The sequence below is a fragment of the Notechis scutatus genome, chromosome 9 (assembly GCF_049901735.1).
Source record: "Notechis scutatus isolate UNSWTSFEM ecotype Mainland chromosome 9, rNotScu1.2, whole genome shotgun sequence".
Taxonomy (NCBI): domain Eukaryota; kingdom Metazoa; phylum Chordata; class Lepidosauria; order Squamata; family Elapidae; genus Notechis; species Notechis scutatus.
In genome coordinates this window covers 18841564-18967189 of record NC_142017.1, presented here as the reverse complement: position 1 = coordinate 18967189, position 125626 = coordinate 18841564, and the positions used below count along the sequence as shown (strand labels likewise).

The 125626-nt window shown below is 43.7% G+C and overlaps 4 protein-coding genes across 13 annotated transcripts in view; 2 read left to right on the top strand and 2 right to left on the bottom strand.

The window, feature by feature from the left end:
* Nucleotides 1-8455, bottom strand: part of LOC113430830 (F-box/LRR-repeat protein 8-like) — an 11465-nt gene extending 3010 nt beyond the window's left edge. The window contains exons 1-3 of one of the 9 annotated variants that reach the window (XM_087971694.1): nucleotides 6610-7640; nucleotides 791-828; nucleotides 206-386 (exon numbers count right to left, since the gene is read on the bottom strand). In XM_087971694.1, the coding sequence (XP_087827820.1) occupies nucleotides 206-369 (164 nt within the window). In that variant the 5' untranslated portion in view covers nucleotides 370-386; nucleotides 791-828; nucleotides 6610-7640. Of the gene's footprint in view, nucleotides 1-205; nucleotides 387-703; nucleotides 887-958; nucleotides 1092-6609; nucleotides 7641-8254 lie in introns of those variants that run through there. The other 8 variants (XM_087971691.1, XM_087971693.1, XM_087971698.1 and 5 more) reach the window with 8 other exon arrangements.
* On the top strand, nucleotides 6209-24900 carry TRADD (TNFRSF1A associated via death domain). The gene is made up of 5 exons (XM_026672105.2): nucleotides 6209-6501; nucleotides 12389-12544; nucleotides 18396-18676; nucleotides 20184-20388; nucleotides 23799-24900. The coding sequence occupies exons 2-5, from the start codon at nucleotides 12403-12405 to the stop codon at nucleotides 24104-24106; spliced, it is 936 nt and encodes a 311-aa protein (XP_026527890.1). The 5' UTR covers nucleotides 6209-6501; nucleotides 12389-12402; the 3' UTR covers nucleotides 24107-24900.
* Nucleotides 24901-28385: 3485 nt separating this feature from the next.
* On the top strand, nucleotides 28386-44292 carry B3GNT9 (UDP-GlcNAc:betaGal beta-1,3-N-acetylglucosaminyltransferase 9). The gene is made up of 2 exons (XM_026672104.2): nucleotides 28386-28943; nucleotides 41781-44292. Exon 2 carries the CDS (start codon nucleotides 41845-41847, stop codon nucleotides 43087-43089), a length of 1245 nt encoding a protein of 414 aa, XP_026527889.2. The 5' UTR covers nucleotides 28386-28943; nucleotides 41781-41844; the 3' UTR covers nucleotides 43090-44292.
* A 3313-nt stretch (nucleotides 44293-47605) lies between these two features.
* Nucleotides 47606-109053, bottom strand: PHAF1 (phagophore assembly factor 1). 2 transcript variants are annotated; one of them, XM_087971690.1, is made up of 17 exons: nucleotides 108993-109053; nucleotides 106871-106995; nucleotides 85793-85875; nucleotides 79662-79745; nucleotides 76871-76914; nucleotides 75077-75156; nucleotides 68743-68837; nucleotides 67273-67370; nucleotides 65007-65119; nucleotides 63438-63571; nucleotides 61504-61587; nucleotides 58324-58406; nucleotides 56194-56237; nucleotides 53937-53980; nucleotides 53460-53518; nucleotides 51566-51638; nucleotides 47606-49778 (listed from the first exon to the last, which is right to left on the bottom strand). In XM_087971690.1, the coding sequence occupies exons 1-17, from the start codon at nucleotides 109016-109018 to the stop codon at nucleotides 49689-49691; spliced, it is 1359 nt and encodes a 452-aa protein (XP_087827816.1). In that variant the 5' UTR covers nucleotides 109019-109053; the 3' UTR covers nucleotides 47606-49688. The 2 variants fall into 2 exon arrangements, with proteins under 2 accessions (XP_087827816.1, XP_087827815.1); XM_087971689.1 differs by lacking the exon at nucleotides 108993-109053 and adding an exon at nucleotides 107222-107308.
* Nucleotides 109054-125626: the final 16573 nt, after the last annotated feature.

The window sequence follows — 125626 nt, the reverse complement described above, 5'->3', positions numbered from 1 at the left end:
GACTCCCTAAAAGCTGGATTATAATATATACTAACTAAGCCAATAATAAAGCCACCCACAGCACACATAAGCATAGTGCGTGCAGCCTAATACCTAGTGCAAACTGCTTTTACGAGTATTATGTCCTTCTGCACCGCATCCCTCCTCCTCCTTTGCCTATTCACAGCTACTTCAACTCCATGACCCACCTTACTCCCATTCTTACCTGACTTCTGTGTAACTCCAGACACAGCCGGCCGAAACTGCTGCAGCCCACTTCTTACAGACCTGAAAAACCGTATGTCTGTCTTGCAGGGACAAGTAGCAAAAGACATGAGAGAGAATTTCCTCCGGGATGTAGTTCCAGGCATCTCCAACTGTCTCCGGCATCCTTCAGGGACTCTTCTCTGAAAGAAAACACGCACTAAAGTGAGGCCACACCTAGAATTTCACATCTAGTTTTGCTCACCACACTATAAAGAAGAGGTTGAGACTCTAGAAAGAGTGCAGAGAAGAGCAACCAGGATGATGAGGGGACTGGAGGCTAAAACATACAATGAACGGTTGCAGGAACTGGGCTTGGCTAGTCTAGTGAAGAGAAGGACCAGGGGAGACAGGATGGCAGTCTTCCAATACTTGATGAGAAGAAAAAAAAAGAGAAGGAGAAGAAAGAACAGCTGATCCAGAGACAGAAGGAGCAAGATTCTGTATCTGCCGGTCTTACATCCAGCCACCTCGGGAAAAGAAGAAATGCCATTTTGCTCTCAAACCAGACCTCAAAATCCGCAAGAGGAATCTGCATGTCACCTACCAAGAACCTCCTTCCCTTCCTGCTTTCTCACTGCAGTCCTGAAAAAGGAGAAAGGATCAGCAGTTATTTTTACTTTCCGGAAAGACTGAATGGGTGAAGTCACTTCCTTCGATTTAACACACGGTTTTCATTGTAGTTTGTAATTCAAGCCCTGGCACACAAACTGACCTTTGATTTCCTGGCTTGTTATCATTGCTGCTCGTAAAACCTGTGTTTGTTCTGCCTTCTGCACTTGGTAAATCCTTGGGCAACGGAGCCCTGATATTGCATTTCAAAACGAAACACGTCATTGCAGGGAGAGGAGGATTCGCCGGCTGCTTAGAGGAACACCCAGATTTTCCTTCCACGGACGAACGATTCCGTCTCTTGTATCCTGAACAGCAGCAACGGGCCTTCTCACACCCTTCCTTCACACAGCGTGAAGGCCCCATTTCGGATTTATTCCTTGGGGTCTAATCAAATTTAGAATCCATCCAGTCCTCGAAGCTCTCTGGGTAATTTACAAGGCAACCAACACCCCCAAATATATAATACAATTGGAAGGCAAACAATTATCATAGAGAGTAGAGCTGGCTGAGTGGTTAGAATACAGCATTGCAGGCTGACTCTGCCCATTGTCAGCAGTTCAATCCTGACCGGCTCAAGGTTGACTCAGCCTTCCCATCCTTCTGAGGTCGGTAAAATGAGGACCCAGATTGTTGGGGGACAATAGAGAGGGCTGTAAAGCACGTGAAGCAGTATATTTTTATGATGACTATGATCATGATTTATCACTTATAGTTTTATGTACACTAAGAGCTTATGCACTAAAGACAAATTCCTTGTGTCCAATCACACTTGGCCAATAAAGAATTCTATTATATTATATATCAGTTTAAGTGCTATTGCTATTGTCCTTCCTTCCTTCCTTCCTTCCTTCCTTCCTTCCTTCCTTCCTTCCTTCCTTCCTTTCCTTCCTTCCTTCCTTCCTTCCTTCCTTCCTTCCTTCCTTCCCATTCATCCATCCATCCATGATGCACAGTGGTTAGAATGCAGTATTGCAGGCTAATTCTGCCAATTGTCAGCAGTTCAATCCCGACTGGCTCAAAGTTGACTCAACCTTCCATCCTTCCAAGGTTGGTAAAATGAGGACTCAGATTGTTGGGGGCAAAATGATGACTTGTAAACCCCCCAGAGAGGGCTGGAAAGCACTGTGAAGTGGTATATAAGTCTAGGTACTATTGCTACACCATGAAAAATGAAAACACTGTACAGGTAGTTCTTGACTTACAACCGTTCATTTAGTGACCATTCAAAGTTACAACCACACTTTAAAAAAGTGACGTGACCATTTTTCGCCTCTTGTAGCATCTGCATATTCACGTGATTTAAATTCAGATGCTTGGCAACTGACTCATAGTTATGACACTTGCGGTTTCCCAGAGTCGCGTGATCCCTTTTTGCGACCATCTGACAAGCAAAGTCAATGGGGAAGCCAAGTTCACTTAACAGCCGTGTTACTAATTTAACAACTGCAGTGATTCACTTAACAAACGTGGCAAGGAAAGTTGTAAAATGGGACAAAACTCAGTTAACCCTTAAGACAGCAAAGGTGCCACCGAAAAATATATACCTCCTACCCAAAGTATATACTGGCAGAAGGAAGGAACACAAAGGTTGCCCAGCCTATTATACGAGATGTGGGGTGAGCCAATACCGCTGGGGAGACCTTGGGCTCTGCAAATAATCCACTCCTATTCCATGTAGGGCTTTATAAGTCATTTTATGGCCCTCTGCAATTATGATGTGTCAGTTCCTGTTACGCTCCAAAGTTTATGACAGGAGGAAGAAGTACATTATAACAGATATGATACGATTGGCAGTGCAAAAACCCTCATAAAACCAAAAGTTTTTTTTTTTTTTCCAATTTGCTAGGACGAAAAATAAAATAAAAGTGAACTTCAGGCATTCAAAAGGTTTCTGTGTCAGCCTTCAAGATCTTTTCTACTGCTTTGCATCTTTTGGCTGCCATAAGTAACGGGGGGAGGGGATATGTCTGGGAAGAGAGCTGGAGGGGTTACATTCTTGTGTTGTGTAAATGAGGAGTGGGGGGGAGTATAAATTCCTGCTCTTAACTTTCTATTCCTCGCTTAGCTTCCTTTCCTCTGCGCAGCTGCAAATTCTTTATCAAAATATGTCAAGGTCAACGGACAGAGGCCTCATCACCACCTGAAGATGCTCACATGATTATATTCACAACTTTTAATTGGAAGACTCTTTTGAACTATGAGGGGTGGGGACATTTCCAACACTTTGTATATGTGGTCTGCGCGCCTAATTTCTCAGATTCAGAATTCTATTTGATGCTACCACTTCATCTTCAGTAAAAGATTTCTTTGATCTAATCCAGGGGTGTCCAACCTTGGCAACTTTAAGACTTGTGGACTTCAACTCCCAGAATTCCTCAGCCAGCAAAGCTGGCTGAGGAATTCTGGGAGTTGAAGTCCACAAGTCTTAAAGTTGCCAAGGTTGGACACCCCTGCTCTAATCTAAAGAGTCTAAGTTTTTCTTTCTTGAATTTTGAATGGAGCACCACCTGACATTCTGCCTGGTTACAACTCCACAATTCTGAGTAACTGAATGAAAAAAAAAAAAAGTCTTTATATCAGGCCAGTTAGACTCAAAGGTCAGAAAAACCAGCACAGTAAAACCCATAAGGAGGCATCATATCGGAGGTTGGAAGGATGTTCTAAAACAGCCATGCAACATGTATACTGTATGATTTACTGCCCCCAGTGGCTGACCTGGGTACTGTAGGCTCTGAGGGCAAAATACAGGTAGTCTTCAAACCATTCATTTATGACCATCTTTCACACTTACGATCACTGCTAGCAGTGATGGGACTCAATTTTTTTTTACTACCGGTTCTGTGGACGTGGCTTGGTGGGTGTGGCAGGGGAAGGATATTGCAAAATCCCCATTCTCTAATCACCCCACTGACCTGCTTTCCAGCTCCGTTCTCCTGTGCAGGGCAACCAAAGGAGACCCAACCGATCAGCTGGGACTCGATGGGAGACGGAGAAGAGATGGATGGGGTTGGTGGGGCCAGTCAGGGGCGGGATTGGCCGGTTCTCTGAACTATTCAAAATTTCCACTACCGGTTCTCCAGAACTGGTCAGAACCGGCTGAATCCCACCTCTGCTCCCCCTCCTGGGGATCCCCCTCCCCATTCCACTCCATAAAAGGCAAGAGAGGGGAAGCGCTTTGCAGACTTGCAAAATTGTCTCACCGGAACCTTGCAATAAAGGTATTGTTTTCACTCAGAATTTTGGGTTCCTGCCTGAAGGGCTGATAGATTGTTAATTGTGATATCATCATAATGACCATAGTTGCCCTCTTCTTCAACTGTCTGGGTGTGCAATAGCCAGTTTGTTGTTGTTGTTAGTTGCAAAGTCATGTCCAACCCATTGCAACCCCATGGACAACATTCCTCCCAGCCTTCCTGCGTTCTACCATCTTCTGGAGTCCATTTAAGGTCACACTGACTGCTTCAGTGACTCCATCCAGCCCCCTCATTCTCTGTCGTCCCCTTCTTCTTCTATTGCCCTCCCTTTTCCCCAGCATTAGGCTCTTCTCCAGGGAGTCCTTCCTTCTCATAAGGTGGCCAAGGACTTTTGAGTTTCTAAACATATCTAAAAGGTTAGGAAAGGCTGCACAAAGAGACCACCACTAGATGGACTCACAACTGGCTGACAAACCGTACTCAACGAGTAGTCCTTAATGGGTCTAAGTCTACATGGAGGGAACTAAGCAGTGGGGTGCCACAAGGTTCCGTCTTAGGCCCAGGACTCTTCAATATCTTCATTAATGACCTAGATGAGGGAATAGAAGGGGAACTTACCAAATTTGCAGATGATACTAAACTGGCAGGAATAGCCAACACCCAAGAAGATAGGCTCAAGATCCAGAGGGATCTTGACAGACTAGAACACTGGGCCGTGTCTAACAAAATGAAATTTAATGTAGAGGAAAGTAAAGTCCTACACTTAGGCAAGAAAAACCAAAAGGACACATATATACCAGGTGAAACCAGGCTCAATAGCAGTTACTGTGAGAGGGATCTTGGGGTCTTAGTGGACAACCAGCTAAATATGAGCAAGCACTGTGTAGCAGCAGCCAAAAAAGCTAATGCAGTCCTAAATTGTATTAACAGAGGGATACAATCAAGATCAAGGGAGGTACTAATACCACTCTATAAAGCCTTAGTAAGACCACACCTAGAGTACTGCATCCAGTTTTGATCACCAGACTATAAAAAAAATGTTGAGACTCTAGAAAGAGTGCAGAGAAGAGAAACCAGGATGATTATGGGACTGGAGACCAAAACATATGATGAACAGTTGTAGGAATTGGGCCTGGCTGGTCTAGGGAAGAGAAGGACCAGGGGAGACAGGAGAGCAGTCTTCCAATACTTGAGGGGCTGCCCCAGAGAGGAGGAAGGGGGTCAAGCTATTCTCCAAGGCACCTGAAGGCCAGACAAGGAATAATGGATGGAAACTGATCAAGGAGAGATTCAACCTGGAAATTAGGAGAAACTTTCTGACAGTGAGAACAATCAACCAAGGGAACAGAAGCTGCCCCCGGACATTGTGGGAGCGCCATAACTTGAGACCTTCAAGAAGAGATTGGACTGCAATTTGTCAGAAATAGTGTCGGGTCTCCCGCTTGGGTGGGGGGTTGGACTAGATGACCTATAAGGTCCCTTCCAACTCTGATTATCTGTTATCCGTTAGACCAGACTAACTCATTGAGGAGGGGGGTGTCAGGCTGCTTCCTCATCAGGATTGGATGCTGCCTCCTGAATGCCAGCAGGAAAAGGAGAAATCCTGCCTGGCTCTATTCTGCAACACCCCCGTCCCACCCCAACCTGGTTGGCCCCTGTACGACACGGTTCCCCCCTGGTTAGGGGTGTCCAACCTTGGCAACTTTAAGCCTGGAAGGACTTCAACTCCCAGAATTCTGCCAAGGTTGGAGGCCCCTGCCCCGATTATGATAAATGAGCCAGGGGAGACAAGGGTCGGGCACTCTAGACATGCTCAGAGGCCCTCTTTTCTTTGCCCCTCTATTTTGCTCCCCTTTCCAAATCACCCAGCCCGCTCTCCCTACCTACCTAAAAAAGAAAAGCAGAAAGAGCTAAAGGGAGAAGAATTTCTTGCAATTTCTCCCCGTAGGCAAAAACCAAAACAAACAAACAAACACACGCACACACACACTTCCCTTTGCCAAGGCGATGGCTTCCTAATAAGGTCTGGAGCATGACGTGCCCAGGGCTCTTGCTCTTGATTGGCCCGTAAGGAATTCCGCATCCGCCTCCCGCCCACTCTCGGCCAATGAAAGCGAGGCTCCCGGGCGGATGGACGGCTCCTCCGGCCAGTTGGAGCCAAGGCGGCGGCGATGATCTCGCTTGGGCTACAAAGTAACTGGCCGAACTTCCGAAACTTTTTTTTTCTGAATGGGCCGGACTTTTCCATTCACGGTGCACGGGAAAAAAAAAAAAGCGCCCCCCGCCCACCGCGCGCGCGAGACTTCCCGGCTCCGTCGCCTACGAGGCAGCGGCGCCCGATCCTATCCCGGGAAGCGCGCACGTGCCCGGCTGGCAACCTCCGCCCTGAACTTCTGTGACGCGTCAAGGCGGAAAGGCGGCCGGCGGGGCTCGGCTACTTAGGACGCGGGTAGGCATCGGGGGGGGCTTTGCGGGGCCGTGGGAGTTGGGGGCGGTGGGTGGTCGAGGATCCCGCCCGGATTCGCCCAGCAGGCCGATCGGCGCCAAAAAGCCTTACCGGGGGATTCGAACTCGCGGGCCCTGGAACCGGCTTCTCTGTCCGTCGACCTCCGCAAGGCGGGAGGGGGTGTTCCGTGTGAGCTCCGGGAGGTGGAGCGGGGGCGGGGGGGGAGGGAGCGGTTGCGCGAGAAACCGGACCCCGGATCGGCGCCCGGGTTTTGCCCAACCCTTCTCCGTGTCCCGCGCGTGTCGTGGGAATGCGCCCTTTCCTGCCCTTCCTTGGCGAAGGACGGCAGAGCGCTTTCAAAAAGAGGGTTGGGGGCGATCCGGAGTTTGTGGGATCGGTCCGGATCGCGCGCCAAGTTGGCTCGCTCGCCCCTCTCCGCGATTCCGCCCTTCCCCCTCCTCCGGCAGGGCTGTCTTTTACCAGCATTATGGGTCCTGGGGTGGGGGGGGAGGGAAAGCTAAGACAATTAACTACTCCCAGGAATGAAACCTGTCGATGGTCCATCCAATTAAACACAGGTCGATTTATTTTCTGGGCGGACTCCCCACCAATCAAAATGGGGTGAATTTCTATGGATGCGTGTTAAGTATTAAATTTTTTTAAAAAAATGCGGGGAAAGGTAATAATAAAGGTCATGAAGAATAAAAAGGTAGTAAAGAGGATTTGCTGGATTGATACGACGCAAGGGGCACGAACTAACATGCACAGATTGATTGACATGCAAAGGACCAATTCGATTCAATTCAAATTGCAAATGAATGAACGTGCACGGATCAGTAGGGAGGCCCCTATGCTGGGGAGGGGGGGGGAGGGAGGGGGGAGGGGCCCCCGGGGGCAAGGGTCCCATCAGGCCCCACAGCCCTGCCTGTCCCACCTGGGCTCGCCAAGGAACCCAGCCCGGGGCTTTTCCCCGCGAAGCGCTTCCTCCTCCTGCCCTCCTCCCCCCCCCACCCACCCCCTGCAGCTGGATCCAGAGGTCGCCTCCTCGGGGGCGGACAGAAGCGTGGGTGGGTGGATGGATGGTGTGTGTGTGTGTGTGTGAAAGCTGGAGCTGCCGCCGATCGCCGCCCCCACGTGTCGGACTGGAGAAGGAGGGGGTGGAAAGCACTCTCGCTTTTTAGCCACCCTCCTTGGCCTGCGTCCCCGGGACTGGGAAGGGGGCTTCAAAAGAAAGCGAAAGTGGGACGCGGTTCTAACCAGCAGGGGGTCACGATAACTTTCCCTTTTGGGGGGACGGACGCGGGGCTCTAAAGGAAAGCGAAAGTGGGGGCCAGATCCAACCAGCAGGAGGGCAAAAAAGGGGGGTGATAATGACTTTCCCTTTTTCGCGGGGTCGGGGTGGGGGAGATTGGCCCCGATTCCTAGCACGCGCGCGTGGGAATGGAAGGGCTTCCCCGGAGCGGGGCGGGGGGAATCTCTCGGTCTTTCCGGGAAGAGGCGACTCCCTTTCCAAGCAGCAGCGCTCCTTTGCAACTCCGTTCGTTGGCCCGGGAAAGGCGGAGGGAGGTGTGGGGGTAGGGGGGTTCCTTGGTCCGCCGTTAGGACGAGGAGGGAGGGGGGCCGAAAGGGACGCGGCGAGGTTGCCGGGTTCCCCCGAGGTGGTTCTAGTCCGGAATTAAAGCCATTTCAACCCAAGTGGCACCAACCTCCTTTCTACCCCTCCAGCCCTAACCCTAGAAAAGAGGTAAGGCCTCACCGTGGGACTCCCGACGTGGTCTGGTTATCAGCAAAACGGCGCTTAAAAGAAAGAGGTTTGCCCCGTTTGGAATCATTGCAGGTGTTCAGTGGGTCACGTGGTTGTCAAGCAAATCTTTCGTCCCCGTGGACTTGGCTTGCAAGCAGGCGGTGGGATGCAAATATTTTTTGCAACCGATTCTGTGGGCGTCGCCATGTGACTGGTTTTGTTTTTTTTTTTTGCAGCACCCCCTACCTCAGGTTTGGGGTTTTTGCCTCCTGGGCCTCAGGGACACCACCTGGGGGAGAGCATTTTTGCTCACAGGAAGCTTCCCTGAGGCCAAAATGGAGGGGTGTGTGTGTGTGCATAGCACACAGACAGACAGACACACACACCTTTTTGCTTCCTGGGCCTCAGGGAAGCCTCCTGGGCCAAGCAGTAAGAGAGCGAGGGGGATCCTGGCACAGCTGATCCTTGGAACAGCTGATAGTTGGGAGGAAAAAAAAATACCATAAGGAGTGACAGGTGAGGGAGAATGCAGTCCGTGATGCGATAAGGACTGACGGGGAGGGGAGGGTGGAGAGGGGCAGGGCCAAGCAAGGGGCACGATTTGCCGCTCCTCCAAAGTACGCACAATCGTAACAGCCGGTTCTATAGAACCGGTCCGAACCTGTAGATTCCCACCCCTTCGTGACCCTGGGACACAAGCAATCGTCGTAAGAACGAGTCCATTGCCAAGCCTCGGGATTTGGATCACAGGAGCGTGGGGAATGCTGCAACGGTCACAAGTGTGAAAAATGGTCATAAGTGACTTTTCCCCCCTCTGCCATTGTAATTTTGGTCACTAAATGAACTGTTGTAAGTCGAGACCTGTATTCCCAGTTGATTGCAAGGCAGGGTAAGGAATTCTGAGCGGAAAGCCACCAGATTGCCGATCTCGCCAATGGATTTGCTGAACGGGTCTATGCAGGTAGTCCTTGGCTTACGACCACAACTGAGCCCGAAATTCTGTTGCTAAGTGAAACATTCTTTACGGGAGTTATGACCCATTTTACGACTTCCCTTGCCACATTTGTTAAGGGAATCCTTGCAATTGTTACATTAGTCATGCCATTGTGAAGTGAATTCTTATTGACTTTGCTTGTCCATGAGAAGGTCGTATAAGGGGATCGAACTGGTTTAATCCCACCCCGGCTTGTGACTCTGGGATGCTGCGACCGTCGTAAATATGAACCACTTGCCAAGCATCTGAATTTTGATCAGGTGACTTTGGAGATGTTGCAACGGTCGTGAGTGTGAAAAACAGTCACAAGTCACTTTTTTTCAGTGCCGTTGTAACTTCGGTCACTAAATGAATTGTTGTAAGTTGAGAACTACCTGTATTCTTCTTGCATTAAAAAAGGGGGGGTGCAACCACATGACCCAGGACTAGTTGGGACCACAGTTTCTGCTCTTCAGCCAGGCAAATGTTAAGTCAGTGGCGCCTGATTTTGGGACCTTTTTTTGTCACCGTTGTTAAATGAATCGCTAGGAGTTGGTATGCTACTGAAGGTGACTCGCATACAACATGGCCTTTGCACGTCTACCTTTGCTCACGTTTGATGGAGGGAAAGGCAGGGGTGTGTTGGGCTACATTCTGAAAAGTTTTTTTAACAGACTAAACAGAGTTGGAAGGGACCTTGTAGGTCATCTAGTCCAACCCCCCACCCAAGCAGGAGACCCTACACTATTTCTGACAGTCCAGTCTCTTCTTGAAAGCCTCCAGTAATGAAGCTCCCACAACTTCTGAAGAAAAACTTTTGTTCCAGGGGTTGATTGTTGTCACTGTCAGAAAGTTTCTCTTTATTTCCAGGTTGAATCTCTCCTTGATCAGTTTCCACCCATTATTCCTTATCTGGCCTTCGGGTGCTTTGGAAAATAGCTTGACCCCCTCCTCTCTGGGGCAGCCCCTCAAATATTGGAAGATGCTCTCGTGTCTCCCCTGGTCCTTCTCTCCACTAGACTAGCCAGGCCCAGTTCCTGCAACCATTCTTCATATGTTTTAGCCCCCTCATCATCCTGGTTGCTCTTCTCTGCACTCTTTCTAGAGTCTCAACATCTTTTTTAAAGTGTGGTGACCAAAACTGGATGCAATTGATCCAATGCAACCATGTTTAAAAATGGTAGACTCAGCACAATCTGCAGAATAAATCACAATGCGCGTCCCATTAATGTAAAACAAGCCACAAGTAGTTTTTGAGTTACGATGACACTCAGGGCCAGAATTTCCGTTGTTAAGGAAAGTGATTGTTGAGTGGGTCATGCCAAATTTTGTGATGTTTTTTTTTTTGCCAGGGTTGTTAAGTAAATGTTTTGCAGTTTTTAAGTGAATGACAAAGTCTTTAAGCAAATCTGCCTCTTCCCATTGCCTTTACATGTTGAAAGTTACTAAATTTACATGTTAGCTGGGAAGATCATGAATGGTATTTAGGATGCTGCAACCGTCATAAACACATGTCAGTTTCCAAGTGGCCTTGACTGTGGGAATGTTGTTGCAATGATTATAAGTGCAAGGACCAATTGTAAATTGCTTTTTTTTTTTTTTTTTGGCTGTTGCTTTTTTCAGTGTCATTGTAACTTTGAATGGTTGATACATGAATGGTTGCAATACAATCTAATACAATCCTGGGTTGTATAAACAGAGGCATAGAATCAAGATCACATGAAGCATTAATATCACTTTGTAAAGCCTTAGTAAAACCACACCTGGAATACTGCAGCCAATTTTGGTCATCACATTACAAAACATGTTGAGGCTTTGGAAAAAGTTCAGAGAAGAGCAACTAAGATGATCAAAGGCCTGGACCCTAAAACATATGAAGAACAGCTGCAGGACTTGGGTCTGGCTAAATCTAGAGAAAAGAAGAATTAGGGGTGACATGATAGCAGTATTCCAGTATTTGAGGGGCTGTTATTATTTACTATTGTTTATTTATTAGTTATGTTATTATTTGTCATAGTGTACACCGAAGATGGTATTTAATTTCGTTGTATGAGGTGCAATGACAATAAAGTAAATTAAACTAAACTGCCACAAAGAGAGGGTCAAATTATTTTCCAAAGTACCAGAGGGCAGGACAAGAAACAATGGTTAGAAACTAACCAAAGAGAGAAGCAACCTGGAATTAAGGAGAAACTTCCTATCAGGGAGGACAATTAACTGGTGGAACAGAACAGGGGTGGGATTCTACCAGTTTGCACCTATTCACTAGAACCGGTTAACATTCTAAGCAGTTCAGAGAACCGGTTGTTAGAAGAAATTACTGGCCTAATCCTGTAAGGAAGGCAAGAAGGAAACATTCTGGGGTTGCTTACAGAAACTGCCTCTGTTAACCCTTATTACATTCTTGGCAAGACTAGACTTCCTGTCTCTGGAGTTTTTTTCCCCTCCTTTGCTGGTACTTTGCTTTTGTGGAGTGACCATTCAAAGTTACAATGGCACTGAAAAAAGTGACTTAGGACCATTTTTCACACTTACGACTGTTGCAGCATCCCCACAGTCATGAGAGGCCAGGGGAGGAGATGCATACCTCGATGTGAGTGATGTTGAGTTGGCCACGCCCAGCCAGTAACATGGCCACCAAGCCACGCCTACCACCTAAGCCACGCCCACAGAACCGGTTGTTAAAATTTTTGAATCCCACCCCTGGGAACAGAAGTTGCCTTCAGAAATTGTGGGTGCTTCATCACTGGAGGCTTTTAAGAAGAGACCAGACAGTCACTTACCTGAAATGGTATAGATTCTCCTGCTTGAGCAGGGGGCTGGACTAGAAGACCTCCAAGGGCCCTTCCAACTCTCTTATTCTATTCTAATTTGGGGATTATGTGCATTAGGCTTGTTACATCCCTGTTGCCAAGCTCCTAAATTAAATCATATGAACCACAAGGACACTGATGGTCGTAAGTCCAAGAACTGCTTGTAAGTCCCTGTTTCCAGTGCCTTTGTCCCTTCCAACGGCCAGTAAACAAATGGTCCTAAGTCCAGAACGACTTGCAGTAACATCTTCTAAAGTCGCTTTGGCCACTAAACGAACTGTTTTGAAGTCGAGGACTTGGTCTTCGGATGAGGAGGTTTGAAGGCCTGTCTAGTGACACTTAATCTGTGTTCCATTTCAGGAGGCACTTCCAGGATGGCAGCCAGGATGGATGAGTGGGTGGGCTGTGCTTACCTCTTTGTCCAGGTAACCTCGGAAAAGGTCTTTCTGCCTACACTCTACAGAAGCCCACAGCAGAAGCCCTGCGTATACAAAGCGTTGAAGTTGGCATTTGCAGGTACGTTGATCGCATTAGTCTTGTTTCCACCTACCCTACATGTATTTATGCTCAGAGGGAATCAGTTATCCAGTTCTTGGCTAAACAGCTCAGATTTTTTTCTTCTGAGTTCAAAATGTTTCCATTTGTGTAAATAATACTACCCTGTGTAAATAATAATAATAATAATAATAATAATAATAATAATAATAATAATAATAATAATAATAATAATAATAATAATAAATAAATAAATAAATAATGATAATAATGATAATAATGACAGTGTACACAGAAAACGAGAGAACTATGATGGGTTTCGTATCACAGATCATTAGTTGAACACTTCCCAAGCATTTAGGACTGCGTGATGTATCGGCGGATTATGTGAGCAGATCCCAGTAAGGTGGCCTTCTGCAGCTGACCAATGGTGATCTTGTCAGTGCCAATTGTTTTCAAGTGCTTGCCTAGGTCTTTAGGCACAGCACCCAGTGTGCCCAGTACCACTGGAACCACACGCACTGGTCTATGCCAGAGTCTCTGCAGTTCAATTCTCAAGTCCTGATATGTGGTGATTTTTTCAAGTTGTTTCTCGTTTATTCTGCTGTCACCAGGTATGGTAATGTCGACGATCCACGCTTTTTTCTTCTCCACAATCTTGATATCCAGGGTATCCTGGGCATCCGTCGACCAGTGGGCTACAGGACACGGGTCCCATAGCTGAGCAACCAGGGCATGGGGGCCTGCAGCGCTACTGGAAGCTGAACAACCTCAGAAGCGGCAGAAATACACCATGTCAGAGAACCGCTCTGTAATGAAATGCTACTGCAAAGCAGAACCAGAAAAACGAGGCTACCAAAAAAGGATGTACAAGTTATGGAACCAAGAATATCCAGACTCAAGGATAACTGAATTACGATTAGCTGATTCATCAGTTGTTGTTATTATTATTATTATTATTATTATTATTATTATTATTATTATTATTATTATTATTATTATTATTATTATTATTATTATTTCAGACGGACAGGCATTTGGCCCACAACATGCCTGACATAACAATACTTGAGAAGAAAAGGGTTTGGTTCATTGGCATGGCAATACCTGGTGATGCACAAATTGTAGACACGCAACAAGAAAAAAATCACAAAGTATCAGGACTTACAAATTGAAGTTGAGCGACTTTGGAAAAAGAAATCGTGTGTTATCCCAATTGTTACTGGAGCCCTTGGAGCAATACCTAAAGGGCTACCTCGCTATTTGGAAATCCTGAATTTATCAGACTTGAACACCTTGATTCTACAAAAAAACCACCCTACTTGGAACAGCTTATATCCTCCGACGCTACCTGAACAGTTCCTAGGTCCTTGGTTCGGACTCGAGCTGTTGAGCTACCAACCAGTCCCAAAGGCTATGAATCTCACTAAAGATATAATAATAATAATAATAATAATAATAATAATAATAATAATAATAATAATAATAATAATAATAATAATAATAATAATAATAATATAATGGCCTGTCAACATCATTACGCGGGTGCAGCCCATAGTGTATAGAAAACTGATTACCATACACTATGCTCTGCAACCTCTGTAGTGAGGTTGACAGGCTATATTTGCCCAGAGAAGCAGGCAGCAGAGGACTTTTGCAAGTGAAGCAGACAGTCGAAGAAGAGAAGCATGCTCTGGCAGATTATGTGAAAGACAGTATTGAACCAGCTTTGATGGAGGTCAACAAGAGAAAGTGCTCAAAGTGCAGCAAACCAAGAATCAATACAGGAAAACAGCGATGCAAACTCGGGCTGACAGCTGGTGTAACAAAGCACTGCATGGACAGCTCCTTGAAAAGATCCAAGGAAAAGTAGATAAGGAAAAGACCTAGTTATGGCTGACCAATGAAACACTGAAGAAAGAGACAGAAGGCCTGATTCTTCAAGCCCAAGAACAAGCCATCAGAATGAATGTAATCAAAGCCAGAATAGAAAAATCTGCTGATGACCCCAAATGCAGACTCTGCAAAAAAGCTGATGAAACCATTGATCACATACTGAGCTGTTGCAAGACAATAGCTCAGACTGACTACGAACAACATCACAATACAGTCACTCAGATGGTCCACTGGAACTTGTGTCACAACTACCATCTGCCTGTAGCAAAGAACTGGTGGGATCATAAGCCTGAGAACGTGGTCGAAAATGAGCATGCAAAACTACTGTGGACTTCCGAAAACAGACTGACAAAGTTTTGGAACGCAATACCCCAGATATCAAGATTGTGGAGAAGAAAAAAGTGTGGATCGTCGACATTGCCATACCTGGTGACAGCAGAATCGACGAGAAACAACTTAAAAAAATCACCAGATATCAGGACTTGAGAATCGAACTGCAAAGACTCTGGCATAGACCAGTGCAGGTGGTTCCAGTGGTACTCGGCACACTGGATGCTGCTATGCCTAAGGACCTAGGCAAGCACTTAAAAACAATTGGCGCTGACAAAATCACCATTGGTCAGCTGCAGAAGGCCACCTTACTGGGATCTGCTCGCATAATCCGCCAGTACATCACGCAGACCTAAACGCTTGGGAATTGTTCGACTAGTTATTTGTGATACAAAACCCAGCATAATTATCTCGTTTGCTGTGTACACTGTCATTTTTGTGTATAATAATAATAATAATAAATCCTGAATTTGTCAGACTTGAATACCCTGATTTTACAAAAAAACACCCTACTTGGAACAGCTTATATCCTCTGACGCTACCTGAACAGTTCCTAGGTCCTTGGTTAGGACTCGAGCTGTTGAGCTACCAATCAACCCCAAAGGCTATGAATCTCACTAAAGATTAACCAATAATAATAACAATATTGGCTAAGAGCAGAAAAGTTAAAAAAAGAGACTGAGGGATTAATTCTGGCTGTGGAAGACCAAGCCTTAAGGACAAATGTATACAAAGCCAGAATTGAGAAGACAGGAACAGACAGTAAGTGCCGCCTATGCAAAGAAGCTGAAGGAACAGGGGACCACCTGGTAAGCTGCTGCCAGAAGATTGCACAAACTGACTACAAGCAGCGGCATGGCAAAGTAGCAACCATGGTGCATTGAAAGATCTGCAAGCAATATCATTTGCCTGTGAGCAAGAACTGGTGGGACCATAAAATAGAAAAAAGTCATAGAAAATGAAAAAGGTAAACTAACACCCAGTTGTCAATAAGAAAGACAAAATAAAGTCTGGATAGTGGATGTGGCAGTGCCTGGAAACAGCAGAAGAGAAGAGAAAGAACTGGAGAAGATAACAAAATACAAAGACCTACGAATAGAAATAGAACGACTATGGCAAAGGCAAGCAAGGGTAGTACCAATGTTAATAGTTAATAGGTACAGTCCCAAAACAACTGGAGCACCCCTTGAACACCATCGGTGGCATTGATAAATTGGCCATCGGTCAATTGCAGAGGCAGCTTGACGTGGAACAGTTTCTATCCTGCGATGATATCTGTAACACCATCAAACATCCAAATTTGCCCAGGTCCTTGGTAAGGACTCGATAGGTAGACAAAAATACCAAACCCAGTCTGAACATCTGGCTGACTGTGTGATGAATGATAATGATGATAACAACAACAAAATAATAATGTTGATGATAATACTTAGAAGGTACTTGGTCAATACCTAGAATGCTGGCGACAACCCGTATTAACCATTAGTGCCAGTTAATATTTGTGATACATTTTTAAATGTTCAGTTGACTTGAGTTTCATGTTTAATGAATAAAGTATATAATAATAATAGTTTCCTGCCTTGATCTTCTGAGTCATGTTTGCAGAAAGAGTTTACACCCAAGGTCTTTCTGCTTTCTGTGACCATAGCCATAAAGTTAAGAGTAGATGAGTCACCACCTACTTATCTTTGAACTTTTACCTCCAGAAAGGAAAAATTTGGGGCAGGAATGGGAAAGGTTTGAAGAGCGGGAGCTACATTTTGCTATTGTAAATAATATTTGGAAAACTGAGCTCAACCTTGTACAGATGTACCTAATAAGGGGAACCGGAAGGAACAGGGCTTATATTTAGGTATATATTTCCTTCAGAAGAAGAGAGCAAGAAAAGTTAAACATCTGAATTAATAATATAATAACAATATATAATAACACCTGGTTGACTGTGACCAACTATAGTAATAATTGACCAACCTTAAATAATAATGTTGTGCCACCTGACTCCTTGCAACTCCGGGTACAAATTGTTAAAAGAAGGCTATACACAAAGGAACAAAGATGGTAGAGATGACAAAACCCAAATGGAAACAAGGATAAATACAGAATATAGAATAACCGGGTTGGAAGGGACCTTGGAGGTCATCTAGTCCAACTGTCTGCTCAAGCAGGAGACCCTGCTAGACCATTTCAGATAAGTGATTGTCTCCTTAAAAACCTCCAGTGATGGAGCACGCACAATTTTTGAAGGCAAAGCTGTTCCTTTGGTTAATTGTTCTCACTATTAGAAAGTTTCTCCTTATTTCTAGGTTGAATCTCTCTTCGATGAGCTTCCATCCGTTACGTTTTGTCTTGCCCTCAGGTCCTTGGGGAAATAAGTCAAGCCCCGTCTTCCCCCTCACAAGCCCCTCAAGTATTGGAAGGCAGCTATCAGGTCACCTTTCATCCTTTTCTTCATTAGACTAGACATACCTAGTTTCCTTAACCATTCATCCTATGGCTTCAGACCCTTAACATCTCTTTTGCTGTGCTACATAAAGCTAATAAGAGATCTAGAAGCTCAGCCAAGTTGGGTATAAGGTGCTCAGTGTAAGTGCATAAACAGCCTTTCCCTCAAAGCCAGCTTGTTTTGATTCAGACCTTGGTTTGTTTCCCATGCAGGTTTAACCATTGATTGAATAAGCCCCCATCGGCTTGGGGCGTATATGTGTTCTTAATCATAGCTTACAAAACCGTCAAAATAACCAAGTTCTGAAAACAATACACTCATCAGTAGGCAAGCACAGGGTCGAAGTCCAATCCAAAGATGGAGGCGAAATGTCTGTGGTACCTATCCTTCCTTCTCCCCGCCATCAGAACTGATGAAGCTTCTTGGATGAGAAGGGAAATGTTTTCTTCATCTTCCTCAAGGAAAGAAACAGACCAGTTGCCTTTTGAAGTAACAAAATAAGCCCTGTTGAGACACGAGGGCAGAATGCTCTAATGTCATTATCCACAACCAAAGGAATTGAGCAGTACGGTTGCTCTTCTAAGACTTGAAACCAGAAAATAACAAAAGTTATCATTAAATATACTTTTCTTCTGGAGAGGTTTATACATCCTTCCAGCATTCATTAGAGCAGAATCCAGAAAGTGCGTATCAAGAGTAGCAACCTACACCTAAGTGGAACACTTGTTCCAGAATAGATCACCCCTCCCAAGGAACTCTTCCAAACAATCAAAATGAGTTTTGTCTTAATTTTTGACTTGCAGCTTGTCTTGCCCAACATTACAGGACTGCAGAGTGAGGAGCTTTCAGAAATGGTTCCAAGAACCTGGTGTGATGACGCAAGTTGACCTCTGAAGACTTCTTCTTTTCTTCTTCCTCTTCTTTAGAAATGCCCCTAGCTGATCTCTTACAGGCTCCTTCTCCAGAGAAGGTTTATTCAAGGACATAACCACTGACTGTAGCAGCGTTTTTCAAACCTGGGAACTTTAAAAGATACGGGCTTCAGCTTCAAATCCCAGAATTCCCCAGCTGGTCTTCTGGAAGTTGAAGTCCACGCATCTTAGCATTGCTAAGTTTGAAAGGCACTGGCTTAGATCTTCTGCTGCAGCCACCAGTGGTCAACCATCTGACTCATCTTCCATTTTTCCCTTCTTTCCTCCACAGATTCCACAGGGGGATTTAACGGGCTGGATATTCTGAAGGTCCATAGTAGTGACCCTCATTTGATCATCCAGCTCAAGTTCCACAAGCAAGAGAACTGCCGAAAGTTCCTGCAAAGCTACCATCAAGGAGAACTTCAAGAAGCTCTCCAGAGGCATCTCAAGGTCTCTTTGGCCTTGCCCAGCCTGGAGCCCCTCAAGACGGAACTGAGGGCTGGTGCTGAAAAGTTGGATTCCATCATCCAAGAAGAAGAACGTTGTCTGGAGACCATCTCTCGGGAGAAGGTAAGGGTCAGACTCTGAAATGGGTGGCTTGTTATCACCTCGGAGAGACAGCCACTAAAATGCTGGCTCAGGGTCCACATAAACAAAGGTCCCATTGCCTTCTGGAAAGCCTCCAGCGATGAAGCTCCCACAACTTCTGAAGGCAATTGTTCCATGGGTTGTTTGTTCTCAGTGTCAGAAAATTCCTCCTTATGTCCAGGTTGAATGTCTCCTTGTTCAGTTTCCATCCATTACATTATTCCTTTTCTGGCCTTCAGGTGCTTTGGAAAATAGCTTGACCCCTTCCTCTCTGGGGCAGCCCCTCAAATACTGGAAGACTGCTATCCTGTCTCCCCTGGTCCTTCTCTTCCCTAGACTAGCCATGTCCAGTTCCTGCAACCATTCGTTGTATGTTTTAGCCTTCAGTCCCCTCATCATCCTGGTTGCTCTTCTCTACTTTTTCTAGAGTCTCAACATCTTTTTTATGTGGTGAACAAAATTGGATGCAGTACTCTAGGTGTGGTCTTACTAAGGCTTTATAGAGTAGTATTAGTACCTCCCTTGATCTTGATTGTTTGCCTCTGTTAATGCAACTTAGGATTGCATTGGCTTTTTTGGCTGCTGCTACACACGGCTGGCTCCTATTTAGCTGGTTGTCTACTAAGACTCCAAGATCCCTCTCATAGTTACTGCTATTGAGCCTGATTTCACCCAGTCTATGTGTGTCCTTTTGGTTTTTCTTGCCTAAGTGTAGGCCTTTACTTTTCTCTGCATTGAATTTCATTTTGTTAGATACGTCCCAGTGTTCTAGTCTGTCAAGATCCCTCTGGATCCTGAGCCTATCTTCTCGGGTGTTAGCTATTCCTGCCTTTCTCAACCAAGCATTCTAACTCTCCTTGTTTTAAATCTGAGCAGTTTTATAATGCTTTGGAAAGACCACACTTGGAATACTGCATCCAGTTTTGATCACCACTATATAAAAAAAGATATTGAGATGCTGGAAAGAATGCAGAGAAGAGCAATAAGAATGATTAGGGGGCTGGAAGCTAAAACATATTTTAAAAGATTGTAGGAATTGGGTTGGTCTAGCCTAGTAAAAAGAAGGACTAGAGGTGATGTGAGCTGTGTTCCACTAATAGGAGGGGCTGCCCTAAAGAAGAGGGAGTCAAATTATTCTCCAAAGCCCCAGACGGCAGGACAAGAAGCAACGGATGGAAACTAATCAAGGAGAGAAGCAACTTAGAACTAAGGAGAAATTTCCTAACAGTGAGAAGAATTGATCAGTGGAACAACTTGCCTCCAGAAATTGTGGGGACTCCAACGCAGGAAGTTTTAAAGAAGAGATTAGATAGCCATTTTCCAGAATGTATAAGGCCTGAGCAGGGGTTTGAGCTAGAAGACCTCAAGAGTTCCCTTCCTATTCTGTTATTCAGATTAGAAAAATGCTAACTAATGCATGCAGCAAAGAAAGAAAATAATTTACAGAAACTTCCCCCACATCCCTCTCCTTGTCTTTTCTTTTTTGAAGCCGAATCATCTCAGAGATGAAGAAGTAGCAGAGTTGGAAGCATCCCTGGTGAATCTGACTTTTCAAGAAAGCAACTCGAAATCACAGCTCTCTTCAGATTCTTCCTTCCACACTTTAAATTCCTCCCCTCCATCTTCCAGCCCTCCGGAGATTTCAAAGCCTCCGGTTGAAGAAGATACCTTCTTTTTCCAGAAGCAACAATTTGGTGAGTGTGGCAGGGACTGGAGACAAAAATGCTGGGCCGAGATAAGGAATGGAAGGCCGTACAGGCATGTTCAGTAGGTTCTCCACAAGGATTTACAGGTCATTCTCAACTTCAAGCAGAGGTGGGATTCCACCGGTTCTGTCCGGCTCTGTAGAACCGGTAGCTCTGAAGAGCAGCAGACATGGAACTGGTTCTATGTCTGCTGCATGTTTTGGCCCACCCGCCCTCCCAGGCTCTTACCTGACCTTTATTTCCTGCTTTTTCAAACGCTGCTTCCCTGCACGCAGCGCTGCTCAGCTGTCCAGGCAGCAAGCAGACGAAGATTTACACAGGCGCACAGCGTGCAGGAAAGCACATTGTAAATCACTGAACCAGTAGTTAACCTTGTCGGATCCCACCCCTGACTTAAAACCATTCGTTTAGTGACTGTTCCAACTTACAGAGGCACTGAAAAAGCAACAGGATCGTTTTCACACTTTTATGTGTGTGTGTGTGTGTGTTATGTATGTATGTATGTATGTATGTATGTTTCTTCATCTAATTTCTACCTCTTATCTCTAACCACTTGTAAAATCTATTCCATGCTAAGTAATAATTCTGTGTCTTCTTTGTCCTTTATTTTTAACGTCAGTCTATCCATCTCTGCACTGTTTAATATTTTCCGAATTACATCCTCATCTGATGGAATGTTCTCATTTTTCCAATATTGTGCAAATACAATCCTTGCTGCTGTCAATGCATACAAAACTGGATATATAGCCCCTTTATCATAGCCCTCTGGCAATATACCCAACAAAAATATTTCTAGTTTCAGATCTACCGTGTTTCATATAATAAGGCCGGTCTTATTTTTTTGAGCCCTGAAAAATGGCTAGGCTGTCTTTTCAGGATATATGTTGCTTGATCAACTTTTCCAACCAATGTATGTATTTTTGTCCAATATTTTCTTGTTTTCGTGCAAGTCCACCACATATGATAATAAGTACCTGAGGTCTGATTACACTTCCAACACTTGGCAGACATATTGCTAAACATTTTTATTAATCTTGCTGGTGGCAAGTGCCACCTATAAAACATTTTATAGAGATTTTCTCTGTATGCAGTAGCCATTGTCAGTTTATACTTCCTATCCCAAATTTTTGCCATTTATCTAATTCTATAGTATAACCATTTTTTTTGCCCAATCATTGTTTTTTTTTGACTTGTTCCTCTTCCATTTTATAGTAATTATATATATTGTATTTTTAATCAATTTTTCATCTGTCCCTAATAATATCTTATCAAGTGTTGTTGATTCTTTGTAAAAACCCCATGTTTTTGCATCTTTCTCATATCTCGACTGTATTTGCAGATGTGGCCACCAAGCTAAGTCCACCCCTTGGTTTTGTAATTGTTGTCTAGTTTTAAGTTCACCATTCTCATTTAAAATGTCTTTATAAAATACAATTCTCCCCCAAAAAATAAGATTAATAATGATTCCATTGTGGAAAGCCAGACTGGTATTTTCATATTGTTTTGTAGTTTAATATTTTCCCATACCTGGAGCAAGGCATTCCTCACATAGAGTCTTTGAAAGTATCTATGTATCGTACTCTTTCCATACCATAAAAAAACGTTGGACTTGGAGAAATGGAAGAATTTACAACTATCTTTGATGGGGAGAATAGCCACTATAAAAATGAATATACTACCGAAACTACTTTTTTAAAAATTCCAAACAATACCGACAAAAATAGAGAAAAAATATTTTGAAGAACTAAATAGAACAATCTTGAAGTATATCTGGCAAAGGAAAAAAGCAAGAATAAAATCATTTTTCACACTTATGACGGCTGCAGCATCCCTTGTGGTCACGTGATCAGAATTCACCTGCTTGGCAACTGGCATATTTTTATGACCCAGGCTCACGTGATCATCTTTCGGATGGTTGTCAGGTTGACTCAGCCTTCCGTCCTTCCAAGGTGGGTAAAATGAGGACCCAGGTTGTTGGGGGCAGGAGGCTGACTCTGTACACGGCTTAGAGAGGGCTGGAAAGCGGTATATAAGTTTAAGCGCTATTGCCCTTCCATCAATCCATCATCCATCTATTACGTGCAGTGATTAGACTGCAGTATTGCAGGCTGACTCTGCCCACTGCCAGGAGTTCAATCCTGACCAGCTCAAGGTTGACTCTTCTGAGGTCAGTAAAATGAGGACCCAGATTGTTGGGGGCAATATGCTGAGTCTGTATACCACTTAGAGAGGGGTATAAAGACCTGTGAAGTGGTATATAAGTGTTGTGGTCCACCGGCCACCCAACTTTAAACTCAGACAAGTTGTGGAAAAGTACCAGGGAGGAAGGAGCCAAGAAAGGCAGAGGGCGGGACTCTGGCGCAGTTGTTGTGGTCCGCTGGCAGCAGAGTCGGACAGTGGGGAGGAACATGGGCCAGTCTGGGAGTCTAGGGAGGGCTCGGACGAGGGATCTGCGCCCGACACAGAGATGAGACCAGGGCCATCTGAGAGTTGTATGTTGACTCCGGAGCCTCCAGAATCTGACATCAGCGAGGCAGAGGAACAGGGGAGCCTGTTCCCAGTGGCGCTTGCACAGAGCTGCCAGAAGGCAAGAACACTTAAGACAAAAGGGGCAACTCAGGAGTAAGGCTTGGAGATGATTGGCCCATCTCATAAAACAAAGGAGGAGCAAAGGGACATGAAGCAACTTTGTTCATTCTGGTCGGTTTAGAAAAGGGGTATCCAACCTTGGCAACTTTAAGACTTGTGGACTTCAACTCCCAGAATTCCTCAGCCAGCTTTGCTGGCTGAGGAATTCTGGGAGTTGAAGTCCACAAGTCTTAAAGTTGCCAAGGTTGGACACCCCTGGTTTAGAGTTTGAAGCTCCATGTTTACTTTGTTCTCCGCTTGTACAGCTAATTGGCGATTTAGTCGTTGGCAGCATTTCAAGGGAGATAAAGGTGTGTGTTTATTAGCCTTATCCCAAAGGACTGTGGCAGACTTCTGTTGGACTATTCACCAACTGGTTGGGACGCATTACGGGCTGTGAATGCATATAATTCACAGCCATTGAAATAAAAAAAAAGGGGTCTTAGGAACAGCGTGTGATTGTTACTGTCTCAGGAAGCCTTGGTCGGAACAATAAGTCTAAATGCTATTTACACTTATTTGCGACCTTCTGCCAAATAAAGTCAATGGGGAAGCCAGATTCATTCTACAGCCACGTTACTAACTTAAATTAACAACTGTAGTGATTCACTTTAGCAAAAAGGTCGTAAAAGGTCGGGTTGGATTAGATGACCTACAAAGTCTCTCCCAAACTCTGTTAATCTTAATCTAATCTCTAATCTCATAACCTTTGTCAACAAGAGGTATGCAAGATGTTAAAATCATCTTATTTCCCGGCTTCCCTTTTGCAGCCAACAGAAAAATCACCCCCGATGACCACCAGAAGTTCGCCAAACTGGTGTCCAAGAAATGGAAACAGGTGGGCCGGTCCCTCTACCTACAGACCAAATGCCGAGCCCTCCGGGACCCCTTCATCGATAACCTAGCCATTGAATACGAACGTGAAGGCCTGTACGAACAAGCGTACCAGATGCTTCGCAGGTTTATTGACTCGGAGGGCAAGAAGGCCACTATTCAGAGCCTGATGGCTGCCTTGGAAGACAATGGCCTCATCAGTTTAGGCGAAGAACTTTTGGGTCTCCACCAAAGTGACTTGTGAAGAAGAAGGGGAAAAGAAAAAGAGTCTTTTTTGGAGACTGCTAGCTTTACAGTGTGATTGATCCTCCCATACTGGTCTTTCTTGTGCATCGGATTCAACGATGGCTTCTCCCTACGATTGTTTCCCAACAAGAATCAAGTTCAAAATCTTGAAGTCAAACTGGAAGATCAAGCACGGTTTCCACAAGAAATTGCAAAGCCTGCTCTAGAACAGGAGGTCCCCAAACTTGGCAGCTGAGAGAATTCTGGGAGAATTAAGACTGAGAGAATTCTGGGAGTTGAAGTCCACAAGTCTTAAAAAGTTGCCAACTTTGGAGACCTCTGCTCTAAGAAAGAGCAGTGGGCCTTCTAATTGGAAAGGAAAAAGATGGCCTGCCCAGGCACTGTCAGATTTAGGAGATCCGTAGCATAGGACAGGGTGGGTAGAACAAGAAGGAATGGGTCCTTCTCGGAGGGAGATCCGACCTGGAAAGAAGGAGGAATTTCCTAACAGTGAGAACAATTAATAACAGAACTTTCTGGAGTTGTGGGCGCTCCATCATCGAAGGTTTCCAAGAAAAGATTGGACGGTCTTCTGTCCTGGATAGTATGTGGTCTCCTGGCGTTGGATTAGTTTGACCAAAAGACTTCCAAAGCCCCTTCCAGCCCTATGGTTCTATGATTCTCCCTCCCCCCACATCACGATCAAACGGCAGATTTAACCTTGGTGTTCTCCTGGTCTTCAAGAGGCCTTCTGAGTAACTAAGGAGACCATTAGTTCAATAAAGAATAGCCCAGATTTATTTTCATTTTCAACTCATGACATTCCATTCTTTGTATGTGTGTGATTCAATCAACTACAGACCAGTCATTCTCCATCAACATTGGGAAATGTATGAATCCTCCAGATATCAGCCAAGCAACTGAAGAGATCCCTGTTTCCTAAATAGATGTTATTACCGTATTTATCGGCGTATAACACGCACAGGCGTATAACACGCATCTTCATTTTAAGAGGAAATTTCAGGAAAAAATTTAAATTTCTAAATAAAAACTTTGAAGCACCGCCCGGCCTCCGCTTGCCCTCCGCTCGCACCGCCCGGCCTCCGCTTGCCCTCTGCTCACACCGCCCGGCCTCCGCTGGCTCTAACATTATATCGGCGTATAACACGCATACATCATTTGCCCCTATTTTCAGGGGGAAAAAGTGCGTGTTATACGCCGATAATCTGTATATTACAAAAATACCTCAGGGGAGCCATTTCAAGGAGACCTTGAGCTACGAGTTCTGGATTGAGACGAACTTGGTCTACTTGCTGTTTGAAGGACTTAAATCAGGAACGTCCAATCTGGCAACTTTAAGACTGGTGGACCAGTCTTCTACCAACTTCTTTCAGAGCTGGCTGGGGAATTCTGGGAGTTGAAGTCCACAAGTCTTAAAGTTGGACATCCTGCCTTGGATGTTCACATTGAAGGCCAACAGATAGGGAAGACTGATAAAGATGAATTATTCCTTCATAAACACAGTAACGAGTTGAGTAGGCAAGTCTGCCCCATCCCTGGGTCACGTTTACACTAACAGATTTTTTAATGCTGATATTTTCAATCTCTTGAGTTATTCATGAGGATGCTTCTATACCAGTGTTTCTCAGCAATTTTAAGCAATTTGGAGTTCAGTTCCAACCCCCTTAAAATTTGGAGTTCAGTTCCAACCCCCTTAAAAGTTACCAAGGTTAAGGAACTAAATCTTCTAGGATTCCAAACATTTTTCTCTGATTTTGGAAAACTTGTCAGCACATTTCCTTGAAACAAGACGAGTCTCAGGTATTTAGGATAGAACTGTTGTATTTTCTTCAAATTCAATTTTTTTAAAGCAGAAATTTGATATATATATATTTTGGTTCGAAACAAAACTTGGTCTGCATGAGAATGATTTGACTGTTTTTTTTTTAAGTTGAGCAGGGAAATTGAGCACATGTTCACTTTAATCTTTATAGTTGCTGTGCTTAATTGCTTGCTTCTCTTAGTCTTTTCATTAGTGCTAAAACATGGAGCCACATTTAACATATTAGCACTACAATGCTGTAATGCTGGATCAAATACTAACAGTTATAATTTGACAATGATTAAAACCTCATCTCTTTTACCTTAAAATAAAAACCAAGAGGATATAATGCTATAGTGTTATTTCTTTTAAATCTAGGAGGAAAACTTTCTGTTGCACTGCTTCTGTTTTGCTAAAAGATTTTGGCTAAGACTTTTAAAATCTTATTGTAAATGACTGTTAACTTCTAGAATCGTACTCATTCCACTAATATTTCACTATATGTTCTTTTTAATCAGAGCTGTATATTTGTTTTAATTCAAAGCAATTAAAAGGCAACAATATCAATATCCTAGTTGCCTACCAGAGATTTTAATAAAGATGTGATAATATTCAAAATATATTTGTTTCCCATCAAATCATGCACAGAATAATACCAGAAGGAAGAGCATGAAAATAATGAGCATTGTGGCATTTTTTTTTAAAAAAAAAACATTTATAATTCTGCTTATAGCTGAACAGCAGAAAAACTATTGCTTAGACTTATTTTTCCAAGCTACTACAAGTAATCCTGAAAGTGGTGCAGTAGCCTGGAGATGGAGCTCTCGCCTCACGATCAGGAGGCTGTGAGTTCAATCCTAGATAGAGGCAGCTATTTCTCTTGGCGCACTGAGAATATATTTGCTGAATAAAACTCCACACTGGTGACAAGAAGGGCATCCGGCCAGTAAACACCCAGCTGCATTCAATTGCCCAGATTCCATCCCGCAAGGGATTATGGGGTCATTAAAAGAGGATGATGATGATGATGACTACAGGTAATCCTGACTTACATTCGTTTAGTGACCATTCAAAGTTACAACGCCACTAGGGAGAAATGGCTTATGGCCCATGTTTCACATAACCACTGTAGGATTCCTAGGATCACATGAACAAAATTCAAATAATTGACAACCGGCATATATTTATGAGAGATGCTGTATTCCAGGGTCATGTGATCCCCTTTTGAGACCTTCTGACAATCCAAGTTGGCGGGGAAGCCAGCTCCACTTAACAACCGTGTGACTAACTTAACGACTGCAGTGATTCACTTAACGGTGGCAAGAAGGGTCATAAACGGAGGCAAAACTCAACTATCTCACTTAGGAGGAGAAATTTGGGGTTCAATTGTAAATCAAAGACTTATTAATTTTGTACTAATGTTTAATTTTCATCCTTTGAACTATTTTGCTGTATGTCAGCCCTTCTAATGCAACTAGTGGATAGAATTGGATTTGTTTCCTTTTAAGCATTCAATGTGGAAACAGTGTTGGTTTTTAAATCAAAATAAACTAATGCTCTGTTCAGCATTAAAAATGAGTGAACTGAACTATAATCAGGCGATTATAGCTATTGCAGATTATATAGAAATCTGTCAATTTCACTCACCATTCCTTCATAATATGTTGCGTTTTAATCTCTCCACTGAAGTCCTGTTTTTCAAGCTCTAATAATTTCCCTTTGGACAACGAGCTACATCTAATATGATTCTTTTTTTTAAAAAAAAAGTTTAATGTTTTTATTGGGTCATAAAATAAAAAATAAGGCACAAAATAGGAAAACAATGGGAAATGGGAAAACAGTGGGGAGGAAGAGGCAGGAGGAAGCGGATAAGAAAAAATAAAAAGGAAAAGAAGCATTAACTTTCTGACTCTCCCCGTTGCAGTAAAATAAGGCACTAACATCAAATCACACCTTTTTGGTTTTGGTTTTCATCAGAACAGCAACAAAGCCATTTCTATAAAGATCTATCAAGCGAATCGGTAAAACCCACAATCAAAGTTTCATTCTTTTCCACTTCAAGCCCCAGAAGCGGTCTCCATGTGGAAACAAAAGGACTGATATTTCTTTTCTTCCATCAAAATAGTCAAGGCCTCCCCCTATCCCGTGTGGTTGGTGTGTGTGTGTGTGTGTGTGTGTTCTGTCTTAGAAAGCACTCTAAGCCAGGGGTCTCCAACCTTGTTGGAGTGCAATGAGGTGCAATGACAATAAAGTAAACTAAACTAAAACTAAACTAAACTTGGCAACTTTACAACTTTTTGGACTTCAGAATTCTGGGAGTTGAAGCCCACGCGTTGTAAAATTGCCAAGGTTGGAGACCCCTGCTCTAAAGCCTTGAACTTGGGGGAGGGGGGGGTGTCCCCTTCCCTCAAAGGTGGGTGTTCTGCCAGAAGTGTACCATGAGGATATATTTTTTTTAAAAAGAAAACAAATAGCTGAATTAGTAATCTGTCTAGTCCTGGCAAGGCAATTCAGCAGAGGTTCTGTGTACCGAACAACCCCCATCTGTGTGCAGATCCTGCCAATTTTTATTATTAGTATTATTATTATTATTGCTGCTTCTGGCAAACATCTGTACGGGGCAGGCTACCAAGCAGATAGACAAGCCTTTTGACCCAAAACATCTGCTAGAGGTCACGTGAGCAGGACCAGAGGAAGATCTGCCTTTTTTCTCAGGCAAAAGAACGGAGATTTTCTTTCACCAGAGGCGCGCAACGCGGGGAAGCAGTCCTTGGAAAGCAAAAAGAAGAAGAAGAGGGGTGGAAGAGGCCAGGCGAGCCCTTTTCCCATGTCATCCTCTTTAGAGAAAGCAGATCCTCGGTGAAATGCACCAGAAAGGGGGAAAAACAGAAGCGCTCTTCCTACAGCTCGGCTACGTTTTCCAAACTATACGTCGAGAGGAACGCCAGAAGTAACACGATCCAGATGTGCCAACTTGGCAACTGTGGGACAGAGCCTTAACGGAGCAGAGGCGGACGTTGGGAATGCTGTAGAGGTAAGAGTTGAGGCTTTGCAACGGATTGGGAGGATTTGCTTCGACTGGGTGACTGACACATTTGGAAAGGAGAGGATCCCGCTTTTCTCTCGGCGTTCTGCAATACTTCAGGGTGGGGTGTTGTTTCCCCCATCAGCAAAGGGGCATATTGTAGGGGGCGTGCATAAGCGTACCAACGTGCCTACCGTCCCTGTCCTATTGTTTCTCTTATTCTTCTTTTATTTTTCTTATATGTACCCATTTCATGTATTCACAACTATATATACACTTATACTTATCTTGTAAACAATTGGCAAATCAAATAAATAAAATAAATAGAGATCCCCTACCATCCCCCAAACGCCTTCCCTGTTCCTTGGGACAGGACTGAGCTGATCTCCCAGGGAGTCAAGAAAAAAGGGTTTGTTTTCCAAGTGTTTCCAAATTTTAGGGATGCGTCTGCTCAAAGGGCCACCACCCCCTCCCCAAAATAAGCCTATCTCCCCTGCATCATAGATTTAAGAACGTTGCCTTCCTAGGGAACGAAATACAAAACGTAAAATAAATAAAAGGAAACAAAAAGGCATACATTCAACCCTAACAACAAGAAGAAAACAGTGTACTAAAAAAAAGAGAGAGAGGAAAAAGTGGTCAATTAAATTTAACATTGAAATCTATGATAAAACAATAAATATTGTTTTTTTTAAAAGGACTTTGCATTCCAAATAGCAAAACTGCAGAAGAAGCTATTTTGTAATTGCTAATGATCTTGGAAATTGATGCATGCATATGCATGCAACGGGAAAGCTGAAAAAAGATCGAAAATGTAATTGGGATTTTTAAGAGCAATATTTTCTCCATGTTATCTCTTCCCACGCTCTTTTTCCAGTCTCCGCAGGAAAGCAATGAGACAAGAATCCTTGATTTGTAAAAAAAAATATCAGATATAACCACCTTAAATCAAGGAGGGAAACAGGCTAGAATTAAGGAGAAATTTCCTAATAATGAGAACAATTAAGCAGTGGAAGTCTAACGAAAAGAAAAAAAGATTAAGGGTGACATGCATGATTGCTTCTCTTCCAATACTTGAGAAGCTTGTGATGGGAAAGAGTGGGTTGACTTATTTTCCAAAGCACCAGAAGGCAAGATAAGTAATGGATGGAAACTCATCAAAGACAGATCCAGCCTAGAACTAAGGAGAAACTTTCTAACAGTGAGAACAATTAACCAGTGGAACAGCTTGCTTCCAGAATTTGTGGGTGCTCCATCACTGGAGGCTTTTAAATCCAGTTTAATTCACCACACTATAAAAAAGTTGTTGAGACTCTAGAAAAAGTACAGAGAAGAACAACCAGGATGATCAGAGGACTGGAGGCTCAAATATATGAAGAACGATTGCAGGAACTGGACATGGCTAGTCTAGTGGAGAGAAGGACCAGGGGAAACATGATAGAGGTCTTCCAATATTTGAGGGGCTGCCACAGAGAGGAGGAGGGGGGTCAAGCTATTTTCCAAGGCACCTGAAGGCCAGTCAAGGAATAATGGATGGAAACTGAACAAGGAGAGATGCAACCTGGAAATAAGGAGGACTTTTCTGACAGTGAGAACAATCAACTAATGGAACAGAAGTTGCCCTCAGAAGTTGTGGGAGCTTCATCCCTGGAGGCTTTCAAGAAGAGATTGGATTCCCATCTGTCAGAAATGGTGTAGGGTCTCCTGCTTGGGCGGGGGGTTGGACTAGATGACCTACCAGGTCCCTTCCAACTCTGATTATCTGTTATCTGTTAAGAAAAGCCATTTGTCTGAGATGGAATAGAGTTCTCTATTTGAGCAAGGGGTTGGACTAGAAGACCTCCAAAGTCCTTTCCACCCCTTAAATGTTTAAGAAAGCCAACTCTGAGTTGAGCTGCTGCCAGGGAGAATAGAATTAGGCAGGCACATTGTAATTTAAAATGCAGGCGGTCCTTGACTTATAACCTTCCTTTAGCAACTATTAAAAGGTACCGGCTATAGTGATTAGATCTGCATGGGCTCTTAAAAGTGAAGACAGCAGAATGAAACAGAATGTGAAATGCAATAAGATCCATTCCTTTTGCAACGAGTCAAAAAGTTACAACAGCCCTGAGCAAAAGCGACTTATGACCAGTCCTCGCATTTATGGCCATTGCAGCAGCCTCGTTGTCACATGATCAGAATTGGGACACTTGGCAAATCAGTATATGCACCCGCAGGGTCTCCAGGTCGTGTGATCGCCCCTTATTCGGGAATTTCTGCTGAATTCCTTGCTTGCCTCCGCAGGACGCTAAGCAGCGTCGTCTGGAAGCAGGTGCTGAATACATTTACCGAGTTCCTTTCACGCCCATAATCGGTTTCTTAAATCGACTTAACGGCCACAATTCAGCCAAACATTTTTGTGGCTAAGCAAGTTCAGCTCTTTAAAGTGAATTTTGCCCCAAGCTTACGACCTTCCTTGCCACCGTTGTTAAAGTGAATCACGGCAGTTGTTTCAGATCGTAACATGGCTATTCAGCAAATCTGGCTTCCCGGTTGACTTTTGCTTATCAAGAGGTTGCAAAAACACACGCCAATTGCCCAAGTGTCCAAATCTTTGACTGTATGACCACGTGGCAATGGTCATAAATGTGAAAAACAGTCATCAGTCACTTTTTTCAGTTCTATTGCAGGGTTGGGTTTCAGCCGGTTCGCGCCGGTTCGCCCAAACCGGAGGTTAATTTTACATCTCGTTCAGCGGAACCGGTACTTCCGATGACTGGCTGGCCCTGCCCACCCCACTCCAACCCCTCCCAGGAGCCCCCACGTGGCCCATTTTGCATTGCAGGTAGATGCAGGGCCTGTGTAGAGGCTCTGTAAGGCCAGAAACAGGCCTCCAGAGAGCCTTCGGAGCCCCGGGAGGGCGAAAATGGCCCCCCTGCGGCCTGTTTCCACTCCCAGGGTGGTGCAGGGAGCCTTACTAGGTTGAAAATGGGGCGTGGGGGGGGGTGCAGCACCCCCCTGTCCCCCGCAGCCTTTTTTTCGCTCCCAGAGTGGTGCAGGAGGTGGTTGTTAAATTATTTGGAGCCCACCCCTGTTCTACTGTAACTTCAGATGCTCACTAAACAAATGGTTGTAAGTTTAGGATCACCTGCTTTTGACTTATTTCTGAGTTTGTGCAATAGTTGAACCATGCATTAACCTCCTAGATAGGACAGCAAACAAACTATGATGCGAGTGCAACTCACTCGATCTTTTAACTAACTGGGTTTGAGTGTTTTATGCCAACAGAGCGGCTGAATAAGTGCCAATCCTTCAAGAAACGTGAAATAAGGGGATATTAGAGGGTTTCTTTGAAGAGAATGTACACATTTTAACGTTTCCTGGGATGAATACCTATGCTTCAAATAGCAAAACCCTTGTGGGCCAGAATTTAAACAACTCTCCCCCCACCTCTACGTAATATATAGACAAGTTGAAGATAACATTGGGCAGGCACAGCATTCCAGGAAGTGTGGAAAAAGAAAATAGTCAGGCCCTTATATGCCTAGAGATTTTTTTTTCCTGAACCCATCTTATTTTTCACTTTGGCTGGTGAATAGGGAAAGACAGTAAATCAGTCTGGGTCTGAAGTGGTTTTCTTTGCACTGGGTTTTTTTTCCCCCCATGCAGGCAGCAAACAAAATGGCATCTCCTAAGCATGTTTATTCAGCGGAATCTGGTTCCCTCCCAAGCAAAACATCAGGAGAAATTTGCTTTGTATGGCTAAACACGGAGAAACAAACAATAGACTCCAGCCTTAGAGCCAAGAACCTCTGATACAGATCTCCAGCTTGAGGGAAATATCTCCATTACAGTGGTAGCCACCAAGCCCGGGTTACAGAGGACAATCCTACATTGCAAGGCTGCTTCGGCTTAGCAGTGGGTGACCCTTGGATTTCAAAAGTGGCCACCACATTCATTTGTTACAAGATGTTCACCAATAACTTAGACGAGGGAATAGAAAGGGAACTTACCAAGAGTGCAGATGATACTAAGTTGGCAGGAATAGCCAACACCCTAGAACAGGGGTGTCCAACCTTGGCAACTTTAAGACTTGTGGACTTCAACTCCCAGAATTCCCCAGCCAGCTTTGCTGGCTGGGGAATTCTGGGAGTTGAAGTCCACAAGTCTTAAAGTTGCCAAGGTTGGACACCCCTGCCCTAGAAGATAGGCTCAAGATCAGATGGATCTCAGCAGACTTGAACACTGGGCCGTTAACTAACCAAATGAAATTCAAGGTAGAGAAAAGTGAAGTCCTACACTTAGGCAAGAAAAACCAAAAGGACCCATATAGATTGGGTAAAACCAGGCTTAATAGCAGTAACTGTGAGAGGGATCTTGGAGTCTTAGTGGACAACAGGAGCCAGCAGTGTGCAGCAGCAGCAGCCAAAAAAGCCAATGCAATCCTAAGTTGCATTAACAAAGACATATTGAGATCAAGGGAGGTACTAATTCCACTCTATAAAGCCTTAGTAAGACCACACCTAGAGTACTGCACCCAGTTTTGGTCACCACACTACAAAAAATATGTTGAGACTCTAGAAAGAGTGCAGTGAAGAGCAACCAGGATGATTAGGAGACTGGAGGCTAAAACATATCACGAACAGTTGCAAGAACTGGGCAGGGCTGGTCTAGGGAAGAGAAGGACCAGGACAGCAATCTTCTAATATTTGAGGGGTTGCCACAGAGAGGAGGGAGGGTCAAGCTATTTTCCAAAGCAAATGAAGGCCAGACAAGGAACAATGGATGGAAACTGATCAAGGAGAGATTCAACCTGGAAATAAGAAGGAATTTTCTGACAGCGAGAACAATCAACCCCTGGAACAGAAGTTGCTTTCGGAAGTTATGGGAGCTTCATCACTGGACGCTTTCAAGAGGAGACTGGACTGCCATCTCTCAAAAATGAGGTCGGGTCTCCTGCTTGGCCAGGGGGCTGGACTAGATGACCTACATTGTCCCTTCCAACTCTGTTATTCTGTAAGATGTCTGCGCAACACGATAGAGAAAGGAAGGTACAAGGTATGAGTCCAACTACATGGCACACCTGGCCATGTATCAAAAACTTTTCGGAAGCAGAAGAACACAACTTCCGAGATTTGCAAGTGGGCATCGCACACCATCCCGAGGCTAACATATGAAGACAAATTATACACCGTAAAGATCCCTTGATACTTCTAATATAATCTACCACAGTGGGCCCCAACCGCTGATCAGTGGACTGGCATCAGTCCACAGCACACCAGAAACAGATCCACACAAACACATGTAGCCTCATCCACGGGATACAAGCAGTGCGTGAAAGCTCGGCCCCCTCCGGTCCATGGAAAAACCTTTCTCGACAGAACCAATCCCTGCAGGGGTGGGATTCGACTGGTTTGGACCGGTTCACGCGAACCGGATGTTAAAGTTATAGCTGGTTTGCCGAACCGGTATTTCAACCAACCGGCTGGCCCCGCTCCTCCCAGGAGCCTCCATGCGGCCCATATTCGATGGGGGAAAAGTGCAGGGTCCATGCAGAGGCTCTGGGAGGGGGTGGAAGAGACCTTCCGGAGGGCCTCCAGAGCCCAGGGGAGGTTGTTTTCGCCCTCCCAGAGGCCCGGGGGAGGCCTCTGGACCTTTGGGAGAGTGCAAAATGGCCTCCCGGGGCTCTTCAGGCCCACCGGAAGCCGGAAGTTCCGGTATTCCTCCCCCCCCCCCACCATGGCCCCGCTCACCCAGCAACCAGGCAGCGAACCGGTTGCTGGGATTTTTAAATCCCACCCCTGAATCCCTGGATGCCTAAAAGATTTGGAGGGGCTGATCTACTGGATCCCCTGCATGGATTGCCCCTGTAGGATAGACGAGGCACAGGACTGCAAGAATGCAAGCGAGTGGTCAGACGAGGAGAGCCAAACTCATTGGTAACCTCTCCTTGCGATAAACAAGGGCATACGTTCACTTTTGCAGCTCAGATTGTTGGACGAGCAGGCACAAAAACAGCCAGGGAAGTGATGGAAGCCTGGGAAGCAGACCCTTTGCCAGTCAAGAGGAGTGCTGACTTACCCCCAGCTTATCAAGTACTTAGGGCTTGGCAGCACAAGGAAACAACAGCCAACAACTTAATAGCCGACTTAATACACCCAACAGGCACCCTATAAATACCACACAGAGAACAGTCCAAAGGACACAGCGAAGTTCCTTGACAGTCCGAAACCTTGGAAGACAAAACCACTGGTGGCAGCTCTAGTTTTATGCAGGGTTTTTCTTTCTTCTTTTGGCTGTTTGTGGATATCATATTTGTATTTGGAAACTCAAGGCAGAATTCCAACTGAAGACATTCGGAACCAGCCCTGGCTCTCCTATTATCCCTTCATTAACCAGCTTTGATTGAAAACAGTCAGAAAATGTGGGACGGGGGACGGGCACAGATTGTTTTTCAAACTCTGCCTGAACTTGGCTTCCTGTTTTGCATAATCAGCCCAGATCAAGATCACTTTAAAAGTTGCATCAGATGCTCCGCAACCCAGCCTGCCATATGCTAGATGGGCTGTCCCTCCCTTGACTATTTTAATAAGCAGCAGGAAACTTTACCCTCCCTTTGCTCATTCTTCTCCTTTTAAGAAAAAAAGAAAAAAAGGCCTTGGGGGAAGGCGCCAGTTGCAAAATGTGTTGGAGAACATCTCTGCAGCACTCATCGAATTTGCAGAGGACGCTAAGCTGGCAGGAACAGCAAACAACCCAGATGATAAGCTCAGGATCCAGAAGGATCTTGACAGAACTTGAACACGGGGCCCTATCTAACAAAATGGAAATTTCAAGCGATGAGAAAAGTAAGGTTGTACACTTAGGCCCAGGATACCCGATTGAGATGAGCTACAGAACAGGAAACAAACGTACAGGTATGAACTAGCTGGAACCTGGCTCAAAAAGGTAACTGAGAGGGACTTTGGAGCCCTAGTGGACAATCACTGAAATATGAGCCAGCAGTGTGTGGCAGCATCCAAAAAGGTTAATACAATCCTTGGTTGCATAAACGGGGGCGGAGTCAAGATCGTGTGAAGTGTTAGTATCGCTTTATAATGCCTTGGTAAGACCATACTTGAAATACTGCATCCAGTTTTGGTCACCGCATTATAAAAAGACTCTAGATAGAACCTTTTTTGCAGAGAAGAGCAACTAAGAAGATTCGGGGACTGGAGGCTAAAACAGAAATTGGAGAAATTGGGTATGTCTATTCTAGTGAAAAGAAGGACTAAGGGAGACATGATAACAAGTGTTCCAGTATTTGAGGGGCTGCCACAAAGAAGAGGGGGTCATCAAGTTATTCTCCAAAATATTTGAGGACAAGACAAAGAAGCCATGGATGGAAACTAACCAAGGAGAGAACCAACTTAGAACTAAGGAGGTATTTCCTGACAGTTAGAACAATTAATCAGTGGAACGACTGGATAGCCATTTGTCTGGAATGGTGTAGATTCTCCTGCCATGGGCAGGGGTTGGACTAGAAGACCTCTAAGGTCCCTTCCAACTCTTATTCTGTTAGTGGTATTTTCTTCCAATGGTGATTGAAACACATTGTGGCTTAGGATCTGGTTTCAACCAGATCTATGAAGTATCAAGAAAATCGTTCCTGCTGTGCTTTCCTAAAAAGAGTTCTACTTAGAAATGTCTCCTCTTTCTGTTTGTTGGCTTTTGCTCTGATACTTCTATAGGTGGTCCTGGCCGTGGGAGAGACCGTTGTTGCTGAAAGCACTAGGGGTTGGCCTGCTTTCTATGGTCTCCGAGAAATTGGCCAGCAGAATCTGTTCAGTCCTGGAAACACGGGTGTGGTTTCTCACAAGAGTGGGTTCCAAGGCCTGAGTATATTGACTTACGCCCTGGAGAGGGCCAAGAATCACATCCAAAGTTGTCATTTGCATCCTGAATCTTAAGTCAAGCCAGCTCCACACTAAAATCCTCTTTAATCCAGGGTTCAACATAGCTGGGCCTCTCCATCAGCTGAACAAATCTTGTATCATGCATGAGATTCTCTGCCTGGACTAGAAAGAGTTCTATGATCATATTCAGAATATTTCTCTTTCATAAAACAGCGCAGCTTGTGTAAGTCAAGGCTGAGTGGTTGAGTCCAAAGGGTGGGACTCAAGTTTGTTGCGTGGACTCAGAAGATACTAAAGAAATTAACAAGTAAAGTTTTTACACGTCCTCCAAAAGTCAAGACATTAAGTCATGCTTGACTTTGGTAACCTCAAATTCAAGGCCACACTTGGAATCCAGTTTTGGTCACCACACTATAAAAAAAGATGTTGAGACTCTGGAAAGAGTGCAGAGAAGAGCAACAAAGACGATTGGGGATTGGTGTTGTGGTTAGCCGGCAGCAGGTGCGGGCAGCTGAGGAGAGCGAGGACTCAGATGAGGGGCCAGGACCAATAGGAAGTGGGCTGCTGCCTCCAGAGATTGTGGGGGCTGGCAGCAGCGATGAGGAGGTTCCCGAGGAGCCTGTGCCAAGTGCAAAGCGTGCGTGCAGGGCTGCTCACAGGAAAGAGCAGATGCAGCAGCACGGGCGACTTGGGAGTAAGGCTGCAAGGTAATGGCCCCTCCTTCAAGAAGATAAAAGCCAGCTGTGGATCGGATGTTCTTTGCAGGAAGCAAAGACGTTTTGAAACTCAGCCTCGTGGACATTGCAGTATCTTAGGTTGGTATTTGAAGACTCTTATGTTGTAAAATATTTCTAGGTAACCTTATCTGTTATTCTTGTTTTGGCGAGTTTTGGCGAGGCTTGTGCTTATCAAATTAGTTTGCAGCAGCCTTTTAACCGGGGATTCGTAAGAATCATTAAAAGGTTTCTGTTCCCTTTCGTTTGTGTTTGTTTTATTGGCCAAGGGCTTGGGTCAGAACAATTGGAGGCTAAAGCATATGAATAACAATTGCAGGAGATGGGTATGTCTAGTTTAGTGAAAAGAAGGACCAGGAGTAACCTGACAGCAGTGTTCCAATATCTCAAGGGCTGCCACAAAGAAGAGGGAGCCAAACTAGTCTCCAAAGCAGGAATCTCCAACATTGGCAACTTTAAGCCTAGAGGATTTCAATTCCCATAATTTCCCAGCCAGCTTTGCCAACATTGGAGACCAAAGCACCAAAAGGCAAGACAAGAAAAAAAATGGATGGACATTATGGTAATCAAGGAGAGAAGCAACCTGAATTAAGGAGAAATTTCCTAACAGTAAGAACAATTAACCAGTGGAACAGCTTGTCTCCAGAAGTTGTGGGTGATCCGTCACCGGAGGCTTTTAAGAAAAGACTAGACAGCCACTTGTCTGGGATGGCATGGCTACTATTTTCCCAGTTTTAACTCCAACTTAACTTCTGTGGACCCCATCCTATTTTTAAGAAGTTCCTAAGGGGGTGTTCATAAGTGCACTAACTTGCTTACGTATCATCCCTGTCACACATTTTAGTTTTTTTTTTTTTTCATTTTGTTAGTTTGAATTTGTAATTTTTGTTTGATGAATAAATAAATAAATAATGGTATAGGGTCTCCAGCTTGGGAAGGGGATTGAACTAGAAGGTCCCTTTCAATTCTGTTATTCATCCACGTCATTTTCTTAACACCAGTAATTTGCATTTCTGTAGGATGTTCTTTGATACCATTTGACTCTACGGCTCTGAGAATTTTTGGTGACTGCCCTCCAAATATTAACCAGGTCTAAACTTACTTAGCTTTTCAGAGCTGCTATCTGCTGCCACCTTCCTAAGAACATGCAATTTATTTTACCAGAATGGGAAGTAGAAAGAATAGATACTTTTGCTAGGAGGTTTGGGATGTGGGTACTTAAGAGTTGAGTTGCAGAAATCCAGCCAAGCAACAGAGGGTGGCAAAGAGAGAAGAAATCTACAATCCTTTGCTGCCACCCAGTGGTTGTTCAGCATCTTGCAACCCTGAATTGGTAATTTACAATAAAGATTAAAATTGAGTTTTGTTGAGTATGCCAGAGACCACAAAGAAAAAGAAAAGAAGGCCAGAATAAAATTTATTCTTTGTTTTTCTAAAGTGTTTCCAATTTCTAAAAGCCTAAGCAAAATCTTGATCAAATTTAAATGGTATTTATTTTGGTAAATTTGACGTGATTATTCACCAGCTGGCAAGTCATTCTTTCTCCCTCTTCTGTCACATTAAAAATTACAATTTGGCACAGGATAGTGATCAGCCCTGCAGGATCCAGAATTAAAATATATGCAGGGTGAAAAACACTCTAACCTCTTCCAATTTTATTATTTAATTACACACCCCCTTTAAAAACAACAACACTGGTTTTGAAGGGAAAAAAAACCATGGTAGTAGGAACATCCACTATGAGCAGTTTTAAAAAAAATAAGTCAAGGTGGCAGCTGATTAAATCCCTGCATCTTTTTTACACCTTCCTGATCTATTTTAGAAAGAGCAGGTCTTCCAACCGCACAGTCCTAATCTCCATCTTTAATTCTTTTCCCCACCATGTGGAAATCCCAGTCAATCCAAATAAATGCTTTCTTGAAATGGGAATGTGAAATCCCTCAAAGCCAGCGTTTCTCAAACTTGCAACTTTAAGATGTGGGGGCTTTTAACTCCCAGAAGAAGTCCACCAAGACATCCAGAGATAAATAAGGCTCGAGGAAGGATAACTTCTCAATCCAGCTCAGACAAAGCCAATTCTGAATTTCCATTTTTGGGCTTCTGAGTCATGGGATGGCAATGGCATCAACCAGGATAGGATAGGAATAGGAATAGACAGGAATAGGAACAGAATAGAATCTAATAGGGACCTTGGAGGTCTTCTAGTCCAACCCCCTGCCCAAGCAGGAGACCCAGTACCATTTCAGATAAATGGCTGTCCAGTCTCTTCTTAAAATCTTCCAGTGTTGAAGCATTCACAACTTCTGGAGGCAAGTTGTCGCATTGATTAATTGTCCACCCTGTCAGGAAATTTCTCCTTAGTTCTAAGTTGCTTCTCTCCTGGATTAGTTTCCATCCATTGTTTCTTGTCCTGCCCTCAGGTGCTTTGGAGAATAGCTGGACTCCTTCTTCTTTGGGGCAATCCCTGAGATATTGGAAGATTGCTATCATGTCTCCCCTAGTCCTTCTTTTCATCAAACTAGCCATACCCAGTTCTGCAACCATTCTTTACATGTTTTAGCCTCCAGTCCCCGAGTCATCCTTGTTGCTCTTCTCAGGAGCTCAGGACCATCTTCTCCTGAGAAACCCCCTAGACCAGGGGTGTCAAACTCATGGCGTCACGGTAGTGTCACATTTGCTAGCGCGTGGCACATCTGGCCCATGAGTTTGACAGCCCCGTTCTACAGTCATGAAGTGAAAGCTGTCCCCCTCTTGAAGATTGTTCTTAAAGCAACCACAAGGGAATGTAGATATTAAGGCACAGAAGAGTCTCTGGGCTCTATTTGGTTTCAATTATACACTCACACACAGAAAAATTGCTATGGAAATTAGCAGTTTACTCAAGGTCAAGGAAATCACTGCCAGCAAGGAATGCTCAAGAAAAACAAGAGTCTTGAAATAAGTTTGCCTGAATGACTCACTTTTAACAGGAGTGTGCAGAAGAACAGTCCAAATTTAATCCAGAGCTCCAAGATCCAGATCAGGGACTGTCAACGACAGTCCAGCAGTCAAAATTTCCCGAGAAGAATCCTCATGAACATCATGCAAGAAGCAGAAAATCAGAAAGTTGATCCCAACAAAGGATCCATGGCTCAGGGCCATCTTTTATATCAGGCTGCAGCCAGCTGTCTTTAATCAAGGGACCTAATCTCTTGTTTGGCAAGGAACCTCATCAAATGTCTTTGCTCTTTGCATCGCACTACTCAACAGGATGCAATGGGTTCGCTTAACTACTGCAGTGTTTGCATTTATGACATGTTCACACACAGCCGCATTTGCTTAATGACTGTCACAAAAAAACACTGTAAAAGGGGGCCAGTCAGGTGTTAAGATAAGCTCCATTTCGGAGGCTGCTTGAGTTTTATCCTAGGTAGAGGCAAATGTCTCTCTCTGGGCACAATGAGAATATATCTGTTGGAAAAGAACTCTGCATTGGCAACAGGAAAGGCATCCGGCCAGTAAACACGTAGCTCCATTCAAGCTACTAGCTCTATACTCGTGCTTTGCTACGAAACTATGTGGTTGGGCTTAGTTTTTGGGGAGGAAAATAAGGGGGGGGGGGAAATTCTGCCTCTGCCTACCAGCATCCAATGGTATTCATCTGGCTAGCTTCCTGTCAGTGTGTGAGAGAGGGCTGTTTGGAAAAGGAAACAGTATTTGCTGTGTGAGCAAGGAGACAGCAAGGAGCCTGGGTGTGGCTTAGCTCAACTGTTCTGTACTAAAGCTGCTTGGTGCTGTGAAACTGAAACTGAAACTCCTCTGCTTGTGTTTTGTATTTGGAAGAGATTTCTTTTCAGGTGGGGAGAGGGAGTAGAACTCCTTAGCATCAGAGTGTGTTAATAATAATAATATAGGAAACACTAATGCTCTGATGGTCATTTCAAAAAATCCTTTCTTAGTGAGCACCTAGAAGCCAAGAGGAACATACGGGCCAAATTTCAAGTTTGCAGGCTTTACAGTTCTGGAGATTTGGTGATGATGCGTGAGGGGTATTTTGCTTTTATATACAGTATATAGGGAAGAAGAAGATAGATTGCTGCTAACTTAGCTCAAAGTCCCTGGGAATTGGACAGCATATATTTAATGAATTATTATGAAGTTATGATTAATATCCCTCTCCTGAGTGGAGGACACTTTTGAGATTCTGAATGACGTGGCAAAGGTTGTACTAACCCTACAGTGTCTGTTATTTGCAGATGGACCTCGCCAGCAAAGATTTCCCCTAGTGCTACTGTGGATATTTCTTTGAAGTTCCTGGAAATGATGAGAGTTCAACTCAGGAGCGATGCTATCTGCACACTTTGCCTGGGGATAGCACTATTCACCATGCTCTATTCCCAACTGGGCCACACGTCCCACAGAGAAGCAAAAGCAGAAGGCCAGAAGAAGACACCAACCACAACTTACAGGGATTTCCATGTTCCCGTTTTCCAGAAAGGGTCCAACGTAGAGAGTCGCGCATCGGAGCCTAGAATTATCTCGCCTATGAAAGATGCCAAGTTGGAAAGCCAGGAACACCAAGTCACCCCTCCGGCCCTCCCGGCTCATTCCACCTTTGATTTTAGGCTTTACCTAAGGAACAAGGACAACCGGAAATTCAACCTTCTCATTAATCAGCCGAAGAAGTGCACGAGGAGCTCAGAAAGGCCTTTTCTGCTCGTGGCCGTAAAATCGCTGGTTGAGGAGTTCGACCACCGCGAGATTGTACGCAGAACATGGGGGAGGGAAGGTCTGGTGAACGGGATGCAGGTCCAAAGAGTTTTCCTCCTAGGCGTTCCGAAGAACAAGACGGCGCTGCCAACTTGGGAAACTCTGGTCCGTCAAGAGAGCCAGTTGTACCGGGACATTTTACTCTGGGACTTCCTGGATACTTTCTTCAACTTGACCTTGAAAGAGATACACTTCTTAAGCTGGGCTGATGAATTTTGTTCCAGGACCAAGTTCATATTCAAAGGGGATGCTGATGTTTTTGTCAACATGGAGAACATTGTCAACTTCCTGGAAAGCTGCAACCCTTCCGAGGACCTCTTCGTTGGGGACATCATCTACAACGCACAACCGATCCGAATCCGACAAAGCAAATACTACATTCCAGAAACAATGTACGGGCTAGGTATGTACCCAGCCTATGCCGGAGGCGGTGGGTTCTTGTTGTCCATCAGCACCTTGAAGAAACTTGCTCAAGCTTGCACCCAAGTGGAACTCTTCCCAATTGATGATGTCTTCTTGGGCATGTGCCTGCAACGAATCAACCTGAAGCCCGTCTTGCACGAAGGATTCAAGACTTTTGGAATACCCAAACCTTCTGCAGCTCCCAACTTGCAGACTTTTGATCCTTGTTTCTACAAAGACCTCATGGTGGTCCATGGTCTGAAGATCGCTGAAATCTGGCTAATGTGGAACCTCCTCCACAACCCACGGCTCTCTTGCACCCAGAACAAGCAAATCAGGAAAGCTTTCCGATGGAAGAAGACTAAAGACCCTGCCAGAAATTATGGTGCCTAAGGCTGGCAGACACCGTGGCTGGGTTTACACACAAGGATGTTGAATTGTTTTGGGTTTTTTTCCGGGGTCCACCCAATACAGTCAAGCAGAAACCATGTGCTAACCCACAAACCAATGTGCTAACTTGCAAAACAATCAACCCAGGTTAACTCTGATCAAGCTTGTTGTGTGTTGCGTGAAGGCAGGTGTTAGGTGTTACGTCTTCCATCTGACCTGGTTCAGTTCTGTTGAAGATGATCTTGAGGGCTATCTAGTGCAGGGGTCTCCAACCTTGGCAACTTTAAGACTTGTGGACTTCAACTCCCAGAATTCCTCAGCCAGCAAATTCGGAGAGTTGAAGTCCACAAGCCTTAAAGTTGCCAAGGTTGGAGACCCCTGTTCTAGCTTTCATAGGGTGAGATATTTAAACACAACCATCTTAGTTAATCTTGTATAGCCAATGCCAGACAGGAAGCCACCTAGTAATTTGAACTCCTATAAGCGATTCTCCCAGAGGTGGTATTCAGCAGGTTCTGGCCAGTTCTGGAGAACCGGTAGCGGAAATTTTGAGTAGTTTGGAGAACTGGCAAATCCCACCTCTGACTGGCCCCATCTATTCTTTGCCTCCCGAGTCCCAGCTGATTGGCTGGGTCTTCTTTGGTTGCCCTGCACAGGAGAACGGAGCTGGAAAGCAGGTCAGCGGGGTGGGGAGGAAATGGGGATTTTGCAGTAACCTTCCCCTGCCACGCCCACAGAACCGGTAGTAAAAAAATTTGAATCCCACCACTGGATTCTCCCCCCAACTAGTTTACTTAATAGGAAGTCCTTCTGGCGACACTTTTAAAGTCATGACCATCATAAGAAAATTCCCAGAATTGGATATCTACAAAACACACTTGTCTGACGTCCTTTTTTAACCCAACACACTGGTTGGTTTTGTGTTCAATGGGCCTGCTGCTGCTGTACAGGTAGTTCTCGAAAATATGGCCACAATTAAGCCCAACGTTTGTGTTGCTAACTGAGGTAGTTGCTCAGTGGTCACAAAAGGGGATCGCATTGGGACACTGCAACCGTCATAAATGTGAGTCAGTTGATCTCATTGAAATTTGATCATGGGACGCTGGGGATTCTGCCATGCTTGTGTGAAAAATGGTCATAGGTCTATTTTTTTTTTCAATGCCATTGTAACTTTGAACGGTCATTAAACGAACTGTGGTAAGTCAAGGATTTTCTGTAGTACTTTGTAGTGTCCAATGCAATTTATTTGGTAAGTTTGCAAGGTTTTGCTTGGGGAAAAGACCCAAGTGTTACACCGGCATCTTTTGCCAATGGGAAGGAGAGAGGGAGGGAAGGAAGGAATTGAAGGAAAGCAGAAAGAAGAACAATTCAAGGAGGTAAAGATAAAGATTATATGGGAGGGGCAGAAGGAGGGAAGGGGGAAAGAAGGAAAACTTGGAGTGAGGGAAGGGTTTTTACGCACTTAACGACGGTGATGGTCTTAAACCCTACTTGAACTGAGCATCTTGAGCCTTCAACAGAGTAGTCAAATCTAGATCCAGCTCTACATCGGTTCTAGTTCTTCCTTGGTCAGTTCTGCATGCTGCAAAACCAAGACAAAAGTCCCCAACTCATTTCACCAGGAAGAGCAACATTTTTAACGGAGGTTATTTATCGTATTGAGGGGAGCCCACGGCGATGGGTGCACATCAGATGGAACAAAAATTTAACAAAAGGTTTACCATCAGTTTGCAGGAGTTTTCAATAGCCACTCCCTTTTGCCCAGAGATTGGGCTGGCTGTGCCTCTACTAGTTGCCTTCAAGTCAGTGTTGACTCCTGACAGCTGCCTGGATGACTCCTTGCAGTTTTCTTGGCAAGATTTTGGAAGCGGTTTGCCGTTGCCTCCCTTAACTAGGCTTGGGAGAAATTGATATCAAGTTGGCTTTGCGCCTCTGGCGGGGCTCGAACTCACAGTCTCCGGGTCTCTAGCCTGGTGTCGTAACCACAACACCAAACTGGCCTTCTTAGGATTTGGGAAAAAAAACCATTAAGGCCCATTTGTTTTGCCCAGCCAGAAAAAGATCAGTGGTAGTGAGGTTCTAATCAGATGTTCACTTTCTTGCTTTGAATAGAATAGGGCTTAGAGGGAGCTTGGAGGTCTTCTAGTCCAGCCCCCTGCTCAAGCAGGATAACTTATCCCATTTCAGACAAGTGACTGTCTAGTCTCTTCTTAAAAACCTCCAGTGATGGAGAACCCACGATTTCTGGAGGTAAGTTGTTCCACTGGTTAATTGTCCTCCCTGTTAGGGAGTTTCTCTTTAATTCCAGGTTGCTTCTCTCCTTGATTAATTTCCATCGATTGTTTCTTGTCCTGCCCTCTGATGCTTTGGAGAATAATTTGACTCCCTCTTGCTTGGGGCAGCCCCTCAAATACTGGAATACTGCTAATTCTTCTTTTCCTTAGACTAGCCAAACAAATAAAATCATATTTAATTTTTTTATTGGCATTTTAATGTATTGTGGTTTCCTTTTCTTCTTTTTTATAGATTATTTTAAATTTATGATGAGGTTGTTGGTTGGCAGCATACAACTAAAGAAAACTTACCATCTTCCTTCCTTCCTGAATTTGCTCCTGAAAATGGGAGCTTTTTAAAAATGATCTAATAAAACACTGTTTAAATTTATTGTTTCTGTGTTTGTGAGTCAGAAAAAAAACTTGGGAGAATTAAATTACAATGGAAGAAATTATTATGCTCCGTTTATTTTCCAGATCCCTTTGATCAAATTCCTTCAAGGAATATGATTTTTGCTTTGATTTGCATGTAACGAAAAGGGAAACAAACTTTAACAGAAGTTTCTAAGTTAGCCTTAGGGTCTGGAAAACCTGATTTCACCAGTGTTTTGTGGGGAAAGAGGTCATAAAGTTAAAATCAACATTTGTAAGTCAGATCACATCATATGATGATTTTGCTGCAGGGGGAGAAATCTGTTTCAAATTAAGAAAGAACAGACAGGATTATTGTTATGTTGTGCTGATAGAGAGCATTTGCCCAGAGAAATAAATATTCCATTAGAGAGAGAAAAATATTTTCCTCTTTTTGTGGCTAACCTATCCAACTACTGTACTTCAGGAGAGAGAAAAAATGGCAGAATGTGCAAGAAAACAATAATTTTATAATCTTTACGACTCTAAATACTTATATCCAGTTCACACAACCTGGTTGTTATGAATCTGTGCACCAAAACAAATAAGCCATAAATGGATTTGGTGCATGGTGATAACTTAGGAAGCTATGGTGTGAATATAGAATCATAGGAATGGAAGGGACTTTGGAGGTCACCGTGTGTGTGTGTGTGTGTGTGTGTGTGAGAGAGAGAGAGAGAGATTGAGAGAAAGACAGACAGAGACACACAGAGAGAAACAGAGAGAGAAGAGAAAGACAGAGACAGAGAGAGAGAAAGAGAGAGAAAGAGAGAAAGAAAAACAGAGACAGACAGACAGACAGACACACAGAGAGAAACAGAGAGAAGAGAGAAAGAGAAAGACAGACAGAGAGAAAGACAGACAGAGACACAGAGAGAGAAACAGAAAGAGAGAAAGAAAAACAGAGACAGAGACAGACAGACAGACTGAGACACACAGAGAGAGAAACAGAGAGAGAAAGGCAGAGAAAGAAAGACAGACAGAAAGACAGACAGAGAAACAGAGAGAGAGAAAAGAGAAAGACAGACAGACAGAGACACACACAGAGAGAGAATCAGAGAGAGAGAGAAGAGAGAAAGACAGAGACAGAGAGACAGACAGACTGAGAAAGACTGGAATATTGGAATTGTGATTTACTTGGTAGGCTAAATGAAAGGTTATGAATCAAGGACTACTTGTAGAGCACACGCACGAGCGCACAGAATGTATTAAAGTAATCCCTGGCTTTAAAGAAACTTACCTTTAAGCACTGCACAAAGATTACTCACCCCAAATCTCCTACAACCTAATCTACTTTACAAAGTATCTCTGAAAGGATTCACCACCTTCTGCAAGATCTAGACGGGAAGATAAATCCAAGACCGACTCATTTGTTGCAAAGTACATATATACTCAGCCACTGTAGTTAAACCCAGCAACCAAGTCTTGTTTATTTGTCCTTTTAAGGTACATGCTAGATGTTAACGCATTTCAGAGAATTTACAGGAGAATTATGAAAACACAAATTCGTGGGATAAGAAAAGGAAAGGAAAAAAAATTCTCAGCAAGCAACTGTCCAAGGAAAAACAGGATTTGGAGAAACATTTAAGAATAAAGGTCAATCTTAAACCATTTCTTCCTGTTGGCCCAATGGGGCTTCCTTGATTTATTTATTTATTAGTCCAACAGTGTATAGAGGACTCAATGACAAAAAGGAGGGACACAAACGCACGCACACACACACAAATTTACAGCAAACTCACACAACATTTATCCTGCTACCGGTCCAGGATTCATAACCTTTTTTAACACTCTGAAAATCCCTATTCCTCATTTGTGGATAAATTTATACACGCTTTAGCTGTACACAGAATTAAAATTACAAAATGGTTTTTTGTTTTTTTTTGTATTTACAAAAATTCTGTATTTACACACAGTTTTAAAACTCACAAAAATCATCTATAATTTATATCACAACTTGCTACACCAAAATATTAAAAAATGGGATAAAATTATAAACTCTCTCTCTATGCAGTCTTTATATATATATATATATATATATATATATATATATATATATATATATATATATATATATATATATATATATATATATATATATATATATTCCTCTCCACCATTGTAAAAAGGGTTACGATCGAAAGAAAAGCGAGACCATTTATTATTTACTTTTTTTTAAAGATAAAAAGCAGCAAAAGAATCACATGCATCCCTTAAGATCTTCTTGAAATAACAAGCTTTTAAATAACTTTTCCTTAACTAGAAGTCGCTGAATTATTATTATTTTTTCCCCCTGCTACGGATGGAGGTGGAGGAACTGCCCAACACGTATCTCTATTTCTACCTATTCCGATCTATACACGTAGAAATGTTGAAAACTTAAGATTAAGGATCTCTTTGGCTAAAATTTTGGCATTAAATTAAAAAAAAAGAGAGAGAGAGAGAGAGGCACAGTCCTCATTCTGCTGGGCTGCACAGTAAGACAACCCAGAAATTTCACCTCCAGGGTTAAAGTTCCTCAAAAAGTCCCTGGGAAAATTCCTTAAGGCGACATGTTTTCTATTTCACCTCAGCGGGATATAGGTGATTAAAAACCTGGTACAGAACAATCCCAAGGACGTTCTAAATCAGATCTCATGTCACATCTTAAGCTGCATCTTAAAACTCTTCCAAGAATGCATATTAGTTATCTGTTTTGCATACAAAGAAAAAAAAATATGATATATCCGAACTCTTCCTTTAAAAGCATCATAATTTGTAGGAGTCATCTAATTCGAGGTTTTTTTTTTTGTTCTTTCCCTCCAACCCCAGAAGAAAACTGGGGGTTTAGTTCACCAAACGTGGCAGGAGACAAAATTTGTTTTCATTGCATCAAGTAAACATTTAGTGCAGAAAAATTGCATCAGATTCCCCAACCCCCAATTATTTTAGGTGTGGCAAAAACAACAACACTTAAACCCAGCCTCCACTCACGCTCAGCACTCAGTAAAATTCAAAAGGTCTTATCAAGTAATTAAAGTGTATGTAGTGCAAATATATATATACATATACACATATATATGATCACCAAGTCTTTAGGTTGCTTTGTGCCTCGTTTCTAACGTCGGATGCCTGAAATTATGGACATGTTGAGCATGGTGGGCTATCCCAAGCTAACTAAAAATCCATGTATTTTATTTTATATATACACCTATACATGAGCTCTGGGTGAGTCTGTGTCCACCCATATCCTTGCCTTTTTCCCTTTTTTTTTTTTTTTTTTGTCCCCCAGAAGCAAAATAAAAACACAGGAACGCGACTCTCAATACGCGGCACGCAGAGACAGATGGGAAAGAAAGGGAAAAAAATACGTATACACACACACACATATATATAGGTATATATATATATAGGTATGTATATATAGAGAGAGAGCCCTGCTTTCAGATGCCCAAAGATGAGGAACTTGTGCTTCTAAGATGTGCAGTTCCCGCTGAGCGCTTTTCAAAAGCTCTTTCTCTGTCCAGCTCCACAAAGCCAAACTGTTTGCATTTATACCGTAACTTCCAAGGCCAAGCAAGAGGAGAGGACTAACGCTAGTGCCGCCTAGGGGTGTGTGTGTGTGTGTGTGTGTGTGTGTAGTAGTTGTGTTTGTGCCTCTGCCACTGGCTCCAAGTCCTGCAAGGTTCAGCTCCAGAGGATTTCCAGCGGTGCCATCCACAGATGGCGAGGGCCAAGTTTTCTTGTACCCCCCCTCTCTCTCCCTCCTTCCCCCCCTTTCTCTCTCTCTCTCTCTCTCACACACACACACACACAAACAACCATATACACGCACACTCACACTCTCCACCGTTTCGTGCTTTTCCGTCCTGATAAGCGGCAGCAACTCAAGGCACGCTGAGCGAATTGTGTAGTAGCCTTATGGTCAGTGGGTATTGCTCACTGGGGGAGGTCGAAGGTCTTGGTCTGAAGGGCGGGCCGGGCCGGGCCGTAGAGCGTGACGGATGCGATGTGGTTATTCTGCATCACCTGCGGAGGAGAGACAGCCAACAGATTCAAAATGGCAGCCAAAGGCGATCGGGAGCAAGAGAGAAGGCGCCACCTGGAGGAGGTCAGGCCAGAAGGCCCCAGGGAAGGGCTGGCTCAGGGGGGGCATCAGTCCTGTGAGGTCATCCAGACAGGAAGCGTACCCGAAGGAACTGCAGGCAGTCCTCACTTAACGCTCATTCGTTCAGGGACTGATTGAAGTTTCGATGGGGATGCACAAGTGTGTCTGACCCAGTTCCCCAAACACGACAACCCCTCTGAAGTTCAATAATTGATTCCTTGAATTAGGAGCCCCAGTTTCTCTCTCACCACAGGCTAACTAGTTCATCCGACAGGGTGATGAATAGTTGTCTGCCACATCTATTCAACTCTGCCCCCTGCCTTTTATCCCCAGAGCTAGAGTGGGGCTTCACTAGCAGCAGAGGCTCTTCCGTCCCAGGGACCGGCCCACAGATTTCCACTGCTCTCCTCTCCTCTGCCTTCTGTGCATCCGCACGTCAGGCACTGAACCCAACTGTTCCTCTTCTTCTTCATCAGCCACCTCCGGACCTGGGGGCTGTTAACTCTCCATCTGAGGGCTGACGGATGGCCCAGGCGCTCTCTCTCTCTCTCTCTGTCTCTCTCTCTCTCTGCCAGCCCCATTCCCTCTTCCCTCTCAGAGCTCTTAGGTTTCCCTAATGCTGACCCTGACTCCCACGCCTCCTCCTCCTCCTCCTCTGATTTGGCTGCTAGAGGGGCTGGCAGCTGACCAGACATGACAAAGTGGCACATATCAGATCCTTGAAGTTCTGGCTGTGCCAGCATCCCCGAGACCACATGATCGCAATCTGGATGCTTGACAACCAGCTCATAATGGTCCTATGGTCATGTGAATGTTCCAATAAAGAAGAATATTTCTGGTTCAGGGTTGCTTTCTTGTGTATGTTGTTTGCAGCCTTCCCTGCTGTCTTCCCACAAGCAACTCAACAGGAAAGACAGCAAGGAAGGTTGCAAATTGATCCGCTAAATTGCTCCAGATCTTCATCTACCATCAGCAGTAGCTACCCTCTTTGGCCACCCACATGCCCTCTCCAACCCAGTAGCAGCCACTCACCTGCCTGCTGGGCTGCTTCTAAGCTTGTGAGAAGATGGCAGGGAGGGCTGCAAATGAACGTTCGTATGACCTGCGACTTTCTCAATGACCCATAATCCTTGTTTAGTGAATGCCATCACTTAACAATGGGAATTATCAATTACCCTTGTTAACCAAAGACCACCTGTAATTCTACTTTATTGTAACATTATATTAATAAACTCTTGCAAGTCTGAGAATAAGTTTCTCCCCTGTTGCCTTTACAGACCTGGAAACTAGGGAGGGTCCCTTCCCCAGATATTTACCCACCCACCCCATTCATCCACATTACTTCTGAGGGTTCAGCTGCCTCTTATCTGAGCATTCCCCTGGCTGTGGCTCTTCCCTGTCTCCCAAGGCCATTCACACATACCACCATAGAACAAGTCATCATAGAACAACTTTATCCCTGGGCGGTGGGATAAGAAAGCAAAATATTTCTACACAGTAACAGCATATTAAATGCTTGTAATGGTTGTGGAATTGGGAACTCTCTCCATGGAATAAGCAAGCAAGACAAAACAACATACTTGGAAATATATCCAATATGCATCGTGGTCCTTCTTATCTCAAAAAAATAGTAATAATATCCATTTTTAAAGAAGGTATAGCAATAGTTCAACCCAACCCAACTCCAACTGACTGTTGCTCTCCTCACCTCAAAGATCATCCGTTGTAACCCGAAACAAAAAGTTGACCCAAATGGATTTGTGTTGTTCGGAGAGGACGACCTGTAGAAATGAAAGAAGATCTGTTTGTCGGTTGCATGAAAGCAAACTTCAGTTCAAATTAAAAATTGCCCTCGTAGGAATGTTAATTTTTCCAACATCCGGTGCTATTTCGCAATGTATATTTTGCTGGCCTCGAAGTGATGTTATGAACTTCCCCAACGCTTCACCTTCTTTGCTATGCTACGCATTATTCAGGAAGTTATAAATTCTGTCGTGAGGCACATTGCTCAACAAGCAAAATATTGGTGAAGATGGGTTTCCAAAAGTACAGGTAAGTCCTCGACATATAACCATTCATTTAGTGATCGTTCGAAATTACCCTGGTTAGAATGCAGTATTGCAGACTAATTCTGCCCATTGCCAGCAGTTCGATCCTGACTGGCTCAAGGTTGACTCAGCCTTCCATCCTTCTGAGGTGGGTAAAATGAGGACCCAGATCGTTGGGGGCAAGAGGCTGACTCTGTAAACCGCTTAGAGAGGGCTGGAAGCGGTATATAAGTCTAAGTGTTATTACTATTGCTAGTTATGACTGTGGTGGACAGGTTCCATTACAATAGGAATTCAAGGACCACCTGTACCTGAGGGTTTTCTCCATAACACCTGCCAACCAACAATGGTTGCAGAAGGTTGAAGAACAGTTGCAGGAATTAGATATGGATAGTGTGATGACCCAGGGTGGGATACAAAATAAACACAGTCACAAAAAACAGGTGACGCCCCTTTTATTCCTTCACTTTGCTTCCAAGCTCCAAATATCCTTGACTGGAGACAAAAAACTCCCACACGAGCAGTTACAAGAAGGAAGAAATGCCATTTAAACTAAAAATGCCTATAAATTATAAAGAGTAAAAAACAACACAAACCAGGCAAGAGAAGGGCTGCAGGACGTCCACAGGAAACACACACTGGGAAGGACATCAAACTCAGAGAGGAACAATAAACTAGAGACATTTCCACGCTTTGTTTCCAGCACTCGCCCATCCGCATGTCCATCCTCTTATCCAGTTGTCACACCTGCATCCTATGAAGAGGATCAGGCCCTCTCCTCCCGAGGAGACCACGTCTCTCCCTTATCCTCTTCTCCCTGCGTGCCCTAGGATGGATAGGGGAGGGCCTGGGTCCTCCTCGGACTGCCCAGGTGGCCTCTGCCCTTCCCCAACCTCCTCCCCAACCTCCGGAGCCAAACCTCCACTCCCTGTGGGCTGTTCCTTCTCTCCCTCAGAGTCAGTCTCCACCAGGGTCATGAGAGATCGTCTACTCTAGACTCTAGAGAAAAGAAGGACTAGGGGCAACATCATAGCAGTCTTCCAATATTTGAGGGGCTGCCCCAAAGAAGAGGGGGTCAAGCTATTCTCCAAAGCACCAGAAGGCAGGACAAGAAGAAATGGATGGAAACTAATCAAGGAGAGAAGCAACCTAAAATTAAGGAGGAATTTCCCAATGGTGAGAGCAATCAACCAATGGAACAGCTTGCCTTCAGAAGTTCTGGGTGTCCCATCAGTGGAAGATTATAAGAAGAGACTGGACATCCATTTGTCTGGACTAGTATAGGGTCTCCTGCTTGAGCAGGGGGTTGGACTAGAAGACCTCAAGTTCCCTTCCAGTTCTATTCTGTGTTCTATTCTGACTGTGAGTTTTGCATGACCCAAATGAATACTGAGCAGAATTCTACAGCAGTACTAAATATCTAGAACGTATCCCCTTTCAGCTCCTCAATATCATTATTGGATCCGTGGTGGTGGTTGTTTTTCTCCATATCTTGGTAGCAAAGTATGCTATTTCTTCCCAAAGGAAAGCATTTCTTTCTTCTTCTTTTTTTACCTGTGAAGAACTACGGGTTTTTCCACAGGATGTCCAAGAAGCTCTTGAATATTATCCCACTACAAGAAAAAGGAAATGAAGAAAATGAAGCCCGCTGTGAATAACAGCCTTATTTAAAAAACAAACAGAAAAAGGTTCTGCATGCATCTCATGTCCAGAATTCAGGCGCCATTTTGGAAGAACTGCAAACATCTCTCAGTGGTGACCCCACAGCTGCCTTCCTCGCAGGGGCCTCGTTCCTGGCTAAGCCTGCTCTTTTTTTTCTTGGACCTTCCTGGAAACTTAAAACTGCAAATATCGCAAAGTAAGCTGTATTCTGGTATGAATCCACCCACCCCAGATTCTACTGAGACCCCGTGGAAAACGTTTTTTTTTTTGCAGCACCTCTCCTAGTAACCTAGACAAAAAAACAAAAAACCCAGGTAAAACACCTGTAAGGTCAGGGCTGTTCTAAGAATCTCCTCTTTTGTGATTTACCTTGCTGTAGGTTGTGCAGGTTTCCGTCTGTGACTCAGAACTTTCTAGTTTGGGGGGAGAAAAAATTTAAAAATATAAGTTTACATGTCAATGGCACATTCCTCCTATCGAATGCTTAATAAAACATCAATAAGGTAGGTTTGGCCTAGAGCAGAAAAGGAAAGTCTAAGAAGATTTTCAGTCATTCAGGTCATGGTTGTCCCAAAAGTGTTTCTTCTCTCCCTTTCCCTATACTGCCAGCTAAGAGATCTAAATAAGAAATTGGAAAAAAAAAAAACCACTTTGACATCAATAAGCATTTAAGCTGAAAATAAAATGTCAAAGGGATAATAAAGATTTCTGGATACTTAAAAGCTTTTAAAAGCAGGAAAGGAGAGAAAAAGAATAAAAGGGCAGCATCTGGAAAAAAGGGAGGAGACTGGAATTAAAAGGAATTTACAGTAAAACCTCAACAAGACTTCTGAAAGATACATTTTAACTGAAACTTGGCTACAAAATAGTAGAACCCCAGGAAGAGAAAGTGGGAAAAAAGAAGCATGAAGAAACAGCTTGGGAGTATTTGGATTATTTGTTGATCTCTGGAGTTTTGGTTATTGCATTTGAATGACTAAAATCAATCGGGTGGTTGTTTAAAAGTGTTTAAAATGGCACTATTTTTAGATGAACTGAAAATGGAACTTAAAAAGTACAAAAAAGATGCACAAGAAGGGAGAGGTTCTTTTGGCTTCGAATTTCAATTCTTAGAAATGGAGATCTGGAACTATGTGAAACAACAAGAAATGCCTGCAGAACAAGAAGACTGGGACAAAGAAGAAGCCATCTTTAATGAGCAAGTAATTTTATGTGGGGGAAAAAAAGGAAAGGGGGGGAAAGAGAATGAAAAGTTTAAGATTTGAAAAAACAACCAAGAAAAGGAATAACAACTTGAAAAATAAGTATAATATTAGAAAGCAACAGAAGAGGGGAATACAGAAGAGAGAATTAGAATTAGAGAGACAAGGGGGTAAAAAGGGGAGGGAGAAGAAGAGAGAGAAGAAGGAAAGGAAAATAAGTTATAAAGGACAGAAACAAGATATGGAGAAACAGGGCCTATTTAGAGATAATGGGTGAAAATTTAATTGAAAAAGGGATTCTGCAAAGGTACATAAGATAGTATTGTTATATTAGAAATAATTTTAGAAAATATGAAACAATGTATGATTAAAATGATGGATAAAATAGTTATTGTAATCTAGTGAAATGTTTGTTAATAAATAAATGAAATAAAATGAATGAGAGAATTGAATTAGGAAAGGATGGGAACATTTCAATTATTTAATGCTTTATAAAATATAAGGGTAGAGAAATAGGGGGGAAAAATTAATTTCGGAAAACTTATAAGTGTTCCCAAGGAAGTATGATATTTAATTGAAAAGAAATGTTAACGATGTTAAGACTTTAATTAATATTAATGATAGAACTGAATTAGAATGGAATGAGTGTTTTAATTACATATATTTATAATCACTTTTTAAGAATATAGTGTGCATTTTAAGAATGTACCAAGCAGAATTCGATTGGAAGTTATGTATTATATTGAATGTTATAACCTCAAGGTATATATTGAAGCTTAAATAAGAGTTGAATGGATAAAATTAAGATATAAAGATGTCATACTCCAATTAGTAACTACAGGAGAAAATTTGTTTAATGAGAAAAGAAAATATGAAATTGAAACAGGACAGACAAAAGTATAAATATAATGATTTGAATTGAGATAATTAAAATAAAATTGAGAAAATTAAGAGAGAAGAAAAACTATGTAGAAAATGTAAAACAGTAATAAGATATGGAATAGAACATAAAAGTGAGCATGAAATTGAGTTTGTGTCTGTATGAAGAAGTGTAACCCGGGACCATGCTATTTTCAAAAAAAGATGTTTTTATTTGTATTTTTTTGTGAAAACCCAAATAAAATTTTCAAAAAAAAAAAAAAAAATTCTCATACACCAAGGGTATATATTAGGGTGTCAGCACTAGTTTTCTAATATTTCTGTTGTTTCCTTAATCTTTTCTAAATTCACCTATGTTGTTGGCCATATTGAGCCTAAAAGTCTCGGCTTCACATGCCGTAACTTTGGGCTTACCCTCAACTTTGATTAAAACCTTTTTTCAAACACATCAAAAAAAGATCCTTGAATCATAGGCACCCATAATTCATTCATGGTAGATGTTTCCATTCACCTGTATCTTTTGCCAAATATTCTTTCTTTCTTACCTCGTTTAATAACGAGTGGGATCTTGAATTCACAACGGTGATAACTGCAAGAGTGGAATCAGCAGTTAGGAGAAAGTACAATCATAAACAAGAATTTAATTTAAAAAAATAATACTTGACTCTAAATCAGGGGTGTCCAACCGTGGCAAATCCCAGAATCCCCCGGACAGCTATCGGGCTACACCTGGGTGTCCAACCTTGGCAACTTTAAGACCTATGGACCAACTCCCAGATTTCCCCAGCCAGCATGGGCTGGCGAGGGAATTCTGGGAGTTGAAGTCCACAGGCCATTAAAGTTGCTGAGGCTGGACACTCCTGCTGTAAATGAATCATGTTTAAGTCGAACTGTTCTGAATTCATAGCACCTTGTTTTGAATTCAAAATGTGGTTTCTAAGCTCCTTCCAAAATGATCAAAACAGCCCATTTCAACACTCAGAATGGCTGTTTCAGGCTTGAAAAGCCTGTGTGTCTGTGTGTGTGTTATGACACTTGAAATATATTACAAATTCAAAAGGATTCAAAGGTGAAATGTTATGCATGTTCTATATTCTGCAGTCTTGCATGGGTAAGAATATTCACTATGAATATCAGCATCCCTTTCACAATCATGCGATTTTCAACATTTCTGGCAAAAATGCCCATTCGGAAAAAAAATGGATTTGCTTAGCGACCACCTGATTTACTGAATGACTGCAGCGACTTGCTTTACGAGTGTCATAAAGAAATGGTGTAAAATCAAACCAAGTTATATGGTGGGCCACTTAAAGACCAGAACAATTTACAGTCAAAATTCCAGGCTCAATTTTGGCCCTTAAGGGAGGACTTGCCTCTATTTCGTGGAATAAGAAGATAAACGCTTTTGACTGTCTTGAGAAAATTTTTGGAAAGGTTAGACTCCTTCCTCCGATGAAGATTTAGAAATGATACACTAGGCCAAGGGTCTTCAAACTTGGCATTCTTCATTTAATGTAACTGACATTCTTATCATAGTCCCATTTTACATATATTCCAGTTAATTTAACAATGATTTTCAAAAAATAGTCAAATATAATTAAAATGAATTATGAGAATTGTAATACAAAGACAAATATCAGTTTCTACAATTAGCTGAAAAGATTAACGTATTAGAAAAGATAAATGTCTTAGAATAAAGAAAAGAATACCATGTGGAATCTAACCTAAAATGTATATGTGATAAGTAGTACTTAGGTGATAACTAAAATGATTATATTATGGTAATTTTTAATATGAGTTAAAGGAGAGTAAACTGAATGATGTATAAGACAAAAGGGTGGTGCACTGAAACCGGTAATTAAGGGGGAAATGTTTGGAATTATCAAAACTAAGATGGAATTTATTGAATAATGAAACAAGAATATGTGATGAAATTGCAAATATGACAGATAAAAGTATAATGAATACAGATTAAGAAATAAGAGTTTTAAGATATATAAAGAAGGTAAGAATATAATTAAAGAAAAACAGAATAAGTTAAGATATGAATTAAAAATGGATAAAATAAGTGTGAAAAACATAAGAATATTTGTGAAAATTTATAGAAAATGGAAAATGTAATAATACGATAAGAAACTGAATATGTAAGATAGATATGTAATTATGGTCATGTTTGTATGGAAATGTAAAAACCTGGAATCACACTGTTCACCAAAAGAGATGTTTGTAAAAGACAACAGTGAAAAACTTTTTGGAAAAAAAGACTTGTGGACTTCAACTCCCAGAGTTCCTGAGCTAACTGGAGGAGGAATTCTGGGAGTTGAAGTCCACAAGTCTTCAAGCTGCTAAGTTTGAAGACCCCTGTATTAGGCATTGTGTGTTTAACCCTGGTGGAAATCCAGCAAAGCACAACATTTCTAGGCTCTGGCATATCCATCCTCTAGCTCAGGCACCCCCATGGTCTATTCAGAGCTGGGCCATGTGAGAGGTGGGCCCGTGTGCGCATGCATGCACATACACATGCATGTGTGCACAGCTCAGCTCGCCCGAGCGGAAGGCCAGTTGCCCTCTCTCCCCCTCCCAGCCTGGCCGCCAAGCTGCGAAGGTTGTTGGGCCACTGCTCTACCCCGTAAACTTTTCAAACTGAAATAGAAAATAGAGCTTTTTTTACTCACATGTTAAAGTTATAATGACCAGGATAATTGGTATGCAAAACAAATTTCTTTACTCTATGAGTATTTGCATCAAAAAGGATGTCCTGTGGGAGAAAATGACAACAACAAGGGAAAACACATGAAACAAGCCATCATAATCAATCGATTCATCATCCTCTTTTAATGACCCCATAATCCCATGCACCTGGGCAACTGAATGGAGCTGAGTATTACTGGCTGGATGCCCTTCCTGTTGCCAATGCGGAGTTTTGTTCAGCAGATATATTCTCATCGTGCCCCAAGAGAGAAATATCTGCCTCTACCTAGGATTGAACTCACAGCCTCCTGATTGTGAGGCGAGAGCTTCACTTCTAGGCCGCCGCACCAGTCATCATGATCAATCAATTGATCTATTTAAATTATTGTAACGCCCTACATGTCATTCAACAAGTACCTGGCTCAACAGTATTAACTGTAGGAGGAATCTAGCTGTCCTAGCAGACAACCCCTTAAATATGAGCTGTACTGCAGCTGCCAAAAAAGCCAATGCAGTCCTAGCCTACGTCAACAGAGGGATAGTTTCAAGATGACGTAAAGTGATAATACTGCTTTATGTTGCATTAGTGAGGCCACCCTTGGAATCCTGCATCCCGTTCTGGTCACCACGATACAAAAAATTATGTTGAGACTCTGGAAAGAGTGAGGAGAAGAGCAACAAAGATGGTTAGGGGACTGGAGGCTAAAGCATACGGTGAATGGCTAAAGGAACTAGGCACGTCTTCTTTAAACTGGAACGAAGGGAAAATTTCTTGACAGTCAGAACAATAAACCAGGGTAATAATGGCTTTCCTGAAGAAGTTGTGGCTGCTCCATCACTGGAGGTTTTTAAGAGGAGAATGGTCAGCCATTTGTGCAGGAGGGCGTTTAAGGTTTCATGCTTTGAGCAGGGTTGGACTAGAACGGTGGGAAAATGTGGGTGGTTGAGAAATGTCCCCCCCAAAGCAATTAATCCAGGCTTTGCGGGAACACAAGGCTGTGCCGTCTACATGGCCCGCCCACCCACCGCCCCCACCCTTCAGCCAAGCGCAAACCTTACCTTGAGTAGAGCCACGTGAGCTGGAAGTGGAAGGTAAGACCAAGGGCAGGGAAGGGAAATTCGCCCCGGGGTGGCTTGCTGACATTGGTGGGAATGTCGGTCCCATATTCCAGAGCTGCAGGAGTCACTGGACTGGCCCTTTGGTCATCCTGGAGCAGCTCCTCCAGTCCATGGCAGGCTGGTGCACCTGGGTGGAGAAGCAGCTGCTCCGGGATGACCAAAGGGCCAGTCCTGGGACTACACAGCTCTGGGAATACGGGACCGACTTTCCCACCAACCTCAGCAAGCCACCGTCAGCCAAAATCCATATTAGTGGTCCGCGGGATTTAAAATGATGAGTTTGGTGGTCCCTGAGGTCCAAAAGGTTGGTAAGCCCTGGATTAGATGACCTCCAAGGTCCCTTCCAAGCCTGTTTATTCTATGGAGATTCTCGGTCCTCCAGGTCCTGGTTGTCCCAAAGGTGCTTTTTTTTTTTTCAAGACGCAACTGGGCTTGCTTGTTTTTCCTTGAAGACGTTTTGCTTCTCATCCAAGAAGCTTCTTCAGCTCTGACTAGATTGATGGGCAATGGGAGGATCCATATTCCTTGCAGACAGCTGGTCACTTGCATCCTTTTGGAGGGTCGTCGAGACCACTTGGAGGTTTATCTGTGTCCTCAGGGTCATCTGAGGAGTGCGAATGGTTCCTGTAGTCTGCAATTTTTTTCCTTTGGAAATCCACTCCTACTTCCACGCCATTCCAAGGGTGTTCATCCCAAATTGTATAGCTAAGAGTCTGTAGAGATTCTCAGCCCTCCAGGTCATGGTTGTCATCCAAGAAGGACAGAGCTGAAAAACGTCTTGGATGACAAAGCAAAACGTCTTCAAAGAAAAACAAGCACCTTTGGGACTGTTTATTCTACGATATTCTATGCATGACTCAAAGGTGCTTTCCCCCCCCATCTCCATCCAGTCAGAGCTGAAGAAGCTTCTTGGATGAGAAGCGAAATGTCTTCAAAGAAAAAAAAAAACACAGAAAGTCCAGTTGCCTCTTGAAAAAAAAAAAATTAGTACCTTTGGGATAACCATGATTGAGAATCTGTGTAGACATTCTACATGTGAGCAACTTGAAAAAATGAATTAATTCAAAAATGAGCAGCCAAACCATCTGCTACTTTTTTCAACAGCTGGCCTACAATTTGACATCATATCACGTGTGGCACCTCCATACCTGTCATGCCTCTGTTGGAATCTGATTCCGAGGGAGAGGTGGAACAGCTGACAGGAAGTGGGAGTGTGGCTCTGGTGGCTGTGGAGGAAACTGGGGAAGGGCACAGTCTGGCTGGGCATTCAGAGGAAGACCTAGGGCCACCCCCTCTTCATCCTAGGGCATGCAGGGAGGAACAGAGAAGGGAGCAATGTGGGTTACGGGGGAGGAAAGGGCCCTGATTCCCTTCATTAGCTGCAGCTGGGAAAACAGGATAAAGAGGGTGTTTGCGCATTGCTCCGTGCTGGAAGCAAAGCATGAATTATTTTGGTTTGTATTATTTGAGTTCTGGCGTCCTCCCAACAACAGTATTTGTTTTGTTATCTTTTGAAGTCTGCAATTCCTTATCCTACCCTGTCTCGTTAATTGTTGCAGCATGGTTTATGTTGGTTTTTAGTTATAATTTATATATACTTCGGGTTTGGACGGAATTTCTTCCTTTTACAAACTGTTCTTGGGATTTTTTTCTCCAGCCAATGATAACTGGACATTGGGGCCCAAGTTGGCGGTATTAAAGGGACTTTACCTACTTTTGTGACTTTGTTGTGCCAGGCCCCTTTGGGTCATCACAATACCACTCTTCTTAAGCAAAAACTAAGTTCTTAAGAGGTTTTACTCTCTGATGGAAAATCTGACTTCTCTCATTCATTGATGGAGTTTATGGAGGCCCTCAAGTGCCATCTAGTGGCTTTGCAGAATCCAGGAGCTGCCTTTTTGGCCCTGGGACTTTGACCAGACCAGCTAAGGTAATGCTAGAACTCAGGTGACGTGGCTCGGCCTATTGGGGTGACCCTGGCCACTTGTGTTTATGGTTATACAAACAGGGTTTAATGGCGCGTACTAACCCCATCTTTAACTCACCACTCCAAGCGTGAAGTAGTTGAAGAAGAAGTCGTTGCACTTCGAAGGGACTTGCTTGTGAGGGGAAGGTGAGTGGATTTTCATCTGTTTGCAAAAAAATAAAAAACCCGTCAGATCCGTGTATCTGCCATTCTTCAATGGAAGAAGAAGGAGGAGAGGGTTTGATACAAGTAATCCTTTTTTAATGTAACCTGAATATCTTAATTCTTGTATTGAATCCGTATAACTTGCACATGATATACAACTGGAGTCTGGAGCCCAGAGGCCTGGAAACTTCTGTCACCTCTTGGGAGAGACGGCAAGAGGAGAAGAGGCCATAAAAATTCCAGCTCTGAAAGAAAATTCCTGGGAAGATCTTTTCAACTATGTTCCCAGAAAAAATAAAGGAGGGTGGAATTAAGATTTGCAGAAAACCTTGTGAGGGGACCCCAAAGGGAACCAGAAGTTAGAACTTTTAAAATTATAAGAGAAAGATTACTGTTGATTACTGTAAGCTATTATTAATTCTAATTAGTATTAATAATTAATATGTATTAATATTATGAAGGGAAAGCACGGGTACTATAGGATTATTGCTAGAGAATTGTTGTGACCCGCTGGCAGCTAACGGAGCTGGCAACAGAGTCGGACAGTGAGGAGGTTGGGGTGGAACATGGGCCAGTCCTGGAGTCTGGGGAAGGCTCGGATGAGGGCTCTGTGTCAGAGGCAGAGATAAGGCCAGGGCTATCCGGCAGTTATCAGCTGCCTTCGGAGTCAGAGATCAGTGGGGCAGAAGAACAGCTGGAGCCTGTTCCCGATGTGCACATGCGCAGAGCTGCCAGGAGAAGGGGACAGTTAAAGAACTAGGGAGTAAAGGCGCATGTGGACATTGAATGGCCCCTCCCATAGGGATTAAAAGAGGAGCAAAAGGGGAGGGGGCTTTTGCAGGAAACAATTCGTTCGTTGCAGCAGTGTGAAGATCTGTCTGTGTATCTCAGAGACTCTGTGCTGAGTCCTTCCTTGTCAGCACTGCGTTTGGAAATACTTACTTGGCAGCTCTCCAAGCTAGATAAGGTCTGTGCTCCTAATTACACCCTTGACAGACTGTTTGCCAGGCCTTAGGCTGAAGGTGAATGCAAGAAATTCACCTTCGTTTAATAAAAGGGGTTTTGCCAGGACAAAGAGTCTGCTTAGTGCTTTTTGGGGAAGCCGAGGTCAGAACAAGAATATCATCACTATTATGACGCTGAATATTGTTCAAAGGAATTGCAACCAGACAACGCCCGGTCTATATGGATATTGAATATGTTGCTCTTTCTGTTTTTAATAAAAATATTTTTTTTTTAAAAATGATCTGCATGGATTTTGTTAGGGATAACATTGTTTACCCTAACTGGTTTGGGTAAAAAATAATAAATATGGTATCATGGTTTTGTTAGTTAAAGTGTGTGTAACTTTAACAGCAAGAATGTAATTAAGGGTGTGGTTGTAAAAGCACTATATATGAAGTGAGGCAAATGCAGCTCTCTCTCTCTCTGGCCTACTGATCTCTAATTACTGAATGGATTGATGACTGCGTTCTTGCTGAAAAGGGGAGAGAAGAAGGAGTGTTGATATTTTTCTCAACGGAGAGAAGATAAAGGTTGGACTGATTTATTGTAAGTGTACTGACATTGGCTATTCAACACGGACTTTGCAAATAGAGTATCCCTGACAAGACTTGACTGAAATTGATATATGACTAATGGACCGTTTATTTGACTATGCTATAATTCTTAAATGGAATAAACTATATTCTTGATAGCACAAGCGTATCTGTATTTTTACTGCGTGTTAACTAGAAAACTTATCTCACACATTTACTTGTCTTCCTATCTGACTTCGCTGCACGTTCTGTTTAGTTTGTTTTCCTTAACACCCATTGGGGAATCCAGGCTTAACAGATTTTGCCTCACCTTATCTTCAGATTTGTAGAAAACCTTGTGAGGGGACCCCAAAGTGCTCAGGACATCTTGGCACGAATCACCGAAATACACACAACGCTCGGATACCCGTATTTTGGCATCAGCTAACACACCTGGACTGCAGCCTAGAAAGGAGAAATAGACAGGAAGATATGAGCACTACAGAGTAATTCTGAAGCACCTGCACTGATCCAGGCAGTCTTAGAAAATAGAATTATGTGAACGTGAGTGGTCAGAGAAACAAAATCTTCTTTTGAAAAACTAGAACCCTCATGTAAAAACCATTTGCTGAAAGAAAGAAATGAAATTACGGTTTAAGTACTCGTTCTTTAAATTAGCCCATTTGATGTGTCAGATCCGTTTATCTGCCATTCTTCAATGGAAGAAGAGGGGGGGAAGTTGGTACAAGTAATCCTTTTTGATGTAACCTGAATATCTTATATTGAATCTGTATAACTTGCACATGATATACAACTGGAGGACTGGAGCAAGGTGTCTAGAAACTTGTCACCTCTTGGAGAGATAGCAAGAGGAGAAGGGACCATAAAAATTCCAGCTCTGAAAGATACTCCCTGGGAAACTTTTCTAAGATACCTTCCCATTCCCAGAAAAGAGCGGGGGAGGGAATTAACATGTTGGTTCTTTGTTTGGCTAAATCCACATCAGGACAACGGGAGGGGTTCTAACTCCCTTTATCTATTACTGTATGCCTGGAAGCATCTTAGATTCTGCTTTGATTAGTACCGGGACCACTTCCTTTCAATAAAGAATTCCTTTTGAAGTACCTAGTTTTCAGAAGCTCATTCTTTTCGGTTGAAGGGGAAAAGTTCCAGGGCTTACAGTAATGGTACATTGATTTAAAAATGGTTGCCTAAGATGCACCCCATTGAAAGTTACAAACAGACACAAGAGTTTTAGTAATAGGCAGAGAGTTGTTGTTATTTTTGTCGCAGTCTGATCTAGTATTGGGTGGTTTACTTTTGACCAGGTGAGCGGACTAGAAACGCTGGAAGCAACCAACCTCACCAACTGGCCCACATTAACTTTCCTGTTTTTACTGAGAAAGTCAAGAACAAATATTTTCACCTGGAATTAGACTAACAGAGTTGGAAGGGAGCTGGGAGGTCTTCTAGTCCAACCCCCTGCTCAAGCAGGAGACCCTGTTCCAGACAAATGGCTGTCCAATCTCTTCTTGAAAACCTCCAGTGATGGAGAACTCACTACTTCTGGAAGCAAGCCATCCCATTGATTAACTGTCCTCAATGTCAAGAAAATTTCTCCTTAGTTCTAGGTTGGGTCTCCCTTTGATAAGCTTCCATCTGTCCTGCCTTCAGATGCTTTGGAGAATAAGTCGGCCCCCTCTTCTCTGTGACATCCCCTCAGATATTGGAGACTGCTATCAAGTCACCAATGGTTCTTCTCCTTAGACATACCTAGAACCCTCCATCGTTCATCATACGGTTTAGCCTCTAGGCCCTTAATCATCTTTGTTGCTCTTCTCTGCACTCTTTCTAGGGTCTCAACTAACTTCGGTGACCAGAACTGGACATATTATGATACCTGCAGTGAGTAAGCGCAGTCGTAAACCTGAGGGACCAGCTCCATCTCGGAGAACATCAATGTATTCTGCGTACACATTTCCCAGGAAACAGCTGAGTGGCATCATAGGTGCCCTAAAAGCATAAAACAATGTAAATAATTTAAAATGTGATATACGTTCCTTTACCAATCTTGAAGGTTCCACACCCCAAACTTCCTAACTCAAAACAGACACCGCAATGGAAGAGCAAGTCTAACTGCTGAAGTTGACTGGAGGATGATGGGAACTGTAGTCCAACAGAGAAAAAAGGGAAGCCTCTGCTGAAGAAGGGCTGGATTGATAAATCATGGTTTGAAGCTTGCCAGCCAATAAAAGTTAGATGTATTTCCAGAGGCCTGTTTAAGGAGGGGGGGAAAGGCAGAATTTTGAGAGATGTCCCAAAAATGCTTTTTTCAAGAGGCAACTGGTCTGTCTGGTTTTTCCATGAAGACATTTCGCTTCCCATCCAAGAAGCTTCTTCAGCTCTGACTGGATGGTGGAGAACAGAAGAATGGTAATCCAGTCAGAGCTGAAGAAGCTTCTTGGATGAAAAGCGAAACATCTTCAATGAAAAACCAGACAGACCAGTTGCCTCCTGAAAAAAAGCACCTTTGGAACAACCGTGACCTGGATGAGGGAGAATTTCCATAGAAATTTTGAGAGATGGCTTGCACGCCAAGGAAACGATGTGTGAAAGACCCAATTTCTCAGCCGGGAAACTGAAAAGAGTTTCCTGAACTGAACAGAGAGAGAGAAAAAGAGTTTAAGCACAAAAGAGAAGATGAAATACATCTCAGTGAAAGACTAACACAAAATATTCACTCTCAGAACAGGTTAAGTCCGTGACTCAGAGCAACAATTGGGACCAGTATTTATGTTAACTAAGCAAGATGGCGGTGAAGTGAGTTACGCCCAACTGTATGACCTTTTCTGCCATCATGAAGAAAATCACTGCAATTGTTTAAGTGAATCACTCGGTCCATAACTGAGTCCGCCTTGTTTCACTGACGTGTTTTTTTGCCACAAAAAAAGCCAAAAAATGTCCCAAAACACAATCATGTAATTGGAGGGTGCTGCATTTGTCATAAATGACAAATACTACCCAAGACTTCTCAGGAAATAACAACTGAATGAAAAACTGCTGGTGACCTTCTATCTCTGCACTATAGAGAGTATCTTACTGCACCTGTGTATGGTTTTGCCCATTGCACAGGGGCAGATAGGAAAGCACTCCAGAGGGTGAACATCATTGCCCAGAGGATCCTGGGTTGCCCTCTCCCCTCTTTGGAAGAGCTTTAGAGCTCCCGCTGCCTTAAGAAAGTTCAAAACATCCTCAAAGATCCATCTCATCCTGGGCACCTTTTTTTGGAACTATTATCATCTGGCAGATGGTAGAGAATAACAAAAACAAGGACAGATAGGCTGAAAAACAGCTTCTATTCCAGGGCAGTAACTCTGTTGAATTCTACTGTATAGTGCAATATTAATGTAATATCGGGGGTTTTCAATTCAATGTATAGAATGCAAAGGATGTGTGTTTGTGTTTTATTTTTATATTTATAATGTGCACTGAAGATGGCATTTGATTTTGTTGTATGAGGTGCAATGACAATAAAGTAAACTTTTTCTTTTATGTATACTGAGAGCATTTGCACCAAGATAAATTCCTTGTGTGTCCAATCACACTTGGCCAATAAAGAATTCTAATACTATTCTATGCTATGCTATGCTATGCTATGCTATGCTATGCTATGCTATGCTATGCTATGCTAAACTAAACTAAACTAAATGCAGTTACTAAAGGCCCAAAATGCGATGATGCGAATGGTGTGTGTGTGTGTTAGTTGTAAATTTGAGGACAAGTCATCCTAACCTCAAATGGTTATTAAGCAATCAGTTATGAATTGAGGACTACCTGCACAATTATATTATATTCATGAAAAAGCAACATATTATATAGCCACCCTTGCTGGGTAGTCTAAACCATACAATTTATAATCGAGGAAAGGCACAGGGAGAAAAAATGAATACATTCTTCCTATTTTTCAACAAGATAGCCGACATAAAATATTTATATTTTATATGCCCAGATTATTAAATTATCAATCTAGTTGTTTAATTAATCAATTAGCAATCAGATTAATGAATTATTGAGTATAGGGGCCTCCTGCTTGAGCAGGGGGTTGGACTAGATGACCTCTAAGCTCCCTTCCAACTCTGTGACTCCGCAACATCAGAACGACATACTTCGTATCCTGCAGACTGTTTCCACTGTAGATGTACATGCGTTTCACAGTTGCACCGTGTGGGATTTGCAGAGAGGCTAAGCCGTGGGCAAAGTTTGGCTGTGGAAATCGAAATGAAAAATTATTGCGAACACAGTAACTGGCAGGTACACTCCCAAAACAGCACCTTCATCTTCTATATAGTGGTATTTATCTCTCTCTCTCTCTCTCTCTCTCTCTCTCTCTCTCACACACACACACACACACACACACAAAAGTGAAATACCACTTACGCATCATCCAAAAATCTCCACAACTGTAAAGCCTACAAACTTGACATTTGGCACGTATGTTCCTCTTGCCTTCGAGGTGCTCACTAAGAAAGGATTTTTCCAAATGACTATCAGAGCATTAGCATTTCCTATATTATTGTTACTAACATGCTCTGATGCTAAGGAGTTCTACTCCACCCCCCCATCTGAAAAGAAATCTCTTCCAAATGCAAAACACAAGCAGAGGAGAGGAGTTTCAGTTTCAGTTTCAGAGCACCAAGCAGCTTTAGCACAGAACAGCTGAGCTAAGCCACACCCAGGCTCCTTGCTGTCTCCTTGCTCACACAGCAAATACTGTTTCAATTTCCAAACAGCCTTCAACTCTCTCACACACTGACAGGATGCTAGCCAGATGACTACCACTGGATGCTGGTAGGCAGAGGCAGAATTTCCACACACCCCCCTTTATTTTCCTCCCCCCAAAAACTAAGCCCGATCACATAGTTTCGTAGCGAAGCACGGATATAAAGTGCTTAGTGAAAAATTTAATCCCTCTCTTGCAAAACCCAGGATCTGCTTCCCATATTTCAGTCAGTCATAAGGGGATTTGTTTTGAGTTCCGGCAGGAGATCGTAGCCACCGTGCCTCTAAAATCAAGGATTTTATGGCTTAGTGGATTGCGTTAACCTGGGCGATTGTGGTTTATTCAACAAAAGATGGATAAACATGCCATAGCTTGACATGATGGCTACAGTTATAGCTTGGGGATCAAGCCTCCTGAATCAGGGGCATTTGCGGGAATGGTGCACCTGTCCGACTGTGTGTGTGTCTGTGTAGTTCAAGATGATGTCCACCAGCGCAGCTCTTTTTACACATATCCTGAGTTCGCATGGAAAGATCTGCAGTTTCCAATTCAGGCCTCCAAGCTGGTTTTTTTTTTTTCTTCTAACCTTTCTCTGAATTCACCCCTGCTGTGTAGTCTAAACCAGGGGACTTCAACTCCCAGAATTCCTCAGCCAGCGCATGCATGCGCTGGCTGAGGAATTCTGGGAGTTGAAGTCCACAAGTCGTAAAGTTCCCAAGGTTCGAGACCCCCCTGGTTTAAAAAAACCACGCATTTTACAATCAAAGAAAGGGAACACAGAGGAAGAAACGAACACGTTGTTTTCCTTTTGCATCTTTTTTTTTAAAATTTATTTTTTTTAACCTGAATAGCTGACCTCATACTTTGGAGTTTCAGTCCATGAGTCCAACTGAAAGGAAAAAGACAGGCCCCTGAAGTTGAGGTGGAAAAGTTGCTCGGCGGAGTTGTAAACTGAGGGGAAAAACACACATACAGCAGCTTGTTAAAAACAGTAATTCTTGGTTAAAACCCAAACTCGGCATTAACATTCATGCGGCCAAACATTGCCTTCACCCCACGGGGAAACCTCGATTTACGACCGTGGCCGCTCAAAGTTACAACAGATCCCGAAAAACTGACCTACAACCCGGATTTGAAGTTCCAATGTCTGCTATCCCAACCCCAGAGTTACACCATCAACCAGCTTCTTGTAGTGTCCCGTAGTCACACGACCACGACATTTCCATAAACCAACATTTATTTCCCATTTCTGGTAAAGGTCCCATAGCAAACAATGGGTTTGCTGAACGACCGCTGCTAAAAAGGTCATAAAATCAGGCGATCCACTTTATGTCCATCACAGCTTACGGCTGAAATTGTGGGTTCAATTATAGTCGTTCAGGACTAACTGTATAATAATCTAAACCAGCGGTCGCCAACTGGTGGGCTGTGGCCCACTGGTGGGCCGTGAGAAAATTTTGGTGGGCCGCAGAGAAATCTCACCTCCAGAGCAATTAATTCAGGCTGCACAGAAACACAAGGCTGCGCCGCCCACATGGCCCGCGGGAACCCACCCGGCTCACTCACTCCTTACCCAGCAAACTTGCCTGCTAAATTGCTGTTTTTCCTTTTTCCGACCATCAGCTGTTCTGCTGTGCCGGGAGATTTAGATTAGCTAGGAAGCAGGAAATGGTGGGATTTCTTGCTTTCTAGCTAGTCTTTAGGTCTTCGGCTCTGCTTTTAAGCACAGCCGAACCTCCCCTAGGACTGAAGGTTCTATTATTCAGTGCAGACTCACGGCAAGTAAATTTTATGTGACAGACTGAACTAGCCGATGGCAGATAGATAGATCACTGAATGATTCTGTGAGCAACTCAATCTGCCTGCCTGCTTTGCCTGATTTGGGGTAAAAGTTGCTCTTTTTTAATTAAAAAATCAATATTTATATAAATATGTATAGTATTTACATATGAGCCATGCCCAGCCAGTCACATGGCCACCAAGCCACACCCACAAATTAGGCCACACCCACAGAACCGGTTAGTGGTCCCTGGGATTTAAAATTATGAGTTTGGTGGTCTCTGAGGTCCAAAAGGTTGGTGACCCTTGATCTAAACCTTGTCCTTCCAAATCTGTCCCAGGGTTGAGCTCTTCATTATAACACGTCTCCGTTTTTTCCAATCATGTGGTAAACAGTAGGAGTTTTAAGGTATCATAGGAAGATTAAAAATACAGAATAACAGAGTTGGAAGGGACCCTGGAGGTCTTCTAGTCCAACCCCTTGCTCAGGCAGGAAACCCTATACCAGTATAGAAAAATGACTGTCCAATCTCTTCTTAAAAATCTCCAGTGTTGGAGCATCCACAACTTCTGGAGCAAGTTGTTCCGCTGGTTAATACAGAGTGAAAAATGAAGTTTTTTCATGGGATCACAGTCAGTATTTTAAATCGGGTGAAAAATTAGACGTCCCTATTTCTAGATTCTTGGGGCATTGTTTCCTTCTGGTAGCAGCTCAAGCAGGACTTGCAAGTTTCTACAGTTCCAACACAACCTACCTAACCTGTTTGGCTAGATGTTATAATGGGGCTAAATAATGATAAGAAAACAAGGAAGAGGCACAGGGAAGCATGCTGCGGAATATCAAGGGGCAACAAAATTAAGAAACGAGACAGGAGGAATAAAGGGATAAAGACAGTCCTTAATTGAGCCTAAAATTTATGTTGCTAAGCAAAACATTCGTTAAGGGAGTTTTGCCCCATTTTACAACCTTTCTTGCATCCAAATTTTGATCATGTGACCATGAAGATACTGCAATGGTCATAAGTGTGAAAAACAGTCATAAGTCACTTTTTTCATTGCAATTGTAACTTCAACTGGTCACTAAATGAGTGGTTGTAAGTCAAGGATTGTCTGTATGAGTTTCTGATCTGAGCTCAAACATTTCTCTTGACTTCCTGCCTCCTACAAATGCTGAATTCTTGGAAGAAAAACACCATTTGGGTATGTTTTGTTTCATCCTGGCTTTTAAATCCTCTTTTGTTGATCAGCCTGAAACGTTATATCTCGTTAGAAATGAGAATGGCACATATTTAAGAGGATTTTTTTTTGCCTTTTCCGTTTGATATTTACACTGTTCCTCTTGCAAAGAACAGCATACAAATTTAGTAACTGCGTAATTTGGATGGTTCACCTTTTAGTAGAACCTTCGTCTTGTAAGGCAAACAAGCAATTAAGCAATTAAATGTTACTGACAAGAGGAGGGGGAAAACCCTGTAACATATGAACCACCATGCAAATTTCCCTCCAAGCAACTTTGTGCTTTCCTGGTATGAAATTATTTACAGTATTTTGAGGCATATAATAAAAGGCTAAAATAAATGGCTGCAGGTTTTGGGTTTGGCTAGTCTAAAGAAAAGAAGAATTAGGGGTGACGTGATAGCAATATCCCAATATTTGAGGGGCTGCCAGAAAGAAGGAGACAAACTATTCTCCAAAGCTCCAGAAGGCAGGACAAGAAACAATGGTTGGAAACCAGTCAAGGAGAGATGCAACCTGGAATTAAGGAGAAATTTCCTAATAGGGAGGACAATTAACCAGTGGAACAGCTTGCCTCCAGAAGTTGTGGGTGATCCATCCCTGGAGGCTTTTAAGAAGACTTATCTGAAATGGGATAGGTTCTCCTGCTTAAGCAGGGGGCTGGACTAGAAGACCTCTAAAGTCCCTCCCAGCTCTATTCTAATTCTAATATTCTAAACTTGCCGGTTTGTGCTATAACATCACAGAAAGAATAAAATCAGTTTAAAGACCCCATCCTACATCCCAGAAAAAGACAACAAACAACCTTCCAGAAGAAGTATTTCACAGAAACTCTTTTTCAACTGATTAAAAGAGCTGTTTGTCCCCACCAGATTTTACACAAATGCTTTGGATGTTGCTCCTGGTCATCCCATCATGGATCTCTTTTGAAGGTTTTGCACAATCCCGGGAGACAGCACAAGAAAACCAACAAAGCAGACACAAGTATCTGCCATAGTTTCTCTCCTTGGTGCCGCTCAAATGTTTTGAGAGATACATGTACAGGATAGAATACAGAATAATAGAATTGGATGGTCTACGGAGATTCTCATTCATTCAGTTTTCTTCCAAGTTTTGTTGGATTTTTATTTTTGTAAGGATACGTCAATATCAATACATGAACAGTGTGGCCTCTGGGCATAATTCATTTTGATACGAGCAGCAATAACGATAATCATAACAGTTGTTATATTAATCAAACTTATATAATCCTAGTATTACTATACATGGGTTTTTTAGAGTATTTATTCAATATTTCAATGTTCCACTTTACTGGCAATGATATAATAAGCATAGATGATAATACCATCTTTCAACCTCTGATCTTTTCCATCAAATTATTACTTATATTCTGTTATATAAAATTTTTACCGGCTAATATTCCCCCTATTTCTTATTTTTACCTCTATTGTAGCTTCTAACAAGGTCACCATTGCCAATCCTAACATTAATACACATGTTTATATTAAGACATAGTCCTCCATTATTTGGTTGTTGAAAAGTCACAATGCGGCATCCAAGTACCAGTCTTCCTATTATTTGAAAACACTGTCCATCAGAGCTGAAGAAACTTCTTGGATGAGGAAGAGAAATGTCTTCAAGAAAAACCAGAACGCCCAGTTGCTTCTTGAGAAAGCACTTTTGGGACAATAGGATTGGAAGGGACCCTGGAGGCCTTCTAGTCCAACCCCTGTCCAAGTAGGAGATCCTATGCCATTGAGAAACCTGGCTGATATCATGGGATGAATTTATTCCCATTGCTAATCTGTTTGTCATGCCCCTGTCGAAATCTGATTCCAAGGGGGAGGCCGAGCAGCTGACAGGGGGTGGGAGTGTGACTCCGTTGGCTGTGGAAGAAACTGGGGAAAGGCAGGGAGAGGCAGAGCAAGAGAGAGGGAATTCAGAGGAAGACCCAGGCCCACCCCTCTTCATCCTAGGGCATGCTGGGAAGAACAGAGAAGGGAACAACATGAGTTGCATGGCTTACGGGAGGAAAGGGCCCTGATTCCCTTCATTAGCTGCAGCTGGGAACACAGGGAGTTTGCGCACAGCAACTTGTTGAAAGCAAATCGAGTTATCTTTTATTGTCAAGGCTTATCTGGATTCCTGGCGCCTTCCCAACTGTGTGTTTTTTGTTGGCCTTTGAAGTCTGCAAATTGCTTCTCCTGCCCTGTCCAGTTAATTGCTGCAGCGTGATTTGTGTGGATTTTTATTTACAGGTTGTATGTACTTTGTTTTCAGACTGAATTACCTCCACTTAAAGACTGTTCTTAGGAGAGTTTTTTTCTCCAGCCGAAGGTAACTGGACATTAGGGCAAAGTTGATGTATTAAAGGGACTTTTCTTTCTTATGTGACTGTGTTGCCTTTGTGCCACGCCCCTTTGGGTCATCACACTGTTCCACGGATTAGTTGTTCTCACGGTCAGGAAATTTCTCCTGAGTTCTAGTCTGCATCTCTCTTTGACAAGTGATGGAGCACCACACCTTCTGGAGGTGAGTAATTCCAGTGATTAATTATCCTCATAGCCACAAAATTTCTTTGTAGTTCTAGTTCACGGAATTTTCTTCAATTTGATGTCCCTCCCTGACATCTTGGGATTTTCTCAACCGATGTTGGTTGGGCAATTCTGGAGCTCCACCAAAAATTGGAGAAGGTGACACTAAGCCACCATATCTTTCGACTAGCTCTATACCCCTGCTTCACTACGAAACTCTCTGGTCGGGTTTAGTTTTTGAGGAGGAAAATAAGGGAGAGGGGGAGAATTCTGCCTCTGCCTACCAGCATCCAGCGGTATTCATCTGGCTAGCATTCTGTCAGTGTGTGAGAGAGTTGAGGGCTGTTTGGAAATTGAAACTGTTTGCTGTGTGAGCAAGGAGACAGCAAGGAGCCTGGGTGTGGCTTAGCTCAACTGTTCTGTGCTAAAGCTGCTTGGTGCTCTGAAACTGAAACTCCTCTCCTCTGCTGTGTTTTGCATTTGGAAGAGATTTCTTTCCAGGTGGGGAGAGGGAGTAGAACTCCTTAGCATCAGAGCACGTTAATAATAATAATAATTATAATATAGGAAATTCTAATGCTGTGATGGTCATTTGGAAAAATCCTTTCTTAGTGAGCACCTGGAAGGCAAGAGGAACATACGTGCCAAATGTCAAGTTCGTAGGCTTTACGGTTGTGGAGATTTGGTGATGATGCGTGAGTGGTATTTCGCTTTTATATATAAAAGAAGATTTGGTTTAGCAGGAGGCACGAATGCAGACGCTGCAGTTTGTAAACCATTTGTTTCTTCAAAGAATCTGGTCCACCCCAAAGTCACAAAAAAAGACCACTTCTATTGTTAGAAGGAACAGGTAATCTCTTTCTTACCCTTTCCAGTTTTATTGGCCTAAATTCACATGTTACTAAATTGTCATGTGCCTTCTCCAAAGTAATCTCTGTGCTCCTTGATGCATGTTTTTCTCCTGTCCAAAGTCATCCCATGCAGAAACCAAGTGACTCTCCAAATGATCACCTATACAGGTAGTCTTTGACTTATGACCACAATTGAACCCAAAATTTTTGTTGCTAAGCGAGACAATTCCCAAGTGAGTTTTGCCCCATTCTATGACTTTCCTTGCCACAATTGTTAAGTGAATCACTGCAGTTAACACAGTTGTGGTGTGAATCTGGCTTCCTCGTGGGACTTTGCTTGTCAAAAAGTCACCAAAGGGGATCACATTAGTCCAGGATATCAGTCAGCTGCAAGCATCTGAATTTTGATCGTGTCATCATGGAGATACTGCAACAGTCGTAGGTGTGAAAAAAATCATAAGTCACAACCATAGAAGTGTATGCGGGGGGCGGGGGGGGGGGAATCCTGTCACTTTGTTCAGTGCCACTGCATCAATGAACTGTTGTAAGTCAAGGAAACCTACAGTATCAACCTGAATCTGAAATTAAAAGGAAGAACGAATTCCCCTGGACTGGCATTTGTTGGAAATGGTGTAGGATCTCCTGCTTGGGCAGGGGGTTGGACTGGATGACCTGCAAGATCCCTTCCAAGTCCTAATCTAATCTAATCTAATCTAATATGGCGAAAGGGTTCTTCTGGATATGAGCTGCCAAGCAAGATTTGCATCTTTTTTAAATGCCCAAAACTCACCTCCTGGATGGGTGGCTCCAAAAGACTGATCAATTTGTTCAATGGTAGGAGGAATAGCTTGAGAGTTAAAATGAACACCACTAGGGAAAAAAGAAAGATTCATTAAAATCGATCAGTCAAATGGAAAGCTACCCACACGTTCACAAACTGCTTCATTTTTTATTTTCACGGTTTCTTTTGTTGCTGATTTCCACAACCTAAAAAAACTAGAATGTCCCCATTTTTTTTATTTTTTTTTTGCAGCGTGGAAGAAACTTGCAACCAAGACCAACTACCTTGGCTCAAAGATATTTGTGATCTGAGGCTTCAGGTTAAATATCCTATCTCTGCTTCTAACCAAATCTGCTCAGACGTGAAATTCTAGGGCAGAGGTCTTTCGGTAAAAGGTTCAAAAATGTATTTTAATGCACTTTCGCGTCATGTACAAAATGCTTTTGTTGCAACTACTGGCTTTAATGGGGTGAGAAAAACAGAATGCTAGTTCAAGCCAAGTCCATGCTTTCTTACTTTCATCAGATCTTCTGCAATTACAGTTTGAAATTTGTAAAAGAAAAAAGGGTTTAGAAGAGAAAGCCCAAAGAATTAACATGCATTGTTGCTAGTTTCTCATCACAGATTAAAGAACTATTTTTGTCTCCATCATGCCAAATATCTTGCGAGAAATAATACAGGTAGTCCTCAACTTAGGACAAATGAAGCCAAAATTTTGGTTGCTAAGCAAGATGTATGTTAAGTGAGTTCTGCCCCAGTTTATGACATTTTTTATTAGGTGAATCACTGCAGTTGCTGTTCCCTACTTTTTCCCCCATACGTGTAACAATGCATCCCTGACCATATGCCTTTGAAAGTACCCATGTGTTTTACCTCTCCTGTACCACAAAGATGTGTGCCAGCCCATTTGTAAATCATGTCCTTCCAATGTTAATAACCTTTCATAGTATCTCCAATTAGGTAATCCAAATCATCCTCTAGTTCTGGCATCCTGTAACAGTTTAACATTAATTCATGCTTTCTTCCCTTGCCATTGAATTAGACCAAGGCCATTTATTTCCTCCCCAAACCTAGATTCTTTTGCTGCAATGTTTTCCAAACAATCATCTTGGAGAGGTTGTGGCTCACGTGTGTCCCTCCCTCGCACGCTCCCTCACACATGCACAGACGCGCCCCTCCAGCAAGATCGACACAATGAGGTGTGGAGGATGGGATAGCATGTGGCGGAATTTACCTGCTTTATTCCTCCCTCAGAAGATCAACACAATCCTAGCCCAACAATTTGACGGATTAAGATCAGTCGAACAATAAGGGCTGCTCTAAGACACCAGGGAGGGAATTTTGTGACACAGAATTTAACAATGAAGTTGTGGTAACCGGATTAGGTTATACCAGCCAGGATTCCCAATGCCACACGGAGCTGAAGATCCCAATTTGCCCTAAAGGCCGTTTCAAACAGGCCATGTTTCATCCTGAAAATAACCATTGTTCTCCAGCAAACACGTAGTAAGAAACTGTCATTAAATAGACCTTTTTGGTTTGCTGGTTCACCCATCAAGGGTAGGCAAAAAAAAATCAAGGCTAGTCGAGGAATTCTGGGAGTTGAAGTGTGCAAGTCTTAAAGTTGGCCAAGTTTGGAGACTCCGATGTACATAAAAAAGGCAGGAATTTGGTTGCATAATTGCAGCTACCATCCTTTCTCTTCTGACATGCTCCTCCTATAGACAGCCCAGCTGCTACAGAATTGAAAATGTCTTAATAGTCTTTTTTCGTGGCCATTGGAGAGACCATCTAGCTACTTACCAGTACTTTAACTTCACTTTAGTCAAGTCATAAACTTCAATCACCTAAAAAAGAGAAACAAAAATTGTAAAAACGATGATAAATTAATTAATCAATGTCCCCTGGAATTGTAGAGCATATTTGACTTCTGTAAGGATGTTAGTCAAAGATAAACTTAAAAACATACAATTACATGGGAATAAAACAAAGGAGAGAAGGATATTTAGTCTCCAGTTCTATTTTTAGTTTGAATTTGCTTCTTTAACATTAGTCCCCTGAAGAGACCTGGACTTCATCTCCCAGAATTCCCCAGCCAGCATTTATTTATTTTATTTTATTTATTTTGTCAAACACTTACAATACAATAGAAATAAGAATAAACCTAAGTTTAAATACATGAAATAGGAACTAATAATTGGGGACAATAGGACAGGGACAGTAGGCACGATTGTGCGCTTATGCATCCCTTACAGACCTCTTAGGACAGAGGTTAGTTTGAGGGTAAAGGAGTGGGGGTTTGAGCAGGTGAAAACAGAATTAGGTCGTGAGTTCCAGACACTGACCACTCTGTTGCTGAAATCATATTTCCTGCAATCTAGTTTGGAGTGGTTTACGTTCAGTTTATATCTGTTGTGCGCTCTTGTGTTGTTGTGATTAAAGCTGAAATATTCATTAACTGGTAAGACGTTGTAACGTATGATTTTATGTACTATGCTTAAGCTCAATCTTAGCCAGGGTAGTTCAAGGTTGTCTAAGCCTAGAATCTCAAGCCTGGTGGTGTAGGGTATTCAGTTGCGAACAGAGGAGTGTAGTACTCTTCTTGTAAAAGCATGTTTAAGTCCATGCTTCTTAAAGGGGCCAAGGTTGAAAAACAGTTTTAATGCCCGGAGCAATGGATCTGAAAATGTGTGTTACGGAAAGCAGGAAGGATACGAGAAAAAGTAAGAGAGGAGGGTGGGCTAGAATGGCAAAGAAGCAGAGGAGGAGATAAAAAGAAGAAATGAAAGCACAGCCATAGTAAAGGAACACAAACCTTTTTGGGTTACTTTTGGCCTGGATGATTGAATCTTCATTTACATATAACATTAACAGAAGTGTGTCAACTCATAAAACACTCCTATGCCTGTTTTATAGTTGCCGTAAACGGGGAGAGGAAGGAAATCTGGAAGATATTTAATTGGAGAATGTGACATCCAGCCCGTGAAGGTGCTTAATTGGAGAATCTGATTTATGACACACTCAGAGTTGGCTTCATAACAGGTCATGCCAGTATGTCGCCTCTAATAAATCTTTTGAAGTTTTTTGAAGTTTGGCTCGAGAATCATGATTTAATTAGGGCGATCGCTGGAATCCTGACAGAAAGCCAACCCTCGTAACAATGACAAAGTGGTCAACGCAGAAGGCCAAAAGCCAAACATCATCTATCAGTCTCAAAAGCTGCAAAATCAATGTTCAGCTGCTGCTTTGCATATCATGGTCAACCACGGTTTGCTTTTCCCATGAATCAACTATGGTTCGCACAGGATAAACCACATTCTGCCCAAATGCCACTGGAGAGAGTGACTTCACCAATGGCTTACTTCAAAAGCTTCCATAAACCCGGGCATCACTAAGTTGCTTAAGAGAGCTTGGCTGATCTACAAGAAGACATTATCCCCCCCCCCCAGCAAATCCTGCCCCACACCTGTAGGAGCTTCAACAGGGGGAGAAGCATGGCTCCCCTGGTTGAGAAAAAAGGCAAAGCTTCTTAAAAACTCTAAAATACTTTGCCCGCATGGCAATGCAAAAAAGGAGAGGAACAGAGGTTCTTCTAGTAGAGTACGGGGTTGGACTAGAAGACCTCCAAAGGCCCCTGCCAATTCTGTTACTCCATTATGTTCCAATAAAGTAAAGGGAGGCCCACAGGTTCTCCAAGATGCTGCCAAATAGCAAAATTGGATATGACCGATGAGAAAACGATTAAACAAGAATGGCACAATTGGGCCGGAGCAAGGAAGGAGCTGCCCAAGAGATAGTGGGCAGCCTCTGCCAGCCCAAATATGGAAAAGGGAAGCCAAACAGAGGCTCACCCATCACCTTCCTTATACAGGTAGTCCTCGACTTACAACCATAACTGAACCCAAAATTTCCGCTGCTGTGAGACTTAATGTTTGCCCCATTTTACGAGCTTTCTTGCCACAGCTGTTAAGGGAACCACAACTGCTGCAGTTGTTAAGTCACATGGTCATTAAGTGAACCTGGCTCCCCCATTGCCTTTGCTTCTCAGGTCACAAAAGGGAATCATGTGATCCCAGGATGCTGCAACCAACATAGATATAAATCAGTTGCCAAGCACCCGAATCTTGATCGTGTGACCATGGGGGACGCTTCCAGTGTGAAAAAATGGTCATAAGTCACTGTTTTAGTGCGGTTGTAACTTCGAACAGCCACTAAATGAATATTGTAAGTCAAGGACTACAAATTAGGGAGGCTTCTTCTTGTGAAATCCAACCTCCCTGCTGATCCAAAAGCTGTCAGGATATTCTGGGCTAAAACAACACGCTCAAATCTTGTACAGGGATCTAAAATTAAGGCATTAAATCCAGACCAATAAAAGTGTCAGTATCAATATCACTGCAGCAGCAGCAGCCAGACCAGTAAACACACACGATGTAAATACTGGGGAGAAGCAGTAGCCATGGAGACACAGCTGCACGGTTGTGGCTCAGAACATGGTGTCGGTTTTGCGACAACTTGTACTGCCAAACATGCATGGACTCTTTTGGTTAGATGCGCAGAAAGGGAGAACTGTAACTTCTGGGCGTGAGATTACCTTCAGTCTTTGATTGAAAGCATCGAATAGCAGTTTGATTCCGTCCTGAGTCAGGTTAAGGATGAGGTCATGGCTGAGAGGAGACTGGAAAACAAATCAAAGAAATTCATTTTTTGAGTTGCTGGCAGAGAATTCCTGGAGCCGTGTGTGTGATGACCCAAAGGGGCATGGCACAAAGGCAACACAGTCCGATAATCAGTCGGAGTCCCTTTATTAGCTCCAACTTTGCCCCCAATGGCCCGGTTACCTTCTGGCTGGAGAAAAAACTCTCCCAGGAACAGCCTTTGGCTGCAGAGAATCAAGGCCAAAACATGGTCAACAAAAACTGTAACTATAAGTCCAGTCAAGGCAAGATGAGGTCATTAGTCTGGCAGGTCAAGAGAAGGAATTTCAGACGTGAAGGCTAAGCAATAACTCCACACAGTTGGGAAAATGCCAGGAACACAGATAAGCAAAGTCAACACATGAAGAAAACTGTCAGATCGCTGCCAAAGGAAGATGTCATTCCAACGGCGCAAATGTTTACAGCAGCCAGTCCCAAATGGATGCTCTTCTGAGATACAGGTAGTCCGCAACCTTAACTGGGATCACAATTCCCACTGCTAGGCAAGAAGGTTGTTGAGTGAGTTGCGCCCTGTTGTACGACTCCCTTTTTTTTGCCACGGCTGTTACGCGATTCACTACAGTTTGTTAAGTGAATCACACAGTTGTTAAGCGAAACCGGCTTCCCCCATTGACTTTGTGTGTTCGGAAGCCGGCTGGGAGAGTCACAAATGGCGATCACATGGCCCAGGATGTTGCAAACGGTCATAAGCGCCCAACTTTTGTTCACGCCACTTTGGGGAGATTGCAATGGTGGTAAGAGTGAGGGCCAGTTGTAAGTTATTTTCTTTCAGTGCCGTTGCAACAGTCGCTAAAGTGAACGTTTGTAAGTGGAGGACAACCTCTGCCTGCCTTCAATTTCTACAATTTCCAATCAGGATGGGCTCCCTTGGGTGAGCATTATGGGAGTTGGAGTCTTAACACCTCTAGAAGGCATCTGTTTGGGGAAGGATGTTGAATATGGAACAGTAAGTCAACCAACATCTGATGTTCACAGTTTAGATCAGGGGTCTCCAACCTTGGCAACTTGAAGGCTTCAACTCCCAGAATTCCAGTAGCCAAGCATCTGAGTATTGATCATATGACTATGGGGATGCTGAAACAGTCGGAAATGTGAAAAACAGCCATAGCCATGAGCCTCGGTGGCGCAGTGGTTAGAGTGCAGAACTGCCGGCTGCTTCTGCTGGCTGCCTGCAATTTGGCAGATTGAATCTCACTAGGTTCAAGGTAGACTCAGCCTTCTAAGGTGGGTAAAATGAGGACCCAGATTGTTGGGGGACAGGGGCTGACCCTGGAAACTGCTTAGAGAGGGCTATTAAAACACTGTGAAGTGTTATATAAGTCTAAGTGACACTTTTTGCCCTTCCCTTCCCTTTCCTTCCTTCTTCCCTCCTTCCCATCCATCCATCCATCCATCCATCCATGATACGCAGTGGTTAGAATGCAGTGTGGTAGGCTAACTCTACCCACTCCTAGGAGTTCGATTCTGACCAGCTCAAGGTTGACTCAGCCTTCCATCTTTCCCAGGTCAGTAAAATGAGAAGCCAGATTGTTGTGGGCAAGAGGCTGACTCTGTAAACCACTTAGAGAGAGCTGTTACAACACTGTGAAGCGGTATATAAGTCTAAGCACTATTGCTATTGCTATGTCACTCTTTTTCAGTCCTGCTGTAACTTTGAAAGGCCACTAAACTAATGGTTGTGAGTCAAGGACTACCTGTCTTCAAAGGATTAAGTCCAGACACATGGCTAGTCAGAAACAGTCAATCACTCATGACGGAGACTCCTACGATACATTAACTCCCATCTCTGAAATCACTTCCTACAACTCTTGGGCAAGCTGAAAGAGTGAGTAATAGGTTTTGTGTACCTTATAGTTCCCCATTCCACCTATTGCTTTGAAAAAACTTCTGCTCCTCACGAGGAGTTAAGAACCGCACAGCCAGTTGCAGGCAGATGTCTAAACTCATTTCCAGAAGCCAGCTGTTTTACACTGTTGTTTTTTGTTGTTGTTGTTAATGGCTTTTGACCTCCTCAACTGAGAAAAGCTAAGCTTAAAAGAATTAACAAGGGATATAAGTGCACGCAAGAACCCTGGGCTAAATTTCTTCAAGAGAATCCTTTCCCACCCTGAATGATTTGCTTGGATAGAGCCAATTGCATTTGCAAGCATCTGAGCGGTGCCTCTCAAAAGTTACCGCTTCTGCTACTCAGGAAATTTCAAATGTTAGAATGAATTTCCTGAGCAGTGCAAAGCAGTAACTTTTGGAAGGTGCTGTTCAGATGCTTGCAAGTACAACTGGTTCTATGCAAGCCTTAAGCGCCATTCTGTTTGTTTTATTTTATTTTATTTATAGTCTCTCAAACCTTGTAAAACAGAGCACGATCAAAACAAGAGTTACATTTTCCTTTCTCAAAAGCAAAGCAGAATAGTTTCTGTCCAAAAGAGCCGTGTTTTTCAACCTACTCAACTTTAAGATGTGTGGACTTCAATTCCCAAAATTCCTCTGTCCACGTACTGGCTGGGGAATTCTGGGAGTTGATGTCCACATATCTTAAAGTTGTCCCGGGAGACAAAAACATACCAATATAGGAATACACCAAGGAAAGCAAATATTGAAGCATTTGTTAGAACAGCTATAGAAACATCTAGTCAAACTATATAAACAACATATGCTATTATTTAATTGCATATTGCTATTATTTATAAAGGGTGTACTTTGCAAAATCCACCTGCCTAGTGCTTGATCTGCACACAATTCTCTCTAAGCAAGAATGCCTGTGATTAGATTAGATTAACAGAGTTGGAAGGGACCTTGTAGGTCATCTAGTCCAACCCCCCTTAGAAAATAGACTTAGATCAAGACCGGGCTGGGTATAGCACCAGGGCTGTGATGCTTTGGGGGAATAACCTTGGGGGGGGCATAGTAGGTAGAATCACAGGGCTGGAAGGGACTTGGAGGTCTTCTAGTCCAACCCACAGCTTAAGGCAGGAGATCTTATACCATCCCGGTCAAGTGGTTGTCCAGCCTATTTGTCAGAACTGTTACCCTTTGTTCCAGCCCTGCTTCGCTAGATGTTAGCATGCCGTAAACTATGGGAGGAGGGAACTGGGGGAATGGGGAAACCGAAACTAAGCTTAGTGCCTTCCTGAGACATCGACTCAACATCCCAAGGTCCCAGGCCTGGGAAATGGAATATAAGGGCTCAAGATCTAGCCTGCCTTTGCAGGGACAGTTACCAAAGCAACTTCTTTGAATATACCTGGAGAAATGGGAGATGGTGTGTGTGTGTGTGTATGTGTGTGTGTAATGAGAAAGGGAAAGTTAATAGAGAAGTTTTCACATGCAAAACCTCCGTTCTGGCTTTGATCTACTGTAACCACTTGGCTTTTCGTAAAAGTATTCTTTTCACTACAGATAAGAGTCCAGAGTCTTACTTTCCTAGAAGACCAAGTTGGGACAGGGCTGATATCAAACCAGGGCTGACACTATTTGTGAAACCCTCCAGTTGATGGAGCAGCCACAACATGTTCTCACTGTCTGGAAATTTCTCCTTAGCTCTGTGTTGGATCTCTCTTTAGAATTAAGCTTACTTCTTGTCCCGGCCCTCTGAATAATTTCAGGGTCTTAGTTATAGCATTTGTCCCAACATGAACATGGAGAAAGGGATAAGTGTTGTGGCTCACTGGAGGCCTGCGGAGCTGGCAGCAGAGTTGGACAGTGGGGAGGAACATGGGCCAGTCCCGGAGTCTCGGACAAGGGTCCTGCATCCGATACAGAGATGGGGCCAGGGCTATCTGGGAGTTGTGTGCTGAATCCAGAGCCTCCAGAATCTGACATCAGTGTGGCAGAGGAACAGAGGGATCCGGTTCCCAGTGTGCGTATGCACAGAGCTGCCAGAAGGCAAGAACAGTTAAGACAAAAGGGGCGACTCGGGACTAAGGCTTGGAGATGATTGGCCCTCCCATAAGACATAAAGGAGGAGCAAAGGGACATGAGCCTTTGCAGGAAGCAACCTTGTTCGTACTGGTTGGTTTAAACTCTGAAGCTCTGTGCTGACTTCGTTCTCCACTTGTGCAGCTAATTGGCAATTTAGTCATTGGCAGCATTTCAAGGGAAATAAAGGTGGGTGCCTATCAGCCTTATCCCGAAAGACTATGGCAGACTTCTTTTGGGCTATTCATAAACTGTTTGGGACTCACTGCGGGCTGTGAATGCATATAATTCACAGCTGTTGAAATTTAAAAAAAGGTTTTGGGGAACAGCGTGTGATTGTTACTGTCTCAAGAAGCCTTGGTCAGAACAATAATAATCGGAGGTGGAATAAAGAGCCGTAGTCTAAGCTATAGTCAAATAGGAGGCATTAGGCCTATGCTCTTATCTGGCCACAGACAAGGCAACAATCAGATTTAAAGGTAGCCAAGCAATGGAGAAAATATTTGCAGAATTCTCCCATGAAACAAACTGGATATGTGTGATAAACACCCTTACAGGTTTTTCAAATTAACGGTTATGGATAGACATTGTTGATTAAATAGTATCTCTGTGGTGGAATAAAGGAAAATAATATTGACGAAGAGAGAATAAACAGGGCAAAAGATATATATTAAAAGTTACAAAAGGTATTTCAACAACGGCATGTATCTGTGGATAAAACCAGCCAGATACTGAGCACTGACAAAAACTGGGACTATTTGTGGATAAGAATATAAGCTCTTTTCAGTTTCTTTCTTCCCAAGAAGCAAAATCCATGTCACAAGGAAATCAGTGATTCCTGGGTTTTTCTTTTTAAAATCCTCCCCGCCTTTCCTTACCAAAAATATAACAGAATGCAAAACAAAAGGACGCTTCAGTTCAGATGAATAGGAAGCATTGTGATGTTAGACTGCGAAGTGTGAATCTGAAAACAGGGCTTGCGATAACCAGAATGAGATTTTAATCATGTATGAACAGTTGTTTCTTTAAAGCGTCAATATGTCATAAATTCTGCTTTTAGTTCTTCTGCTTTTACAGGAGAATTAATTGGCTTTGATTAGGTTCAATCCCTAAATTTCTTATATTTAGGGATTGAACCTAATCAAAGCCACTATCTGTGAAAATCATCATAATCTCTTGAACAAGGGATTCTCTATTAAATGTCTTTTTTCCCCCCAAATCCAAAAAAAAATTATCCATCTTTTTGGTTAACAATCTGTTTTCAGAGATCTAACGGGGAAATTCAGGGATTGGATGCAACCGAATTACTGAATTGTTTTTGAGATGTGCAAAATTCTCTTATTTCCAAATGAAATCAATGATACCAATCAAAGAAACTGATTCAAAAACTTACATCATTATCATTACGTGAACAGTGTGCTACTGAGTATCATCATTTTAATACAAAAGAAATAATAATATAGGGGAAAAAAATACTAAATTAGTCCAGCTTACGTCGTCTAATGTTGTTATACATAACTGTATCAGCACTTAGTCCTTCATTTTTCAATTGTTGATATTTGCTACATTCTTCTAATAGTAATATATTTTATTTTGAGCGTACCGAGTAACCTCCTTTTTCACATTCTAATCTTAACCTTTGATATTCGCTTTATATATATTAAATAAAAGTATGTATAACAATGTTTCCCCGTTTCTAAATTTATTTAAATCAAAAATGAAAAAAAAAAATACAAAAAGAAAAGAAAAGAAATTGATTTAATTCAGCTTCCTGAATCCAATACATTTTCTGATCGTAAAAAGCTAAATATGTCCCTTGGAGTTGCCTGCCATGGTGTGTGGTCAAAAAAATACTCTTGATTAAAACTAATGATACATGCACTTATGCACACCTGACACATAGTGCAAGCTATCGTGTTGTTTAAAACCACATTCCTCGGGATGTGGCAACACCAAGAATGTTTAGACATTATATGGACCAACACACAAACACACACAATAATATCACGCAATACTGAGGCACCTTCCTCTTCCTTGTGGGGTGTGCAATAAACACCAAAAGCAAAAGCCAATAAGTTGAAGACAGACTTACTTGTTCACTGTAGAGAACCTGTATATTTTTTATGATACGGCAGTGTTTCTGAACAATTGCTACAGCCTGAGCCAACGGCATTCCTGGAGGGTGGAAAAAAAAATAAGGAAAAGAGTTAGAAAATTACCCCTATTTTAATTAGGCTGATGCAAAGGTGTTGGCTCAGCAGGGTACCTGTGGAGCAATATTTGTTCCTTTGGGGAAGAACCAGTTGACCCATAAAAACATTTCAAGACAGTGAGTAAACTCAGCTCCATGTCAAATCAGGAAAACCCGTGTTTTCAAAACGGCAACGAGCCATAAAATTAGGAACATTTCTCTTAAGTCAGATAAAACCAGCAAACTGAAATTGTCTGACTTAAAACAAAGAAAAGAAAAGATTACATCTTCAGCCATCTCTAGGAACTGCAATGTAAACATTCCTTCCATTGATGAAGTATTAAAGTTAAGAACACCGTGTATGTTGTGCTTTTCCCTTTGGTGGCACCCTTAATTTTGGTCTGCTAAGAGGATTTGTGAGACTCTAGAGCAGTGGTGGCTAACTTTTTTTGGCTCCTATGCCAGAAGTTGCACGTGCGCTCATGTGCCAGCACCCATAAGGCAATGTGCACCCCCCGCCTCCTGCGCATGCCACCCCCTTACCTGCACTGCACCTGCCAGCTGATTTTCAGCACGTTTGAGGCCTTTTTCGGCTTCTCAGAAGTTTGAGGGAAGCCTCTGTAGCCTTTGGAGGCTGAAAAATGGGCCTGTTTTGTCACTTCCGGTATTTCTCGAAGTACAGGAAGTGACGAAACAGTCCAATTTTTCCGGTCTCCAAAGGCTGCAAAGGCTTCTCTCTGAGAGGCCAAAAAAGGCCTCAAACGGGCTGAAAATCAGCTGGCAGGTGCGCACATGCACAGTACATTTGTCTGGGGCTTGCGTGCCCGCACAAATGGCTCTGCGTGCCACCTGTGGCACATGTGCCATAGGTTCGCCATCACGGCTCTAGAGGCTGGAAAAGTTTTCGAGCCAGTGGACGTACTTGGAAATTGTGTACAGGCAGCCCTCGACTTACATCCATTGGTTTAATGATGGTTTGAAGTTACAACGGCATCGAAAAAAGTGACTTTTGACCATTTTTCACACTTAATGGCCGTTGCAACAGCCCCACGGTCGCGTGATCAAAATCCAGCCACTTGGCAACTGACCCATATTTATGACGGTTGCAGTGTCTAGGGGTCGGTCACGTGATCACCTTTTGATAAGCAAAGTCAATTGGGAAGCTTGATTCACTTAATCACGTTACTAACTTACCAATTGCAGTGGTTCACTTAATCACTGAGGTAAGAAAGGTCATAAAATGGGGCAACAACTCACTCAACAACTGCCTTGCTTAGCAATGGAAATTTTGGGCTCATTTGTGGTCAAAAGTCGAGGCCTACCTGTATTAGACCCCCTCAGAAAACGGCTACTCCCGCGGGAGCCATTTTGTGAAAGCTCCCACACTAAACTCTCCAAACCTGTGAGCCAGAGAAGTTTTCTGTGCCTGCTTTAAAGCATTTGAAGTCAAAGCTGTATTTTGCCTAAATGTGCATTTATTAAACCGATTGACAGAATAGGGCATCTTTATCATAACACAAGGCCTTCTAGGAACAGTTCAACACACATTTAAATCTGGCAAATTATGCTGTGGTTTTGCATCTGCTATATTCCATGAAAGTTTTAATTGCTCAACAGGGTTATCTTTATAATTCCAACTCTACAACTACTAGATTATCTATATGGTGCTAGACAAATTTGTTTTCACCAGCAACTTGCAGGCCAGGCTGGGGAAATTCTGGGAGTTGGAAGTCCACACATCTTAAAGTTGCCAAGGTCCCAAAAGTGCTTTTTCAAAAGGCAACTAGACTTTTTGGGGGTTTTCCTTGAAGACGTTTTGCTTCTCATCCAAGAAGCTTCTTCAGTGGTGGATGAGAAGTGAAACGTCTTCAAGGACAACAAAGAAAGTCCAGTTGCCTTTTGAAAAAAGCACTTTTGGGACAACCATGACCTGGGTCTCCAGAGACATTTTGCCAAGGTTTATTTGTTTTAAATAAATAACGAATAAGCAAGTAAAAAAAAATCTGCTTTCTCTGTTGCTTTTGGACTGCTATCTGGATTTAGGACTCTGCAAAAGTTTTGCTTTTTCAACCTGTTGTGCTTAGCAGCTGACAAGCTTCAGATTCAGGCACACCATCCTTCTGATCAGAGCTGGTGTGTTCACAACTTGAGGAAATCCTTGTTATGCTTGGATAACCCCACCACTCTCCACCCAGGCCCCACCTGAAAGTTAAACTCAGACTTACAGCTCTGTTCAGTTTTGAACAAATTTATGCCCAAACTATTCCATCCAGCTGAAAGCTATTTTTACCCATTTAATTCTTTATTAAAACTGTCCCTAACCAGCATCTTTAAATACACCAGTGCTAGTCTTTTTCTTCTTTCTTAATATGTTAGCAATTGCTTAAGCGACTGGTTCAACCCACATGTAAGCCATGAATCACCAATCCCATGTCCGGACACACTAAGCCAAAAATCCTGGTTATAAACTCAGACGGCTGGGCTCATAGAACACCAGAAGCCAAAATCTGTGCCTTACAAAACCACAAGGCCTGGGGTTCATACACAATGCCAAGCTGTGAATCGTGGCTTGTGAATTGAAGTGCTTGCTACTGCATATACTTGCTACTGCATGTAAACCTGTAAAGGTACATAGTGCTTCTTCTTGAGTGCAACAGGTAAACCCAGACATGCTGTGGAATAAAATGCCCTCCCTCCAGCCTCCCTCCCACCCAAGGGAAAAAATAAACAGGAAATAAGAATATCAACAGGACACTTAACTGAAAAGAGGTAGACAACCAGAAGGGTAGTTTAACTCCACTGGTACTAGTAGCCTTTGGGCACATTATGAACTAAGAGGCTCAAAAAGTCATATATCATTGTAATGTTGCATGAACATGTCTGTTTACAGCTTACCGCTGAAAAGAGTGCCATATATCTAATGATTCAGCCTTCTCTAAGGCTGGCCAAATGCAACTATGGTTGTGTCTAGTCTAGGACAATGTTTTTCAACCTTAGCAACTTTAAGATATGTGGACTTCAACTCCCAGAATTTTCCCAGCCAGCCAGCCGACTCCCAATTTTAGGGAGCTGAAGTCCACATATCTAAAAATTGCTAAGGGTGAGAAATATCACATTGAGGTCTTTAAGTTTAATGAAAAGAAGGACCAGGGGCTGACATGATAGCAGGGTTCCAATATTTGAGGAGCTGCCACAAAGAAGAGGGGGTCAAGCTATTCTCCAAAGCACCTGAAGGCAGGACAAGAACCGATGGATGGAAACCAATCAAGGAGAGAACCAACTTAAAACTAAGGAGAATTTCCTTGACAGAATAATTAATCATTGGAATGGCTTCCCTCCAGAAGTTGCGAATGCTCCAACACTGGAGATTTTTAAGAAGAGATTGGACAACAATTTTTCTGAAATAGTACAGGGTTTCCTGCTTGAGCAGGGAGTTGGACTACAAAACCTCCAAGGTCCCTTGAAGATATTCTGTTAATCTGTTAGTATTGCAGGATGGGGAATTCTGGGAGTTGAAGTCCACATTTCTTAAAGTTGCTAAGATTAAGAAGCATCAGTCTATCATGAAGTCTATCCCGGGATCCTCAATTAGCACAAACTCTGCAAAAGTAACACGTCATCATCAATAGGTAGGGAGCAAGGCCATATTCTGATTTTACAGAAGCAGTGGAAAATTTTAGCATCCCCCAGAAGGCTGAATGTTTTATAGCTCTGGCTTCCAAGACTGCCCTACGGAACTGTTTATCACCCAAAGAAAAACAAATGCAGGCCGCAGAACTGATTATAGGCTGTGAATTTATTGCCGGGTTTACTGGGTTACTGATGAAATATAAATGAAGGAGAGCAAAAAAAAAAAAAAAGAAAAGGTGCAGGAATCAAGAATTTCTTTAGAAATGCCACACTGAATAAAAGCACAGGGAAAAATCTGTTTCCTTTGGTAATTTTATTGTGTAATTAGCTATGAGTCCATATTTAAAAAAAAACAGAATACATAACACAGAACATTACTAAGACCCTATGAAATGGAATAAAAGAAACAGATTACATAGAAAGCGTAAAGAATGCAAATCCTATTTTCGTATCACCCTTATCATTTTTATTTATATTTACTATGCTGCCCTTCTCCCTATGAAGTGGCTTATGAGTTATAAATCAAGTGGAGAAATAATTAAAACATTAAAACTACACAGATTACAATTTACTCCAATCACACCTACATACGCAAATCTCAACTGTACCTGAAACTTACAGTAAAGAGAATATATCCTTAATTATTCATGTATTAACTGCAGCCAGAATTGTATTTGCTCAAAACTGGAAAAGTGAAGAGATTCCTACTGATGAAAATGTGATTAGGAAAATATTAGAATGTGCAGAAGTGAGCAGATTAACACTTGCAATTAAAGACAAGGAGCAAACTGAATATTATAAGATATGGGAACTATTTTATCGATAGAGAAAAAACATGAAAGCTAGAAATATCGAATAGATTAGTAAAATAAGGAAAATATCTTAATAGAATTAAACATGGTAAGAAGAGGATTGTTATAATGATATATATGCTAATAATAAGTGAAGATCTAAGCATGTTATTGTTATAGTATAAGAGATATTATGTACATTAATAACAAGATAACAATGGAGAACTAATATCAATGTAATGAATACAGTAGTAATTTTGATTATTGCCACACAAGATGTCTATACTCAGACGATGTATTGTTAAATGGAAGATGAATTGTTTGGATTTATAAAAAAATAAGAAACTTTTATTTAAAAAAACTGAACTCTTTTATTGAAATAAATGCTGTGTTAGGTGCAATTTTCTATTTTTGATCGCACATGAAATACGTTGTTTTAATATAAGGCTCCTAATAGGTCATTCATCTAATAAGCTTTCCACACAGAATACAGAGTTGGAAGGGACTTTGGAGGTCTTCTAGTCCAGCCCTCTGCTTAGGCAGGAAACCCTACACCACTTCAGACAAATGGTTATCCAATCTCTTCTTAAAAACATCCAACGTTGGAGAATTCACAATTTCTGGAGGAAAGTTGTTCCACTGATTAATTGTAACCCTGTCAGGAAATGTCTCCTTAGTTCTAAGCTGCTTCTCTCCTTGATTAGTTTCCACCCATTGCTTTTTGTCTTGCCTTCATCTCTCTCTTTCTTAATCAATTGACTTGTTCGATGCGGAAAATCGATCTGTTTCCTCCCATCTTAGGCAAACCATTTTGAGTAAATTGTACCAGCTCAGACCTCAGATCTTATCAAGCACAAAGCAAGGACCATGCGGAGTTTTCAGGGAAAGAAATTGCTTTTCCAAACCCACCATATTCAAATCATTTTTCCAAGGAGGAAAAACAAGGATAGAAAAGAAATGCCTGTCTGTAGAGATTCTCAGTCATCCAGGTCATGGTTTTTCAAAAGGCAACTGGACTTCATTTTTGCTTGAAGACGTTTCACTTGTCATCCAAGAAGCTTCTTCAGTTCTGACTGAATGGTGAGGAATGGAAGAACTGAGGAAGCCTCTTGGATGAGAAATGTCTTCAAGCAAAAACAGAGAAAGTCCAGTTGCCCTTTGGAAAAAACACCTTTGGGACAGAATGAAGAGAGAAAAATAAGCCCCTGAAACCCTTTTATGGAAATTTATTTATTGGTTAAATTTATTTTCTTCCCATCTTACTGATGGGCTACTGTGAGCAGATTGTAAAATCACAGAAATGAAAAGCAGGCGAAAGGTAACAGTATTAATGAAACAATAAAGATAAAACACTCTAATAAGCAATGAAGGTATGGGATTAAAAATAGGCCAGATGAAGCAAATTGTGCAGGGGGTAAGTGGGGTCTTACGACAACATTTCTTAATAAAATCATTCATCTTACAAAGAGAGAGTTCCAGTAAATTATAATTTAAAACCACAAAGTTAAGAGAGACTATGAAATTCAAAATGGTTTTCCTTGTTTGGGGAAACAAGCGGACTACAATTCAACAAACAAACGTGAGAAAGTTATGATGTTTATGTAGTTACTTACCAAGCACATCTAAATTATATTCAAGTAACCAGACCAAGGCTTGTCACAACTTTTGAGCACCCCTAATGTTTGGAAATTCAAAGCTGAAAAAATATGACACGCCCTAACAACAGCATCCTCAACTTACGACCACAACTGAAACCAGAATTTCCGTTGCTAAGTGAGGCAAGGGAGTCCTAGCTGAATGTCTACGAATGTCCTCTTGGATGAGAAGCGAAATGTCTTCAAAGGAAAACCAGAAAGTCCAGTTGCCTCTGGCACCTTTGAGTCCTGACTGATTTAATGATCGCTTGTGCCACAACTGTTAAATGAATCACGACAGTTGTTAAGTGAGTCATGTAGTCATTAAGCAAATTGGCCTTCACCCGCTGACTTTATTCATGGGAAGCTGCCTGGGAAGATTACCAAAAGGTGATCTCACGACCCTGGGAAAGTGCAACCATCCATACACACATCCCAGATGCCAAGCGCCTGAGTTTATACGAGATGTGTGGACTTCAGCTCCCAGAATTCTCCAACATGGCTGGCTGGAGAATTCTGGTAATTGAAGTCCAAACCAGTGGTGGGATTCAAAATATTTACTGCGTGGCTTGGTGGGCGTGGCAGGGATACTGCAAAATCCCCATTCCCTCCCCACCTCACTAACCTGCTTTCCAGCTCCATTCTCCTGTGCAGGGCAACCAAAGGAGACCCAGCCAATCAGCTGGGACTCGATGGGAGGCAGGGAAGAGATGGGGGCGGAGCCGGTCAGAGGCAGTATTTGCCAATTCTCCAAACTACTCAAAATTTCCACTACCGGTTTCTCCAGAACTGGTCAGAACCTGCTGAACACCACCTCTGGTCCAAACATCTTAAAGTTGCCAATGTTAAGAAACACTGAATTAAGAGTTTTAACCTTATTACTTTACAAAGTTGTATTAGCATATATAATCATTTCAAAACAAAACAAAGCTATATATAAGTACTACTACTGCTATATAGGTGGAGTAAACTTATGAATGAAAGAACTTTCACATTTACAACACCATAAAAAAACTCCCAAACATCCAGCTTTAAAAAAAAAAAAAACTTTGGGGGATCTAGTAAACACAAATGAGTATTTTTTTTTAATCAGTTAATTTCATTTTTTAGTCATAAGTAGTGTATGTTGTGTTTTAACACCTGGGCCCATTGATTCTCCAGAATTTGATATACTGGCTCTTAATTCCACAATTCACTAATATTAATCTTTATTTTACTTTTAATTCCTTATAAAGTAAGACAGTTGTTTAGTGCTTATGCACTGCATCTTTTAAGGATCTCAAAACAGCAGGTACCTTGGAGGCTGCTAAAGCACCTATACTGCACTATATAGTTAATACATATTCTAGCTGTATATATTGTCAAATTAATGTTGTATAGAAATCAAATTCAAAATGCATCTTTCAATGTCTTTAAAAGAACCATTAACGGAACAACTGATTTAAAGTATTGATTCCTTTTTGGCCCAAGTGTTCCAGGAAAACATCTTCCCCACTATTTTCAAATTTGTATTATCCTAATTTATGTGATTTGCAATCAAATTACAACTGCTTCTTTGTCAATGACCAAATATGTCTGACAATTTCAAAGCTAGGACCTTTCAATATGTTTTGAGCCAGGATTTCTCTCCAGAAGGGAACATTCATCAAAGTATTTGTTCTAAAAGAATATTGATTTTAAAATATAGCCCCAAGGATATTATTGAAAATCTGGTAAATTAAAGTCAACTTCATTAATGAAGTGGCTTTAGTTTGGCCATATTTAAGGGTTTAGTTTACCCTAATAAATGTTCTTGTTAACTTAATGTTTTTAAAGTATCTTCTTTGCAGGTTATGCTCAAAAACATGAATCATTGGAGAATTGGAGAACAATTTCTGTTAAGAAGTGTTTGCACAGTGGATTTGTGGGAAACAAACAAGACACTTCAAGTCAAGTGTTGGCCAACGCCTCTTAAACAAAACTTGTGTGCAACCCTCAATAGCCAAACCCGGTTCAAAGGTTAAGAAAACTATTTTTCCAAAGTTGACTAAATCACTCAGTCAGTTGCAACTTCCTGGTGTTTTGCCCCCATTTCTCAATGAAGAGTTTCGTTGTGGTGTTTGCAAGGTGCGACGGTTGCAATGACACACAGCAACCTGGTTGCATTAACAGAGGGATACAACCAAGATCAAGGGAGGTACTAATACCACTCTATAAAGCCTTAGTAAGATCACACCTAGAATACTGCATCCAGTTTTGGTCACCACACTACAAAAAAGATGTTGAGACTCTAGAAAGAGAAGAGCAACCAGGATGATTAGGGGACTGGAGACTAAAACATATGATGAACGGTTGCAGGAACTGGGCCTGGCTAGTCTAGTGAAGAGAAGGACCAGAGGAGACAGGAGAGCAGTCTTCCAATATTTGAGGGGCTGCCCCAGAGAGGAGGAAGGGGTCAAGCTATTCTCCAAAGCCCCCGAAGGTCAGACAAGGAATAATGGGTAGAAACTGAACAAGGAGAGATTCAACCTGGAAATAAGGAGGAATTTTCTGACAGGGAGAACAATCAGCCGATAGAATAGAAGTTGCCTTCAGAAGTTGTGGGAGCTTCATCCATGGAGGCTTTCAAGAAGAGACTGGACTGCCATCTGTCAGAAATGGTGTAGGGTCCCTTCCAATCCGTTAAATCTGTTAAATTGGTTGGCTCAGCTTTGCTTTAAGTCATGGTATGCTAGAATATAGTTTGTCAACTGGTCCACAAGCTGCCCCAAATATATAAAGCATATCAGGAAGTCCTTGACATAACAACTATTTGTTTAATTGGAAGCACTGAAAAAGTGACTTATGACCAGTTTTTCACCTTTATGACTGTTGCAGTATCCCCAATGTCACATGATCAAACTTCGGGTGCTTGGCAACCGACATCTATATGTAGTCCTCGCCTTACAACAGTTCACTTAGTGACTGAACAGAAAAAAGGGACTTATGACCATTTTTCACATTTATGACCGTTGCAGCATGAGTGGTGCGGTGGCCTAGAGGTGGAGTTCTCACCTCACAATCAGGAGGCTGTGAGTTTGATCCTAGGTAAAGGCAGATATTTCTCTCTCTGTGCACAGAGAACGTATCTGCTGCACAAAACTCCGTATCGGGAACAGGAAGGGCATCCGGCCAGTAAACACTCAGCTCCATCCAGTTACCCAGACTTCGCCCCGCAAGGGATTATGGGGCCCTTAAAAGAAGATGATGGCCCCTATGGCAGCATCCCCATGGCAACTGGCTCATATTTATGACGGTTGCAATGTCCCGGGATCGTGTGATCCTCTTTTGTGATCTTCTGACAAGCAAACTAAACAGGGAAGCCAGATTCACTTAACAGCTGTGTTACTAAGCTAACAACTGCAGCAATTCACTTAACAACTGTGGCAAGAAAGGGCGTAAAATGGGGCAAAACTCACTTAACAAATGTCTCACTTAGCAACATCAATTCTGGGCTCAATTGCCGTCGTAAGTCAAAGACTCCCTGTATGAGGACCGGTGATGAATCACTTTTTTTCAGTGCCATCGTAATTTCAAACGGTCACTACATAAACGGTTGTAAATTGAGCACCATCTGTAGTTTGCAGTAAAGAAACTTTTCATTTGATCCTTTTTTAAAAAAAAATTAAAAATATCAGATGGGGCATAAAACCGAGCAAATGTGAAGGAAGCACAGGTAAGATTCAGACTCTTTGCTTTTCAAGAAGTAAAACCAGGAAAGGTTACTCTCTCTGCATGCCACTCAAAACCCACGGGGCATTTTCTATTATTTTGCACTCTCTGGAAGAACATCTGGGCCTATTACATAAACCCATTGACGGTTAATTTTCCAGGACAACTCCCTTCGTTCCTCTGCGCCAAGTACTGAATTTCTCTGCAGCATAATGCCAGCAGAATTTATACCAGGGTCGATGGGCCGCTAGAATGAATGTTTTCCTGATCTTATGGGCTTTAGTAACTATATTAAAAGGTTCCCCTCGCACATACTACGTGTTAGTCGTCTCCGGCTCTAGGGGGCGCTGCTCATCTCCGTTACAAAGCCGAAGAGCCAGCGCTGTCCGAAGACGTCTCCGTGGCCATGTGGCCGGCATGACTAAACACCGAAGGCACAGCAGGGAACGCTGTTCCCTTTCCACCAAAGGGGTCCCTATTTTTCTACTTGCATTTTTTTTTCTTACATGCTTTCGAACTGCTAGGTTGGCAGAAGCCAAGATAAGGAACGGGAGCTCACTCCGTTATGCAGTGCCAGGGGTTAGAACCGCCGAACTGCCAACCTTTCTGATCGACAAGCTCAGCATCTTAGCCGCTGAGCCACCGTGTCCTTTTTAACAATGGCACAATAATTTCTGGATCATGTGGTTCAAGAAATTTGCAAAAAGATTCTCCAGTGTTTATTTTATTTTGTTTATTTGTCAAGCGATTATAAGATAACAGGTATAAGTATATACATAGTTATGAATACATGAAATGGATACATATAAAAAATAAATAAAAAGAAACAATAGGACAGGGACGGTAGGTACGTTGGTGCGCTTATGCACGCCCCCAACAGGCCTCTTAGGAAAAGGGTGAGGTCAATAGTGGACAGCCTAAGGTTAAGGTGTTCTGGAGCACCTGGTTGCCTTTGAACCCAAAACACAGCATAATAAGGGTAGTCTTCACCTTATGTCTATAACTGAGCCCAGAATTGCAGTTGTAAGCCGTGCTGGTTATTACCTGGACCACCACTCCTTTTTAAAGTCATGCTGATCATTAATTGGAACATCACTCCTTTTTAAACTAGTTCTGCCGGTCGTGTGACCACGGAGACGTCTTCTGACAGCACTGGCTCTGGTACATATGCACAAGGGGAACCTTGTACCTTTACCTAAAAAGGAGCATGCAACCTCAGGAAAAGACACATATCCAGACACCACATCCGACAGGTGCCTCTTGCATGTTGCATGTTCCAGAACCGTCTCTTTTGCCTGGAAACCACAACGTTGCACAGTCCTAAACGACAACCTATTGCCGTGGTTCGTGTTCCTCAAACTGCTATTCTTGAGAAATATTTAGCAAAAAAGGAAAAACTGAAAAACGAATATTCCAAGAGTAAAATCTTCCTACGCCTTGTTTCCGTATCCTTGAGATTATTCAAGGCCTTCCACAACTCCAATACAGGTAATCCTCAACTTACAACCACAATGGAGCCTTAAAAAAAAACTGTCAGACATGGTTGTTAAAGTGAATTATGTTTCATTTTTACAACCCTGCTTGCCACCGTTCGTTAAGCGAATCACTTCAGTTGTTAAGTTAGCAACCCAGGGGTTAAGTGGATCTGGCTTCCCGGCTGATTTTGGTTGACCGAAGGTCACAAAAAGAGAATCACATGACTCCAGGATACTACTACGACGGTCATAAGTACGTTCCAGTTGCCAAGCGCCTGAATTTTGAGCACGTGACCAGGGGGATCTTGCAACCGTCTTGTGAAAAATAGTCATGAGTCACTTTTTTTTCAGTTTGTTATAACTTTAAACAGACATTAAATGGGGGTTTTCTGCAGATTCTGGGACAGCTTTGTTCCCTAGGACCCTGATGGCGAACTAATCCACTGCGCATCCGGGCGCACCTCCCGCCAGCCAGCTGATGGTCGGGTATTTGCCGCACATGCACAGGGGGCGGGGCGTGCACAGGAGACATGTGCACATTTATGGGGTGCGGAGGGAGGCGTGCGGGCATGCGCAGAGGTACGCAGTGCACACAGGGGAGTGCATGCACGCACAGAGGGACGGGGGAGGTGTCGCATGCACATTGCATTATGGGTGCAGGCATGTATGTGCACACACACACACACACACACCTTTGGCATGCAACGACGACAAGGTTACTGCATCACTGTATGTGCATCATTTTGTATTCCTTTCTTTATTTTGTCATGTTTATGCAGTGCACATTGGAGGTGTTGGGACTCTTCTGCTTCAGAGGATACCCAAACAACTGTTATGCCATTTCTTGGAATATTTGCCCAAATTCTCTCTTTACAAAAAGGTGGAACAAGAAGAGCGGGAGCTGCATGCAAGGAAATTTCATTTTAGCGGATGCAGATCAGTGTACATTTAAAGCAGTGGTGGGATTCAAATTTTTTTTTGCTACCGGTTCAGTGGCCGTGGCTTGGTGCATGTAGCAGGGGAAGGATACTGCAGAACCTCCAGTCCGAGATGGCATTTGCCGGTTCTCCGAACTACTCAAAATTTCCGCTACCGGTTCTCCAGAACTGGTCAAAACCTGCTGAATACCACCTCTGATACGCGTGCTACAAGCAATATCTAAACAAACAGCAATTACAGCAGGAAAGAAACTCGAGGGACCAACAAACACCTTAGCAGGGCCTCCTCTTATTACGCAGGTTCTTAAAGGGATAACAGCCTTTAATGACCTTCTATTCCCATCACTGCATCAGCTGGTCAGCTCTTAAACTATCACCTTGACAGGGGGGGTGAGGTTCCAGAGAGAGGGAACAACCCAGTGGTGGGATTCAAAATTTTTACTACCGGTTCTGTGGGCGTGGCTTGGTGGGCGTGGCAGGGGAAGGATTCTGTAAAATCTCCAGTCAGAGGTGGCATTTGCCGGGTCTCCGAACTACTCAACGTTTCCGCTACCGGTTCTCCAGAACTGGTCAGAACCTGCAGAAGACCACCTCTGATTTAAAGTGAATAATTTAAAGTGATTCTTAATCAGGCCCACCAAATGGGCAGCCCCGTGGGCTGGATGTGTCACGCCCAGGCTATGCCCACCCCAATTCCGCAAAAGCCAAAAAAAAACCACACCACAATGCATCACGATCCACCCCGCGACAGAATCCAGTGTCCTAACTCTAATGTTGTAAGTTGAGGACTACCGGCACAACTTTTATCTAGAATATGCTGGAGTTTATGCCAGTTGTAAGGCAGTGGTGGAAAACCTTTTTTGCCTATAATTGCGCGCGCGCTCGTGCACCATTACCCAGAAGGCAATGCATGCTGGACCAACACCCCCTGCGCCTGCGCGCACAATCCCTCCGCCACGCACCCCACATCTGTTCATGTGCGTGCGGCCACCCGTGTGCCATGCATCTCTGTGCATGCGTGCGCAATCACCCCATGCCACATCCACCTGCACATTTACGCGCGATCCCTCCACGAGCTGTGCCTCCCTGCGCACGCACCCATGACCCCCTCACGCATGCTGCGTGTCTCCCGCACCCCCCCCCCCGTGCATGCGCATTAGATATCCAACAATCAGCTGTCAGGTGGCAGTGGCACGCAGGCATGCGCAGTGGGGCTCTTCCGTGTGAGCTCTCGCGTGCCGGCAGAAGTGGCTCAGCGTGCCACTTCTGGCATGCGTGCCATAGGTTCGCCACCACGGTTATAAGGTTACAATGAAAAAAAACGACCTTCGTTGCATGTGTCATGGAAAAAGTACAGGTAATCCTTGACTTACAACAGTTAATTTAGCGACTGTTCGAAGTTAGAATGGCATTGGAAAAAGTGACTTGTGACCGTTTTTCACACTTATGACTCTTGCAGCCAGGGGTCGGTTTCTACCGGTTCTGTCTACCTCTGTAGAACCGGTAGCTCTGAAGAGCAGCAGACATAGAACTGGTTCTATGTCTGCTGCTGTTTTGGCCCACCCACCCGCCTGGGCTCTTACCTGACCTTTATTTCCTGCTTTTTCAGCTTCAGCTGACCGCTGCAGTTAAAAAAGCAGGAATAAAGTACTTTTTCAACGGCTGCTTCTCGAGCTGCTCAGCTGTCCAGGCACCAGGCTGATGACAATTTACAGGTGCGCTCAGCGTGCAGGGAAGCACATCATAAATCACCGAACCGGTAGTTAACCCTGTCGGATGCCACCCCTGCTTGCAGCATACCCCATGGTCACGTGATCTACATTCAGATGCTTGACAACTGACTCACATTTATGACGGTTGCAGTTTCCCAGTGTCCAATGATTACCTTTTGCAAATTTCTTACGAGCAAAGTCAAAGGAGAAGTCAGATTGACTTAACAACCCTGTTACTGACTTCACAACTGCAGTGATTCACTTAACACTGGTTAAGCAAGGTCGTAAAACGGAGCAAATTTCACTTAACAACTGTTTCGTTTAGCAACAGAAATGTTGGGCTCCATTGTGGTCGTTAAGTTGAAGACTAGCTGTAGAATAACTAGAAAAAGTCCACCGAAGTCTGGCCAGTTTAGAACCACGAGAGGACCAAAATCGAGGCGCTGTGTTTTACAACTCTCTTGCCAAGAGATAAAACAGCTTCTTTTATTCACAGCGCATCAATGCTGATCACCACAGAAGCAGCACAGAGGAACAAGCAGTGATTAAAATGCAGACAGAAATAGAACAATGGGTATGGAATTAAAATAGGATGCTAAGCAAATAAAATGTCTTTTTTTTTTCTGGAGCTCAAGACACAAGTGAGTAGGAAGCAGGAAATTACCCCATTCTGGCATTTGAAGAAAAGCTTCAAGATAGATAAAAAAGGGAGAATATTATTCATTAATAATTCTGGGAGTTGAAGACCATCCATCTTGAAGAACTGAGGCAAGAAAAACACATATAGATTGGATGAAACCAGGCTTAATAGCAGTGACTGTGAAAAGGATCTTGGAGTCTTTGTGGACAACCAGTTAAATATGAGCCAGCAGTGTGCCGCAGCAGCCAAAAAAGCCAACACAATCTTAAATTGCATTAACAGAGGGATACAATCAAGACCAAGGGAGGTACTAATACCACTCTGTAAAGCCTTAGTAAGACCCCACCTAGAGTACTGCATCCAGTTTTGGTCACCACACTATAAAAAAGATGTTGAGACTCTAGAAAGAGTGCAGAGAAGAGCAACCAGGAGGATTAGGGGGCTGGAGGCTGAAACGTACGATGAACAGTTGCAGGAACTGGGCCTGGCTAGTCTAGGGAAGAGAAGGACCAGAGGAGACATGACAGTAGTCTTCCAATATTTGAGGGGCTGCCCCAGAGAGGAGGAAGGGGGTCAAGCTATTTTCCAAGGCACCTGAAGGCCAGACAAGGAATAATGGATGGAAACTGAACAAGGAGAGATTCAACCAAGAAATGAGGAATTTTCTGACAGGGAGAAAAATCAACAAATGGAACAGAAGTTGCTCTTGGAAGTTGTGGGAGCTTCATCATCCCTGGAGGCTTTCAAAAAGAGACTGGACTGGCATTTGTCAGAACTGGAGTCTCCTATTAGGGCTGGAGGGTTGCACTAGATGACCTACAAGGTCCCTTCCAACCCTGTTAATCTAATCTAAACCAAGTTGTTGAAACACTGCCCTGATGCAATTCATGGTGAATAAACCCAAAACTCACAACTGGGTGGGAGTATTTCACTCAACTGTGTAACACTCCCTCCGCCTTTGGCTGACAAAGTGGAGAAATCTAGGGATTTAAGGTAGCCTTCATTAACAACCTACGCAAGAAGAACATTCTGTTTAACCCAGGGGTCCCCAACCGCCGGTCCACGGACCGGTACCGGCTGCGAACAAGCCTTACCGGGCCGCTGGTTGCTGGGCGCCGCCATCTTTTTAGTAAGCGCTTCCGGTGAGCTTTTCCGGGTAGAAAGCTCACCGGGCGCTTCATCATAAAGATGGCGGCGCTACTTGGTGAGCTTTTCCGGGTAGAAAGCCATTTCTACCCGAAAAAGCTCACCGGAGCTACGCCGCCATCTTTTCGTCAAAAAGATGGCGGTGCCCAGTTGATGCTGGTACTGGGCCGCGGCGCCCAGCTGATGCCGGTACCGGGCCGAGGCGTCAAAAAGGTTGGGGATCACTGGTTTAACCCATGCGTGTAACCCATAGACTAACTTTTAAAAGCAGCTAGGGTATGGAGACAGAGTACAGGTAGTCCTCATTTAGCAACCGTAATTGGGGCTGGCCATTCGGTCATTAAGCGAAGGGGTCGCTCAATAAAACCACAACTGTGTTTTCTGATCTGACCAGGTTTCCTTTATCTGACAGCCCTGTGAAGGCCATAAATGTGGAGACCAGCCGTAAAGTTACGTTTTCCAATACCACTTGTGAATGGTCGCTAAACAAGGCAGTCACTAAACAAGAACTCCTTCTATTTACAGGACCATCTTCTCTTTCTACAAATGGCCAATTCAATCCACCTGCCAGCAAAATCAGGTTGTCTCTCATTTTTTCCCTTTTTTTTCACTTCGTCCTTCCCCGATTTTAGCCTTTTAAATTCTTTTTTCTTTTTGTGTTTTAGGACTTGCAAACATCCAGCGACCATTCAAAGTTACAACAGCACTGGAAAAAGTGAGTTGTGACCATTTTTCACGCTTACGACCGTTTTTCGCTCTTACAATCCCCATGGTCACATGATCAAAATCCAGACACATGGCAAGTGGTTCAGACTTACGACGGTCGCCATGTCCCAGGATCAAATGATCCCCTTTTGCGACCTTCTGACAATATCAGGGCTCCGACGATCCACCCCCATTCGAATCATGTGTCTCTCTCTAGCTACATCTCTCAGAGTTTGAAAAAAAGATTTATTAGGAGTGAACATGCCAGCATTACCTGGGTGCAGCTGACTCTGAGACACATCATTCATCTCATCCTTGACCCTAGTCTTCCCCCACCTCCTGGATGTACCTACATAGCCAAAAAGGCATTAATTGTAAACCTAATCCTGCGTAGCTTTTTCTCTGGTAATATCACGCTACTAACTAGAGCATACAAAACATTTGCTAGACCAATACTCGAATACAGCTCATCAGTCTGGAAACCACGTTACGTAGCTGATATTAGCACAGTTGAGAAAGTCCAGAAATATTTCACAAGAAGATTTCTCCACTCCTCTACTCGTTGCAGAATACCTTATGCCACCAGACTTGAAATTCTAGACCTAGAAAACCTAGAACTTCGCCGCCTCCGGTCCGATCTAAGTATATAAGTATAGTATATAAAATCATAGATTGCAATGTCCTACCTGTCAATGAATACTTCAGCTTCAACCGTAACAATACAAGAGCACACAATAGATACAAACTCAAGGTTAACCGCACCAAACTTGATTGCAGGAAATACGATTTCAGCAACAGAGTGGTCAATGTCTGGAATACTCTACCTGACTCTGTGGTTTCCTCCCCAAACCCCCAAAACTTTAACCTTAGACTGTCTATTATTGACCTCACCCCTTTCCTAAGAGGTCTGCAGGGGGCGTGCATAAGTGCACCAACGTGCCTACCGTCCCTGTCCTATTGTTTCTTTTATTTTTCTTATATGTATCCATTTCATATATTCATAACTATGTTTATACTTATACCTGTTATCTTATATTCGCTTGACAAAATAAATAAAATAAATATTCTCCAATGGGACACATCCATAGCTAAGAGTCATCAATCGTGCTCTCCAGTAATAATCTTGTGCGCCAGAAGCTTTGGCCGCCTAGCAATTATCTATGAAAACATTTAAGGCATGCATTACTTCTCCCCCTCTCTTTCTGCTGACAATTCTAAAAGACCAGAAGAATATTTTTGAGTTGATACCAGATTCATTTAACAACTGAGTTACTAACAACTGCAGTGGTTCACTTAGCAACTGTGGCAAAAAAGGTCTTAAAACAGGGCAAAACTCACTTAACAGCTGTCTTGTTTAGCAATGGGAATTTTGGGTTCAGTTGTGGTAAGGTAAGGACTACCTAGATTTTATTCTTCGTTGAATCTCCAGAAAGTCGGGGAAGAAAAAGTAAAAGCAAAGATTGGTCATTAAGTTGCTTTTTGATCACCAGTAGTTGGTCACTAAACGAGGACTACCTGTATGCGATTACCATATCACTTCACATCAAGTCCCCAGAAAACACTCCACACATGAAAACAACCCAGGTTTCAAAGCCACCCAATAAGAAATTCTGGTTATGCAAAGTCAATACTGAAACCAAGACAAAACTATATCTGATTCTTCCTTTCAGTCATGGGGTTTCTAAAATTATTTAGAAATATTTTTTCTGTTTTTCCCTCTAACAAACTGTGCATAAGGCTACAGATAGTCCTCAAGTTACGACCACCATTGACCCCAACATTTCTGTTGCTGAGAACTTCATTAAATGAGTTTTGCCCCATCATACGACCGGGTTTTCTTTTGCCAGAGTTAAGTGAATCAATGCCATTGTTAAATGAGTAACCCCGGTTGTTAAGTGAATCTGGCTTCCCCTGTTGTCTTTGCTTGTCAGGTTGCAAAAGGGGATCGCATGACCCCCCGGGACATAGTAACGGTCATAAGTATGAACCAGTTGCCAAGCATTTGAATTTTGATCACCCGATCATGGGGACGCTCAAAGGTCATGTGAAAATTGGTCCTAAATCCTTTTTATTCCAGCGCTGTTGTAACTTTGAACGGTCACTAAATGAACTATTGTAAGTCAAGGATTACCTGTATTCCATTTTCTGTTTTAAAGAGCCCCTAAGAAGCTCAGGCTTTGGCCGGGACAAGAATACTCACAGCCTGCACAATCTTTTGCTTCTTTTCAAATTTTACATCCAGCGTTTTTAACGCTCAGAACGATGCCATAGAGCCCTGCACACCAGAACAACTAGACACAAGGACAGTGTTTTCCCAAATGCCATCACTCTGCTAAACAAATAATTCCCTCAACACTGTCCAACTATTTACAACGTCTGCATTACTATTACTATTAATCTTCTCATCACTCCTTATCACCCATCCCCTCCCACTTGTGACTGTAGGACAGTGACTTTGTCGCTTGTATCCTAACGGTTTTTATTGGCTTTCCTAGTATGATTTGATTGCTTGTTGTACCCTATGACTATCATTAAGTGTTGTATCTGATGATTCTTGACTCTTGACAAATGTATTTCTTTTATGTACACTGAGAGTTATTTGCACCAAGACAAATTCCTTGTGTGTCCAATCACACTTGGCCAATAAAGAATTCTATCCTATCCTACCCTATCCTGTCCTATCCTATTCCTATTCTGCATTCTATTCTGCATTCTATTCTATTCTATTCTATTTTCTATTCTATTCTCTATCCCGTTCCATCCCCATCCCATTCTATTTAAATTCTATTCCTATATCCTTCTATTCTATTGTACCCGATGACTATTATTAAGTGTTGTACCTGATGATTCTTGACTCTTGACAAATGTATCTTTTCTTTTTATGTACACCAAGATCATTTGCACCAAGACAAATTCCTTGTGTGTCCAATCACACTTGGCCAATAAAAAGAATTCTTTCTTCTATCTTAAGTTTCAATATTTTAATTTTTCTACCACCCTGCAAGGGGGAACGGTCTGTTTCTAAATTTGATCAGCATCATAAAATAAAAACAACGGAGGATTTGAATTCACTTGGGTTCAAGTGAAAGGATCTTTCTCGCAGACCTTTTCAAAGTCAGCATCCGATCACTCCTTCCGCCTTGCCACCCTGAGAAGCCACCAAGAAAGCGGAGGACAAAGATTGAGTAAAACTCAAACTCGCCCCTTTCCCGAAGACCCAACAGCTGTCGACCAAACGGCTTCTTCTTCGCCACGCGTTCCCAACCCTCCTTGGCATCCCAGCTGCCAGCTTGCCAGTTCCTCTTCCGAAATACAGCACCCGGAGCAGGATGAAGAAAAACACCCCATCTCTTTTTAGCCCACAAGCTGCCCACAAGGCCACATGCCAGGCGAACTGAGCAACACCCATGTGATGCCTGATACATGTTGCTAAACACGCCGGACTCCCAAAGCCAAAACAAAACAGAACACGACCCCTTTTAAAGATACGCCAAGAGAATGCAGGAAGCCTTTTTAAAATACTTGAACAGAGTCTTGCTAAAGAGGACCAAAAAAAAACACCAATACCCTAGCAGCATAAGCTCTCAGTGAGGTGCTAATTTACTACATGCAGGCAGGAAAGCTGCCAAAATAGACCTCCAATCTCAGCTTTCCTTTCTTTTATTACTTTATACAGGTAGCCCTCGACGTACAACAGTTCATTTAGTGACTGTTCAAGGCGACTTGTGACTGTTTTTCACACTTACGACCTTTGTCACATTCCCATGGTCACATGGTCACTTAACAGCTGTGGCAAGGTAGGTCGTAAAATGGGGCAAGATTCACTTAACCAATGTCCCACTTAGCAACAAAAAATTTGGGCTTAACTGTGGTCGTAAGTCGAGGATTTCCTATCTATCTATCTATCTATCTATCTATCTATCTATCTATCTATCTATCTATCTATCTATCTATCATCTCTATCTACCTACTTACCATACCTACCTCCCTATCACCTGTCTGTCTATCTGTCTGTCTGTCTGTCTGTCTGTCTGTCTGTCTGTCTGTCTATCCATCTATCTATCTATCTATCCATCCATCCATCCAAGCTTTAAAAAAACCGTTGTGTTGGATCTCCACTTTGCAAAACGCTAAAAATGGGGACGTCGAAAGCGACTCTTCTCAAGCTTAGCTATTTTAAGCTGGATGGACTTCAACTCCCAGGATCCCCCCCCCTCCCCAACAAGCCAGCTGCGCTATGAATTCTGGGAACGGAAGTCCACCCAGCTTAAAGTTGCTGAAATGGAGAAAAGTTTGCTTTAAAGGCTCCCAATCCATTACTTAACCGTAAGCTTCTAAACAGCACCGGGGACAAATCTTCCTTATCCCCAAATAGATGGGTTGGTTGGGACTCCCTTCACCCTCCGTTGGTGCTATGCCGGTAGTGGATGATGGGATTGAATTCCGGCCCAGTAAAGGTACAGTGATAACACTGGGTCCAGTGAATGCTTCTCGTAGCCTTTCTGTCCTGTCCCCACCACCGTAAATTCTGGGAGGAAAATGAATGTTTCTTCCCACTGTTTTTTCCCTCCACTAATCCTGGGAGGGGATCCCCAGAGGGCAGGCATCCGGTACTTACCCAGGGTGAATTCCCATTGTTCATTCCCAAGAGATCGTTCGGGAAGCACTTCTAAATCTAGCATTGGTTTAAGCAGAATGGCCCGGGTACCCTTGGCTGGTCCCCGATGCGAACCGTAGTTTGTCCTGAGAAGAGGGAGAGAAAGGTTGGGGTTATCCTCTCTTCTCACGTTCAGGTCTCGCCCCAAAGCCAGGGGATGCTCTCCCCACCACCACTTGGAGAGGGCCCCTTCACACACACACACACACACACACACACCAAATTCCCATTTCTGTCCTGGGAATCCCATGGCCCCTTTCTTCACACCCCCTTAAGATCCCTATTGAAAAGAGCGGGAGGAAATCCCCAAACGCTCTCAAGAGGCGGTATCTTGCAGCAGGCAGGCGAATCCCATAATATTCCTCTCCTTCCCAGATATTCAAACACAGGGATGGCGTTCACAAGTGACAGGCAGATCATCTGGGTTTGTTTGTTTTTTTCCCTCTTCCTCCCCCCCCCCCCCCCTCGCTTTTGTCCCTCCGCCAGGAGTCAAAGTGAGTCTAATCGATTCATCGCCTGCCTGCCAAAGTTTGGGATGATCTTGTTCCCAGTCCTGGACATGCCCTGAAACCAGAGAGGGGTTTCCCCAAGAGGCCAAAAATCCCCAAACCTCACCAATGGGCCTAAAATGCTTGGCGGTGACGTTCGCACAACCGCCCGCTGGTCGTGTGAACCCACAAGTCCACAAGCCTTGTGCAAAGGCAGAGAAAGGGGCAGATTCCACACCCCCTGGGGATGTTCAGGGCGAAGAGGTGCGACTGGCCGTCTTCTAAAAGTTATGCAACCCCCTCCCCCGCCCCTCAAAAAAGACAGCGTTGGAATACAGGTCCCAGCAGCCTGGCAGAGAGAGAGAGAGAAAGAGAGGGGAGAGGAGAGAGAGGAGGCAGAGAGAGAGGGAGGGAGAGAGAGAAGAAAAGGAGAGAGAGAAAAGGAGAGAGATAAAGGGAGAGAGGAGGAGAGAAGAGAGAGAGAGAAAGATAAAGGGAGAGGGAGAAAGAGAGGGGCAGAGAGAGAGAGGGAGAGAGAGAGAGAGAGAGAGGAGAGAGAGAGAGAGAGGAGAAGAGAGAGAGGGAAGAGAGAGAGAAGGAGAGGGAGAGAGAGAAAGAGAGAGAGAGAGGAGGGAGAGGGAGAAAGAAGGGAGAGAGAGGAGAGGGAGAAAGAGAGAGAGAAAGAGAGAGAGAGAGAGAGAGAGAGGAGAGAGAGAAAGGAGAGAGGAGAAAGAGTGGCAGAGAGGAGAGAAAGAGAGGGAGAGAGAGAAAGAGAGGAGAGAGGAGGAGGGAGAAAGAAAGGGAGAGAGAGAGGGAGGGAGAGCTAAAGGGAGAGGGAGAAAGAGGGAGAGAGAGAAAAAGAGGGAGAGAGAGAAAGAAAGGGAGAGAGAGAGAGAGAGACGAGAGGGATAAAGGGAAAGGGGAGAAAGGGGGAGAGAGGGAGAGAGAGAAGGGAGGGAGAGAAGAGGATGCTGGGAATTGTAGTTCCCCACACCTGGAGGACCACTCTTCTCTCCCCCGAGGAGGGGGGGATGCTCTCTGTGGGGTCAATCCCTCCTGGACTCATTAGCAGGGACAATAGCCCCCCTCCCCTCCTCTCGCCCCCACAGTGGCCCAGAAAGGGCAACCCACCCCTTGGTTTATGTCGGCAGGGGCTGCTTCACCCCCGGGACCCCCGCCCCCAAAAGAGGGGCCTGCATAAAACATGCCCCCCCTTACTATGGGAGGGGGCTGCCTTTGGATCCGGAAAGACCCCTCCTCCCCCCAAGCCCCGCTCCTCCGCCTAGCCTTTCCTCCCCCTCCTCCCAGCTGGTTTCCCCCAACCAGGCGCCCTCGGGAGGCTCGGGGGCGGCTGGGAACGATGGAGGGTGCAGTGTGTGGACGGGGACAGGGTCCTCCCTCCCTCCCTCCTCCCGGAGCCCCCCGCCCCATAGGCGCTCTTTCTTGGGGGCGCTCCTCCTTGTAGCTCTGCAAAGGCGCCTTGGGGATCCAGGAGGGACCCCTCCCCGCCCTCGCCCCCGGGCGGCCTCCTCCCGGGGGTCGCCGCTTCCCCGGGGGGCGCCGGGCGGGGAGGGGGCGGCGGGGCTGCGACTCACCTCACTTGCGGCTGCCGCAAAAGCATGAAAATCGCCGCCGCCGCCAGCCCAGCAGGGGAGGGGAGGGGAGGGGGGGGAGGAGGGAGGGGGAGGAGGAAGAGGAGGGGAGGGAGGGGCCGCGCCTGCGCGCTGGGGGCCCGCCGCGGAGAGAGCTCCGCCCGAGCTCAGGGGCGTCTCGCCTCCTCCCGCCCTCCCGGGAGGGGAACTCTGCGCATGCTCAGAGGCGCCCCCGTCTCTTTCTAACCCCCCTAGAAAGGAGTCTCCTTTTTTTTCCCCTTCCAATCTCGAGTGGGGGGGGGGAAGCCCTCTGCACGTGCTCAGGGACACCTCCGCCTCCTCCCTCCTGGGGGAGAACTCTGCACGTGCTCAGATGCCATCTACCCACTGGGAACGGGACTCCTTTTCCTGCAATCTCGGGGGAAAAAGCCCTCTGCAAGTGCTCTGGGACAACTAGGCCCTCCTGGGGGAGAACTCTGTATGTGCTCAGAGGCCATCCCATCTGTTCTACCCACGGGAAACGGGGCTGCTCTTTTCCTGCAATCGGGGGTGGGGGGGGGGAGAAAGACCACTCTGCACGTGCTCAGAGGCGCCCCGTCTCTTCTCCCCTCCTGGAAAGGAAGCTCTTCCACCCCCACCCCCCCTACAGTCTCGAAGCAGGGGGGAGTGGGAGAAGCGCTCTGCAGGTGCTCAGAAGCTTTCTCCTGGTTCCTCCCCATTGGGGTGCTGGGGAGTCCGGGGATGGGACTCCTTTTCTTGCTCCCCTGGAGGTGGATGGTGTGGCACAAGGGCAAGTGGGTGGGGACTGGTGGGACTCTGCACTCTCTCAGAGACCCCTTTGCTCGTGGCCTTTCCGCCTTGGGTGGAGGGGGCTGGAAGATGGCCCAGGAAGGAAGGAGAGGAAGGGAGGAGACTGGAAGCGAAGGAAGGAGAGAGTGGAAGGGAGGAAGGAGAGGAAGGGAGGAAAGAGGAAGGGAAGGGAGGGAGGAGAGGAAGGAAGGAAAGAGGAAGGGAAGGGAGGGAGGAGAGTGGAAGGGAGGAAAGAGGAAGGGAAGGGAGGGAGGAGAGAGTGGAAGGGAGGGAGGAGAGAGTGGAAGGGAGGAAAGAGGAAGGGAAGGGAGGGGGAGGGAGGAGAGTGGAAGGGAGGAAAGAGGAAGGGAAGGGAGGGAGGAGACTGGAAGCGAAGGAAGGAGAGTGGAAGGGAGGGAGGAGAGAGGGGAAGGGAGGAAAGAGGAAGGGAAGGGAGGGAGGAGAGGAAGGGAGGAAAGAGGAAGGGAAGGGAGGGAGGGAGAGAGTGGAAGGGAGGAAGGAGGAGAGGAAGGGAAGGAGAGGAAGGAGGAGAGAGGGAAGGGAGAGAGGAAGGGAGGGAGGAGAGAGTGGAAGGGAGGAGAAAGAGGAAGGAAGGCAGGGAAGAAGGGTAAGAGGGAGGAGGGAAGGAAAATATTAGAATGATAATGCAATAAGAATATTAAAGTAAAATGTGGAACCACTGAGGGAAACTAGAGAACTTTGGATGTCTTGGAAGGGGAAGCTTCTGGAGATGCAGTTCTGAATACTGTGTGAGAAACACCAACATCAGAGTGAGAAAGACACCAGGGTGTGATGGAGTTGTACCTATGCGCAGCAGAAGGCATTCCTCACTGAGTGAGCCCATGTGCACAACCCCTAGCCATCGATTATCCAGATTAAGTACATTGGTTTCTGAACTTGGCCACTTTAAGATGCGTGGACTTCAATCGGACCTCATGCTAGGTGGGGAATTCTGGAAATTGAAGCCCCCACATCTTGAAATTTGCCAGGTCCAAAAAAAAAACAACCCAAAAACGACCCACAGCTGTACATTAAGAATGCAATGAAGCCACAAAAAAATTGACTTAAGGTTGAAGCTTAGCATTGTGCTGCAAAGGCCAGAAGAAACACAAACACAACTGTTTATTAACCAAGGTTTTGTGTCTTGCAAGCCAGTAGAATTTTGAAAAGTAAAAGACTGATGCCATCTAGTGGCCATTCGGAATCAGCATTTAAATAACAGAGTTGGAAGAGACCTTGGAGGTCATCTAGTCCAGGGGTCCCCAACCACCGGGCCCCGGACCGGTACCGGTCCGTGGAACATTTTCTACTGGACCGCCGGTTTGCTGGGCGCCGCCATCTTATTTTGATGAGAAAGTGCTTCCGGGTGAGCTTTTCCGGTTTGGAAAGCGGCGTTTGGGTCCTGAAGGAATCCTCGCGCCTTAGTTTCATCGAAGGGGGGAGGCGGCTTTGAACAAAACTAAGGCGCGAGGATTCTTTCAGCACCCAAGGCAAGGCGAGCCAAGCGATCGTCCCGAAGCCGTCCCGAAGCCCATTGACAAAGGTACAAAGGAGGAGTTGAAGGTGGCGGGGAGAAGCGGGGGACGGCTGGCTGGCCGGTCCCTTGGCTCGCCTTGCCACGCGTGCTGATGCCGGTACCGGGCCGCAGATCATTTTGTGATGCCGGTACCAGGCCGTGGCACAAAAAAGGTTGGGGGCCACTGATCTAGTCCAGTGGTCGCCAACCAGTGGGCCGGGGACCACTGATGGTCCGCAGAGAAGTGTCACCCCCCAAGCCCCCCCAAGCAATCCAGGCTGTGTGGGAACACAAGGCTTGCATTGCTTGCATTGCAAACAACACGAGGTGAGGGGAGGGGGGAAAGGATGGAGGGGGGGAACTTGCCCCACGCGCCTGGCCTGGCCACCGGGCTGCTTCTTTCTGCTTCTTTCTTCTGCTTTCAGTTGCATGCAAGGAAAGCAGCAAAAGTCTCTCCCCCAAACTCTGCCAGAAATGAGTCTTTGGGACCCTGCAAGGCCTCCTGCTCCAAGAGGCTGCGCAAAGACTCATTTCTGGCGGAGTTTGGAGCAGAGAAAGAAAGGCTTCTGCTGCTTTCCTTGCATGAAGCCAAAAGTCTCTCTCTCTCTCTCTCTCTCTCTCTCCTTGAGAACAGAGCTGGAGATGGTATCCTGCGATTCCAAATAAAGAACGATCAATCTGTAGGAAAACGGCGTGCAGAATTTTCCTTGGGGGATTTTCCCAGGATCTCTGGTATGCAGGATTTAAAATTATGAGTTTGGTGGTCCCTGAGGTCCAAAAGGTTGGCGACCCCTGTTCTAGTCCAACCCCCTGCACAAGCAGGAGACTTTATACAAGGTATGTTCAACCTTGGCAACTTGAAGATCTGTGGAATCCAACTCCCAGAATTCCCCAGCCAGCCATCGAAAAATAGCTGGGTGACTTTGGGCCAGCCGTTCTCTCTCAGCCAAACCCACCTCACAGGGTTGTTGTAGGGATAATCTGCAAGTAATATATAAGGTATGTTTGCCATCCTGAGTTATAAAAATAATTCAGGTGAGATCAAATCTAAATAAAATAATAATAATACATTTCTAAGTGTTCTTTTTCTCTGTTTTGAAAGATGCTGGAGGGTTGAATATGACAGACATAGATAAGGAGCCAAGGGAGGAGTATGGGAGGCAAGCTAAAAAGAGAAGAAGTGGAACTTCCAAGAGAATGAGAGATGATGGATAGAAAGGATCTTTTTTTTAAAAAAAAAAGATTGTCTGTACTAAGTATTAGAATAGATTAAGAAATTAGAAATAGGGGGAACATTACTATGCATATTTTTGCCTAACACATTTAAAAGTGAATGTTAGAGATTAAGATCAGATTTTGAAAAAAGATGTTATCAGGTGTGCTCAAGAATAATGTTATTACTATTAGAAGGATGTAGCAAATACTGAATTACTGAAAAACGAAGGACTATGTGGGGATACACGTATGTATAATGACATTAGGACTACGTAAATTGGATTAATGCAGTAATTCTCATTTGTATCAATATTATTTTTGTATCAAAATGAATGACACTTGGACGCCACACTGTCCATTATGTCCATTGATGTATATTTAAAAATAAAAAAAACTTTGCCAAAAAAGAGAAAGAAAGATAGATGCTGGAGGACGTGTGAAGGGAGGAAAGAGGAAGGAAAGGAAGGAGTGGAAGGGAGGAAGAAGAGAGAGGAAGGGAAGGGAGGAAGGAGAGATTAGAAGGGAGGAAAGAGGAAGGAGAGTGGAAGGGAGGAAAGAAAGGGAAGGAAGGAAGAAGAGAGTAGAAGGGTGGAAAGAGAGGAAGAAAGGAGAGAGGAAGGGAAGCAAAGGAGAGGGGAAGGGAGGGAGGGAGGAGAGAGAAGAAGGCAGGGAAGAAGGGTGGGAGGGAGGAAGGAAGGAAAATATTAGAATGATAATGCAATAAGAACATTAAAGTAAAATGTGGAACCACTGAAGAAAACTAGAGAACTTTGGTGATTCACAACATTTGAGTTCATCATCCCAACCTTTGGAGAACTGTGCCCGCCCTTGTCCGCCCTCTGCCTTTCTCAGCCCCTTCCTCCCTGGTGCTTTTCCACAGCTCGTCTGGGTTTAAAGTTGGGTGGCCAAGCTGGGCTTGAAGGAACACATCATGTGTCGGGGGAAGAAAGCATGTTCTGGATGGAGAAATGAGAAGGAGCAGCTGTCAGGTGTGAAAGTCGTCTTCTCAGGCATTTGAACATTTATCACTATTCAACTCGCCCACGAACTCGCCCAAGAATGCAGACAACCCAAGAATAGATCCAAGAAGCCACCAAGGTCACTCCTGCAGGTGTCCGACAAAGAAAGGAACTGTTCTCAAAACAAAAGACTGATTCTTAATTGGACAGCATGATCTCTATGGGTGTTCTGACCCACGCCCTTTTCCAACAAATCAAACACAATCCAAAAGGAACAGAAACCTTGTGATGCTTTTACAAAATAATTAGCTGTGATAAGCACAAGCCTTGCCAAACTGTGCGAGGCTTGCCAAAAGATAACAGATAAGAAATGATTTGCAATACAAGAATCTTCAAATACAAATTCAGGATACTGGAATGTCCATGAGGCTGGAGTTTCAAAACGTCTTTGCCTTCTGCAAAGAACGTTTGGCTTTTATCCTCTTGAGGGAGGGGCCATTACCTTGCAGCCTTACTCCTGAATCGCCGGTGCTGTTGTAGCTGCTCTTTCCTGTGAGCAATCCTGTGCGCACGCGCATTTGGCACAGGCTCCTCGGGAACCTCCTCATCGCTGCTGCCAGCCCCCACAATCCCTGAAGGCAGCAGTCCACTCCCTAATGGTCCTGGCTCCTCCTCTGAGTCCTCGCTCTCCTCAGCCATCTGCACCTGCTGCCGGCTAACCACAACAATGGGTGGGAAGAAAAGGAAAATAATGTTTAACTACTGTTGGAAGTTAAAACCCACTCTTCTAGGAAAATGAAATATTTTAGGATATACTAAAAAGGCAGAATATTTCCCCTAAAAGAGAAGTAGAAACTCAGAGAGGCAGAAACTCAACCCTCCCACCTTTTGTCAATGGGCCATTAAGGCCTGGACCAGTCTATTCTACGTAACAAAGATCTACCTCCTCCAGGCAGAGCCATATAATTGCCCTTCATTGAACCACCTACCAAGTTTCAACCAAACTTAGCGCACAAACAACCTACAAAGCTAGCTGTGACCTCTAACAGCAACCAGTCAGGATACTCTTCCTGTGCCCCAGGAAGTCCAAAGCCAAAAAAAGGTATAAAACCCAGGGACTCTCAGCATTTCTTCCCTTTTCTGCCCAGGAACCCATCCTGTTCATCAATAAAGCATCTTTCCAAGCAGCTTCCATGTTTTCACTGTCTTTTCCCCCACTTGGAACTGAACCCAAGAGGCTATTTCTTCCAACACGATGCAGCATCGTATGGCAAAAACCTCAGAGCTGGTTATCATTTTTCAGTACCGAAATGGTGCGTCCAGTAAAGTTATTTTAAAAATAATAATTTTAAAAGTTTTCATTAAATGTAAAAAAATTCAATGTGTACATAAATAGTGTATTGTCTGGATACAATTAATTTTGAGAAATAGTAATCATAATAATAACAGTAATATTCAAAGCAGTAATATTGCTCACGTGATAGCAATTGCTTCTCCATTTTAACAAGCCTTCCTTGTGTAAATTAATCATTCTCTTACGCTTCCAAATTTCTAGTTTCTGTCAAAGTTTTACTTTGGGGATTTGAAAATGCTTGAGAGTGCCTATTTTTCTTGGGTGTGCTAGTCAGACGGTTGAAGCAGAATGGGGGGAACATTGTGCTAGAAGAAAAGTCACAATATAGTTTTTTTTTCCCCCCTTTGGCTCCATCTTGTGGACAATTCCTGCCAGCTGTGGAATACAGCTGTAGAGTTCATGTCAATGCAGCTTCTTAAAACTGGTCAATAAATATCGTAGTTGGTTTTATCCATCTGGCTTTCTATGGCGTTGTTTGTTTTGTCTATGTCAGGAAATTTATCTTTAGTTCTAGGTTGTTTCTCTCCTTGATTAGTCTCCATCCTTCCCTCTCTCCTTCCCCCCTTCCATCTGTCCTTCTTCCCTTCATTCTCCCTTCTTTTCTTCTCTCTTTTCTCCCATCTGTCCCCTTCCCCTTTTCCTCCATCCCTCCCTCCCTTCCTTCCGCCTATAACTTGTTTCACTTCCGGCAACTTCTGGCAATTTCCTCGTTTCAAAATCATTTTCTTTCTGAACCTTGCAATTGTTTGAATCGAAATGATTACCCTGTTTGGTTTTGCCAGGGTGTTGATTTTTCTTAAAATCAGTTGTTTGTGTTTTTCATCTGGAAGTTGATTTGAGAGCTCCTTTCTAAGCGAGAAAGGACGGAGAAAGGAGGACAGCCGAACTTAAAAACAAACCAGGCTGGGCAGAATCCTTCTCACTGAAAAAGAAAAAGAAAAGAAAATTACACACTTTGTGAGCAAGGAATCGACCATAAAATATAAGAAATGCGGATACAAAGAGAAATAAAGAACGTGTTCAGAATTCCGACTGAAGAGATTTAAAAGAAGGAAAGTGTTCTGGGAAAATAAGCAGGTTTCTCTGCAACATAGTTTTAAAAAAAAAAAAAAAAAAAAACCTGATTTGCTGAACCTTCCAGATGTTCAAGACTAAAGCTCCCATCATTCTTTTCCCATGCATCCAGTTTCTCTCCCTGTGGCTTTCTTCTAAGGATATCTGAAGCTGGGCCCTCTTAGGAGAAGGCACTATGCCCCCAAGTCCTGCTGTCCAAGCATGATCTATTGGGGCCAACCTTCACCACACCTGGCCAATTCATCTGAACCTGATGATCCTCCTGCAGGAAGTCAGATGGGCTGAGGACGATGGGGCCTGTGGTTGAGCTGCAGTTGGGAGAAAGCTGCTCCAAATATTGAGGAGTCTTCTTCCCTCCCTCTCTCCCTCCTTGCTTCCTTCCTTCCTTACTCCAGCAAAGCAAAGTCCCTCTCATACTCTCATAAATCTTGCTGGGAAGAGCCCACGATTTTGCCAAGCCCACCCCAAAGACCCAACTCTGGTCTGGACCCCACGGCTCTTGGCTCCCCAACCCATTTCTGAATGAAGGAAAAGAGCAAAGCGGAATAGATCCCACTCCGTTAAGTGATCCCTTTGAGGGGGGGGAGCCCACCACAGAGCAAGGAAGCTAAGCGGAGAAATCCGACCAAATGGCCCTAAATAGGCTGAGCTCAGCCGCAGCTTTACCAACCTGGTTTTCATTTCGGGTAGCTCCGAAGCCTGGGGCAGCCAGGCTGGGTGGGTGGGTAGGGGGCCCTCACTTATCTGCTCCTGTGTCTGGTTTGCCAACTGCACAGGGGCAGATAGGACAGCACCCCAGAGGGTGAACGTCATTGCCCAGAGGATCATGGGTTACCCTCTCCCCTCTTTGGAAGAGCTTTATAGCTCCCGCTGCCTTAAGAAAGTTCAAAACATTCTCAAAGATCCATCTCATCCTGGGAACCCTTTTTTTTTGAACTATTACCATCTGGCAGACGGTACAGGACAATAAAAACAAGGACAAATAGGCTGGAAAACAGCTTCTATCCCAGGGCAGTAGCTCTGTTGAATTCTGCTATATAGTGCAATATCAATGCAATATCAGGGGTTTTCAATTCAATTACATACAATGCGAAGGATGTGTGTTTGTGTTTAGTTTCATAGTCATAATGTACACTGAAGATGGTATTTAATTTTGTTGTACGAAGTGCAATGACAATAAAGTAAAGTAAACGAACTAGTAACATGATTGTTAAGTCAATCACTGCAGTTGTTAAGTTGGTGGTAACCTTCTACTGCTGCACCATAGAGAGTATCTTAACTTACTGCACCTCTGTATGGTTTGCCAACTGCACAGGGGCAGGTAGGACAGCACTCCAGAGGGTGAACGTCATTGCCCAGAGGATCATGGGTTGCCCTCTCCCCTCTTTGGAAGAGCTTTATAGCCTTAAGAAAGTTCAAGACACCCTCAAAGATCCATCTCATCCTGGGAATCCTTTTTTTCAACTCTTACCATCTGGTAGATGGGACAGGACAATAAAAACAAGGGCAAATAGGCTGAAAAACAGCTGTCCACTGGTGCATTTCAAAAATGTTTACCACCGGTTCAGTGGGCGCAATTTGCACGCGCACACATTTCGCATGTCTGTGCGCACCAAACACGCACTTTGCACAGGCGCAGAGGCTTTTCAACACGCCTCCTGCAATCCTGCACTCTTCCTGTCGCTTCAGCAGCAATTTTGCCGTGCCATGCAAAGCAGCTGCGCTTCAAAAGCCGGACATAAAGGCTAGTATGGGAGCCTGGGCGGGCGGGCAGGCCCAACAGCAGAGTGTTGGAGAGAACCGGTTCTGTCTCCACTGCTCATTGGCGCTACCGGCTCGGTAGAACCGGGCCAAACCGGTAGAATACCACCACTGCAGTAACTCTATTGAATTCTACCGTCTAGTGCAACATGCGTGCAATATCAGGGGTTTTCAATGTGTAGAAGGCGAAGGACGTGTGTGTTTGTGTTTTATTTTCATAGTCGTAACGTACGCTGAAGAGGGCATTTAATTTTCATCGTACAAGATGCAATGACAATCAACTAAACGAAACTAAGCTGAGAAATCCGACCGAATGGCCCTAAGCAGGCTGAGCGTAGCCGCACCTTCGCCAACCTGGTTTTCATTTCGGGTAGCCCCCCGTCCCACCCGCCAAGCCTGTGGCAACTGGGGTGGGTGGGCCCCCCTCCCTTAGGCTGCTCAGTAGCTTTGACAGACTGTTTGTGGCATTTCCAAACTCATCGTTTCTTCCAGGGGGGGGGGGGCAGGTGGGGGCTTTCCAAAAGCCTTGCCCAGATGTGGCTGTGCTGAGAAAGAGGGAGGAGCACAGGCGCATGGCAGGAACATGAGGTCACTCCCCCTAAGCCTGGGGCAAGGGGTGAGGTGCGGTGGGGGAGGCTGTTAACCACAAAAAGTAGCAGTTGCTCTCAGCATCCACCTCCTCCCCCCCCCCTGGATTCTCCTGACATGCTTCCCCCATTTGGGCTCATTACAATGGCATCAATGTACGAAAACTTGGCCTGTGCCAGATACCGTGAATCATGCCGAGTTAGGTCTAAATTTGTACCTCTCATTAGAAACAGATGCCCCCCCCCTCCAGCTTCCACCCACCCCCAGGCCTGATTTTTTTCAAGCTAACTTCACTGATAATACATCTTGCATGTCAGATCAGAGGCCCACGGCCGGCTGCACCTAAAGGGAGTTTTTGCTCAGTTGATTCTCATCTCCGAGGTTCAGCCTCGGAAAGGGAGGTGGGCTTGCCTGTCTGCTTGGGGCAAGAGAAGGGGTGGAGGGAGACGGTGGGGTAGGGGGCTCTGCCGCAGGAGGAGGAGGTCCAGAAAGTAAAGAGGATGTTGTTTGAAGCCCTGACCTGTTCTCTCTCTCTCTCTCTCTCTCTCTCTCTCTCTCACACACACACACACACAGGCACACGTGTGTGCGTGTGTGTGTATATATGTTTTCTTAAGTTTTCGTGGGTACTTACATGTATGGTATTCAGCTTTGTTCGGGTATTTTCCCACGTCATTGTGAATTGTGTTTTAAAGTTGTAGCAACATTTCAGCAGAATCTCACCTGCCATCATCAGGTTTCTGTATTGTGTTCGTCTGTGGACAAACACAATACAGAAGCCACAGAGGAACACAATACACAAGCCTGATGATGGCAGATGAGATTCTGCTGAAACGTTGCTACAACTTTAAAAAATCAACTATAATGACGTGGGAAAATACCCGAACAATATTCAGGTGATGTGATAGCAGTCGTCCAATATTTGAAGGGCTGCCACAAGGAAGGACCTATTCTCCAAAGCACCAGAAGGAAAGATGTGATGACCTGGGGTGTGGCACAAAAATAACAAAGTCACCAAAGTAGAATAAATTCCCTTTAATGCCTCCAACTTGGTCCCCAGTGTCCAGGTATCCTCGGATGGAGATCAAACTCTTCCAAAAACAGTCTACAAAGAGAAGAAATGCAGTCCGAATCCAAAGTAAAGATAATTAGAAATAAAAAAAACCCAACACAAACCACGCTGAAGTACTTAACACGACAGGCCAGGATGACAAATTGCAGACTTCCAAAAGATAACACAGCACCCACAGTTGGGAGGACACCAAAACCCAGATAAGCTTCGACAAAGGTAATGAAGGGGATCAGGGCCCTTTCCTCTTCTGTAAGTCACGTTGCTCCCTTCTCCATTCTTCCCTGCGTGCCTTAGGATGAAGAGGGGATGGCCCTGGGTCTTCCTCTGAATGCCCAGCTGGATTGTGCCCTTCCCGTTTCTTCCACAGCCACCGGATCCACACTCCCACTCCCTATCAACCGCCTAATCTCCCCCTCAGAATCGGACTCCAACAAGGGCATGATAAAAGATAAGAAACAATGGATGGGAACTCACCAAGGAGAGAAGCAACCTAAAATCAAGGAGAAACTTCCCGACAGTGAGAACAATTAACCTGTAGAATGACTTGTGTTCAGAAGTTGTGGATGCTCCCAACACTGGAAGTTTTTAAGAAGTTGGGCATCCATTTGCGTGGAATGGTTTAGTGTCTCCTGCTTCAGCAGGGGGTTGGACTAGAAGACCTCCAAGGTTCCTTTCAACTCTTGTTATTCTGTTATCAATCCCGCAGAATGTCAGGTCTGCCCTCTTCGGCTTGGCGCCTTGCTGGCATCCTGCCATCAAAGACTGGGGGGGAGGGGAGGGAGCCTGGGAGGGATGAATAAATGAGCTATAAACCTGTGTTAGTATGTGATGGGAAATCAAGAGGGGGGAAATGACAGTTGAGGAAGACCAGGGATGCTTTGAACCAGTTCGTGCCAGCCTTCGAGGAGACCGAAATGCCGGAGGCGCTGTTAGAGGGAATGTCGATTGCGCCAAAACCCCAGACATTCCCAAGGCCCCTTGACCCCAGTTCATGGGATGGCTCGTGGGAGGGCATCTATCCCACAAGGAGTGGGATAGATCGACAGAAAAAGGTTGTATATTTTCACACGGGGAAATTCCGTTCTGGCCTGAATGGAGACAAGGGCAGGGGTGGGATTCAAATGTTTTAACAACCAGTTCTATGGGCGTGGCAAGATGGGCATGGCTAGCTGGGCGTGGCCATGTGACTGGGTGGGCGTGGCTTCTTCTCTTTTTTTGGCAGCCCCCCCCCATTTTTTTGCCTTCTGGGCCTCAGGGAAGCCTCCTTGGGGGGGGGGGGCATTTTTGCTCCCAGAAGGCTTCTCTGGGCCTAAGAAGGCAAAAAACAGAGCTCAGGTTGGGCACACAGCCCCCACCACCACCATCCGTTCCCCCTGTGTGGCCCTTTTTGCCTCCTGGGCCTCAGAGAAGCCAGCAAAGGGGATCCCGGCACAGCCGATCATCGGAATGCCAGGTTTCCAAAAGATGAAATCCATTTAAAAAGAAGGGATGGGAGTCCATCTCCCAAGGCAAATTCTTTTATTTAGGAAAGCATCAAATTGGCAAAGCCCATGGTAATTCCGGCTCTGACACAACCCGGAACTACCTCGCAATATTATTAGTTAGAAACAATCCCCAAAAGTCACATTCTCCCATAGAAGTAATACAACGTTGCTTGATGTCATAAATCTCCACCTCAAGGGGCCCTAAGCACGGACAGCTTTCCCACGGGAAGAAGAATCACCCAGCTAAAACAACTCTATTTCCACTCCTCCCCACTTAGGAATGTGGCAAACCCGAAACACTTCCCCCATGACTGCCACAGAGAAAGTAAGAAAAAGAATATATACTAAGGCTAACTAAAATGGCTACACATATGTCAATTTCAGGCTTGACACAGTACAACTGATCATCGGGAGGGGGAAAACCATAAGGAGTGACTGGGCGGGGAGAATGCAGTCAGCCACGTTGTGCATGCATGATAAGGGCTGAGTGGGAGGGGAGGGGTGAGTGGAGAGGGGCAGGGCCAGCCAGGGACACCATTTGCCGGTTCTCCGAACTGCACAGAATCATAACAACCGGTTCTGTAGAACCAGTCTGAACCGGTAGAATCCCATCCCTGATCAAGGGTCTCTCTTTCCTAAGGGAACAGGCCGGGGCAGGTCTGACACAGGGCTTTGAGCATTCCCTTCCTTCAAAAAGTTGAACGCGAGAACTTCTGCTTAAGAAAGATTTGGGCACATCTGGATAAAATAAATCCATCAGCTCGGCTTTCTCCAACTCAAAGAGTCTTTTGAGATGCATTGATAATTCGATGGCAATTCCCACAACTGTCCTAGGTTTCAGGGGGCTGTTCCTGGCTTTATACATAGTTTGCAGCCTCATTGGTAGCTTGGCCAGGCTAAAATACTTCTAGGATTGAGGTCTTCTGCTGCCTGGAGATATTCTCAGCAAACGACGCCAGTTTAATACAAACGCAAGCGCCCTTCTGTGGGGCATCAAAGGAATCCTTCAGGAAATGCTCTGTGGAAAGCAAGGACTTGTGTGTGAAGAACACATTTTTCCCCACATAGCATCGTTTATTCCTGGAACTGTCTTGGGGACCACACCCAGCCTCACACGGTCATCTGACCGATCCCTGAAGCTATCCTGACTTTAAAGGCTCTGTGGGAACCCCTTGAGGCACTTTTAGCACGAAGGCCTTGGCTTCGTGGATTACAATTTTATTTGCCTTTTTGCTAGTTTTAGGAAAACCTCCGGATTGGAGGGAAAGGCGTTTGCAGACAGCAGGAACATTTTCAAAAAGTATTTTCAAAATTCTACACAATACTAATTTGGTAGGGTTGTGGGAATCTACAATGTCTTTGACGCTGGGTGTGATGGTGTGGAAATCCTCCCATAAACAATGTAGTGTATATGGCCGTGATGGCAAACCTATGGCATGCATGCCGGAAGTGGGTTGCGCACGCATTGCATTTGGGCACAGGCACTTTCGGCATGCGACGATGAAAAGGTGAGCCATCCCTGGTATATATATGGATTTTCCCTTGGTTATTCTTTCAATTGCTTAAGACTGATGATATTCTTTTAGCACGTATGCGTTGTTCTTTTTTTGTAAGCGCAAACAGCCAAGACTTGGAAAGTAGAGTGGTAGAACATGCAAACAATAAATCAATAGTTTTGATTTGTAGAGAGAAGGAAAATAAATTACAGATTGGTTGGCGAGATTGCCGGTAACGTTTTTAAGCATGTTTTAAAACAAAAGACAAGAATTCATTAAGTTGCATGGAGCTGTGGCTCCTGTCAGCCCTGAAACTTTATGAGCATTACAAGTAGTTCACAATTATGACCATAATTGGCCCCTAAAGTTCCCACTATTCCCAATAAGTGAGCTTTGCCCCATTTTACAACGTTTGTTGCCAGAGTTGTGAATCACAGCAGTTAAGTTAGTAACTCGGTTGTTAAGTGAATCTAGCTTCCCCCGTTGACTTTGTCAGGTCACGAAAGGTGATCATTTAACCCGTGTGTGACTGTAATTGTCACAAACACATGGCAGTTGCTGCAACAGTTGTTAAGTGTTAAAAAAATGGATAGTAAATCCCCTTTTTTTTTCAGTGCCATTTTAAGTTTGAATGGCCGGTAAAGAAATGGCTGCAACTTGAGGACTGCCTGCGTTCCCTCACTCGCGAATTAAGCGATTATGCTCAGCAATATCTTCCCTCGCCAAAGAGGAGGGGGCGGCGGCCCTAGAATATTTTTTTCCTTGCCGTTCTGTGCAGATTAATAAAAGTTTGGTCCTTTGCTCTCACTAAATGCATTTTTAAATACTCGCCTGCCTGCTCTCGGCTGGTTTTTGACAGTTACTGCCATAAAAAAAAGAAAAAGCAGCAGAGAACACATGAATAGTTTACATTATTGGGATGCGAACTGTATTATATTGCAAGGAAATAAGGGGAAGCAGCTGTGTGTACAATTCTCCATTCAAACCATTTCTGAGAGGTTTAAAACTTTGCACCTGCTTCCTCTCTGCAATCCACCCCACCTGGTTTTATTGTTCCCAACAGATCACGGATTTCCCCCCCCAGCCAGCCATTTTGGGATGAAAGGGTGTCAGTGGGAGAGGCTCGAAAGCATTCAGACCACAAATCCAGCAAGGCAAAACTTCTACCTTTTGCTGCGCTGGAGGACCGATGCATATCTAGCATTGGGTCACAACCCAGAAGAAAATCACAGGTGTGTCCGTGAACTGCTCTTGGCATGTACCACAATTACACTTGACAAAGGCAGACTGTTGAGGACAGGTAGTCCTCAACTTACAACAGCTTGCTTAGTGACCGTTTCGAAGTTACAACGGCACTGAAAAAAAGTGACCATTTTATCACACCTGTGACCATTGCAGCATTCCCCAGGGTCACGTTTTTTTTTTCCATTTGGCTGTGCTTGACAATTGACTCACATTTATGCTTGCAGTGTCCTGGGGGGTGGGGAATGGGGAAGCCAGATTCACTTAACGACTGTTTTGACTAACTGAAAAAGTGAGACATTTGTTAAGTGAGTTTCGCCCCATTTTACGACTATTCTTACCACATCTGTTAAGGGAATCACTGAACAGATGTGGCAAGAAGTCGTAAAATGGGGCAAAACTCACTTCACAAAATGTCTCACTTTTGCAGCATCAATTCTGGGCTCAGCTGTGGCCGTAAGCCGAGGACTACCTGTAGTTCCATCATTGTTAGTTTGAACCCTATTTCGACAATCTTGGAGCCTCTTCTGCTTGCTATTTTGCATATCCTGGGCCAAGGCAGAGCCACTGGAAGGAGGCTTTCTCAGTCATTTTTTTTTAAAAATTTGATTTGTCAATCGCTTACAAGATAATAGGTATAAGTATATACATAATTATGAATACATGAAATGGGTACCATATAAGAAAAACAAAAGAAACAATAGGACAGGGACGGTAGGCATGACTGGTGCGCTTATGCATGCCCCCTACAGGCCTCTTAGGAAGGGAGTGAGGTCAATAGTAGACAGTCTGAGGTTAAAGTTTTGGAGGTTTGGGGAAGAAACCACAGTCAGGTAGAGTATTCCAGACATTGACCACTCTGTTGCTGAAGTTGTATTTCCTGAAATCAAGTTTGGTGTGATTAACCTTGAGTTTGTATCTTTGTGTGCTCTTGTGTTGTTATGGTTGAAGCTGAATTATTCATTGTCAGGTAAGTCATTGCAATGTATGATTTTATATACCATACTTACATCAGACCGAAGACGGCGTAATTCAAGGTTTTCTAGGTCTAGAATTTCAAGTCTGGTGGCATAAGGTATTCTGCAACGAGTAGAGGAGTGGAGAACTCTTCTTGTGAAATACTTCTGGACTTTCTCAACGATGTTAATATCAGATACGTAATGTGGGTTCCAGACTGATGAGCTGTATTCAAGTATTGGTCTAGCAAATGTTTTGTACGCTCTAGTTAGTAGCGTGATATTACCAGAGAAAAAGCTACATAGGATTAGGTTAACAACTCTTATGCCTTTTGGCTATGTAGTTACAGTGGGCTCTAGCACTTAGATCATTAGAGATTGGTCTGTAATTTTCAACTAGGCTGGGGTCTCCCTTTTTGAAGATGGGGATGACCATGGCTTGTGACCTTAGGTTAGGCAAGGAGCTGGTCCTGAAAGATTTTTCAAAGATTATGCTTAGAGGTTCTGCTATGGCAGTGGATAGCTTTTTAAGAAGTAGGCACATATTCCGTCCGGTCCAATAGATAGGGATGGTTTTAGATTGCGCAGTGCTTTTTCAACATTGTCTTCTGTAAAATCGATATGTATTAGATCATTGTAGTTGTCTGTGGTTTGACTAGGAAGTACTGGGCTTGATCCATTGCTGTTTACAAATACTGAGCCAAAGAATGTGTTAAAGATGTTGGTTTTAATGGTGTCATCGTTGCAGTCTTGTCCTTTCAGGGTGGGATGGACCTTGAGTCTTTTGTTGTTTACAAAATTGTAAAAAGCGTGGGTGGAATTGGTGCGTAGAAGGTTTTCCTCTTGTTTAATGTGATAATTGGTTGTATAACAGCTCTGGAAAACACTCAGTGTTTGTATTCTCTGGTCTGTTTTAACAATAGCTTTCTATTGAGCTTGCAAGAGAAGTATTTTAATTAAACCTTAAGAGACCAAATAGTTTAAATTATATTACATTTTAAAAATTTAAACAGTAGGTATTGAAAACTTTTTTGGGAAAACATGCATTGGAAAAGTTTCATTGAACTGATGTTTAGTTTTGGAAATGAATTTCAGAACTAATTTCTCTAT

Bases quoted from the DNA above. Each gene is read 5' to 3' on its own strand.
- TRADD (XM_026672105.2), top strand. From the start codon at position 12,403: ATGGCAGCCAGGATGGATGAGTGGGTGGGCTGTGCTTACCTCTTTGTC. The intron at 12,545-18,395 runs GTACGTTGATCG...TTTCCTCCACAG, and splicing joins GTTGAAGTTGGCATTTGCAG to ATTCCACAGGGGGATTTAAC. The intron at 18,677-20,183 runs GTAAGGGTCAGA...TCTTTTTTGAAG, and splicing joins AGACCATCTCTCGGGAGAAG to CCGAATCATCTCAGAGATGA.
- B3GNT9 (XM_026672104.2), top strand. From the start codon at position 41,845: ATGATGAGAGTTCAACTCAGGAGCGATGCTATCTGCACACTTTGCCTG.
- PHAF1 (XM_087971690.1), bottom strand. From the start codon at position 109,018: ATGCTTTTGCGGCAGCCGCAAGTGAG. The intron at 106,996-108,992 runs GTGAGTCGCAGC...CCCTCTTCTCAG, and splicing joins TTGCGGCAGCCGCAAGTGAG to GACAAACTACGGTTCGCATC. The intron at 53,981-56,193 runs GTAAGAAAGAAA...CCCCCAAACTAG, and splicing joins CCCACTCGTTATTAAACGAG to AAAGTTCTGAGTCACAGACG.